Raw genomic sequence first — 144,179 nt, forward strand, 5'->3', positions numbered from 1 at the left:
TTGGGTTTATCCTTGTAGAACTCTGGACATTTCCCTAGTGCTCGGTTTCCCTAGTGCTGAAGGTTTGTACTTTTTAAATCAATTAAAGGCTATGTATTATAAAAACAGTTTAATTCCTTTGTACATTCATTTATTTATTGGCATTTAGTTACTATTCAACATGCAGATTGTTACAAAATGATGCAAGAGTTCTATGTATACTTTATCACTACTATTCTGAATAAAAATTAGATAACATTTCTCATTTAAGAAATTTTTGAATAAAATGTTAAAAAACACACTTGTTAAAATAAGCCATACTTAGCATTACATTAAAACTAGCATTAATTCATACAAGCAAAGCATAGCATAAAGATTTTCAGTAAATAAAAATCAAAATATCATTTATATCACTACTATGATTTAAAAAGTAGGTATAAGAATCAGTGCACCTGAATCTGAGGGGCTTTTTGCTAAACTAATCAAACAACCTTCTGAGAAAGGATTTCTTGGCAGGAGTCAAGACTTTCCCAGAACCCTTTTTGTGGAGTGATTTCATTGGAGGTTTTTGTAAGGGCAGACCTCTTTTGGGAGTTTGCAATGCTTTTGCAATCTGTATATGCTCATTGCAGTAATATTTGTTGCTTCCTTCTGACAAGTGGATGAGCGTGCGTTCTGCCAGATCCATGCACTGGGCATGTACCCAGTGCCCATCTCCATGAGAACAGTAGATCATAGCAGGTTTATTGAGCTCAGTTGAATAGAATGGAACCCAGGTATTGATGTCCACATCACAAGTAGGGCAGCATGTTATCCAGTAGCCGGTTACAGACTCATCATCCTCATCATCTTCATTGTAGGTGTCAAATTCATCATCACCATCAAAACTGGTTGCCTCTGCACTAAAACAAAATTCTTCTGAATCGTCAAAGGGAGTGGAGTCCCCAGGGTCTTCTGTTGATGTCTGACTGTTTGTGAAGATTGTCTGCTCTTCAGTCACATCATCTTCAGAGCATTTCAACATATAGAAATAGAATGCTTCTGACATAGCCTGCTTATTGTCTCCTGGTATGCCAAGGAAAACAGTCCCATTACCCATGCTGCTTCCAAACCATATTTTGCTATGCTTAATATCTGGGGTCCAATCTGGGGTCTCCATTTCACTAATTTCTATCCTGTTATCCCCTAGAGAGACAATGTTGCAGACCATCCTTTTTTGATTTTCTATCTGATAACCACCAACAATAACAAATTCATCATTATTTGTTTGAGTAAGGATTGCACTGGAGACAGAGATTCCTCCTGGCAAGACTGTGCAATTCACTGCTGGGCTACCCAGGGGAAGATCTACCCTTATTCTGTACAGGTTGGCAGGGCGGATGTTATTGGCAAGTGAGTGTCCTCCTAAAATGTAAATAGTATCATTTCTGGCAATGGAAACATGAAAAGACAGCCCATCCTGAAGTTCTGGAAGCATGTATGATGTAGCACACCCAAATTCAAAATCTACCAAGAAAACATGAGGCAGGCAGTCAACTACACTATTCCATTTTTCTGTGGTTCTCTGGGTAGAAGGCATGTACGATCGTCCTCCGAAAAGAACACCCATACTTTTCCCTCTACTATATACCACATCAATGGAATGCCCATATCTGGCTTCAGGGACATCTCCTACTAAATCTTTCTCTGTGCAACGGAAAGTAACTTTTTTGTTATTCTTGCAAGCAACAGACATGATATAAACCTTATCGGAAAGCTCATTGTTTGGTGTTTTCCCTCCGTGGATGATATATTGATGCTGTTCAGACTCTGAGCTGCCTTTGTATGAACAAATAGCTGGGTAGCGAAGTGGTGGGAGGTAGCAGGAATCTTTAGAGAAAATTGCAGGTTTCAGTTTGAGATGATTTTGCTTTATATCAAAATGGAAGACTCCAGTAGGGCAGGATCTCTTGGGCCAGCCTTTTTGGCCAAAGAAGAAGACTTGGCCATCAAAATTCATCAGTGAGAAGCCTGGTTGAATTAAGGCTATGTTATGACCCACTGTTACCATCTGCAGTGACATTTTTGATTGTGAGGTCTTTTATCTGAAAGAAGTATAAAACACAATAACTTAGAATAACTTTTCATATACATCATTGTGTTTATATTTTCTCACATGCAAAAGGCTTGTTTAAAAGAAAAGTCATTTAACATGCTTGTCCTAGAACTGTAAAGACCCCAAGTCAGGAAGTGAAGAGCCACACAGACCTTTCCTACTTAATTCAATCCTAGCTGCTGGGACATAGTTTAGTGGCGGACTCGCTTCGCTTTGATTTCTGGGAATTGTAGTCCTTCTTTCCTAGAGAGCCCGTGCATGCGAGCCAACAGAACTACATTTCCCAGGAATCCGTTTTCCATGGTCTGTCTCCTTGTTGCTTCAGGACTGGAGCCTTCAAGGCTGGCTGGATAAAGACTCCAAAAGTGCGAAGTGACTAGATGGGCGCCAAGGTGACGGACAGCTAGGGAACCGAGGTGAGAGCGCGCCCCTCTGCCGACATCAAGGCTCTGGAAGGCAAAAGTACCAGGAGGGGCTCCTGCAAACCGTGCTCAGGAATCCCCGCAGCTTCTTCTGGTACTCTTAGTGGGGTGTGCTGGTAGGAAGCACAGATACTTTCCCCAAAGTGTGGTTGCCTGGAAACCACAGACTGAAGGGAAGCCATGGTTGAGTTGTCTTTACTGACTCCACTCTGGATCTATTGAAGCAAGACTCAGAATGCACTCTGCGGACTCGTCGCTTGTTGGGACAGGGAGTTAGGAAAGTTGACTGTCTTTCAGAACCAAAAGACGAGTCTCAGAATACCTAGCACGCAGAGGGAGAACCAGTTTGAAATGATATTTTATCCCCACTCCTGTACTTACTAACGGTTGCAAGCGACACTTTAGAAGACCCCGCCCCATTTCTGCTCATCAGCTTTCTTCCTTGTTTTGAGGATTCTTTTAGCAAAGCAGAGACAGTTTCTAAACTATCCACTTCCCCCGCTGCTCCAACCAACACCTAGGAATTGTCCTGTTTCAGACCACTTTCCAGCCCACAAACTGTGAGATGGTTCTTGAATAATTTTATATTGAGTGCAAAGAGGGCTCCTTTTTGTATTGTACTGCTATTAAGAAATATTTATTAGATAAAGGTAACTTAGGAAGTTTGTACTGCTACCTACCTTAGAGAGAGATGAAGTACTCTTCCTGCTTGTAGGTGTGAAACACTCCCGTTCTGACACTAAATGTTGAAACAAAATAAGATAGACTTTTTATTTTTAATAAAATAAGTTGTTTAAAAAGCAGAATAAAACAAAGGTCAATACTAGGACTCAGTGCCATCAGACTATGTTCAAATCCTGGCTGTCACTTCGTAGTTCACAACTTTGAGCAAGCTGTTTAACTCTCTGTGGCTCTAATTCCTCATCTGTAAAACGAGGTAATTTTACCCACAATAGGTTAATGTCAGTTATGATTAGCAATTTAAGACTTGTAAAGGACTCAGAATAGGGCTAGAGCACAGTAAATAGTAAATACCATTGTCTTTGAACTAATAGCTAACACGGCTATTAGGGCACAGTTATCTGCTGATAACAACAGCACACATGAATGATGTTGGAGATGTTTAGAAAGGGCTATAGGATGTTGGGATTTGGTGGGTGGCTGTAGACAGTTAACCTTTTTTATTAAGTGGATTTGTTCTTTGACAGCTTCATACATGCATATAGTTCATTTTGATTGCTCTCACTACTGCCCTCTTTTATTTCTCTCCCGCCTTTGTCACCCCCCCCCCCAATCTTTTCTTCACATTTCCCACATTCATGCCTATTTTGTTTTATGACCCACTGAGTTTAACCAGAGACATCTGTGTGACCATGGGTTTGGAACTGTCTATAGAAGCTTGGAGTGCTCATGAGTGGGTGCATATTTGAAGGCAGTGACTCCTTCTCTTTCCAAATCTATCATTAGTCAGTAGTGCTGCAGAGTGGAGCAGGACCTCTCGAGCCCCTTCCAATCCATGATTGGCTGTTGATAGGATCTTGTTCAGGCCTAGTCTTAGAAAACCACAGCTACTATGAGTTTACGATCACAGTGTCTGTGTCATATCTTAAAGATAGCATTTCACAGCACCTCTTTCTTCTGGCTCTTAACACTCTTCTGAGCAGTAGAGGGGGTGCTGTAAATGATAAACTCTTGAAATAATGATAGTAGGATAAATTTATAAGTCAAAGGTATTGGTGATGACAAGGGTTATTTTGTTCTTTTCACTACTTCTCTAACCCATCACTGTGTGCAGGATCCAAAGTTGGATTTTATGAGTCTAAATCTGAAAACTCTACCACTTAGTTTCTTTGTAACTGTGCTTGGCAACTTACTTTCTCTCTTTTGTCTGAAAATTGGGATAATATTAGTACCTATTCATTGGATTGCTTTGTGAAGTAAGTTAGCATGAGCTGAGTATAAGGCATGGTGCCTGGTGCACAGAAATTGTCAGCAAATGTTACTGGACACTATAATTTTGTTCCCCTTGCCAATATTCTTTGGACCATGTAGTATCTGTGGTTACTCTATGACATACATGTTTTATGCCCTGAAACACTTCCTTAGTTTACATATTATTAATTGCTAAGCATTCTCTTATAGCTAATACTTATAGTTTACTTGAGAGAGTCCTCAAGACCTGATCTTTTAATATTCTTCATGGGCTAAGTCAAGGGAGGAAATGGTTCCTGAGAAAGATTATTTCTGGAGCTAAGAAAGCAAGCCCCCCCCCCCCCCACTTCCTCAGGCTGTGGTGATTTACAGATCCAGTAGCTTTCTCTGATTGTGAAATAATATGGGAAAATGCTTAATTTATTCCTTGGCTTTTCAAGTATGCATACGAGAGGCTCTTCTGTCAATTGAGAACTTTCTGTCCATAGGAATTAAAAGAGAGTTGATCCCCAATTCAGGAAGTGAAAACCACAGGTGGTCTAGGCAATTATACTCTACATGCAGAGTGATTATTTTCAGAGATTTGCCCCATTTTGGATGGAGGCAGCACTGAGTTCAAAGCTTACTTATTTCAAACACCCAGGAAAACTGATATAGAACAAGCTGTACAGAACCAATTGATTCCAGATCCTAAGGAAAGAGGGACAGGGAAGGGGAGGGGGAGAGGCAGGTAGGGAGAGGGAGAAAGGGAAGGAGGGAGAGAGATAGAGATAGAGACTGAGAGAGAAGTTTCATTGTAGCTCGATGTGCCATGTGAAGGTCAGAAGGTCACCATATGATTTGGAACCTTATTGATTAAATAGAAGCAGTTTCTTGAGCAATACACAGGGAAGATTGTCCATTTTTTTTTTTTTTTTTTTTTTTTTTTTTTTTTTTAGCAAACTTGGAGTCCTAAAAACAGTAAAGGGAGCTACAGTGTCTCTTCTTGTAACACAGACAAGTGTTTTCTCATTGAAGTCTTACATGATCTGTCTTAGTCAGAAGATTCATTTATTGGAGGTGTTTTAGAATTTTTGACACACCAAGTTGTTGAAATTTTGGTTTGTGGGCAGGGATATATTTTTACTGGAGTTGACAATTGTACTTTTTCCATGGCTTTAATATAACTATATTAGTTACATCTAGGTTTTTAAAATTGTTTAAAAATTATGCTAGATCTAAAATAACCCATTAAAGTTTTCTCTTTAAATAGACAAAATACCAAGCAGGGGGAAAAAAGACTGCTTTTCAACTAAGGGGAATTTCAAAGTCAACACATTAAAGATTCTTTTTAAAAGGAAGAAATATGGGGCCAATACCCTTAACACAGCTTCCTCAGCTCTGTGCTAGCATTCCCCAGCAGGGCAATTTTCACTTATTCGCTTTGAAGCCAGGGCATAGTTGAGTATCAGAAGAGAAGTAATGGCATGAGGTCTGGGTTTGTAGTTTCCTGTGTTGGAACTGACTTTCTCTCCAAAGATAGATAGTGTACTCTGAAGCACTAAGTCTTACAGATCAGCATTGCCTGTGTTTCCTGACACCAAACTAGCAAGTACAGCATGCACTGCAGCTACTTAGTGTGTGAATTAACACTGCTTGCATGGCTAATCAGGTTTGAGGCATACAGTATTTGATTTCTGCCAGCATTAAAACCAGGCTTAGGCCTGTCTGCCCATGCTGATGTTGGAGGATCATTTACATCTCAAGATTAATAATAACACCCTGAAGGAAACGCAATTAATCCTTGCAGTAGCTTAAGACCAGAAGACCCCATACTTCCCAAATCTACAGCACATCTTCCCTACCCAGATGCCCTGTTCATCCGTTACCAGCATATTGCTTTAGTGTGGCATCAACAGTCTCTTCAAGTTTATAAACATAGGTTCCCATCTTTTAGCTTTGCTAGAAAGGAAGGTATTAGACCTACCTGAAGGCCAGAGGGGCTGCTTATCCCTCTCTGAATCCTTGCAGCTAAATCAGGAATTAAACTCGGCACTTGGGGAAGAATCACTGACTGTTTGGTATGACTGTGGCAAGCTGAAGGCTGAAGGTTAGAATGTTTGCCTGCTTACAGATGTTCCAGTGAACACTGGTGTAACAGGAGTAACTGACTGTGACTCCCCCACCCCTTTGATGGTTGAGAGAGAGGATATCCACCAGGGTGTTACCCTCAAGTTTAACCATTTCATGACTGACAGATTGAAAATGTAAGTCCTGAGTTACTAGTCATCTGTAAAGACAAAGTCTAATTGAAACTTGGTTTATTAACATTAAAAACGTTCTAGATAAACACAAAAGTGAGTATCACTAGCTTGGTTTAAGTGAACACTATTGTGAATCAAATGGTAAATGATCTATTCTGAGGCAGAGTTCACAATGTCTCTTCTATGACCCATTTTTTTTTTTTTTGTGCAGACTAAGAGGGACGAGCTCTAATTATTGGAGGGGGGGTGGGGGCTCTGTCCATTTCAAGTTAGGCAGTTGTGGTGTAATGTCATGTAATGTCAAGTGTGATGATGCTTGTGGAAATAGGGGTTGTTGTTTTCCTGAGTAGAGTCATCTTGACTCTCAAGTCTCCTAGAGGAATGTTTACCTCATGTGATTGATGGAGAAGGTTGAAAGAAGGTAATTTATGAATGGTCCTTAGTTAGAGGCACAATTGAAGCTTCATATGGCCTTGTTAGCAGAACCATCTTTGCAGTTGTAATGGTTGCATAGGATTTCACTGAGTATAAATATTTCTCAAAGCATCTGATCTACTTTGTCATGTAATCAGCTCCTATGAAGCTTAGATGACTACAGGTAGTAACTAGGGGTGAACTGATCTGGTGAACTGATTTTGCTTTCATCACCCACAGTAGAGTGACCTTTATGTGCTTCAATTTTCTTACCTGTAAAACAAGGATCTGAGTGTTGCTGGACAGCACATGTGTGGAAAAGAGGGTTTGTACAGTAAATCTTGATTTTTGAGGGTAAGTAATGTAATGTGTTCATTTATATAAACAGCTGCTTAATTTTATTTGGAAAATGTTAAGATCTGTTTTAGGGTTGACATTTTTGTTTACAAAAATATTTTAATGAGCATATTAGAACAGCAGAAGAAATGGGAGGAGGGACATATTTTACATTGCAAAATTATTATACATAAATTTAAAAACATCTAATTCATAATTTTGAATGCCTACTTAAATATTACTTCAAATACATTTTAAAGATCAACAGATTTTGTTGAACTGAGATACAGCTTCTGAACCTTATTGAGAATACATCATAAAACATTATATATTCCAAATGAAAACAACAGTGCTTTGCTAGGATCTAAGTAACTACCAGCAGAGACTTTTCTTTTTGAGACAGTGTCTCAGCTATTCCAGGCTGGCCTCAACCTCACTACATAGTTGAGGATGGCATTGAACTTCTGATTCTCTTGCCTCCACCTCCCAAGTTGTGAGATTATGAGTGTACACCACCACACCCAGTTTTTATTGTACTGGGGATGGAGCCCAGGGCTTCATGCAAGTTGGTGCAAGTTGATGCAACCAAAGGAGCTACACTCTCTGCTCATCATGAAGGCTTCTTTTCTCTCGAGTTATAAAATGTACTAAATCTTAAGCAAATTAGATTCATAACATTGTCAACATGTTTAAATGTTTAAATAGTACAATGACTTCTCAAGTTATAGTGGTTACATTGAAGAACAAAGAAAAATCCTTGTAGAAACACAGAACACAAAGTTTTTGGGAAAAGCTGAGCATCACATATTAGTGGAATTGCGGTCTTCTGGGATCTAAAGGTATTACGTGGAAAGTCCCAGACAGATGCAAGTTATAAATTTTAAGCTGTATGGTGCCCTGAATAACACAGAGAAATCTTGTAGCTTTCTTCTGCATCCTGCCTGGGACAAAAGTCATTCCTTTGTACAGTGTATTCACACAGTTAAGCTACTTTCCTGTTACTCACTTAATAGCCTCTTTTGTTAACTGATCAATTGAAATGACCTTATAGTGTTTGTGTTCAAGCAATCCTTGCTTTGTTTAACTGTGGCCCCAAAGCACAAGGGTGATGAAACTGGAAATTTGAATATGACAAAGATAAACTATAAAGTGCTCTCTTTAGATATCGTCTCATATCACCACAAGAGAAAGGATAAGCATTGTATGAGGAGGTATTATGAGATACAGAATGATCATACTTATATAGATTTTATACAGTACAGAGATTGTGTGTTTTTTAGGCACTCTTACTTTGCCTAATTTATATGTTGACCTATATTATAAGTATAGATAGGAAAACATAGTCAGTGTTATCTGCAGTTTCAGGCATCCACTAGAGGTTTTTGAGCATATCCTTTGGATTAAGGGGCACTATTGACTTAAATCCATGTTTAGTCATGTAGGGGATTAGGAAAAAACAAACAAAAAACCAAAAAACCAAAGTCCTTGCAAACCCAGATCTCAGACCTGCACTTAAGCAGCATGTATAATAGAATGAAGTGGCAATGTGTGTGTGTGTGTGTGTGTGTGTGTGTGTGTGTGTGTGTGTATGTTTGTGTGTATGTATGTGTATGTGTGTGATGGCATGTCTGTGAGGTCAGGATAATCTGGGGAATTAGTTCTCTCCTTCTACCCTATAGGTTCCAAGGAATGAACCCAGGTTGTCAGGCTTGTCAACAAGTGCCCTTCCTTGCTACCCCATCTTGCCAGTCCAAGACAGCCATTTTTGATTGCCAATGAACACACCTTGTATTCTTTTCACCCAAACTTCTCTGCAAAGTTCTTAGATGCCCATCAGGAAACCACAATCATAGGATACTTAGCCCATTTTAAAACCTTGAGGCAGAATCAGATACCAGCTCTTACTGGAATATATTGATTTATCCTTTTCAAATAAAAAAGAGTGGAGAACTAAGAATACCAGTCAACTTAATTACAGAATAAAAATAGCTTTATTTCATGGAAGAGATAAAAGACTTAGTAATAGGATAGACTGACATTGTAATTGGACAATAAAGGAAGCATAATTAGAAAAAAAAATGATGAAAGAGCTTCAAGTCCAGGGCCTTTGTTTTTATTATTCAAACTCGTTAAGGACAGAAAGTTAACTAACTTTCCAAGGGTCTGTGTGCTGCAGGGTCTGTGTGCTGGTGAGTGGGGGATGACAGAGGAGGAACACCAGTTTGTGGACTCTCAACTTTGCTCCCTTTAAGGTGGTCTACCTCGGTTCTCTAAGTAGAAGAGCAGCTTCATGGTGTCATGGGAACGAGGCCAGTGGCATTTTCTCATAGCACTGAGATAAGCATGGATGTTAGGCCTCAAGTGGTGGGGCCTCAATGCTTAGGGAAGAAGCAATAGAAATAGAGTTTGACTTGTCCTGTGAATTGCAAACTGGAGCCATGGCTGAAACTGAGAAAAGAGGAAGGAAACGGAAGTAGAAAAGGATGTGATCTACAGTTAGGGTGATGGGCTGTCAAGAGCAGCGCATGTCAAATGATTTGTCACTTTTTATTTAAAGCACTTAAGTAAGTCCCCCACCCCCACTCCCAAGCACTGGTTTTTTCCTCCAAAAATTCCCTACTTTCTGATTCAATGTGAGGCTATTGCTTTAAAATAAAGTGGCAAAAATGTCAACGTTTTGTAATGTGCTAGAAAAAAAATAATAAAACATTTCCTTGTAGATGGAGAGGGGTTTGTGATTGTTGTCTAGGCAGAGACCATGTTGGCAGAGGCTGTTTGTGTGTTTGCACAAGTGTGATCAGTTGTGTGCATGGATGCGAACGAAGCTGCAAATGGAAGCATTGCATTCTTCCTTAAAGCCCACTTGTTATTCCAGTCATAGGAGTCTGAATTAAAAATCACTCAGGTGCACGTCTCAAATCTTATTTCTTTTAAGAGAATGCCAAGTGAAAAGGTCAATTTTATTTGCAAGATCTGGCATTTTGAAACACTTAGAAATGTATTCCTGCAGGCCATGTTGACTTAGTTCCCTGGTTTACACCTGCTCCTGACCAGCTATGTGAGTTTTGCTTACAGCGGATGTTCTTTCTGGTATCATAAAAGTGCTGTGCATTGTGTAGGTGGCTAGCAGGCTCAGGAAAACCTAGAGAGGGGACAGCTAAGCAGGGTGCCTCTCTGTCAAGAGTTGTCATACAATACAGAGACTGTAAGTGTCAACAGGACATTGCCTATCAGTGTAATGGGATTATATATGAGCTGATACATCTCTTCTTATTGAAACATTGTACAGGTTTTGAGCTATGAAGCTGACTCAGATACCAATGCTTCCTCTGGATTAGAAGCTTTACCAGGGGCAGTGAAAAAAAGGTTCACAGAGGCATACTTAACTATTGTCTGTTAAGTCACAATTGCAGTCAATGACATTTCTGAGGCTAGGGTACTGGCTCTGAACATGGCTGAGACGTGTGCAGACTTTCCTGGTAAATGGACTGTCTAGAGGTTACTAGTGTGCTTCCAGGAGTTTAGCCAAAGGTAAGTGTAGGGCGTTTATTTGTGATTCCACATAGCTATGTATGAAATATGAATTGAGAAAGGTATGGTACTGAAAAGGCAACCTTCCTGATTTCAAGAACAAGTCCCTTTTTTTGTCTCCTCTCTTAGAAGTAGAGAGTAAGTGGGGAAAGGGAATTTAAATGCTTAGCTGTATACATTTTCTTTGTTTTTGTAAATTAATAACTGTAATTAAAAATACTTTATAATTAGTTCGACAGCCTCAGTTCCTTAACACCAAGATTTCCAGACTGACTTCAGTTGCTGGGAGGAAGAACATATTTTGGAGAGATAAATTGATTTTATGCAATCTGCTGATGAGCAGAAAGGCTTAATGAATGGTCTCCTTAAGAAGCATTATGACAGTGGCTTGGGTGGATGAGCAGGAAAAGAAAGCAAGCTTTCCAAACAGTTTTTCTGCTTAAGCATGCACTTTTGCACATTAGTGTTCTTCCTATCCCCCAAGTGCTCCTGCAGGGAGAAAGCAGTCAGCACACCAGTCCCCAGGTCCTCGGTATAAGTCTTGCAGCTACTTTTCCATCCCTAAGTCTCCTTGGCTTTATTTGCCTTTTCTTTGCTCTTTTGTCTGCACTTCTAAATTTTTAATTTTGAGATAATAATAGGATAGATTCATAGGTGGCTGCAAAGAATTGAACAGAGAAGTCCCATGTATCCTTGGTCTAGCCTTCTGCAAAGTAGACCTCTTGCATAACTAATATAAAATTTGGGAGATGGATATTGGTGTGAGCCACAAAAAATATATTTGGATTTCCTCAGTTATGTGTGCACCCATTTGTGTGTATCTCAACTATATCATGTGTAATTTTGCATAATCACTGCCACATGGTGATATTCAGCTATATGCCACAAGACTTAATATCCATCCTTGTTCCTTCCACTTCCTTAACCCCAGGTTAACAGGTGCATATATATATATATATATATATATATATCCTATGGTTTAATTTATATGACATTCATAAAATGTAATTATGGAAGTGGAAAACACATTAATATATATAATTACATATTTTATGAATGTCTTATAAATGGAACCATAGGATGCATATATACCTTTTAACCTTAACTTCACCCAGCTTATTTCTTTTGAAATCTAAGTTGCATGAATCAGTAATTTGTTTCCATCTTATTGCTTAGAGTTATTCATTGATATGCCTGCACCACAGTTTGTTTAACCATCACCAGTGTAAGGATAGTTTCCAGTGTTTGGTTGTGATGAACAAAACCGCAGTGAACATTAGTGTGCAAGTTTGTGTATGAAAATACTTTTGTATTTTTCCAATAGCTATGATACCAGTCATCTTTTCATGGTTTTAATTTTCAGCCTCTTTAGGAAGGAGCCAGGTGTGTGTTTGTCGAAGCAGTCATTGTGATATCTACAGTCGTGGTTAAGCACTTACTAAGCCTGCACTATTTTTCCCACTTCCTCCCCTCTCCCCCACCCCCCTCCTGCCTCCAACCTTCCCACCCCCATCCACTCCTCAGAGGGGGCAATAAAGTCTCCTCCTTGGGGAGTCAACAAAGTCTTTTTTTTTTTTTTTTTTTTTTTTTTTTAAGATTTATTTATTTATTATATATACAGTGTTCTGCCTGCATGCATATCTGCATGCCAGAAGAGGGCACCAGATCTTATTATAGATTGTTGCAAGATTTGGTTGCTGGGAATTGAACTCAGGTCCTCTGGAAGAACAGCCAGGGCTCTTAACCTCTGAGTTATCTCTCCAGCCCTGTCCTAAGCCCTCACTTTTTAACTGTGTGCAGTCTTTAGTATGGGTGGTGTGCTCTCTTACTCTTTTCTGTAAGATGACATATTTGTCAGGGAGAGTGGTTAGTGATTAAGATATACCTGCTTCTAAGACCTGGACCTCGAAGACTGTACATCTCTTTTTAAAACTGTGAGGTCAAAAGTAATACCAAAGCCTTTTCTGCCTTTCCCCAGATGCGTCCTTTAACATTCACTGCAGAGGGTTATGCATGGGAGATCTAGGCCCAGATACCTGTTTATACTCTCAGCCTTTGGGTGTTAATGAAGCATTCTCTCACTTTCATGTGTTGCAAAGGCATGTCACTAGAACTTTACAACTTGAAGTGTGGTGTAGCCTTTGATGCTGGAGTTGTCTACTTTTAGCTCATCCTGCTTTCTATCCTATAAGCTATGTTTTGCTTTGTATTTCTGCTGTCTTCTGACTGCTTCCTTTATTTTCCTGGGTGTATTTATAAGTCTGCAAATATATAGATCTATAGATTTATTGGTCGCTAGAGTGTATGTACATACTCGTCTTCTATTTGTATTGAATTTAAATCAACTGGGTTGTAGTTGGAGGCATGAGTCCACTCATCCAATGTTAGTTCTGTTCTTATTTTGTTTTTATTCCTCCTGGAAACAATCATGTATCAGACTCAAGAAGAATTCCAAGTGGAAGGAGAGTTTTCATGGTACTCTACAGTTAGAAGGTAACTACTTTCTGCTGTATTCTACAGTTAGAAGGTGACCGCTTTCAGCTGTACTCTATCTACAGTTAGAAGGTGACCACTTTCCACTGTACTCTATCTACAGTTAGAAGGTGACCACTTTCCACTGTACTCTATCTACAGTTAGAAGGTGACCACTTTCCACTGTACTCTACAGTTAGAAGGCAACCAATCACTTCCACTCCTGTTTAGTTTTCTGACCTGAACACATTATCATCTTCTGTTTGCCTTCTCATATGGAAGTTGACAACCACTCTCTTTCTCCTTTAGATTATAATTTAATGATATCATTTCTCCTTTTCATTTCCTCCCTCTAAACCTGCTGCTATGCTCCGGTCCTATCTCCCTCAAATTCCAAATCTCTTTTTTTCCACTAGTCCTATTCTTTTTCATTGTGTCCCTGTTAGTTTCTTTGTGCTTATGATCATAAGCATCTCTTCATGGTTTATAACATGAGAACTGTTCATGACAGCTCATCAGTGGCATTAGTTGACAAAACTCCAGATGAAATTGCTTTTCCTTGTTTGTCCACATTCATTCATTTGTACTACATAAGCTCCAGGTAGCAGTTATTTCTGAGAATCTAAAATTCTTTAAAAAACATAAAAAATGTATATGTATGATTGTCTTTGTGTGGGTATGGTTATGTGATTCCAGTGTCCAGAGAGGCCAGAGAAAGATTTTGGATCCCCTGGGCTTGGAGTTACAGGTGGTTGTAAGTTGCCTAACAAATGGGAAATGAACTCAGGTCCTCTGGAAGAGCAGTGAGTGCTATTAACTGTTGAGCCACATCTTCAGCCCAGAAAATCTTCCTCTCTTCTAGATATGGTGTAAAAAGACACTGGAGACTTAAGGGGCAAGTGCAGGGTGGTTGCAGTTCTGTCAAGGAGGCCACCTCCTCATACCTGTTCTTTTCTACCTTACGGACCAGTCACAATATTGTGGTTACAGTACAGTTCAATCTTTTGGAGACTACACTGTTTATACTAATATAAAGAAAGGATAGCCACCTTTGTGACTTACCAAGGTTGATGGCTCTGTTTCCTTAGGTAAAAATTACATTGTGGTGTGTGCTCTCCTTCATCTCCTTCAGAACTGTATCATGCAGAAGGAGGTTCTGAGAAACCCAGAACAGCTCCTTAGAAGTTTATTGTTTTCAAGTTGCAATGGGGCACATCACATTTTTTTTTTTTTTTTTTTTTAGCATTTTTGAAGACATACAACCCTGTATTGTTAAGAGACCAGGCAGTACACAGTGAGAGAAGACTAGTTCATAGGGGCCTGTATTTTAAATATGAGCACTTTGGTCTCAGACAGTTGCATTTTGTTGGGTGAGGTCATTACACAAAGATCAGAAATAGACACTGAAGGTGTGCTGGTGATGACCTTACACTCCACATTTCATTGTAGTATACATTTTGGCGCACTCAACAGTCTGCTCACATGATTCTTGGCTTCATTATTTGATGATATACCATAGGACCTCTGGGAGGTAATGGGGGTTTCCTCTCCCGTCTCTCAGTCAGAGTGAAGGAGAGAAGCCAGCTCCTAACCACCTGGTGTTCAAGTGACATTAGTAGTCAGAGCAGAGCAGTGAATGTTCTCTATTTCCTTTCCAAGGCTCTGATGACGAGAGTGTTCTTATAATTTACAGGTAGCTATTTATATGCCTTTACTTACCATTATGCTCTACACCTTTCATGTGGTGTTCACAGCATAAAACAAAACCAAGCCGCCCCCCCCCATGAATCTTGTTATCTAGACAAGCCTCTCTCTTTTTTCTTTTAGAAAAGTATTTCATGATAAAAATACAATATCATGTGGGTGGTAAATGAAAGACATGCTTCCGTCTAGAAAACCACTGGCATTTACATAAACCACCAGACTGTCTGGTAGGGCGATCTGCTTTGTCAGTCTCTGGGGACCCTTAACGTTAAGTTCCTAATGCTCTTCTAGTAATAAAAGATCTAAATTGGATGATAGGTACTTGTAAACTTCTTCAACTGTTGATAGTTGTGAGAGTCTTAAAAAAGCCAACAAATGCCTGGATTGTTCCAACACAGAAGTGAAATGAGAACCCTTGAAGGAGTTTTCCCTCTGTGCTGTGCTCTGTGTAGCCTGTTCATCAGTTGCCTTTGGTAGTACTGAGATATTCTGAGGGAAAATATTCAAAATATACCCATGGAGCTTTGGAAAGGAGCCTTAAAGGAATTTTTGTGACTTTTTTCTTTTTTTTTCTAAACCTGACTGTGAGAAGACATTTGCAGCATTAGAAACCATCTTCTTCCTCATTTGTCATCAGGAAGACTGTGTTTCTGAGGTGGACACATATTTTGTCCTCAGAGCAGTCTTATAAGCCTCATAGAGCTTCATGATTCTGTAAAACCCACAGGTTCACATGTGTTTCAGAATATTTTGGAATTTAGTAAGGTAGGCAATACATATGACATGTATTGTACAAATCTCCAGGTGGGCTGGGAAAAGGCACCCTATATGCAAGCCAATTAGGGGTTATTTTTTTTTTAAACATGATTAGTCACACTAGGTAGAAGAAATTGGAGCCACAAATAACTGTCATGTTAATTCAGATCAGGTCTTGTCAGTAAATGAGTTTGAACATCATCTTCAGAAAACAACTTATTATTTAATATTTAGAACTGAGGCTTAGGAAACAAGGCTGAGCCATTACAGTGCCCCTTCCTAGATAAGAGGAAACAGGTCCAGAGATATCAAGTAACTTTCCCAAATGTTACTTGATCTGGGTTGTGGCTGTGTGGCTGTTTGAAAGAACAGACTAGATTTCTACTTCCTAATGTGGTGGGATGCCATGGATCTTACTGAGTTAAAAAGCTACTCTTTAGCATCCGTACACAAAACAATCTGTTTGTAGAGAATAGCATATATTTCCCTGTTTTTGTAAAAGTGTATATAATCATAAACATTTATAGGGAAAGATTTAGAAATATATTTACTAGACTTCTTACCAAGTTTATAGGTGGGATTGGTGAGATCAGGGGACAGTTAAGAACACCTTTAATGCTTTTTATGTTATACATTCCTGTGTTGTTTGTATACTAAAGGATGATGACATCTATACTAGAACTATATCTAAAAAGGAAAGTGGGTGAAAAAAGTTTTATTCCTTTTTAAATGAAAGATGATCTCTTTTTAAAGATTGATTTTTATTATTATGTGTGTGTGTGTGTGTGTGTGTGTGTGTGTGTGTGTGTGTGTGTGTGTGTGCCAGAGACGTCAGATCCTTCTGGTGCTGGAGTTACAGGCAGTTGTAGTGTTGGGAACTGAACTCTGGTACTCTGTGAGAGCAGCACTGTGGAGCTTTCTCCCCAGCTCCCGATTTTATTCTTGTTTCAGAAAAATATAAAGAAGCTTGGTGCTGTCTTTTCTTACCATATGGTGTGGTGATCTCTTGTCCCCTTTTTATTATTCTGTATGTATTACTTTGGTAGTGTTTATTCTTCTTAATGTAGGTAGTTATTTTCCCCAAAGTTTTATCAAATAACATTTTATACAGAATGAATGGAATTAAATCAGATATGATATCATTGTTATGTTGGAAGCTTCACCCCAGCCCCTGGCATTCATATAACCAAAGAGTCTGGGATGTTGGGGTGGAAGTTCTACCCAAGCCCCCTCCCGTACCTCTCTTCAAACCCTGCACCTCAGAAAGCCTGCCAAATGATGACCCCTCCCTAAGAGAGATGCTCAAGACCACTCCCACAGGGTATTTAAACTGCCTCCCAGAAAGTAGACTGTTTGTTTTTCTGGTCCCCCTTTCTTGTCTCCTCTCTGGGGGACTGGGAGGCCATCCAGGAGTGTTGTATCCATCAAATGTGGGCTTTTTCTAATTTGGTTTGACTTGGTCTGATTTGAATTGCTGTATCAGTGAATAGGCTTATTGGGTACAGAAACTTTTCAATCATGAGTGAAGACTATGTTCAAACTGCAAAGAATGAGACAGCAACATGAAAGATGAATTATGTGTGAAGGGGCCAATGGTGTTATGAATGTAATGTTCAGCTGAGTAGAATGAGTGCAATCTTTAGAATGTGAGAATTATTCCATATTCAGGCCATGTTGGAGTCTCAGTTCCAGTCTCCATACTGTAAACACATACAGGTGATGTGGTTTCAGATCTTTTCCAGTCCATTGACTGAGGGCTTGATAGGGTTCTTGGAACTCCCTATCCAAGGACAGGTGAAGTTATTGGCCAACTTCAGTTGATTTTTGTCAAGTCTGGTGACATTTTGGCCACTGTACCTGTTCAAATGAGCATCTTTAGCTCTATACTAGGCTGCTAGCTCTATGCCACACTCCAGGGTCTAAGTATTGGGATACAAGAGTGAGAAGGTGTACTATCTTTCATTATTGTGAGTGTAGAAGCAGATGAAGAAGTATGTGTACAGTGCTAAGTGTACAGTGCATTGTGGCATAAGAAGTCACAGCCAACTCTTCCCATGTGTGGGAAGATCAGAGAACCTCAACTCTGATCTGAGTTTTGGAAGAGAAATGTGTCCCAACAAAAAGAATGAGAAGATTGAAATGGTTCAGTTTGACTTTGTTCAAGGATGTCAGGTACTAGAGGGATTAAAATTATTCAATACACCCTCACTGGCTCAAGTAACATTTGGGGTAGGTTAGACTCATTTTTAGGCATTTTCAGTAGGGCTGCCAATGGTTTTACCAGAATGTCAGAATTCTCAGACCTGCATGTGCTAAGATAGGGGCAGGGCCACTTCTTGCTAGACATAGTACTGCAGTGCTCACAGTAGATGGAATGAAACATGATTGGTGGTTTAAAGGACTTGAGTTCAGGGATTGGGCAGGCATGCTTGGCTCTGTGAACTTACTTGGGGTTATGGAAGCTAATACTGAAGCATTCAGAACAACACCCCAGACACAGTAAGAGCTAAATAAGTTACTTCTCCATACCAGCTCCTATTGTTATTGTCAGGGCATGGGGTGGTAGTGGTGATGGTAGTGGTGGTCAGTAGATGTCCTCTTGAGATTTTCCTCATGTTGAAAGATTTTTACTTTCTAGTTGAATTATGGGACACTATTCTTGTGACTTAAGCATATAACAAAAAAGCTCAAATCCAAACCAAAATAAGTACAGTTAGCAGCTCATCAGCACAGACTGCTTAAGCTTCCAGCTCTTATGCTGTAATCCACTGCTCTAGCAGCAACTCACCTGCCTTCTGGGGCCCTGAGTTCATCCATCACTTCTCCATAGTGTTGCTGAAGCTGCCTTACTCTCTAGCTTCTGTTTTTCTTTGTTTTGTAGAGTGGTCCTGTGAATAGGAATGCCTGCCCAAATCCGGAGACCAGAGATAATGGATGAAGATCAGTTAATGAAAGAAGTCTTGGATAAGTTTGTTAATTGTCCTGAGCAAACATACGAAGAATTTCTGAGCACTTTTACTTACCTTTCAAAAGGTAAAATATTGAAGTAAACTTTTTTCTATAATATTTTTAATTAATTATTTGGGAATTGCACATTATGAGCCCTGAGCAAACTCACTTCCGATTTCTCCCAGGTCTGCCCACCCCCTCTCCCTTGTGATGTTCCCCCTTACCCTAAAAAAAAAGAAAAAGAAAGAAAGAAAAGGAAAAAAATGGTAAAAGAAAAGACAAAAAAATCAGTTTGTGTTGCTTATACAGTCACTGGAGCATGGTCAAGTTCCCAGTGGCCAGCCCCTTTAAGAAAGTTGCATGTTAAAGCAACTGCATCACCCCTAGAAACCATCAGTTGTGGAGAGCTACATGAAATAAGCTTGTTAAAGCAGCAGATAAATGACTTTAAGTCTGTGGCTTTGGTATCTTTTCAGAAAATCCATGAACATTCTCATTCAACTCCTTAGAGCACATGATTTTTACCAGAGACTTTGTGACTCATGGGTAAAAACACTGTCTTTTTTTTAATATTTATTATTTTTTATTATTTTGCATATTGATTCCAGTTCCCTCTCCCATCCCATCCCTCTCTCCCCACCTCCCCCCTTTACAGGGAAATCAATGCCTTCCAGGAGGTATCATCAAAATCTGTCAAGTCATTTGGAGTAGAGACTAGGTCCTCCCTCCTGCCTCTAGGCTAAGGGAGTATCCCTCCATGGGGAATGTGCTCTCAAATTCCTTTCCTGCACCAGGGATACATCCTGGTTCCACTGCCCACAGGGGAGACCCATGTTCAGGGGTTCTGAGTTGGTCCAATGCTGGTTTCACAGCTATAAATCTGGGGGTCCTTGAGCTCCCCCTTGTTCAGGTCAGCTGTCTCTGCGGGCTTCTGAAGCTTGGTGTTGACCCCTTTGCTTATCACCCCTCCCTCTCTGCAACTGGATTCCAGGAATTCAGCTGAGTGTTTAGCTGTGGGTGTCTACTTCTGTTTCCATCAGCCACTAGATGAGGGCTCTATGATGGCAGATAAGTTATTTATCAATCTTATTACCAGGGCAGATAAGTTAGTTATCAATCTTATTACCAGGGCAGATAAGTTAGTTATCAATCTTATTACCAGGGAATGGCATTTAAGGTAGCCTTTCCACTTTTGCTCAGATTGTTAGTTGGGGTCATCCTTGTAGGTCTCTGGACATTTCTCTAGATTCAGTTTTCTCTTCAAACCTATCATGGCTCCCTCTATTATGGTATTTTGTTTTGTTTTTTGCTCTCGTCTATTCATTTCTCGACTCAATCTTCCTAGACCCACATGTTCTCCTCTCCTTCCCTTCTCTGTCTCCTAACTCCCTCTCCACTCACTGCCCTCTCCTCCCACTCCCAAAAGGAGATCTTGTTCCTTTCCTCTTCCGTGAGGGACTTTGTATGAATCTCTTAGGATACAAGATTAACTTAAAAAAAAAAAAATCAGTAGCCCTACTATATACAGTCGATAAAGGGGCTGAGAAAGAAACCTATGTCTTTCCTAATTCAAGAGTTGTGTTGAAATATGTTGAAACAACAGATGGGTCAAGAAAGTATTAGCTATTCATGTGATTTTATTTTTTTTTAGTTGTTAAAAGTAAATTTAAAACTAAGATATTCTCCACATCTGGATTTTGGTGTGATCATTTACCAGCTATTTGACTTTGATAGGGTTAGTTACAAGAAAGTGGACTAATCATGGCACCTCCCTCAAAGGATGCTAAAGACTAAGGTTACACTGTGCAGAACTGATCATATTGGTTAACACATTGGGTGTGGTTATCATTGCTGTGATGATGGTGATACTGATGATGAGGATGGTGCTGAGGTTTCTGTAGACAGGAAACATTCCTTTGACCGAGGGTGGTATAGCCTGAAGTCTAAAATAAAAGTATGCCTGCTCATTCTATATAGTGTTGTTTTTGAATTGAGCCAACACTTAAATGCTTAATAATTTTGTGAAAAATAAATTCTAGTTTTTTTTTAGGTCACATGAAAGTATCTGGTGTCTGTGATTTCTCTTATAATAGTGTTAGTTGGAGCTCAGAAGCCCCTTCCTTGGAGTGCTTTAGTTCTATCTGAAAGTGTGTGCACATGCACACCATCTTTACTCACATGCCTGCCTTGGAGTGCCTTAGTTCCTTCTGAAAGTGTGTGCATGTGTTCTTCACTCATGTGCATTAGAGTTGTGTCCATTTTAGGTTCTGCTTCCAGTTGTCACTTTCAACGCTGGCCCTTTCTGGGCCATCAGTACACGTTTGAGATCTATGTAAGGTCATCAGCCCTCCATGGAATTACACATTAGACTCATCTGAGGGGCTTTTGGACTTTGTTATTATAGAGTCCACTCTGTAGCTCAGCTGGGCCAAGGAACCAGCATTTTGTAAAAGCTCCTCTGGTGACTTTAATGTGTATCCATGGTTGAGAATAGGGAGTTTCCTATCTGGAAGACCATGACCTTCATAGTAAACCTGATCTCCTGATTTGAAATCATGACTCGTGAACTAAACAGATGCAAAAGCAAGAAAATTCTAATGCAGAGAAGCAAAAGGGACTCTGACATTTTTGTTTGATTGTTCAAGGTACAGGTTGAATACTTCTAATTTGAAAATCTAAAACCTGAAATTTTTCAAAATTCATGATTCCACAAGTACAAAAGTCCACATCTGAGTTAAGTGTGTTAACTTAAGCCAAGTTATGGTAAAAATACCCATACATTAAAAATACGGTATGAAATTACCTTCAAACTAAAATATATAAATCAGAAATGAATATCAAGTTTCAACTTGGGTCCTTTCCCTCTCCCAATCTCATTTTATAGATATATTAAAAAATTCTCAAATATAAAAAAGCCCAAATTTTGAAATTTGAAGCCCTTTCAGGTTTGGGTTTCCCATACTCTTCCTTCCTTCCTTCCTTCCTTCCTTCCTTCCTTCCTTCCTTCCTTCCTCCCTCCCTCCCTTCCTTCCTTCCTTCTTTCCTTCCTTTCTTCCTTCCTCCCTCCCTCTGCCCTTCCCTCCCTTCCTCCCTCCCTCCCTCTCTTTCTTTCATTCTTTCTGTCTAAATATTGTCAATTCTGACTGTATTGGGCTCTTAGTGTAGTATTGAATCATATTTATCTGATAGTCAAAGAATAACATCGTTATCTATTTTGTTTACACATAAACAAAACACGTAGGCTGTGAGTTTTATTTACACTTGAGGGGAGTCAAGAATTTAGGACTGTTGATTAATTTGGGAACTGTGTTAATGAAATGTTTTGACATGATATGCAGATCATGTCAGAATGACAATTAGTCTGTGATCTTGGGCTTTTAGCATTTTTTTGTTAATGAACTTGGGTTTAGGAAGTTATTTGCTTCCTCTGAGTCCAGTGATTTAGTTTTTGCTTTCTGGACCCAACTCAGGCAATAGGAATGACTGGCATGAGATGGTCCAAATAAAAATAAAACTGGAAGAACTAATGAAGTTTGAATCTATATTACTTTAGATATTATTTGTATAGCTTATTTTATTTCTGCCCCATGGAATTGTAAAACCTTAGCATTAGCAGGCCCTTTATGTAGTCTGTCTTCAGATTCTGATTTGGTCATTGCATGCCGAGAAAGAAACTGCTTCAAATGTGGTGACTTCCTTTTGAGTTCAGCATGGGGCTCCAAATTGAGCTGAAATAAATGATGATGCGAGCCACATAAACTGCAGCTCCCAGCATACTAGCTGCTTTTTCCTTTCAAAATATCCCTAGGCGCCCATTCACATTATAAACTAATGACCTGAAAAAATTCCTCTAAAGCACAAAGAGTTGTATGTACAAAAATATGTCTTAAATCAGTAATTGTCCTTTTCCTCCCTTGAAACACTTAAATACCTCCTGAAAGACCAAACAGTACTTGGGGACATGGCTCAGAATTGAGTGATAGCCTGATCCAGGCCAATATGCTAAGAAATTGTGTTGTTTTCTTAAAGTTCCCATCTCCCTACCTTGTTTCTAGGCCCTTCATTTGTCTCAGTATGTTTGGATCTTTTGCATTAATCTTTCTGCTCACATACATGGTCATCAGGCAGACTTAGGCACATTTCCTCAGTAGGTTCAAGTTCTTAAGTCCATTACTATGTCCATTGATTGACTGTTCTATTTATGTTTATAATAGTTATATGCCAAAATGCTTATGGGATTAATTTCCTTTAGAGAAGTGTTAAGAGGGTCAGTAATCCCATTAAACTTACTTCTCTGGAAAAATTAAACTATAGGCTTTTTGAGAGAAATTCACATTGTTGCTGCAGACCCCTGAAACACAGCTGGAGACTCTTACTATCACACATAATTCTCACTACATTACACTGAAGTTGATTATATTTTGGAGACTTTTATTTTTTTTTACAACTCTAGATTTTTAAACCATGGTACAGATTTGATTATAAATACAATGTTTTATCAAAATGTCTAGAGATATTAATTACTAGTTTTAAACAGACGAGTTATAATTAAATTCTCAATAGTGTCTTCAGTTCAAGAGGATAAATTAAGTTGGAAGATATGTGTTAGAAAATCATTGTGTGGAGTTTTGCTTTTCTCATCGTGGAGACAGTATATGTTGTTGACATTGTGGATAAAGAGAAGTACCAAGTTTCCAGTCCTCTGTATCTCTTAAGAACATTCTAGAATATCTAAGTGGAAAAGTTTTTTTCCCCTCTATTTGTTAATTTGTATCATTGTAAGGCTTTTGAAAATGTGATTTTTTTTAAATAAATACTCATTCACTGATTTATTAAGTTGTTCTTTGTTTCCTTAGAGTCCAGGTATTGTTTTAGGTACTAATGACTCAAAAATAGATAGAATATAGTTTGTGTTCTCAAGTACTCATAGTCTGGTGAGAGATGAATAAACAAGCAAGAAGTAATGCTGTTATGTGAACACCATCTGTGAAGAGACATTCCTACAGTACTGTGAGAGTGTGCAGGGAACATCTAGGCTGTCCATTAGAGAGGGTGAGTTGAGTCAGCTACTGATGGAATTAGCACTTGCCTTGTGTCCTAACACATAATAGAAAGCACAGGAAGTTTTGATACATAAAAGGAGAAGCTGAGAGAGGTTGAAATGCATGGGTTGGCATTGATACATTGGGGTCATGGTTTCATTGGTTTTAGTGTTAATATTTGTATATGTATGTATACATAATATGTATATGTATCTGTCTATGTTTGTGTACTTTTGTACAGTCAATGCTTTTAGGCAACAGTCATTCTAGATGATGTTGTAGCCTTGCTTCAGTATGGTTTAGGATTCTAGACTGCTGAAAGTTGTTTCTATTAATTTCCTTCCACAGCACTGTTAGCACGTGGTCTGATTTTATAGAGCTGCTACATTGATGCTCTCACACAGAGTGTGTAGTTAAGAAGGCACTGGCTTAGAAATTGTCATGGAGTCTTCCCAGATTCATCTTGTTAGGCACAGTAACCCTGAAGCAGTATGGTTAGGATGTGGTTTATTCTCTACATATGATACAGGTTTGGCCCTGGTTTGGTGGGATTGAGTTGGTGCAACTTTTAAGGGATGGGGCCTAGTGTGAGGTAATTAGGCTGATGGGTATGCCGACTTCAGAAAGGGATTGAAGATTTTCTTTGGAGTAAGTGATTTCTAATTAACATAGGTGATTATAAGAAGAGCAACACTGGTCTCTCACTGGTTCTTGGCTTCCTATCTTGACTTGGGTTTTCTCCCCCATCATGTTCTTACACCATGTTGTACATGGCGACATCTATCATGAAGCCCTTATCAAGTCACTAGCATTACCCTCAACAGATATTGGTACGTGTGCTTGAATTTTCAAAATGATGAGCTAAATAAATTGATTTTTATAAAACATCCAATCTCAGGCATTTTAAAATAGCAACAGAAATTGTACTAACACAGAGTATTGCATAATAATCACTAATCCTGTTTCTAGTTTAAACTCATCTATGAGTGCACTCATGTACAACTTACAGCCATTGTTCTGATTTTGTGCCTTAGGTAAAAGTATTAATTTCCATGAAAGTTTCCTATATTTCTCACCATTCATCTTAAAGGTGTTTGGAAACTAAAATGGAGGGTTTTTGAGACAGGATCTCATGTAGCCTGGGCTGGTCTCAAACTTGCTGTGCAGCCAACTGTGACTTTGAACTTACTATCTTCCTGCCTCCTCCCCTGAGTGCTGGGATTTGTGGTTAGAGACTGAAGAATATCTGCTGTCATTTTATGATTAACAACTCTTTAGATTATTCTGTTCTAACTTTATTATTTCTGAAAATACCCAGGGATAAGCTCCCCAAGGGAGTCTTTTTTGCTCTACCTCCCTTAACCTGTTTTATTAAGTAGAAACAAATGATTTTTTTTCAGATCTTGATGGAAACTTTCCTTTCTCATTTCTTTGTGTTTTTCTCATTTCATTTGCTATGCTTTCTTCTTAGCATTGTATTTTTCTTGTAGCATATCTTCAGGAAAATCCATTGCACACTAGGTAGAACATTCTGTGTTTGAGTGTCCAAGACAAATGGTGGTGTTTTGGCCTTCAAGTTTCAAAACCTCAGTAGGTTTCCACTTTGTTCATAGTTTAATATCTCATACCACCACAGAGACTAAATCTGTATCTTTTACTCAAACATGCTTACATGACGAGGTATATGCTAGTTTTCTACCTGATCACACATTTGTGGGATGTGTGGGGGTCATGTGGTTTACGCTCACACAGGCTTGTCCTGTCCAGCACAGTGGCTACTGGCCAGAGGTGACTGTTGAGTACTTGAACTGTAGCTTGTGCCACTGAGAGTATGGGTCTTGATATTTATTTACTTTTAATTATCTTAAATATTTTAAATATAAATACGATAACATACTTGGTTAATTTATTAGGATAAAAGTTTAACTGTGTTTGGGACAATTGGTTATATGAGTCTTTTTTTTTTTTAGTTTTTATTTTTTTGAGTCAGAGTTTCTCTGTAGCTTTGGAATCACAGAGATCCACTTATCTCTGCCTCCTGAGTGCTGGGATTAAAAGCATGTGCCCCCACTACCTGGTGTGTGTCAATTTTTAAAGGCAATTTTTGGAAATCAAAGTAAAATAAGTATTTCTAATGAAAGTTTGGCTTCTTCTGTGCAGTATGCTATAACTATAAAATAGATATTGGATTGTGAAGACTCATATACAAATAGAATATATTGCTGGATGTGGTGGCACACACCTTTAAGCCCATCACTCCAAAGGCAGGGGCAGGGGCAGGGGCAGGGAGATATCTGTGAATTTGAGGGCAGAGGCAGAGGCAGGTAGATCTCTGTGAATTTGAGGACAGCCTGGTCTGCAAGGTGAGTTTCAGGACAGCTAGGGCTATTACACCCAGAAACCTTAGCTCAAAGCAAAAAACAAAAAACAAAAAACACTCCCAAACCCAAAAAGAATATTTTTGTTGCCTATATTTGATATGATTAATAATATTAAGTTACTATATTGAAATGGATTTAAGTAAAAATATGAATGTCAATTTCACTTTTTATTTTTTTGTCTTTTAAAGAACATGACTATTTGAAAATTTAAAGTCACATGCCACATTGCACTTTTGCTGAGCAGAGGTTTTTAGACTTGACTGGCTCTCAGAACTAGCCTTTGTAAAAGGGTTATGACAAGCATTTATGGAAATATAGACTTTGAAGTTTATTCTGGGCTTATGAAGTGAGGAGTTGTAATACAGGAGTCCCTATCATGAGGAGCTGAGGAGGCTTTTCTCTGACAGCATTCTGTAGGTGATTCTGAGGTAGCACTGTGTCTTTGAGGACTGCTGTTCTAGATTATATTCCAGAGGCTCTTATTGCAGTCACAGGGCTGTGCACACTCTTTAAGCACCCAGATAATTGTTCAAGTTTGCTTCTGTTTAAATTGTAGAGTTGGAAGAGACAGGCCAGTGTTCTCTGTTTTAGATTCATTTGCTGACATGGTCACCCATCATTTATCTTGAGAATCTTATTGTCACAGTAATATGAAGGCATAGCCAGCCTTTACCATTCCTTTTTATGCCACAGGGACTGGAAAGTCATTGTACATTGGAAATCTGCTTGGTGTCAGGTCAAAGATTTGAATTCCAGACAGCTGCCCATCACACTTCCTCCATAGAGATACCCAACGTTGTGAGTCTGAGAAAACAAGGCTCATTTACTGACTGAAACTGACATTTAGTGGTTACTGGGTGTTGTATTCTGCATGTTACAGGGATCATCTTAATTTGTCTTGTATAGCCTAGTGAAGTTTTTTAAAAATAACTTTAATTTTTATTATTACCAGTTACAGATGAACAAGTTGTAAGGTCTAAGGTGGTAAGTAACTGGCCATTATGAACTGAACTACGTAACCCTAAAAATTGTTATGTTGCCCTAACCATATGTGGAGTAGATGGTGAGATGGGGCCTTTAAAAAGTAATTGGGTTTAATGAGTTCAGAGTAGTTCTTCAGTCTGCGTGACTTTGGGGAGAGAAGAGCTATGTACACTGAAATGAATCAGTGCAGGGATGGCCTTGTGATGATTGAGATACTTTCACAAGAAACCAAACCTTGACCTAGGAAATCCAGCCTCCAAGATGGTGAGCAATTTCTGCTGTTTAAACCATCCAGCCTTGGGTTATTTTGTTGTAGCTGCCAAGGCCAGCTTGCTACAGGTCATGTGTCAAGTTGGCTGTGACTTCAAAACCCACACTGTAAAGGAGATGTTCCTCCCTTCGTGACAGCACTGGACAGTTTTGGTTGAGGTTCAGGAGGCACTAATGTGGATATGAGCCATTGGAAAAGATATCAGAACATACATGTTTTGCCTTTTCTTCAGACAAGTCCCATGGGAGCTGGCTTCTGGTGGATTTTTCTCACTATTGCTTCTCCTCACTCTAGCAGCAGAAAAGATATCTCATAATATGGAATGAGTGTATGCTTAGTGAATATTTATTGAATGTATGGGATACAGAGAAAGCAAGAGACAACTCAATGGCAGATCGGTGTGGTCAGACCTGACCCTGAAGAATAGCCACATTTGGGACATGATGCTCCGGGGTTAGATTGATAGACACAGTGACTGAAAACCATAGTACTGCTTACAAGGAAGCAAGCAGACACAGAGATGTATAAAAAAGCACTAAGAGACACTGTTGGTGACTCTGAAGGGAAGGCAAAGAAGGAGGGATCTCTTAGAGTCACAAGAATGGCCTGGAGGCTGAGCAGAGGCTCCGAGGTGGAGATGTGAGCTTGGGTGTGGAAAAAGAAATAGAGAGCAAAAGGACACTTGAGATGTTTCAAGGCTTGACAGATAGCACAGAGGAGCTGGTGACTGACAGGGCCGGGAGATGAAGGAGTTAAGGGCGAGTCTGGGGTACTCTGTCTAGTATAGGAGGTGCTAGGCCTGCAGAGGCCAAGTTACTTGTTCAAAGCCACATGCTTCTCATCTGAGGAGTCTTTCATTATTTGCTTCTGTATTGAGCATCTGTTTTGTCAGGAGCTTAGCATCTTGTACTGGGATTTGGTTTACACTTCTGGACTGATAAATTTTGACTTGTCAGTTCAGCCAAAGGAATATCACTACTCATACTTGACAACTTCTAAAAAATGTAATTAAAAATGAAACTGGAGACAGCACATAAAACAACCCGTTTCTAAAGCTGACATATTTTGGTCCCCAAAGCTATTTTGAATTTGAACGTTAGAAATGAATCTTTAAACTTTCACGGGTGGGGTTGGGTATAAAGAGAGGCTTTTCCCAGTCTGAAGGATGAATTTTAAAATCTGCCATAGAAAAATACCATGGAGAAAAATATAGCAAGCAGCTGGCCCTCTTACCATTTCTAAGCAGGAGAGGAATTTCAGTAGAGCAGAAAAACAGCTTTCTTTCATAAAAGAAAACACAACAAGAAAAATAATCCTTGTTGTGTAGGCTTTCGCAGTTATTTTCTGTCGAGTATTAGACAGAAACCAGAGGGCTTAACATTGTTTTGATACTCTTGCAACTGGCAGATTGCCTGTGGAGGAAGTTGGAAACGGACTGACCAGCGTCAAGCTTCCAGGTGGCTGTGACCAGCTTCAAGCTTCCAGGTGGCTGTGGAACCACATTATTCGGTGCAGTTGTTATCAGTCATTTAATTCCCTACTGAATACTGAGTGGTGTTTTTACTTCAAACTCCATTTGGAGTGTCTTTCTATTTCCTTTTTCTTTTTCTTTTCTTTTTTCTGTAAGCCACATTAAGAAGTAAAAAAAAAAAAAAAAAAAAAAAAAAAAAAAAGGTCAGGCCGCCTGGGAAGCTCTTTTGCAAATTTGAGTTTAACAGCAAATAGAAGGAAACTGACTTAACCTTATGGAAACGTTGACAAAGCATCACATGAGGACTTCCCAATCACACTAACCAGACAATTAAGGAGAATACCTTACTAATTCTAAGGGAGGGAATAAGGAAGCAGTGTTATTTTAAGGCTTTTCTTTAATTTTCTTTTTTTATGATTTATTTTATGTGTATGATTGTTTAGTTTGCATGTGTGTTCGTGCACCATGCACATATATGGTGATCTTGGACAGCATCATGTCCCCTGGAGCTGGAGTAGCCATGTGTGTGCTGGGAATTGAACCCAGGTCTTCTGCAAGAACAAGTGTTTTTAACCACTGAGTCATTTCTCCAGCACCTTAAGGCATTGTTTGATGTGCTTTTTAGAATCCTGGAGGAAAAGGACAAAATAAGCTGTAAATTTTCTATGATTATAAGTGAGTCGCCCTCTGTATGTGACTTTTTCATCATAGCATCGCATATCTCATAGAACACCAAGGAGGAAAAAAGTCCAGAGGAGACAGGGAAGCCCCTTATGTTAAGCTCTGTGGAAGAATCCTACAGCTTTCACGGCATTAGCCTGGTTTTCTCTTTGGGGGGAACATCTGCAAACTGTAATTAAGCAGTTTTCATTTGTTTCTTAGTTTCTTTCATCGTCACTAAATCACTACACTTAGGGAACAAATTGACAAATTATGAAACACAGAAAATTGCTGGTTCAGTTGTAGAAGGAAATTTCCCTCCTCAAATTATGACAGATTTCAAGCTGATGGAGCCATTTTGTTTTTGGTATATAAGCATAAATCTTCAGCAGAAGTCTTTACAATTCATACTCATTTCAAATGGGAATATTTGGTCCATAGATAATCATTAGTTGTGTGTGTGTGTGTGTGTGTGTGTGTGTGTGTGTGTGTGTGTTCAGCAATTTAGATGTAATTGGGTATGGAAAGAATTTAAGTGTGTATAGTGCTTTGAATTATGATGATTAAATTTATTTTTGGCAGTGTTCTTAATGCACAATGTTTTGTTACAGTGCTATCTTTTCTTGGTATGCTTCTTAGAGAAGAGGAATTTTTAAATAAGAACTTTGGTATGATCATAATTAAAAGAATTTTTTCAATTCTATGTATTTGCAATTTATATATCCTATGTAGCATATTTCATGTGCATGAATAAATTAAAGAACTGAACAAACAGATGGGATTTTAAACTTTTACAGAATATACAGAATTATTAATAGTGAGGTAATTTAATTCAAGTGACACCTTCAACCTTTAGCTAATTTAAACAATATTAAATAGGTGAACAGTTGTTTGGTATTTATTTTTCTTGAAGGTGAGGTAGTATTTTTATTCATTGTTGGCAAGTATATTGTTACCTGAAGGGAAAAGGTAATAAATTGCTCATGTGAAGTGAGGCATCATAACACTGTATGTGTTGATTCAGTTGAATAAGCATCATTCAGACCAGAATTGTTTTGGCAAAGTGTTCATTCAGCCATGAAACAATAATATTTTCTTTGAAATGCTTGGCTAAGCCCAAAGGGATGCAAACAGGAAACTGTGCTTTAACCATCCTTGTGCCTTCCTTATATGAAAACCACAGCTCTCTAGTATGGGACTTATGGGACTTTTCCTTCCAAGTTTGATTTGTTCCAGCGAGACAGATTTAAGTGATGTCAGCCAGCTTTCTCTGCTTGCAGCCCATTGCTCCCTTGGTGTAGGGGAATAGGGAGAATCACCATGTTGCTTTCATATTCTCTTCTGGACTTTCATATTAGGTTTTGTGGTCTTACAAGCCACTGATGAGACAAGAAGGATTGCAAGCAGTCATCTAATCCTAGTCATGGGGTTTAGTCTCTAAATAGAGTGTCAGTCCCGTTCTTGGCATCATTTCAGAATCATGGGCTGTTCCACTTGGTAGTATGGCATGTGAAAGCATTCTTCTGGTAGCTATGCTGTAAGGTCTGAACTGTCATCTGGGAATGCAGAGATGTAAGAAAGACTCTGTGCATTGGAAGAATTCATCAGTTGCTGCGTTCCTATTTATTGCTGCCTGCTTATGAAAGATGGTCGGAGTCTAAATGGTTTAGACGTATGAAGACTGATGGCAATTCATGTTTGTTGCTTATAGACTGTACAGTTAGTGCTCACTAGTGAGGCCATATTAACTTCTATTTACATTGTACTGGCAAATCATATTCAGAATATTGTTTTTGATTCTGGCGTCTCAGATTTTGACTGAGTGAATTCTTTGTGAGTTATGGGGGGGAGGGAAGCAAGCCAGGGACAGTAGCATACACCTTTAATCCCAGCTCTCAGGAGGCAGATGGATTTCTGTGAGTTCAAGGCTGACTTGGTCTACACGAGTGAGTTTCAGGACAGCTAGAGCTGTATAGTGAGACACTGTCTTGAACTTCCCTCCCCGCAAAAGAAATGCAAAACCAGTAAGTATAATCAGAACAGTGCAGACATTTCTTTCTTTACTTCAAGTGTTTTCTTTTAAATGAAGGATATTCTAGCACACCCTGTAAAAATGAAAGAATTCTCAACACACATAATTTAAAAGCTGGGGATCCCTAATGCCAGGTGTGAGTGTTAGATTATTATAAATGTATGCAGAGAGTTATTTGTGAAGAGGAGGAGAAAGTTAATGCAATGTCCTGTAACTTGGATGGGTTGAACAAAATGTACTTTCATGCATGTCGGTAGACAGGCATGATCAGGGTGTGAGGATGTTTTTGTGAAGAACTCACAGTGCCGCCCTTCTGGTTCTTTTTGTTATATGCAAAGCCAGTGTAATGGGAAGAGAGCTAGTCTATCTTCTCATCAGAGGACCCAGGAACTAGTTCAGGCATTTCATTTCCCAAGACCACAATCCTGGCATTTACTCTTTAAACTCACAGAACAAGAGTAATTTTGCTATTTAGTATGGCTCCTACACTTGGGGTGAGAATTGGATGAAATATTCATGAAATATTCTCCATAAGTCTTAGAGGCTGTATGGTTAGGGGAACTGATTTTGATGTTAAAAGAGCAATATCAAAGTTAAATGTTAAAACCTTGGATGTACGATATCAGTCTGTTTCTATATTTCTTGAGGTAGTTAAAGCCAACTATTTGCAGTAAATATTGTATATGGTGTATGGCATAGTGTACAGCTATAAAAGTTAGGGAATAGTCCTGTGCTGGCCTCTGGTGGATGGACTAAATACTATGTGTTCACATACCCATAAAATCCTACCTCAGAAAACCTTGGTATAGGAGTTCAATCTTATGTTTCAATAAAAATCACATGGGAGGCACTTATTAAAATGCACATTTCGGGACTCTTTCCTTAAATTCTGATTGACTGGTTTCATTGTACTTGACTTTCCAAATAGCTTTAAGAATATGCCTTAAATTAGATGGAGTGCCTATGTGTATGTATGTTTATGTATGTATGTGTGTGTGTAAGGGGGATGGCTAAAGGGAAATGCATGGCTTTTTCAAAAATTTTTGCTCATTTTGGTACACATTGCGTTTCTCTAAGAGTAAATTATATAGCTTTCTTATAATTTTGACATACTGAAAAAAGAGCAAGAGTCATTTATTTTGTTTTATATGTCTTTTTGTTTAATGTTACTATTTTATATAAAGACATTCTGAAAAAAAAAAAGAAAAAAAAAGACATTCTGACAGGAAGGATGTAGCGAATAATGGCAATAATTTTACTGTGATCTTGCTGATCTCTGTTATACAGTCTGCAGAGTTTTAGAGTGCTCTCTGTTTAGATACAATTCTGTCTCAAATTTCAGGGCTATCACTGCCAGTGTCCATGGCCCAAATCACTCCACCATAGGAAAATCTCCTTGCTGTACAATCTGGTATAGCCAGGAGAACTGAGTTCTTTTTGGGCATTTTGCTGTTAGGAAGATAAAGAAAAACTTGGACTGTGGCGCATCTTGTTGCGTGAACTTCCAGGAAATCACTCCCCAGGAATCCCACTGTTTCTGGTGGGCTTTCTGGTGTTCTGCAGTGTGTTTGTTTCATACTTGGAGGTGTTTAGTACATTTTAAAGAATTACCTAAGAGTACTTTTATGACTATATTAAGCTGTTATTTAAAAGAGGAGCATCAAAGTTAAAAATGAATATTTGTTTTAAGCCTTCTGTGTCATGGTAGGAAAATTAGAAAATAATGTAAAGTATATTCTCCCGAACCCATGCAGTGGGACCATACTCTCTGCAGCAGAACTTAGCTACTCTATCATCATCCATGATAAAGATTATACTTCTCATGCTCCCCTACAACCAAATACTTCCGAGTTATATCCTTAAGACAGGCTCTTTTTTAAAATTAATTAATTAAAAATATTACATTCCACCAAAGTTTTTCCTCCTTTCTCTCCTCTCAATCCTTCCCTCCTCCCCTCTACCTCTCTCTCATTCACTCCTCCTCTACTGTTTCTCTTCAGATATAGATGGGCCTCCTATGGATATCAGCCAGGCAAGGTATATCTTGTTGCAGAAAGAGTAGGCACCTCCTCTTCTATTAAGACTGGGTGAGGCAATCCAGTAGGAGGAATGGGTCCCAAAAGCAAGCATCAGAGTAAGAGACACCCCTGCTCCCAATGTTAGGAGTCCCACAATAAGACCAAGCGACACACACAACTGTAACATATATGCAGAGGACCTAGGTCAGTCCCATGCAGGCTCTCTGCTTGTCACTTCAGTCTCTGTGAGCCCCTATGAGCCCAGATTAACGAGTTCTGTGGGGTTTCCTGTGGTGTCCTTGACCCCTCTGGCACCTATATTCCTTCCTCCCTCCCTTTCCACAGGATTCTCCAAGCTCTGCCTAATGTTTGGCTGTGGGTCTCTTCATCTGTTTCCTTCAGTTGCTGAGTGAGGTCTTTCTGATGACAACTGGGCTAGGCACCAATCTATGTCATTAGGAATCATTTCATTGACTTTTTTTTTATTGTACCATTTGTGTTTGGTTCTGTTCTAGGCCTCTGTGTCCTGGCCCTCAGGTTGAGCTCCCTCTCGTTGTGTGTCTCCAGTTGGTCCATCATTAGTTGGTCACTCCCACAATTCTGTGCCATCTTTACGTCAGCACATCTTGAAGGCAGGACAGATTGTAGGTCAAAGAGTTTGTGGCTGGGTTGGTGTCCCAGTCCCTCCACTTGCCTGGTTACAGGAGATGGTCAGTTCAGGCTCTGTATGCTCTAAGGATTCTTAGTTAGGGTCACCATTGTAGATTCTTGGGAGTTTCCATTAAAGACAGATTCCTTTTATTCCTTTCCTTCTAACTGAGAATTGAATTACTAGAATAATTCTCTTAGACCTGGATTTGAGAGCCATGTCCTCAGGATGCCACAGCAGTCTTCCAAACCTGATTCATGGATTACCACCCTGGACTGGGTGGATTGCTTAATTTTGGTCTTCCTTGACATACCACCTTCAAAATTTATATATATATATATATATAATTAATTAATTTTTTGGAGACAGGTTCTTACTACATAGTCCTGGCTGACCTGAAATTCACTATGTAGACTACACTGGCCTCGAGTTCACAGAGATCTTCTTGTCTCTGCCTTCAGAGTGCTAGGATTAAAGATGTATGCCCACGTGCCTTAACCAGTAAAGGGAAGTGTTAAGTATGACTTCACCATCTCCTTCATGCTTCCCTTGTCCTTTGCACACAGATGTGGTGGTGTGTCATGGTGGACCATGTGGGGAGGATGCTGCTCTAGTGGTAACAGAGTAGGAAGATGGAAGGAGCTCTTAGGAAGAACTACCTAAATTAGATGAAAGTTTATTTCCTGCTCCCATAATACATACATGTATACAACCGGAGGCTAATATGGATGTTGTCTACACAAAGTTATCCTACAACCCATCTTTCCTGGATTTTCTAAATTTATTAATATTTACTTACCATATCCAATCATTATTTAAGAACAGGTGAGTTGCAGATAACCAAGATGTTTGAATACAAGCTTTATTATCTAATTGAGTATCCCTGGGAAAGTGGCTTAATATCTCTGACCACTTTCCCCCCCTTTTATTGAAATAGATTTTTTTCCTTACATTATATGTCCTAATTAATTCCCCCCTTCTACTCTTCTCAGTTCCTCCCCACATCCCTTCTATCCAGTTCCATTTCTTTTCTGTATCTCATTAGAAAATAAGCAGGCTTGTGGACATTAGCTGTTAAGAAAAGGATAGTCGGCAACAATCCACAGACCCAGAAAGGCAAAGTAACAATGAGGGCTCAAGGAGTGATGGTGGTGGTGCATAGGTTTCCCTGGGAAGGGGAAATATAATAGATTTTGTGAGTGGACTATGGTGGGTGGGGATGGAAAGAGGCAGGGTGTGGGAGGATTGAAGGGAGAGAGAATTGGGAAAGATGACCACAATTGGGAGGGGGTGATATAGAAACCCAGTGCAGTAGAAACTCTGTAATCTGAGAGTGATCCTAACAAATCTCCTGGTAATGGGGGATATGGAGCCTGAACTGGCCATCTTTTATAATGAATCAAGGCTCCTAGCAGTAAGACTGGGACAGCAATCTAGATATAAAATCTTTGACCAATAATCTATCCTGCCTTCAAGGTGTGCTGAGGAAATGGTGGTATGGAACTTGTGGGAGTGGCCAACCAATGACTGGTCCAACTTGAGGCCCATGCCACAAGAGGGAGCCTACTCCTGACACTGCCTGGATGGCCAGGAACCAGAGGCTGACAACCCAGTGACCCCGGATAGAATCAAACAAGACTGGGGGCGGGGGGGAGAAGTCAATGAAATTATTCTTAATAATATCCTGCTATACTCATGATTGATGTCTAGCCCAGTTTTCATTAGAGGGGCATCATCCAGCAACAGACAGAAGCAGATGTAGAGACTGACAGCCAGACACTAGGGGAAGCCAGAGGAGTCCAGCAGAAGAGGGGAGGGGGAAGGATGGTAAGCGCCAGAGTGGTCCAGGACACCATGGGAACATGGCCCGCAGACTAAACTAAGTAGTGCTTATAGGAGCTTAACCAAACAGGGCTTATAGGTGCTCAGAGAGACTGACATGACAAACACAGTCCCTGTATGGGCCTGAACGAGGTCCTCTACATACACATTATGGTTGTGTAGCTTGGTGTTCTTGTGAGACTTCAAAAATGGGGGTGGATGTATCTCTGATTTTTTTTGCCTGCTTTTGGGACCCTTTTCCTCCTACTGGGTTGCTTCATTCAGACTTGATATGAAGGTTTGTGCCTAGTCTTATTGTATCATGTTAGGCCATATTTGGTGGATATACCTGGGGTTCCTGATTTTTTTTGGGGGGGAAGGGAAATGGAGAAGGGGTGGATATCTGGGCAGAGGAGGAAGTTGAGGAAGGGACTAGGAGGAGTGGAAGGAGGGGAAATGTGGTAGATGTAATGCATGAGAGAAGAATAAAATTAAAAAACAAACAAAAAAAAAGAAAACTGAGGCCTTTAAGGGATAACAATTAAATAATATATAATAAAGTAAAATATAGTAAGATAAAACAAAAATTAACACATTAGAGATGAAAAGAAGGCACAAAATCAGAGGCCCTCCCTATTGTTTGCAAATTTATATAGTAATTTCTACTGAATAGATATATTACTATTATGTACATATACTATACATATATGCATAATTAGGTATACTTATGATCCCTAAATTATGGTTAAAGGCTCAACCTACTGCAACAAATTTATTGCAATAATTTTATAGAAATGATGTCATATTGTACATAATCCCATTGAAACTTTATCTTTAAAAATAATATTATGTTATGAATATCTTCTTATGCTAACAAATATTAACAGTGTTAGATGGCTGCACAGAATTCACTTGTATGTTGTAATTGTTTTACCCTCATGATTTTGCTAAGTGTTGCTCATGTACAAAAGTGATAAAATTATTGCCTTCAGAGAATCTGCATTCTAGAAAGGAGAAATAGATACTAAACAACTAATATAGCACCATCTATTATAAGATGTTAACTTTCGGGGATGAGGGTAGAGAGGGAGTAGTGGCTCATGAAGGTGCAGGTTGAAGTTCTTTATTGATAAGGGTTGACAGCCATGGAAGATAAAATTTGAAAGAGATCAGAAAGAGAGGAAGTTAAGCCTGAAGATGTTTAGCGTCCAGAGGAGCCAGAATAGGCCTGATAAAGCAGTGCCATTTGCCTGCCTTAAGCATCTTGAAAATGCCAGAGTATCTTGTGTGTTATGAACAGAAGTCAAAGGAGTGGAGGTTAAGGTCAGAAGGCATGTAAATAGGGGAACATTGTCATAGATAGATGGGCCTGTAGGACCTCATCAAGATTTAGCATCCCCTGACCTCCTCTTCTCTCCCCTCCTTCACCTTCTCCCGTCTTCTTTCTTTCTGCCTAGACTTTCCTCCCCTCACCTTTCTCTTTCTGTCTACTTCATTGTATTTGTGGTCTTTGGAAATATTTTAAACATGGAAATGCTAGTTCAAAAATAAGCAAAATTTATAGCATTAATCAAGTAAAAAATTTCAAAGAAATAGAAGAGATGTTACTGGCTTTTTAGCCAAATCTTTGCTCACATATTTTGTCATTATTTTTGGAAAAAACTTAGATGATATACTAGCTGAGAGATGAAATGTTATGCCTTTGCTGTGCCTTATAACTTTCCTAACCTTCATTTATTCCTGCAGCCCAGAATCTGCTGGTTGAAGAGTTGACTATCAATTCATTTCCCAGTCTTGTTTCACATTCTTTGGAGAGAGGATTTTACTTTTTAGGAATCATGCATGAGTTCCTGAAAGTGAGCTCCTTGCTCTGCTGAGGCTTATATATGAGTAGAGAGACATAAACAATTAACAAATTATAAAGGGAATTTCTGGGAATTCTGTATAAACTCAAAGAAAGCAGGGCCATGTGATGGAGTCCCACTTTTACATCTGTGGTGATAGAATGAAGTGACTGGAGAGTCTTGGCCTCAGGAAACACACACATCCCTTACCTGATGTGGTTTCATTATGTTTCACATTGCATGGATCTGGATTAGTGATGCTGGTCCATGGAGCAAATGCAGTATCATAATCAAGGGAGTGCAAGATGTAGAGATAACCCCAAAGTCCATTATTAGGTGAAGGGAGAAACAAGACTTGTTTTTGCTGCAGCTGCAGGTGATAAAACATGAACCACAAAACTCAACAAAACCCACATGGAGTTTATTGGAAAAGGGAACAAAGGGAGGGGTAGGTGTTGGCCAACCTGGAACAGAAATGGAAGGGGCGAACAGGTGGGAGGCACTTGTTTAAAAGAGAAAGCTTGCACGTGTGTACAGAGTCCTTATGCAGCCACATAATGCATGATGTAGCCACGCAACACAGGGCCATTTGAGCTGTCTAAGTATCTGCTGAATGCCAGTATGTATACCTGGCCAGTTGTCAGGGGGCGGGGCCGGCATAATGCCAGGATAGCAACAAAAACAGTGGAAGATATACTAGTGTATACCATGACATGGCTGCATCTCATTGTTATACTAAATAAAAGAAACGTGTATGTGACTTTAATGAAATGCCTGGTAAACATGAACTAGTATCAACAAAAATTACATGAACTGTTGTTGGGGTTGGTAATGGGGGAGGAGTTTGCAGATTGACACTAGGCACCTTTTTGAGGTGATAGAAACTAAAAATTAAATGACAGTGATTGTTATACGTCTATATAAGAAATCATTGGATACTGTGCTAAAGTGAGTGGATTTGATGGTATTCAAGTTACACCTGGATAAGGCTGCGGAAAGGTGCAGATACATGTTTCTCATGAACACTTAGAGTCCCTCTCTGAGTTTTTCACCATATGACATCACAGGTTTAGCTCAAGAGCAAGAAGAGTCTAGTAGTATGTGTGTGAACATTCCGTACCAAGGGGATGAACTGCACATTAGCTAGTAGTTTCATAAAGATAAGGACAGCGCCTGAATGGAAGTTAATACTTTGTGTGCTAATCTGAAGAATCAGTTCAAGTGGATTGTGTGTACAGCAAATGAACTTCTCAGATACCATGGAGTCTACCTTCTGTAGACCCCGTGACCAGAAGCTTTCACCCTGAGGTGAGGAGGCCAAAGCTTCGGGAAGCAACATTCAAATAATGCTGTATTTGCTTGCATGGTGGCTCAAGTTATTCTGTGGCCCCGACTAAATCAGTTGGGAAAAATAGCTCAGCTCAGCTTGTCAGGTGGGTATATGTGGCCTCCGTATAAAATTCTGGTTCACCTGACAGGTTACAAGCACACTGTATTATCTACATCTTCCATCACAGAGACGAAGAGACAGTTACCAAGGACGTGCCAATTTGAATGTAGAAGACTGGTGGGATGATGAGGAACATAGTCTGTGATATCTAGAGGGGGAAACAACCATGGGAGATAGTGTCTTCTTTCTGTTTTAGAAACATAAAAAGAACTCACTCTGCAGGCTTGTTTTTCCTCTTAAATCGCTGCCTCTCTGTAGCTGCAGCTTCTTTTACTTCTCACCTGTGTTATAGAGCAGACAATACAGTGTGTGCTTCACCTGTCACGTGACTCTCCTGCCTCTATGACCTAGCCTGTCTGCTCTACTGTGTCTCTCTGTGGAGCACAGCTTGACACTGACCAACCCCCTTGGTCAAGTGCAGAGTTTTATATGAGCTCTCCAAATATACCGTTCACATGTCACAGAACGTTTATGCCAGTCTTCCTGGAAGATTCACGGCTCCACCTAAGGCCCTGGCCTTCTGGCCCTGGAAGCTTCATTTAGGAGTTTACCACCTCCCAACCTCCCCATGGAATAAACAAACCTACTGAACTTGTCAACTTCTTCCAAAGCCCACCTCACCAGACTGATTTCTAGGGAAGCTTTTTTTTTTCCTTTCTTATTTTACATACCAATCTCAGTTCCCTCTTTCTCCCTCCTGCCTTCCCTCCCTCTCTCCCACCCTCCCACCTCCCCCCCCCCACTCCACAGGTAGGATGATGCCTTCCAGGAGGGGTCAACAAAATCTGTCAAGTCATTTGGAGTAGGGGCTAGGCCCTCTCTAGGGAAGCTTTTTATGATTTCAAAAGCCAGTTACCATTTTGCCGTGTTCTGACTTTGTACCTTTCCTGTGTGGTTTGTCACAGATGCCTTCTCTCTAGGTGTCTGCATATGTGACTTAACCTCCCAGCTTGACTACTCTGTAAGAGCAGGGACTGAGCTTTAGTTGTCTTTCTTATCTTATACATACTTGATGCCCAGACTATCACTTTTGGACTTAAGCTTCAGGACCCTACTAATCAGATTTCCTTCTTGAACACAAATAATAAAATTTTAGCAACCTTACACTCTCTCCACAGTTTCCTTTCTCTAAGTGAATAACACTAGACCTTTCAAAAATTCCATCTTAGTATTGTGGTGTCCCTCATCTAGGGCTTTCGACATATATATGTATTTTTTTCCCAAGCCAGCTTGTGCATTTGTGCATTGGCAGGTTGATAGCTATGACGGTGACTAATGAGTCAATTATCACCCAGCCTCAGGGAAAGCACAATTATTCCTGACAGGCCAGGCTGTGCTAATCCTCCCCTCCTTGTGCCCTTTCAGATGGAGAATATAAAACAGTTGGAATTCAGAGCACTGCAAAGGGAATTTAGACAAAACACTCATGTGCTAAAGTGCGCTTCCTTGGATTTATTCTGATTTAATGATTGATTGGTTTTTAAATTGCTTATTTAATCCTACGACTATGGCTCCAGGGGAGGCCAGATATGAAGAAGAGCCTGAAAGCAAGAAACAGTGGTGTGGAGGAGTTTGCACAGACAAATCAAGAGACGATGTTATTGTCCAGAGGAACAATGCCTTGGACTCAAATGTAATGTGAAAATCACCCCAGATTTTCAGATACCTAACCTTGGTACAAGCTTGATTGCCTAGCCCCTATTCTCTTTGCAGAAGGTTATTTGGAGCTGCCTAGTGTTGCACAGAGCATTTCCCACTTGGGTATTTCTTTCCTTCCAGCAATGCATTCAGTATCTTGTTGTGACTGAGAACATGCACTTGATTTATATTGCTGGTGCCCACATTACAGAAGAATGGATACTTCGAGGTGGCTGGCAGGACTTGATCTTCGATTCTGACACTGGTCAGAATGCTGATTTGTGGAAATGCTTTTCTGTACACAGACACTGCTTTGGCTTTTGTATAGAAGAATTTAATTTTTTTATAGGAGTTCCCCTCAAAAATGAGCTCTCCCAAAATAATAACTTTTACGTGGAAGGTGTAATCAACATGCACTTTACCTTGTAAAGAATAATTTACCTTGGCATCCAAACTTTCCACTTTTTTCAAGGAGTGCAGCGTTTCTCTCTGGTCCGAAATTAGACGTTGGAGGTGTAGATGGGCTTGTAAGTCTGACCTGTTGGAGGCTTGTCTGTTTGGTATCAAAGGGAAATTGAAATTCCATCACTTCAGAATAATGAAACCTCTGAAAACCTTTAGAAAAAAAACTTTTTCTAATCTTTATTGAAGTTTGATTCAGAAATGCCCAAAGAAATGCTCTTTCAGGCCTCTGTGACCTGTGTGTTCGCTGAGACACTGCCGTTAGACTTCCTCATTGTATTATGCCTCACATGCATTTCAAAGCAAGGAGCATTAGGGATAAGATGAAAGGGTAGAAAAGGACTCTGATGAAAACAGAAGCAGAAGCAATGAACAGTTGGGTGGCACGTGTGCATTGCCACCAGGCTCACTCTGGGAAGCAGCATCTGTTCTAATCAGGCTGCTGGCCACTTCCGAGTCTGGACTGTGCCAACATCTGCCATCTTGACATTATCATATTGAAAAGGAACTTTGTTCTCATCTCATTCTGCCAAGAGATTTATTATTTACTAGGTTTAAAAACCAATAAAAAGCCTGTATGCAAAAGCACTTTTTGGGTCTTTGTGAAGGTTTAGGATGGCACTTTTAACTCTATGTTTAATCATGGAGAGGAAAAGTGCTTTTCTGAGTCCTTGGTATTTTAAAGATAACAACTTCACATTTACAAGAGGGTGGACTTTTAAAGAGTAGCGTTTTTGTTGGATCTGGGACTGACTATTATTAGTAATTTAATTAACAGCACCAGGAGCTTGGGCTTCACTTTATTTCAAAGGAGTTTCATCTGGTGACCTATCAGGTACCCTGGGCATTTTATTGGGAATTGAGAGAGGAGTACACTGAGTGACCTGTGAACATATATAACCTGTCATTGCAGAATGTCTATTTCAGATACCACGGTGCTTTTCAAGTATTTTAGTCAATTAACTAGTTCAGGAGTGTTGAGTTGGGTATGCAAGATTTTCTTGGTAAATACCATATTTAGGTTTGTTTGACTTAAAAGAGACCTAGCAGGACTAAAACAGTTCCTTTCATTGCCAGCAGTGTGCTAAGGAATGGTGGGAGCCACAGGAAACCTTCCATTCTTTCTCTGGTGAAGCTTGAGGCATCTGTTCATCCCTCAGTAGCTTATCCTGTTTCTAAGCATCACCATGTATGTCACTCTACTGCTACTCAGTTACCTTGAGAACCAAGGGAAACTTGACTCTATTTTTTATTTCTTTTTTTACATTTACTATTATTATTATTATTATTATTATTATTATTTTACATGTCGATCACAGTTCCCTCTCCCTCCTTCCCTCTTACCCTCTCTCCCCCCTCACATGCACCCTGACCACCCTCTCCTCCTATTCCCCCACCCTCATTCCACATGTAGGGCTATGCTATCCAGTGGGGTCATGTAAATCTGTCAAGTCATTTGAAGTAGGGACCAGGACTTCTCTCCTGTCTCTAGGTAAAGGTAGTATCCCTCCATGGGGGATGTGCCCACAAGGTCCTTTTGTGCACCAGGAATACATCCTGGCTCCACTGTCTGAGGTCCCTTAGACTGCTCAGGCCTTCTAGCTGAGACCCATATTCAGGGGGTCTGAGTCAGTCCCATGCTGGATTCCCAGCTATCAGTCTGGGGGGGGGCATTAGCTCCTCCTTGTTCAGGTCAGCTGTCTTTATGTGTTTCTGCAACCTGGTCTTGTCCTCTCTCTCTGTATCTGGATTCTAATTCGACTCAGTGTTTAGTTATGGGTATTTGCTTCTGTTTCCAACAGGTACTAGATGAGGGCTCTATGATGGTGGATAAGTTAGTTGTTGATCTCACTATCCGGGAAGGGCATTTATGATAGCCTTTCCATGGTTGCTCAAATTGTTAGTTGGAGTCGCTCTTGTAGGTCTCTAGACCTTTCTTTAGGTTCAGTTTTCTCTTCAAGCCGATAATGGCTCCCTCTTTTATGTTGTCTGTCTGTCTCTCTCTCTTTTCTGTCTTCTATTCCTACCCTGACTCAATCTTCCTAGTCGTGCATGCTTTCCTCTCCTCCCCTTCTCTTTCTCCTACTTCTCTCTCCATTCACTGCCCCCCTACATCTCATGTGCTCTGGGGGACTTATCCCTTCCCCCTTTTGTGAGGGACCATATATGAATCTCTTAGAATTCACCTTGTATCCTAGTTCCTCTGGTAGTGGACAGTATTCATCAGTCTTTGAAGGAGTGTTATCTATATTTAAGAGTAGCTAGGGTTTGAAGAAACTCCTACTTATATAGTTCTTTGGGAAGTATTCTTTTTTGGGGGTGGAGAGAGAAGAAACCTTTTCAGTAAAACACACAAAAGAAACAACCTGACCACAGTGGGTGTTTTTAATAATTCATGACTTACCATTTCAGAGGATATTGTGGTGAAAGGGAGATCACATGGAATCGATTCATCAGAAAATATATTCACTGCTGAAAAATTGACCCATAAAAATGAATCCAATGGTCATCACTTTAGAAATATGCCCATCCTTCCGCATACTTCATCCGAATGCTCAGAAGAGGACCAGGTAATCCTGTCTTGTGTTTACAGAAATCACTTGAAGAAGAAAGCATTGTTCCCAGGAAAAGAGACCAGGGGAGTAGCATTCTGCTGATAACTGAGTCATTACATGTTTGGTAATCCTCAGCTTTTGATAAAAACTTCTTAGGAATCTGCCATGTGTAGATACTTCATGAAATTATTTATTTTGTTTTTAACAAGAGAGTTTCCTTTTCTATTTCTTTGTATAAACTGGTCCTACATTTTTTTTGTCCCAAACTTATCACATTTAGACTTAAAGTGGAAGCCATTATCTTGCTTTTTCTAAGATTTGGTTTGTAGATATTAGATGCTATTCTGCAGTCATTAAGACCTCATAACAATATTCATTACCTCTTTGGCTATCGTGTTTAATTATTAAGGAATGAGAATTCATAGTGTTCTCTATTCAAGCCATTTAAGTCTTGATTAATTTTTTAAAAAATATTTGAGTTTCTCTTTCTTGTTTGCAATGTTTTCCATGTGATATTATGGACAGAATTAAATGAGTTTTTGATTTTATAAGGGTCAGAAGGATCTGTGATAAAAAATGTGTTTGTGTAGAAGAGGTTTATAATCCCTTTTCTTAGAGCTTGCGTCTATTGATGGCTGGGAGATATGAGCTGTTTTCCCATAAAGGATTCACACTCTACTGGTGAAGATTGAGATCATATTAAATATAGGGAGTCCTAGAATTGTTACATTGTAACAGCAATCTCTGATTTTTGTATGGAGGTTCATTGAGGAGTGGACTTGGAGGTGGAGCAGCTGTCTGTTTTATACACAAGCATGCTGGAGTTAAGTTACCTGCTATATGCTGGATGAGACTAGGGTACCAGAATTTCAGTTAGACTTGCTGAAACCATTGCTATAGCTTAGAGACTCTGGTCTTTCATATATTGCTAGGAACAGAAACTATTTCCTGACCGTGTGTCCTTACTGTGTTTTCAGATATTGATTGATGAAGGCCAGCAAGTTGGCAGCTCCCTTCAAGGTGATATGACCCGGGCTGGAAAGGTGAAGGTAAGGCTGCATTCAATACTCTGCCTTGGGAAGAACACACAGCAAACAAATGAACTATATTAGCAACTTTTCTGTTACTGTGATGATTCACCATGACCGAGGCAACTTTGAAAGAGTACACAGATAAAAGTCTGTCTTGGTGGGGAGGCATAATAACAAGCAGCAGGCAGCAGGAAGCACAGAGAACGAGCTAGAAGTAGGCAAGGATTTCTACTCACAAAGCCCACCTCCAGTGACAGACTTCTCCCAGCAAGGCTTTGCCTCCCAAACCTCTCCAGGCAGCATCAACAATTGGCACCAAGTATTCAATTACTAGAGCCTTTGGGAGACAGTGCTCATTCAAACTACCACACAAACCAACAGACAAACATTAGACTCTCGCTTTTCTTTGTACCAAACTGGAGTTTCACCAGATTTTATCCTTGAAAGGGTTTCTTCTTTTAAACCAGGGTTGGAACATCTTAAACTGTTTGTGCTTGATTGGGTGCTAGATCTTTTGTCTTTAAGGTTTAACAAATGGGAAGGGAAGTTTAGTCTTAATTGTTAAAGATGCTGCAGTATAACTGATTCTCAAATGTTAATATTGAAACTATCATATGAATTTTGATTTTGAGTTTGCATACTAAGTAATCCTTGCTGTTACTAGGTTAGAAGCATGGAAGGCACCATTTTCACTCTCTGGGAGGTCAGTATAATCTGCCTACTACACATTCCATATTCAGCTTAGGAGAGCTTATCTTGAATTACAGTTAATGAATCTCAATTTGTAAGTTTAAGGTCTTTTTTCAGGTCTATGTTTAGGTTGTGAGCATCAAATGGATGACGACCTTGAGTCTTTACTCCATGCCGTGTGCCAGAATTTTCTTATTTGATATTTCCCTGAGATGCCTCATTGTCAGTGTGCAGTGGGAAGTGGTGGTCCAGGCAGAATAGTTCTTCATTGAAATGCTGCTATTGGGTCTGTGATGGTCTTTTGCTGTGCTTTTTACCTTTGAAGCAATTCTTTGTTTTATTTGCTTGAAAGAGATAACACTTGATATTTTGTCCTGCTTGCCTCTCCTGTGATTTACCTGGGCAGGATCCTGCTCTCCTTAATTTCCTCTCTCTGGCTCTCCAGAGTGCTGTAAGAAAGTATGCTGCAAGGAAGGGTGGTGGTCCACCACCTCCGCCATCACTGGTTGCTTGAGAAGTAAGGAACACCCAAACCCAGAACCTGCTCTCTCCTCTGATAGCGGTGTTAAAAGTTTTGGGAAGAAAATTTGGAATAAGAATTCCAAGCCTGTTTTCTCTTTCACTGTGGAGAACAGGCTGTGTGTCATGTTTAAAGTCCTGCACTTGCCAATGTCATGTTCCTACAGATGGGAAAGCATCTGCATATAGTGGCTTTTAACTGGACCTTGAGAGGTCAGAGGGAAGCAGGTCCAGCCTTCAGCTGTGTGCATGGATCCCTGACTACATTGCTTTTCTTCATGTCTAATATACCCAAAATAATGTCAATCTTTTTGTAGGTAGACAACTTCTTAGACTTAGAAGATGTGGACATGGAGGAAGAGAGTAAGCCCCAGATGAACAAGGGTATGTGTAATCTGCCTTTTTCATACTGTGTGACCTCTTTCTAAAAACTACAAGTGATTTATGTTGCTTTGTTATTTTTGGCACTTCTTACCTTACCTCCCTTGATGTAAGAAAAACTGAAGTTTTGAAATTCCTATTTGAAAAGCAAAAACTTTTACTCAATCATTTAGAGCCTTTTGAAATTTATAAAACCTTTGGTCTAAGTGAACTAGATTTGTCCCTCTCCTTCCCTCCAAATTCAGGATAAATTAAACTAATTTTTTGAATTATATTTTTTATTTAAATTAGAAACAATTTTATTTTATATATCAATCCCAGTTCCCTCTCCCTCCCATTCTCCCATGCCCCCCCACTGACCTCCATCTCATCCCTCTTCTGCTCCATAGAAAGGGTGAGGTTTTCTATGGGGGATCATCAAAGTCTGTCACATCATTTGGGGCAGGCCCTCCACAATGTGTCTGGGCAGGGATTGTATCCCTCTATGGAGAGTGGGCTACAATGTCCATTCGTACACTAAGTAAAAATGCTGTTCTATTACCAGGGGCCCCATGGACTGCCTAGGCTTCCTAACTGTTACCCACGTGCAGGGTTCCTGGTTTTATCCTATGATGTTTTCCAAGTTGTCAGTTTGGGGTCCATGAGCTCCCCCTTTCCCCTTCTCCTGGGGATCATGTATATCTCTCTTATGGTCCTCTGTTTCCCAGCTTCTCTGGAGGTGTGGATTGTAGGCTGGCAATCCTTTGCGCTACATCTAATATCCATATATGAGTGAGTACATACCATGTTCCTATTTTTGTGACTGGGTTACCTCACTCAGGATGGTTTTCTTCTAGTTGCATCCATTTACCTGTGAATTTCAAGATTCCATTGTTTTTTTTTTTTTTTTCTTTTTCTTTCCTGCTGAATAGTACTTCCTTGTGTAAAGTACCACTTTTTATTTATCCATTCTTCAATTGAGGGGCATCTAGGTTGCTTCCAGGTTCTGGCTATTACAAATAATGCTGCTATGAGCATACTTGAACTGACATCCTTGTTATATGAATGTGCATTCTTTCGGTATATGCCTAAGAGCGGGATTGCTGGGTCCTGTGGTAGACTGATTCCCATTTTCCTGAGGAACCACCATACTGATCTCCAAAGTGGCTGTATGAGTTTGTACTCCCACCAGCAGTGGAAGAGCATTCCCCTTTCTCCACATCTCTCCAGCGTAAGCTATCATTGGTGTTTTGATTTTAGCCATTATGTCAGGTGCAAGATGATGTCTCAGAGTTGTTTTGATTTGCGTTTTCCTGATGGCTAAGAATGTTGAGCACTTTCTTTAGTGTCTTTCAGCCATTTTAGATTCCTCCATTGATAATTCTGTACCCCACTTTTTAATTTGCATTGTTCAGTGTTTTGATGACTAGCTTCATGAGTCCTTTGTATATTTTGGTAATCAGTCCTCTGTTAGATAATGATATTTTTCTATTCTGTGGGCTGCTGTTTTGTCTTGTTGATTGTGTCCTTTGCCTTACAGAAGCTTCTCAGTTTCAGGAGGGCCTACTTATTAATTGTCAATCTCAATGCCTATGCTACTGTTGTTATGTTCAGGAAGCCATCTCCTGTACCAGTTCGTTCAATGGTACCTCCCACTTTCTCTTCTAAGAGGTTCAGTGTGGCTGGATTTATGCTGAGGTCTTTGATCCATTTGAACTTAAGTTTTGTGTATGGTGATAAATATGGACCTATTTGTAGTCTTCTACAGGCCAGCATCCAGTTATGCCAGCACCATTTGTTGAAGATGCTTTCTTTGTTCCATTGTATAATTTTAGTTTCTTTGTCAAAAATCAGATGTGTGGGTTAATGTCAGGGTTTTCAACTAGATTCCATTGGTCTATCTGTCTTTTTTGTGCCAATACCAAGTTGTTTTCAGTACTATAGTTCTATACTAGAACTTAAAATCAGGCATGGTGAAGCCTCTGGAAATTCCTTTATTGTACAGGGTTGTTTTTGCTATCCTGGGTCTTTTGTTTTTCTGTAAAAAGTTGAGGATTGTTTCTTTAAGGACTATGAAGAATTGTGCTGGGATTTGATAGGAATTGCATTGAATCTGTAGATTGCTTTTAGCAAGATTGTCATTTTTACTATGTTGAGTCTACCTATTTAAGAGCATGGGGAATCTTTTCCACTTTTTGGTATCTTCTTTAATTTCCTTTAAAGACTCCAGGGTTCTTGTTGTACACGTCTTTCACTTGTTTGGTTAGCATTACCACGAGATATTTTATGTTGTTTGTAGCTATTGTAAAGGGTGTTGTTTCTCTGATTTATTTCTCAGCCCATTTATTGTATGTATATTGTAGGGCTACTGATTTTTTTAGTTAATCTTGTATCTTGCCACTTTGCTGAAGGTGTTTATCAGCTGTAGGAGTTCTCTGGTAGAGCTTTTTTTGGCCACTTATGTAAACTATCATATTATCTGCAAATAGTAAAAGTTTGACTTCTTCCTTTTCACTTTGTATCCTCTTGACCTCTTTTTTTTTTTTTCCCTTATTGCTCTAGCTAGAATTTCAAATACAATATTGAAGAGACATGGAGAAAGTGGATAGTCTTGTTCCTGATTTTAGAGGAATCCTGTTGAGTTTCTCTCTAGTTTGATGTTGGCTGTTGGTTTGCTGTATATTGTTTTTATTATGTTTGGGTATGTTCCTGTTAAACCTGATCTCTCCAAGACCTTTATCATGAAGGGGTGATGGAGTTTGTCAAAGGCTTTTTCAGCATCTAGTGAGATGATCATGTGGTTTTTCTTTTTCAGTTTGTTTATATGGTGGATTGTGTTGATGGATTTTTGTATGTTGAACCATCCCTGCATCCCTGTATGAAGCCTACTTGATCATGGTGGATGATTTCTCTGATGTGTTTTTAGATTCAATTTGCCAGTATTTTATTGAGTATTTTTGTATCAATATTCATGGTCTGTAGTTCTCTTTCTTAGTTGTGTCTTTGTGTGGTTTGGGTACCACGGTAATTGTAGCCTTGTAAAAAGAGTTTGCAAATGACCCTTCTGCTTGTATTGTGTGGAACACTTTGAGGAGTTTTATTATTAGCTGTTATTTGAATTTCTGGTAGAATTCTTCACTGAAACCATCTGGTCATGAGTTTTTTTTGGTTGGGAGACTTTTGATGACTGTTTTAATTAGGGGTTATAGGTCTATTTTAATTGCGTATCTGTTCTTGATTTAATTTGATAAGTGATATCTATCCATAAAATTTTTCATTTCCATTAAATTTTCAAGTTTTGTGGAGTATAGGTTTTCAAACTATGACCTGATGAATCTCTGGATTTCCTTAGTATCTGTTGCTATGTCCCCTTTTCATTTCTGATTTTGTTAATTTGTGTGTTCTTTCTCTGTCTTTTGATTAATTTGGATAAACGTTTGTCAATCCTGTTGATTTTCTCAAAGAACCAACTCTTTGTTGCATTGATTCTTTGTATTGTTTTCTTTCTTTCTATTTTATTTATTTCAGCCCTCAATTTGATTATTTCCTGGTGTCTACTTCCCTGGGGTGAGTTGTGCTGTTAATTCTCTAGTATGACTATTCTCCAGTTTCTTCGTGTGGGCACTTAGTGCAATGAACTTTCCTCTTCCCACTGCTTTCAAAGTGTCCCATAAATTTAGGTATGTTGTGTTTTTATTTTCTTTGAATTCTGGGAATTAAATTTTTTTTATTTCTTCCTTGACCCAGGAGTGGTGCAATTGTGCATTTTTCAATTTCCATGAGTTTGCAGGGTTTCTGAAATTTGTGTTGTTGTTGAATTCTAATTTTAAAGCATAGTGGTCCGATAATGTACAGGGGGTTATTCCATTTTTTTTTATTTTTTATTTTTTTATTTTTTATTTTGGTATCTGTTGGGCTTTCCTATGTTCTTGAGTATGTGGTTGATTTTAAAGAAAGTTCCATGTGGCTCTGAGAAGAAGGTGTATTCTTTTGTGTTTGGATGGAATGTTGTATAGATATCTATTAAACCTAATCGGGTCACAACTTCTGTTAGTTCCTTTGTTTCTTTGTTAAGTTTTTGTCTGATGGTCCTGTCTAGTGGTGAGAGTAGGGTGTTGAAGTCCCCCCCTTCTAATTGTGTGAGGTTTTATTCTTTTGGCTGTTGGTAAAGTGGGATTATCTATTGCCTATGTTTTTTTGTGTGTGTGTAGTTGACTTCCTTGGGTTGGAGTTTTCCTTCCAGAATGTTTTGTAGGGCTGGAATAGTGGATATGTATTGTTTAAATCTGGTTTTGTCATGGGAATATCTTGTTTTTTCCATCTATAGTGATTGAAAGCTTTTTTGGATATAATAGTCTGGGCTGGCCTCTGTGGTCTCTTGGTGTTGGTAGAAAATTTATCCAGGACTTTCTGGCCTTCAGAGTTTTCATGGAGAAGTCAGGTGTAATTCTGAAAAGTCTGCCTTTATATGTTACTTGGCTTTTTCCCTTTGCTGCTCTTAATATTTTTTCTTTATTCTGTGTGTTGGGTGTGTTGATTATTATGTGGCAAGGGAACATATTTTTGTGGTACACTCTATTTTGTTTTCTATGAGCTTCTTGTACTTTTATTTCTTTAGGTTGGGAAAGTTTTCTTCTATGATTTAGTTGAATATGATTTCTATACCTTTGAGATGGGGTTTCTTCACCTTCTTCTATTCTTATTATTCTTAGGTTTGGTCTATTCATGATATTCCATATTTCCTGGATATTTTGTGTTAGGGATTTGTTGGACTTAAAGATTTTCTTTGGTCAGTGAATCTATTTCTCCTTGTGTACTTTCAATACCTGAGAGTCTTTGGTCTATCTCTTGTACTGTGTTGGTTATGCTTGCATCTGTAGTTTCTGGTCATTTACCCATCTTTTTAAATTACAGCATTCCCTTATATTGTGAGGTTTTTTTTTTTTTTTGTCTCTATTTCCAGCTTTTAAGCCTTGAACAGTTTGAATTGTTTCCCTTACTGTTTTTCTTGGCTTTCCTTGTTTTCTTTAAGAGTTTGTTTCTTTCTTTCATTTTTTGGTTCATCTTTTCTCCATTCTTGAATTTTTTCTTCCATTTCTTTAAAGGATTTTCTCATTTTCTTTCTGAGAGTCTCTATCTATCATCTTCAGAAAGTTGTTTTTTTGGGTTGTTCTGCTTCACCTGTTGGGATGTTCAGGTCTTGCTGGTGTGGAGTTCCTAGACTCTGGTGGCATCATGTTGATCTTTCTGTTGCTGAGTGTGTTCTTACATTGTGTTCATCACATCTTTTCTCCCAGTGGGGTCTCTGCCTCTTTTGGTGGGTACAGGTCCAAGGTTCTCTTCAGGTGGGTGCAAGCAGGTCCAATACTCTGATGGCTCTCTTCTTCCCATGGGTGGAGGAGCAGTTTGACACTGGCAAACTCTGAATGTCCTGGTCCTCTGGGACAGTCCCTCCAGCCCTGTGATCAGTCCCCAGACCTCAGGAGGCTCCGAGCAGGGCATGAAAGTCAGGCCAGAAACCTAAATTAAACTATTAAATAGTTGTGTCACACACAACTCTTATAAAGTCATTGTTTTATTTCCCAGAAGAACAGTCTTATACATTGATATTATTTTAAAGAATATGTAAAACAACAATTGATCATAAAATAAAACCATTGATATAAAATAAACAATAATAATATGAATTTTGTCTTTAAAATTTATGAAACATGTAACACATATAGTAAATGCTTTTTCTGAGTCCTTTGCCCACACTCTACTGAAAGAGCTTTATTTATGCTAATCCACTGATTTTCCTGTGTAGGGTTACTTTCTCTTCTTCTGAATAGCATTTTTGTATAAGCACAGGTATATTTCTTTGGAGTTTGGGTTGGGAATATATAGCTCAACTGAAGTGTGTTTGCCCAGAACACATGAAGTCCTGGTGTCTATCCTCAGCCCACCATTAAAACTGGACTAATGATTGCACGTGAGGATCAGGAATTCGGGTCATCCTCAGCTACATAGCCAGTTTGAGGCTAGGCTGTGCCTCATGAGAACCTATATTAAAAAAAAAAAAAGCAAGCAAACATTAACAATAGGGAACAGCAGAAAACCCTGGCCCTTTATTGAATGTGAGAGGACATCTTGAAGTTAAAGTTTAGGCACAGAAATTTTCCTGCTGTTACACTGTTTAGTCATAACCACAAATTATTGCTATTGTTGGGAGAAGAGTTTTCTTTGCAACTAGATAGGCATTAAAGTGGCTGAGGATAGTTGTCTGCTTGTCACTTGACCCCTGCCCTAGCTTCTTCAGGTACTTGAATTGATAAGGCTTTGGGAATTTGAAGCAATGAAAACTTTTATTCTGCTTCCAAATGTCATCCTGTTCCATTGGAGGAGTTGTTTCTCGAGTACCTCATCAGCCAGAAGACTGGAAGACTCTGAAGTTGCTCATTTCAGTGAGACCAGAGATTTTGAGAGAAATCCCATCCTCCAGGGAGGGGTGACTGACTAAACCCCAGTGACTTTGAGTTTTTGTAAGACCTGCTTAAGGGAGAGCCGAGAAGGGCAAAGTGCCTCTTCTGGTTGATTTTGGGAGTAAAGCTTATTATTAGAAAACCTAATTCACTGGTTCTTTGTTGACATCCCATGGACTGCACTTTTAGCCATTCGGGTCTGGTTTGAGGCTGACACTTTGAAACTACTGGTTCTTGTCTATATATAAAACATTTGCCAAGATAAAATCAGTTTTATAGGTGTGCAGGAGAGTGCCCGAATTGGGGATTACTGTGGTGAAGTTTCTCACTTCCTTCCTGTTAGTATAGTGGGAAGGTCTGTACTTGGGTCATATGGCTTGGTGTTCTTTTGCTCTTCCCATTAGAAACTGTGGATAGCTGAGGAGAATCTCTGTGAGTGGTGGTATTTGGCAGGTTTTTATATCCCTTAGCATTTGATAGCAGTGAGTTGCAGCCACAGATGGGAGGGAGCAGCAGCATGTAGCACCCTCTAGGGTTGCAACTCTCTGGCTGGCTCTAATGAGTAGGGACATTTTCTCCACTTGTTGGTTCAGCTATTCTTGTATAGGCCTATGGTACCAGGATCCTTAGCTTTATAATTGTAGGCCCAGGGAGTTGGCATGCTCCAGCCATTGGCAGGGCCAGTTTTGTATCTCCAGGGCCAAGGGTATCTGAGAGCCTTGACCTTCCAGGCTCGAAAGCTCTCTAGAGCTCCTGCAGTGAGACTGAAAGTGTGTTTCTGGAGAGTGAATGTACTTCAGGCACTGCAGTCACCTGGGCTCATCATGTAGCTGCTGTGAATTTTCTCAAGGTGTCTGTAGAGGGTTGAGAACAGCCAGTAGAAGCATCAGTGCAATCTGCCTGGCTGTTTACCAGTCTGATGCTGAAGGCTGCCAGTGCAACATGGGACAACAGCTGTTAATTAGGGAGTCACATTGTCCCATCCCCAACATCTTGCTTGTTTACAGGGACATGATCAGGATTGCTTAGAACAAGAACCTAGAGAGTGTTGTAGTTCACTAATGCAAATAGTGATTTGTGACATTCTAGCATTGTTCAACAATGCTGAACACCAAGCAAGTGTATCAGGGAGGAATGGATCCCCTTCATCGACCCACAGTAAATCAACGTGGCTAGCAAACTTAATTTTTTTTTTTTACATAAACCTTTCCTATTATTTGTGAAATTGCTTTTAAAAAACATTTTTTCAAGTATGTTATTCAGTTACCAGGCTTATTTTTTTTTCTTTTAAAAAGTTGAATAAAAAGATCTCACTAGATAGCAAGAGGTCTTGTATTTGTGTATAAACAGTTACTGAGGCTGAACCAAGTCTCAGTGGACTTGAATGAGGTGGTTAAGACTGTCTCTTGTGTGAAATGGTGTGTGAATTGATAGCCAACAGTGGATCCAGTCTGAAGTGATCTATTCCAATTACCAGAATGCCACCAGTGTTTCCCAACTTTCATAATGTACAATCTGGGTCACTTGAAAGGAAGAAAGAAATTAAATACCGTGTGCCAAGGTGAATTTCAGTGTGTGGCCTAATTTGTGTTGCACTTCAGGAATGTAAGCAGAAGGAAAATATTTATATCAGATGGGAAATGTGACATTTTTAAATAGGCAAGTTGCTCGTATAATTTTGGCAGCTGGGAAGCTTACTGATTAGATTCTGTTGTTATTGTTTAAGCAACAGATTTGCCTGGGGCAACAAGGAAGCATGTTTTGTATTGCTTTTTTTCTACCATTGATTTTATTTGTTCACTGGTATTCACCTTCATAAATATTCTCCAAGATTCAAGAGCACAGTTCCTTTCTAGTGTTTGCCTTATTATTTTGACAGTCAAGGAGTGGAATTTAGAGTCAAGTTTTTGTTAGATTCAACACAATGCACAGATATGAGTAGTCTGAGTGTAACATTTACCACAAGGTTTGGTACCTTTTGTTCATTTGACATCAAGTTAGTGTTGTGGTATGCATTCAAATCCACTGGGAGAAATCAGAGACTTAGACTCAATTCAAATTTAGATTAAATGAATTTATTCTTTCTTTTAAAAGCCCTTTTTATTGATTCTTTGTGGATTTCACATCGTGCATCCAGATCCCATTCATCTCTCGGTCTCTTTGTATCTGCCCTCTGCCCTTGCAGTCCCCTCTCCCCCGAATAAAATAAAATAAAATAAAATTTAAAAGAAAAAAAAATCTCATCATGGAAGCTACAGTATGACACAGTGAGTCACACAGTAAACCCCTTATTCCATGCATCTTTACTTGTAAGTGTTCATTGCAATGAGTTATCGGTCTGGTTTGAGGCCTTTGGGTTTTGCTACACTATCAATGCTGGGCCCTCTTTGACATCCTGTTGTTGCCCCTTGCAGCTTTGAATCTGCAGAACCAGTCCTTTCATGTGCTCCAGCAATTCATAGATGAGGTGGATGTTGTGGGCCAACTGATGGCCCTGGTTCTGGGCCTGGCTGGTCAGCCCTCCAGTTCTCCCTCATACTCACCCCTAGGGCAAGCTCTCCAGCACCGGCCATAACCCCAGCTCACCCAATGGAGCAGGTAGCAAGGGGCAGGGCCAGTTCTGCTTTCACACCCTTGGGGTGGCTCTCTTACACCCACACCACCAAGGCAAGCACTACTGTGTTGCCCAGATGAGGTGCAGACCCACTCTACCTGGTGCTGCAGCTGGGGAGGGGCAGAACCAGCTCTCCTGCTCTTATGTCCTCAAGGCCAGCTCTCCTGCATGCCACAGGAGAGGGAGGCATCTTTCCCTTGTCTGAGCCACCACATGGCAGATGTGGGTTGCAAGGCCAGCTCATCTGTACCCCTGCTAACAGGGTCAGCTCTACTGTGCTGCCCAGGTGAGATGCAGTCCTGCTCTTCTGAGTGCTGCAGCTGCTGAGGGGCAGGGCCAGCTTTCCTGCTCTCACAGCCCTGAGGCCAGCTCTCCCGCCTAGCAGAAGGACTATAGCCTTATACAGTGGAGGTTAAGGGGGTATGGCTAAGGGAAGACATCAGAAAGGTATGTACTACAAATATCCATGGAATTCACAGATGGGCAAGAAAATAGTTTTACTTCCCCCAGTTGTCTTTTTCTTGCCTCTGTACAGTAATGAAAGACCATTTCATCGCTTTCCCATAGTGATAGCAGGTTTTACTGAAGCAAAGGCAGCTGTTAATGCCTCAAGCCCATTATCCTATTCTTTTCTCACCTGCAGGCCACTAGGATCTCCCAGGCATTCCAGAACGAAAGGTCAATGGCCCTTAAGGGGTGCCTGGTTCCATATTAAGTTTCTTTAGTGATCACAGGGGACCTATGTAAATTATTACTTAGGTCTGATCACTCTAATGACTGGAATAGAGTAGTTCATTTCTGGGCAGGAAAAAACACAGTGCTATTGGGTTAGAGCTGGCTGTCACATCCTTACAGTTAGCACCTTTACCTCTTTTGAATTTAACCTGGTGACTGCCCTGCCTTAGACAAGATGGCTCAAATTGCTCTACAACAAAATTACAATTTGGGATAGCTGCAGTCATTACATTGAGGTCATTAGAGTAGAAATACTGTTCATTTTTCTTTTGGTCTCTCTGTTTCTGTGCAACTGAATTAAGAGACTTTGTTTTGGAGGTCCAGTTCTCAAAATCACACTTGTGTAGACATGCATTTATTTATTTATTTATTTATTTATTTATTTATTTATTTATTTATTTTATTTAATATAACCAAGTCCATTTAAATGAAAACAAACATTTATAGACAATATTTGGGAATTTGGGTGTTCTTTCCAAACTACTTCCTGCTGGTAAGGGGCGCTGTCATGGGAGATTCTAAGAAGATGCAGAAATCCTGGCTATAGTCTGTAAGGCTGCTTTGTCCAGCTGTTTTGAATGTAGGATCACCTGGTACTCTGTTTCAGGCGGTCTGGCTTGATCAAACCACATTAGTCTGGAAGGAATCACATCTTTTCATTTTCTGTGGAAACAAAAATAGAAATCCTTTGCCCTAGTAACTTGTCCTTGAACATAAATTTTGGAGTCAAAGCATTTTTTTAATTTAATTTATTATTTTACATGTTGATTCCAGTTCCCTCTCCCTTCTCCCTCCCTCTCTCCTTCCCTCCCTCCCTCCCTCCCTCTCTCCCTCCCTCTCTTCCTTCCTTCCTCCCTCCTTCTCTCCCTTTTACCCTCTCTGCCCTCTCACATGCACCCTAACCACCCTCCCCTCCCATCCCCCCACTCCAATTCCATATGTAGGGGAATGCCATCCAGTTGGGGTCATGTAGATCTGACAGGTCATGTGAAGTAGGGACTAGGGCTTCTCTCCTGTCTCTAGATTAAGGCAGTTATCCCTCCATGGGGGATGTGTTCGCAAAGGTAGACATGCCTTTTACAGTGGGTGTATTTACACTGTAGTGCATTGTGTTGGGTGAGAATGGGCACTGACTCCTGCCAGACACCAATCCATGAATATAGCAGAATATCATTAGGCATCATTACAATGATTTTATTTTTCCTCCAGTCATGTTCGGTTCTACTCCAGGTCTCTGGACTATTCAGCCTCTGGGTTCTGGGGCTCCAGGTAGTGTCACGTGTGCTTCCTCTCATGGCATGGGTCTCAGGCTGGACCAGTCATTGCTTGGCCACTCCCACAATTTCTGTGCCACCTTTACCCAAGCACATCTTGTAGGCAGGACAGATTGTAGGTTGAGGGTTATGTGGCTGGTTGGTGTCCCAGTCCCCCCCACCAGAAGTATTTCCTGGTACAGGAGATGGTCAGTTCAGGCTATGAATCCCCTATTTCTAGGAGTCTTATCGAGGGTCATCTGTGTAGATTCCTGTGAGTTTCTGTTGCACTAAATTTCTACCTCACCCTGAAATGCTCCACCCCTCCATTTCCAGTCATCTCTTCCAGTACTCTCCTCTTCCCATCCCCATCCACCTCCAGTCCACCCAAAAAACCTATTCTATTTGCCTTTCCCAGGAAAATCCAAGTGTGCCTCCCCATCCCCCCCTTGTTGCATAGCTTCTCTGGGCCTGTGGGTTGTTGCATGATTCTCCTTTACTTTATGGCTGATATCTACTTTGAGTGAATACATACCATGTTTGTCTTTCTGGGTCTGGTTACCTCACACAGGATGATTTTTTAAATGGTTCCATCTGGCTTGCAAATTTCCTCTCTGGTTTTCTGGCTGGAGTGTCCAGTGGCTGAGTAAGAGGGTCTCCATCCAAGTTGGAGGCTGGATTTCTGATGGTCTGGATGGTCTGTGGTCCAATAGGGAGTTGCCACCCAACTCGGAGGCTGTAGGTCTGGCTATGTGTGGCTCCTGATCTGGCCAGGGGTCTTTCTGAGGTTCCTGATGCTAACCGGGCTTCTGGTGGGATAGGGGGTTTCAGCCAGAACTGTGAGTAGGGATATGATTATAAGGAGAGGAGGGGTGGTTGGGATGCAGTCTTACCTTGGATTCAGGGAGCTCGATTGCCCTGTGGTGGGTTAGGAGGCTTCTGCTGTAGGTGTGACCAGTGATTCTTACTCAACAAATATATAACAACTGCGGTTTTTTCCTGGAACGTATTAGAAGAGTAACACATCAGACTTTTGCTCTTTCGTGATTAATAGTTTATTGGAGGAACTTGGTATTAACCATAGAATCACACATATATCATTATAAATTGTTCTAGACCTCATAAGAACCCATGGCATGAGAACTAAAATCTGTCTGTGGAATCAGAGAGAGCTCTCTAACAGCATGTGACCTACTGGTAAGAAACCATTAACTAAATGAGGAGCCTGAAGTGAGGAGGAAAGGGAGACAGAGAGCATAGGAATGGTGTAAAGCTAGACTTTTTACAACCTTTTCCTCCAATGATTTCTTTTCATACAAGGAAATTTTATGCAGCCCTAGGTATATGAGCATAAAGAAGTTATGCAAGTCATAAAGAAGTTTATCTTAAAGCATATTTTTGGTATACATATAAGTTTACTATATATTAAAGATAAAAACAAATTTTCATATTAATGAGATGAATATGCTTGGATGGATTAAACATTTAAATCTTGGCTGAATATTTGATGCTGCAGTATATAGAACATCTTCATCGGTTTTCAGGGTAGATGAATATTTTGATTGTATAGTTGCCATAGCTATTTAGTACAAAGTGGCAGTATTATATTTAAGGCCATTTCAGAATTTGTTGGAAATTCTCTTCTAATCCTAAGCCAACGTTTTATTGGATTAAAAAAAAAAATGAAATGCAAACCTGCAATTCAAACAGTTGTTTTTAAAACCAACCATTGTAGCTTAATGTACTCTATGCAAAGAAAAACTTATTTCATGTTTACATGTTGAGGAATAATGCTAGAAAAAATGTAAATGTCTTTGTTTTCTGTAGTTAAGCCATTATGGTTCTATACGAACTGAAAACTGTGTACATGGAAGGAAAACTGCAGTTCATAACATGTAGTGGTATGTAGTCTGAGCTGAGGCGTTTTGGGAAGTGTTCATGAGGACTGTGGGGTTGACAGCGTGCATGGTATTGAGTGTACACACTGTGTGTTCAGACCAGTACTGCATGCTATAACCACAGGTGAGTGCTGGAAATACCTTGGGATTTGGCTTAACTTCTGGTCACTGCATCTTAAGAAACCTTTTCTCTTGCCAAACTTTTCACAACTACTACATTTGGTTATATGACTCCATATAGGATTGCAACCCACAGTTTAATGTGCTATGGCATAATTTACAGGAGCGTTAGGGGCTTGGAGAAGATGGCATCTTCCAATCAGCTTAAAGTATCATTCTTTGATGGCTTTGCTGCTTATTAAAAACTTAAAAACAAGAAAGGAGATTTTTTTTTTCTTTTTTGGCCTCACAATGCAATGGTACTCTATTCACACTACTCTAGTTTTTATATTTGCTAACTTATCCATCTATGAAGGTGTATTTAGGAAGCTATGTTAACCAGAGGAAAAACTTACTCCCCCATACTTATTAACTTATTATTGCATACAGAAATTTTCATCTTCTTCCTGAGAAGAGAATATAACAACAGGGAAGATAATTCTAGGTTTTTTTTTTTTTTTTTTTTTTTTTTTTTTTTCCCCTCAGAATCCATCCAAGGAAAGGAATAGTTTTCCTAATCAGATAGATTGGGGAAAGAATCTAGGTGTATGTGATTCATCCCCTCTCTTTCTGCTGTGGGGTTCATGCTGTTGGGAACCGTGTGTCTTGTTTTCTCTCAGTGTGCAGCTTTCTCATACATACTTTGTGTGAGCCCTGAGATTCCCTATTTTTAGCATTCTTCACTGTAAGGACACATCACAGCACTGAGGACATTTCAGCTTTATCTTCATAGCCCTGTTGCAGCTCTGTTTATGCTTTTTACTTTAAGAAATTTAAAAGATGTATTTAAAAATTATGTGCATGTGTATGGGTATTTATTTGTGTACCACATGTGTGTGTGTTGCCCATGAGGCTGGCAGAGAACATTGGATCCCCTGGAACTGGAGTTGCAGCTGATTGTGAGTCTCCGTGTGGGTGCTGGGGAATGAATTTCAGCCTCCTGGGAGAGCAACCAGTGCTCTTAACTGCTCTACTACCTCTTTAGTCTTCATGTTATATTTTTAAGCCCTTTAGTTTCCTGACTTCATAGCCTCTGCTTGCAAACCAATAAAAATGCTTTGAATTGAAAATAACTCCACTGTAATCCTTAGACTTATTTCTCAACTCTTTCCATTTTTTTTTGGGGGGGGTGGGAGGAGGATCTTAACTTCTTAAGATACAAACTGCCCTAGTAGTCCTCCAATGATTTCAAATAGTTGAGCTTTAGAATTTATCTGGCCTTTCTAGTTTTTCTCAGCGAGAGGTTGGAATGATACTAGCTAGAATAGTGGATGTAGTCTAAGAATCCTTGGGGAACCCTGAGGACCCCACATCACGTTTATTGATATTATCACTGAAGTTATAAAAGCAGTGATTGGAAGGGTACTGTAGTGTGAACCAAAGGTGTGGCACCAAACTATACCACAGCTATAATCTTCACTGTCACACATTGTAAAAACAAATTTCAATTGTAATTGAAAATGCCCCTAATATAGAATTGAAAACCATTACTTTTATTAAGCCTCTAAAATGATTTATTTTTGTATGTATGGTGATTTACCTGCATGTGTGTTTGGGTGTCACATGCATGCAGTGCCCATGGAGGCCTGAAGGGGGCATCAGATCCCCCAAGACTGGGGCCAGGGATGGTTGCAAGTGGCTTTGTGGGTGCTGGGAATCAAACACAGGTCCTTTGGAAAAACAGTCAATGTTCTTAACTGCTCAGTGATCTCTGAGGTCCCAGACCTGGATCATTCACTTTTAAGTGTTATTTATTAGTTTCTATGGTTGTAGCCTTTGAGTTGTTCATAGGTGACTAGACACTGATAGACAATGGCATTCATTGTTTCTAAATATTAGAAATCCTTAACATGTTCTCGAGAAAGGAGAATTAAACAGTGTCAACTTTTGTTTGTCAGTCAGCCATAAGATTTACTTTGGGAAACTGCCCCAACTCTACAATGTATCCAGCTACCAAGGGCATTCAAAATGTAAATGTAAGAGGCCTTTCAGTTGTTTTTGAGACAATAAGATCTGATAGACTGTTAAAAGGCCACTTCAGATAATCCATTCCTCATCATCAGTGAATATTATGCCCCCAACCTCTGGGGGGAGATACACACACACACACACACACACACACACACACACACACACACACACACATTTTTCCGCCTGCCACCGCTGGTCTTGTCCCGCAGCCACACCAGCCCCAAATAACATGCTGAGACTCTGTGGGATGGCTGAAAGATGGGAGTAATTCTCTTTCCTAGTAGATACCCTACTGGGCTCTTTCTGTGAGTATTGCTTTGCCTTTTATAGCTCTGTAATGCTTAGATCAGAACAATTCAATTTTGTTTTTGGTTTTCTCATTTTGATTTTGTATGTGGAAAATGTATCCCTACAACATTCTTCAGTGTTTGAGGGGATGGCCTGTGCTTGTCTTACATCACACATAGTGTCTAACTGGCTGTTGGTATACAGCTCTTGATAGTTACTGCTCAGTTTAACTTTGTAATACAGAAAATTAATGCCCTGCTTCCAAGTCCTGGGTTGAACATTCACCATGTGTAAGGTACTGTGTTAGCTTCTGACAGTATGCATTCCTGAATTTTATCTTTACCTCAGAGACGCTAAAGATGTGGAATCTTTTGGCTTTGAAATAATTGTTCCCACAGCAGTAGAATGGTTATAAAAGAAACCATTATTATTTTTTTTTTGTAGTTGAAAATCTTGCTTTTGATGAGAACTGATTAAGGCTGTAAGTTTCAGTAAAGGTCCTGGACACTTGTCCTGCTTGCCATACCTTTTGTCAAACAGAACCATGGTCTTAAACACAGGTCTGGAGAGTAGAATTGATTCTGACTTCACATTGGACCTAGTGTTTGTACCAACACCCAACTGATTGGATAGATGTTAGTCATCACATTAAGAGGCCTAAGCCTTTTCTTTAGTGCTTGTTGGCAGGTCCTCACCAGCCTTGGACATACCCAAGGCTCTTACGTGAGGGAGCTCAGTGCAGGAGTTTGGCTTTGAGCTCATATCTGATACATTAGGAGACCAGTTTCTCTTCCAGTGTGAATGAGTTTAAGCACATTTCTTTCTGGGTATCAGATATTTACAAAATGTACTTAGTGCTGCCTGTTATGCTTCGGAGCTACAGGTGACACTCCTTGTCTTGAAGCAAAATTAAATATGTAAAAAAAATGCTTGTTGAAAAAAAATGCATAATGTGACATTGGTTGAGGATCCTGACTCTGGAAGCAGACTGCCCAACTCTGCCTTTCTAGCTGTGGAATCCTGGTCTCTCTCAGTGTGGAGAGCTCATTGCTTACAACACAGGACAGTAAGAGCTGCTGGGAGGATTAGCTGTATTGGTCCTTATAAAATACTGGATATAAGTGTCAGTTGTTATTATTGCTTTTATTATGCCAGTTATGAGATGATGTTCTAAAATTCTAGTTATCGAGCTCCATAAACTACCTTCTTCATGATCTCCCCACCAGTCCTCAGTTTCCAGATGACCTGATTATGTTCTGTTTCTTCGCAATGAAAAACCACAGTGATTCATTTTTGTGAGTGAGGTGTCTATGGGGATGAAGGGTGTCTGTCAGAATAGTCTCAGCTTTTGAATATCAGCACAGTTATCTTCTTGTGTATGCTGCCATTGCCATTAGCCCAGCTATGCTTGTTGCTAATTAATCACTTCCATTGAGAACTTAATGAGTGGCTTAATTAGGATCATCTTTAAGGAGCAGGCAGTAGCTTCTCATGCCAGTCCCAGGTTTTTGACTAGCTCTCACTAGTTCCTCTGGTATTCTGGAAGTTAGCCCAAGGAGGGAAGGTCTTATGCTGCTGTGTGTCTGTTTTGTCACCTAAGGAAGGTTGCAGAAGTTCAGTGGCATCTGTGATACCACTGTGATACATGGCGTGTCACATGTCACATGTGGAAACAAGCCACCATAACCACTTAAAATAAATCCACAGGGAAACTAAACTAAGATTGGTTATTGAATTCTTGTGATTGTGCTAAACAAGCAGGAAACATGTTGTTTGCAAGTGTTGAAAACGAGCTCGTGCATTCTTCATATGACAGAGTATTTCATTTTTCTGCTGAAAGTTGAAGTACTTTCCTTCTGGCATCCTCATTTTGTATATATTTCATATATATATATATATATGAAATATATCTATGAAATATTGCTGTTTTGTTACAGAGTGAAATCTGCACTCCATTTTCTTTCTCTTCACCCCCTCAGGAAAATGAGGCTGAAAGAGCCTTCCTGCCTTCTTTTCCTGTAGTAGTAAAAAGGGAGTTAGGATGGGAGGATTGTCACGTCACTCTCTACACCTTCCTCCCACCTTCCAGATGGGCTGGAACCCCACACATAGTAAAAATTGACACCCAGGCAGCTTCTCTTTTATAGAGTGGAGAATCCTTTGACTCAGCTTCACAGATGAGGACCAGGACCATGTCAAGGGTCAGCTTTCCCAGAGCATATCTGCCTGTTTTGATCATCACAGGCTCTTAGGTGACTTGGGGATATGGTGAACTTCCCAAGAGGATCAGCTGAGATATTTTGTACCCAACAGATTGGCTGCTACTTCCAGGTGAAGTGGAACAGGGTGTAATGGCCAGTGTTCCTGCTTATGTTCCTTCTGCGGACCTGCCTCCCTCTTCTGAAGTGAAGTCAAAGCCCACCGTGGGAAGAGCTTTGAAGCCAACGGAAGAGGTAGTCCCAGGGGAATTCTGTTGTGACAATACTTGGGTTTTGTCCTTTCAGGGAGCCCCTGTACCTGCATGCTTTTGTGTTTTTCCTCCATTTGGGATATATTGAAGTTCAAATTATTTAGTTGGTCTCCCTCACTTCTGTCTGTTCCTGATGTACACAGAACAATGGTGTTTGCATATAGTGACATGTTTACCTCTGTAGCTCTGTGTAGGGTCTGCTTAGGACATCAAAGAGCAGTTTCCTTCTGTCCTTCCATCTGACCTGGCCATGGGTTATCATTTCTGAGGTCCTGTGAACTTTTTTTATTAAGTAAAGGAAGGACAGGATGTAAACAGAATCTCAGTCTCAAATCCATTCCTGAAAGGAGGTTAAAGTTCATTTCTTGAATTTAAAAATTTGTTGAGGGTTCCTGCAGTGAAGGGGCCAGTTCCTTCAAGTCACCAGAGATCAAAGGCTCTGACTTGACTCACTCTACTGACAACTACTGAGCAATTGCTCATACCTTGGTATATGGAAGGCTGGAAAATGCTGTCTAAGCATAGTTTTCACAAGAGGGGAGAACAGAATCTCTGTTGTAGCTTATTCTCCCTAAAGTCTTACTTGAGAGCTGTTTTTGCTATCATCTTATAGCTCTTTTACCAACATTAACAAACTCACTGCACTATGGTGCTGGGAAGTAACCGCTTACTTGGCAAGGGAGTCGCCAAGGGCTCTTTATTAGTTCTTTCTGGCAAAGTCCCTAGGGTCCCTCTTAGGTTTCCTTAACCATTCAGGCACTCTTTTAAATGTACATTCTGTTATGGAATCAGTCATTCAATCAGAGACGAGAGATGTATTTCTGTCTTAAATGGTCTTTTTCTTATGGTACTTTTGTCTACCACACTGAAAAATACACCCAGGATGCTTGCAGGCTTGTATTGAACTCCCAAATTGGTTACCAGACAAATAAGTTAGGACAGCTACTTTCCAATATGCTTTTGAATTATAGATTATATTCTCTGAGCTGTAAGAAGCTAAAATCACATGGCTTCTCTTCGCAGGAATCCATTCCATTTTAAGGCTTGTTTATATTCTTGGCTACTTGTGACCATACAGGTTACTGGGCACGGCACCTAGTACCCTAAGAAATGCAATTACTTTTAAGTCAGTAATAGAATATATGTTTTTTGGGACAGTAATCGAAATTATTATAAATTAGTTTCAGTTAGCGATTAAAGAGCCTATTCTGGGATCTATCCCATAGCCACTGAAACTCAAATTACAACTGTAAGTATTAGACCTAGGGCCTTGCACATAATAGACAAGAATTAATTTCCCACATTTAAAAAATTAATTTTGAAACTCTCAGGAAATGTATTTTCATTATATTCACCCCCAATTCCTTCTTCTCCTAGATACGCCCTTACCTCCCTAACTGCCCCCCCTCCCAGTGTCACATACATTCTTTTATTGAACAGTATCTCTACTATGTAACTTGTGCTGCGCTTGAACTTGTTATGTCACCCAGGCTGGTAGTTTTCTTGCCTCAACCTCCTGAATACCAGGATAATAGGCGAGTACCACCAAGGCCAATTGATGGCTGATTTTTTTTCTATGTAAATGTCCTAATAGAAAATGTGATCGTTTGAAAATGTTGGCATCAGATTACTTTTATGTTGTCAAACCCAAGAGCTATCTGTGACTAATTTTTGCTGCCTTTGGGCTCCCCAGGCTGATGTTTTGTGTGTAAACTTCGTTACTTTTTTTGCTTTGTTTGTAATCAAGTCTCACTAGGCAGCACAGGTCAGCCTCGTTGTTTACTTTCCTGCTAGTAAGAGTGAATATTACAGGTGTGGGCCACCACACCCAGTTGGGAGTTTTAGGTGCAATCAGTGTTTGTTGGAGAATCATTTTAGAAATGTCTGAAATCACAATACTGAACAAATTCTGCCTTATTTTAATAGCTCAAATCTTATTTTGTACCACCTAAATCATTAGAAGTATGTACTTATCCGTTTCCCACAAGTGTCCTGCGAGAGGCCACCCAGGAACCTTTGGGGCTAGAGCAGTGGCTGCTTTCAGTGACTCCAGTCTGAAGGTGGAAATGTGTTCTGTGAGTCCTGCTCCCTCATAATTGCCCTTTCAGAACCTACAACCTCTCTGATGTGGATCGGGCCTGTTTGATTTTTTACTTCTCATTTTATTACTAGCTTATATATGTGCACTTTCCCTTTAGAGTGAGAGACATTGTTTTGACACCTCCAGCTTGTTATTTGCCAATAAATTCTTGCCTCGATGCCTGTATTTTCATGAGTTTTGGAGGTTTTGAACTGCTTCTTAGAGCAAGATGAGTTCATAATAGTGAGAGGGAAATTGTGGTTGCCTGAAGAGACAACCATGGAAGAGATCAGTAGAGAAACCTGAGGTCCCGTCTTCCTCCAAACATTTCCCTACCAAGCTAGTTTATTTACCACATCACTCTGTGTTCTAGCCTGTAGCTAAATGCTACCATCATTGATTTGAGCATTAGTTTTGTGTTCCTTAATTTGCCCGTGTGGTATTATGAATGAAAATGCCTTCTCCTTTAGCAGTGTCTCTGTAAGAATCAGTCACATGAGCAATTTTAAGGAACTCAAAGTTTCTAATAGTACACAAATTCTACTCCCATGTTGGTCACAAAATTTTTTCAATTAGACTGAAATTAGATACCTGAAATCCATACATTTCTCTCAGCTCCTTAGGCAAAAATATCAAGTTAATAACTTAATTCACACTTGTTTTTTATTTAGCAGCAGGGGATTTGGTGCTGTATAGCAACGATTCTTCTCTAAAATAAACCAGAATTTCAATTTGTACATGAAATCTTGGAGCTGTAGAGCTTAAGATGCTGAAATAAACCTACCTTGAAAGAAGAGAGCTTCCAGGCTTCTATAGCAGTCAACAGCCGGGTCGTGGAGCAGACATGCAGTCTCACTGTGTTTGAAGGGGCATGGTGATGCTTTCTGAATGGTGTGGCACATCCCATTTCACAAGGAATTGCATATCTGTGTCTTGTCACCTCTGATGTCTCTATGAGCTTATGTTATTGCAACATAAAATATCAGATTGAGCTCAGAACCAAACATAACTGTGCAACAGATATTTACTTAGTAAGCAAATAAACACATTCTTCCCACTAACTGGGAGTGACATGGTTGAGGTCTGTCATGGTCCGGATATGATCTGTCCCCTACAGGCTCATTCATGCCTTTGTCTACATTGTCCCCAGCTGCTATTTTGGGGGAATTATGAAACAATCATGAGCCTATGGGGCCAGGAAGGAAATGTCCTGGTGTGAATGTGAAATGCACTATGTGGATTAATGTCTGAACATTTACTCTCCAGCTAGTGACACTGTTTTGGGAGGTTGTGGAGCCTTTAGAAGGTGAGAGGATGTGGTCACTGGAGATGGGCCTCAAGGTTTTTTAGCCTGGCCTGTATCCTGGTCTTTCTATGCATCCTGGTCCACATAGATGTGAAGAATCAGCTGTCACAGTCACCTACCACTCTGGAACTACCTGCTGCCAATGCCTTCTCTACCATGAAAGGCTGTACACACCAAAGTTTGAGTCAAATAAAATTCTCCCCCCTTTTGTTGTTGTTGTTGTTGTTTGTTTGTTTTGTTTTGGTGAGGTATTCCCTCACAATGACCTGAAATGTAAATATGAAATTATCACTATCCTTAGTTTCCTTTGTTATTCAGTTTCAGTATTTAAGTCCTGTTTTAAGAAAATTATATGCCAATAGCTGCTATTAGTAACTCTTAGTTTCTAAAGGACAATGTTATATCTTTTAGTATATATTTATTTTTAAGAGTTCATTATAAGTGATTAGTTCTTGTATTAGCAAGTTTATTAGCTTTCAGAAAACTATTCTTTGCTGTTGTTTTTGTTAATTCAAAATATCTCTAGAAAATTATGCAGCACAATGAAAATTCAACTATATGGGGGAAAATACCTTAAGGAAAAATACCTTTTTTTTCCTTTTTTTAATTTTTTTGGCTACCATAAATGCCCTTCTCAGATAATGAGATCAACAATTAACTTATCCACCAACATGGAGCCCTCATCTAGTACCTGTTGGAAACAGAAGCAAATACCCATAACTAAACACTGAGTCGAACTAGGATCCAGATGCAGAGGGAGAGGACAAGATCAGGTTGCAGAAACACATAGAGACAGCTGACCTGAACAAGGAGGAGCTAACGGCCCCCAGACTGATAGCTGGGAATCCAGCATGGGACTGACTCAGACCCCCCTGAATATGGGTCTCAGCTAGAAGGCCTGAGCAGTCTAAGGGTCCTCAGACAGTTGAACCAGGATCCCCCATGGAGGGATACTGCCTTAACCTAGAGACAGGAGAGAAGTCCTAGTCCCTACTTCAAATGACTTGACATATTTACATGACCCCACCTGGATGGCATTGCCCTACATGTGGAATTGGGGTGGGGGATGGGAGGGGAGGGTGGTCAGGGTGCATGTGAGGGGGGAGAGAAGGTAAGAGGGAGGCAGGGAGGGAGAAGGAACTGGGATCGACATGTAAAATAAAAAATAAATTAAAAAAAAGGAAAAACACCTTTTTTTCCATTTAAGAGAGAATTTCTTCATCTGTAGTACCATAATATTACATGTTCCAGCCACAACATGGATTGGAATCCCAGGGAAATGGGGATGAAAGGAGGTATTGGATGGGGCTGTCTCTAAAGAACAAACTTGGCCATAGGAGTTAGAGCAGATGCCCCGAGATATCCATACTGTGAGCCACTAAGACAAGATGGTGGATAATGAGGAGAGGTGACATGGAGCTGGGGATATGTTCCTTGGGGTGACAATCCTTGACTGGGGACAGTGAAATTTGTGAGCATCACACTCTGCCTTCTGCAGTTACCCTAGTGAAGATCATGCCACATGTCAGTGATATCACTTGTTTACTGTCTTCTGGGTCAGGAAATCCTGTGGACCGAGGTTTTGCTGTACTTGTGTTCTGCACCTAATGCTTGATAAATGTTTAATGAGTAAATAAGTAAAGGGTGGGGGAGATGGAAAGACATGTACCAGGAAGTAGGAAGGGCCTGGTATGTATCAAAGGGATTTTCATAGCTGAGAGACTTGTTTAATTTAAGGCAATAAATAGCCCAGCCTCCCTGGGAGGTGGATGAAGTCCAAGTGTTTGCATGTGGCGAGAATGGGTGGGGTCAGAAGATCTGAGTGGGATTCTGAATCCTAGTGTGGGACATGAGATACCTGCAGCTCAAAAGACATGTGCTCTCTTGTTTTTAGATGAGGGCATAAAGAGCTTCAGAAATCCTCCCAGACCTAAAACATTCATAGAGACAACGTTTCCTCCACATCTTGGCCAGGTTCAGTAAGAAAACAGCTGTCTACATAGTTAGGCAGGATGGACTTGGCCTGGTCTGCAGGTTTCAGTACTTGTACACAGAGTTGGAGGTAGCTTGGATATTTGGATTCTGGACATGACCATCAAGTGTCATTGAGTGAGTGTTTTTCTTTTTCATTGGAGCTAGTCTTACCAATGAGTGCTCTTCTGTTACTTTGTGGCGAAGATAAATTTAATTGAGAAAGTGATCATGGCACATCAGTCACTTTCTTCTGCAGGTTAATTTGCTCTGTGTATGCAGCTGCTCTTTGGAAAACAGTCATGACCTTGAACATGGCCTTGAGTCATTTTCAATGGTGGTCCTGGGAACTGAGCAGATTATTCAGAAAAGGACTCTTTGGGCGTGTCTCCCAAAGAACCAGTGTTTTTGAACAAATGCGGCTTTATTTGAAGCATATTGTCCTGGGTTCAAATGTGGCTTCTCTTCTTTACTAGCATTGGGCAAGTTATGAAGCCTTTCAAAGCTTTATGACTGGGAGGCAATAGGAAGGGACTTATAGCCAGCCCATGCTTGGTGAGTATGGCTCTAACATGCTTTCCCCTTCTCCCCCATCCCCCTTGCCTTGCTAAAAACCATTAGATTGTATTCCTAAAGCTAGCCACCAAGGTCTGTTCTTGTTTTTGGCTACTTCCTCTTCCTGAGGCTGACAACCAAGGTCTAGCTGTCAAAGTATTCAAGTGCAGCAATCAAAAGGCCTCTTCACTTAGCTCACCTAATTAACATGCCCAATTAAAATTAAGCACCTTATCCTAATGTGGGGTTTCCCCCTTTACCCCTTTAAACCACCATTAACTGTGCCATGTCTGTCTCCTCTCTATTCAGAGGTAGTCCCTGTCCTCCTTCAGGACAAATACCCCTTCCCCCCTCTTCCTTGTTCTCTTCCCCTTCTTCCTCATCCTCTGCTTCCCCTCTTTGTCTCTTATTTCCTGCACTTTGTCCCTCTGGGGCAGATAAATCTCCTTTATGTTGAGAACTTGGTCCTGGGGTATCCTGAGCTGATACTGATCTCTTTCAGTGGGCACTGGCAGGGCTGATGATACCCATGTGACTCCTAATACTAGGGCAGGCCCATGATGGGAGATTGTTCAGTGGCAGCTCTTGACTTTTCTCCCCAGGAAAACACATAGGAGAGGACCAGGCCTCTGGAAATTGCAGCAGCTGATTTTATTACCACAGGGCAATGAGTGGCTGGGAGTCTGCTATTAGCACTGCACACCTGACTCCCTAATAGGACTCTCTGAACAGATAGGCATTTCTGGATAGTCTTTGTCTCCGTGGTAGCAGTGCAGAGCCTCCAAGCAGTGTGTTCCATTTTCTCACACTCTGCAGAAGTTACTGGGGGAGATCATCTTCCATGCAAGAACATTTAAAGTTGACATTAGCTAGCTTCAGGGCATTTCTTCATTTTTGCATAAGCCATAGTTTTCAATTATTTCTGCACCACTATACATACAGGATCTATGAGGTGCTGCGTGAGTTCATTGTATCTCATACCATTGGCTTAGGGTGGCATTTTTCAGGGGGTGAATTAATAAGATTTAAGGCATTCTTTTCTGTTTACTGGAACATGTACTCTTTTAAAAAACAAACAAACAAACAAACTCTTTTCCCAGCATGGGGACCAAGCCTAGGCCCTCCTGCCTGCCAGGCAAGCACTCAGCCCCGGGGGAAATGTGCTTTGAATGGTGCGTCCTTTAGAAAGGCTTTAAAACTCACACATTTGTATTAACATGTACAAAACCATTACCTTTCTTTGCAGATAGTCTGCAATATGTAAAAAGGGAGAAAGGGGATGCTGGACTTTTAAATCTGATCATATGTGATTTTGGATAGGGCGTTTCAAATTTCATTTTTATATATCACTCCATTAACAGATACTTTTTAGCAAATGATGAAAGGGTTTGTCAAGGCCTTGGGTGTATTTCCTGTTGTTTAATGGAGCTTCTGGCTTTTCCATATGCCTCCATCTCTGACATAGCAGAGTGGAAAAGAATGAATGTGTGCAAAGCAGACCTGGTTCTTTCCTCGGGGGCAGAATTAGTTAATGATACTTATTCAGATACAGCATGATACAAATAGGGCATATTAAGAGGCTTAAATTAGGTCAAATTGAATAATTGAATTTATTTCATTACTTAAAAACAGCTTAATCAGCCAAGAGTGCCAAAAGTCTAAAAAAAGTTTCATTAAATATTAATAGGCTGCTTATGTTTTCAACTTCATCTTCACTTCAGTGACTGTGTTTCTTTCTTCCTTTGGTACCTTTTATAGATATTTGGAGATGAAGTGCAACCCTTCTTTCTCGACGAAGAATTTGATTATGACAATGTGACTCTCACTCCCAAGTTCACTGCTGTAGAGATAGCGACCATCCGAGAGCTGGCCAAGCAAAAGAGAATGGATACCAATAGAGACTTTTGTGAAGCTCATGATTGAGTTATAGATGTCTTTGTGTTTAGTTTTATTTTTTCCATACTCAACCGACATTAGAATAAAGCATACACCAGCTGATTCCCTCTGTGGAAATTTATACATCTACATTCATTTGTCACTGTTGTTTATTACCAGGACACAGAGTGTCTAAGACTGAAGATATCAGAATTCTCTTCTGTCCCATTGCTGTGTCCTGTGGCTGGGGGAAGAGGAGAGAGGAAAATGGGGGCAGGAAATAAGGGCTGCTGAATCTGCATTTGATGAGGGCATGTACAAGGGCATGTGTGTGTTTTACTGAAGACTGGGAATATGAGCCCATCTTAGAGGTGAAGGGCAATCACATGTTCCAAATGTAGTATAATTAATAAAATCACTTATATATGCAGATCTTTGGTCCCATGTTTCCAGAGATGGTGATATCTGTCTGTGTGGTTGTTGAGAGATAGAGCCTCACCAAAAAGGAAGGCACTGAAGAACTGATTTTAATTGCCATTCATGAAATTCTAGGATTAAAAATTGTACCACTAATCCAAGTATGATGGCCACGAAGTGCAGTGAGCGATCTCTGTCTTCAGAAGTTTAGGAAAAGTAGAATAACTAGAGTGGGAAATGATGTCATGGGGGCTGGTGAAAGGGCTCTATAAAGGTACTTGCTGGGCAAGCTTGATGACCTTAGTTCAGTCCCTGGAACCATGGGAAGGTGGAAGGAGAGGAATTACCCCATAAAGCTGTCCCCTGACTTCCACATGGGTGTCAGGGAATGCACACCCATACATACCCTTCCCCCACTAATGAGAAATTGAAATTTAAAAAGGTATTATGGAGTAGTAGTTATGCAGACTACTCATAAGATCCCAAGGGCAATGAGTAGAGAGGGATGAAGAAGAGGGAATGAGGTGGGTAATATGTATGGAATATTGTTGTTTATGGCAGAAATCAGTAACAAATGGACTTGGCATTCTTTTCTCTTTTAAGTAGACTTTACATTTTAGCATAGTCTTAGGAAGTATAGAGTTGCCATACATTCCCTTTCTCTGCTCCCCATGGTTAACACCACACAGCATGGAGTAGGGAGTACGTTTGTTGCTGCTTCATTTGGTTCTTTGCTGTTGTGCTTTTTCTTCTCCTGTGGTAAGAATACTTCACATGAAAGCCAGCATCTTAAATGCTTGGCCACACAGTTCAGTGTTACAGACCATACACAATATGGTTTGTGGCACAGCTCTAGGACTTACCCACATGCTACTAAAACCACACTCACTTCTCTCCATGGCGTCTGAAATTGGCCAGTTTCTGCTTCTGAATTTGACTATTAGAAACACCCTGTGGAAGTGGAGATGCAAGTCTTCCCTTTAGTGACTCACTTATGTAACGTTAATTATAATATTCTCCAGGTTCATTCACATGGTCATATATGGCAGGATTTGTTCTTTTTAAAGGCTGAATACTATCACATTATGTACATATACCACTCTACTAGTCAGTCTGAACATTTAGGTTGTTACTATACTTGGTTCTTGGGAGTCATGCTGCAGTTGTGCTTGTATATGTATGAGGAGTTGTGTATGTATATATTCATAAAAATTCCGTTTATAGTCTGTACAAAAGATTTCTCTCAATTTCATCTTGCAGAAGATTCAAATGATTTGCATATTTATTTTTATTGACTCAACAAACTTTCACCATTTATGACTCAAGCCTTATTTACACGAGGCAGTGAGAAAGATCTAAGCAACTTAGACAGAGCCCTTTTAGTGAGGAAGAGAGATAAATGCACAGATAAGTTTGGCAGAGCTGCAGTGCGCAGTGTAACAGTCACTAGCTGCATCCTAGTGTGTGGAAAAGAGATGCAGCTGCTGTGACCAAGGAGTCGACTTTTATCACTTGATTTTTATTTTGGTATAAAACCAAGAACATATTTAAGTCACTTATCAGAAAGCTTTCAAGTAAATTTAGAACAGCTTTGGAACATGAATCTACTTTTCCAACTGTACATTTTGTAAATTGAAATGTTGGACCAATGATTATGTAGCTGCATGTATGTACTAGTAATTATTTTTGATGACAATATAGTATCTTAATTTAAAATATGCTCTGCATGGAAGATACACATTGGAGTTTGATGAGTTATTGGCTAAATATTACATCATTTTTACATTATGTGAGTGACTTGGATCGCTTGGCTAAATGAAATATATTATTCAAATTCATCATATTCTTTTTTACTTTTTAAATGAGTCTATCAGGAAGCATAAAATTCTATGCATCACACATGTTTTTATTCTATGATACAACCTCATATGGTGATCTGTGTATCATGTTGTACCAAGGGCTACTGGAGCAAAGCAAGTTGAAGGTATTTATTAAGGTATAATTGAAGGTATTAATTAACTAATTAATTTTGCTGAGATCCATACTTAACAATAATTTAAGGTTTATTTTGGTTCACAGTTTAGAGAAATGCATCCTGTTATGGTGTGGAAGGCATGATAGCAGGGGTGGCCTATTCTATGATGCCAACCAGGAAGCAGAGAAGGGGACGTCAGTGGTCAGCTGGCTTCCCCTTCTTACTCAGTCTGGGAGTCCAGCCACTGGGGGGCTGCTGCTCACAATGACGGTTTGTACTCCATGTTTCTAAATCCAATCAAGCTGGCAATTGAAGCTAGGGAATTGTCTCAGAGGAGACAACAGTTGAGTTTGGTCATGAATCAGTAGGAGGGTTAGAGTCAGTCAAGCAGGAGGACATTAGAGGTGGAAATAGCATGCCTTATTTTTATGGTTCAGAGACAACAAAAGGTAACATCATCAAGTTGGGCACTCACAGTCTCCGGCAGAGACTGGGGAAGGTGAGGCAGTTAGAGTTTCCAACTAATCTTTCTATGGCTCAGCATCTCATGGCTGCACCCCACTCGCTTTTTCCCACAGCAGGCATTGTATATTACAAGATGAGCAATAATAACCTCTGTTGGAAAGGATGTCAGCTGTTTTCAATGACATGATACTTTTACTCTTAGATTCTTTTGCCCTCTTCCAGTCTCTGCTGAGGGTTGTGAGCGCCCAGTTTGATGATGTTACCTTTTGTTGTCTTACTTGGAAGCCTCACAAGAGGCGACACTCTGCTCCACCCAGGACTGTCTCTGTCTGGAACTCCAGGTGACTGCCTTTTTGGAGTTCCCATGGTCAATTTCTGCTGAAAATTTTGAGCATCTGGTCTGATGTGTTTCGTTATCTCTACACTATTAGCTATTTGTTCTTTTAGTTTGGATTGCTATATGCCTAATAAACTCATTCATTCAAACCTGAAGATATGACTATCATAGATTATTCTCTGAACCATAAAGAGAAGGCATGCTATTTCCACCTCTAATGTCCTCCTGCTTGACTGACTCTAACCTTCCTACTGATTCATGACCAAACTCAACTGTTGTCTATTCTGAGACAATTCCCTAACTTCCTATGGTGGGTAATTTCAATTGCCAGCTTGATTGGATTTAGAAACGTGGAGTGCAAACCCTCAATGTGAGCAGCAGCCCCCTAGTGACTCGACTCCCTGACTGAGTAAGAAGGGGAAGCCTGCTGAACAGCGAAGTCCCCCTATGCTTCCTGGTTGGCAGATTGGAGTAGGCCACCCCTGCTGTCATGAGTTTTGTCATAGAGCTGGAGGACAGTCCATCTGTAGGCAAGGAACCTTGGGCAAATATGCTTGGGTTTGAAATGAGATGGGAGAGCAATGCCTCACTCTGGGCCAGCTTCTCAGTGAGTTCAAATAGCAAATGGCTATGAACATGCTTTATTTACATCACACATGACAAAGACAGTGATGTGGGGCAAACTCACTTGTTCCAAGAACACCCTGTTTTCGGGGATTAAATTTTGCTGTTTTTGTATGTATATATGTATGTATTCTAGGATATTGACCTCTCGTCTGAAGTACAGCTGGGGAAGATTTCCTCCTGCTTTATAGGCTCTCTGTTAATCCTTCATGCTTGGAAGCCTTCCAACTTTATACAATCCCATTTGTCAAGTTTTGGGGGCTTCTCGTTGTGGTATTGAGGTTCTATTCAGAATGCTCTTGCTTAAGTGCTTATCCTGAAGTGTTTACACAGTTTCTTCCTCCAGCACTTTCAGGTTTTAAAGTGAGCTCTTTGGTCCATTTAGCATTGATTTCTGTACAGGAACTGAGGCACGAACTTGATTTTGTTCTTCTACAGTGGGAATCTTAGTTTTGCTGTCATCATCTACTGAATAGTGTGTCTCTTTTTCTAGAGTCTTTGACACGTTTGTTACAAATTAGGTTTGTATGTTGTGTGGGTTTATTTCAGGGTCTTCCATTGTATCCCAATGGTTTACTTCTTTCTGTGACAATATCATGCTGTCTGTCACTATGGCCCTGCTTATAGTTTGAGGTCAGATATTGTGTTACCTCTGGCCATGTTCTTTTTCCTTAGGATTTCTTGGCTTTCTGTGTTCTCATACAGAATTTAATGGGTTTGGGGTTTCTGTTGCTGTTCTATGAAGAATGCTACTGGAGTTTTGGCACCAAATCCAGAACTTTTAATCTGTAAAATGGGCTAATGAACTAAACAGTTTTTTAAAAGAAGAAATATGAATGACCATCACATACTTTTAGTATTTTTCCATATTCTTAGCCATCACAGGAATGCAAATTAAAATTACCTTGAGATTCTATCTCATTTTAGGCAAAATGGCTGCTTTTGAGAAACTGAACACAACAAAGACTAGTGTGTATGTGGGGAAAGAAATCCTTATTCACTGTTGATGGGTCTAAACTAGTGTCATCACTATAAAAATCAGTGTGGAGGCTTCTCAAAAAACAAAACAAAACAAAACAAAAAACTGAAAGTAGAACTGTTTATGATTTGGCTACACTATTCTTGAGGAAAATATCCAAAGAACATTTTGGAGATATTTGTACAACTATGCTTACTGGTCATGAGTCAGGAGGTTTTAAATCAGTGGAGTGGGAGGATGTAAAGTTTGACAGTGTGCAAAAGACAATGATGAGTGACAAACAATTGCTGAGAGCTGAGAAGGAAAGCTGCTGCTCGGCTGGCTTTCTCTTGCTGTCGTTTTCATCCAGTCTGGGACTCTAGCCTATGAGGTGTTTACTATAGAAAAGAGATGCAATCAGCCTAGCTGTCCATCAACAGATAATGAAAATATGGCACATAGACCCAACGGAATTATATTCAGCAATAAAGGAAAATGAAATTAAAGAATTTTCAGGAAAATGGACCCAGCTGGAAAATATTTGTATTGCGTGTGATAACCTAGATTCAGACAAAGATCATGTTTCCTCTCATGTGTGAATCCTGGCTTTTAATTTTACACATTTACATATTTTTACATAATTTTTTCATATATTCACATGGGAATGAGTGTGAGCTTAGACCAGGAAACTAGAAAAGGGTCCACTAAAGTAGGAAAAGACATTGTAAGGGAAAAGTGTGTGGGGATAATAGACATATGTGACATGAAAGTGGAAGGGGGTTAGTTGGGATCGAAGGGTACAGGGATGGGCAACAGGGATATAGGAGAGAAGGGTATGGGGGACAGGATCAATCACAACTATGTGTGAAGATAGCAAAAGGAAACCTGTTACTTTGTATGTTAACTTTAAAGAGACTGAATGGGATGACTCACCGGAAGAAGTTAGAAATATAGGTTGGGTCTATATTGAAGGCTGTGTGCTGTAGGCTCTGTTCTCTAGTTTATGGAGAGCTAGTTGAGATATTTAATCAGAGGGGTGATAAGATTCGAAGCATATTTCAGAAAGACCTAGATATGTGGAAGGTAAAATAAACAGTATGATATCAAATGTGGGAGACAAGTTTGGCAGCTGTGAGTAGCTGTGTGGGGTAGAGCTTGGAGTGAGGTGCTGGGGAGGTTATGGGAGGCATAGAATGGGTTAGAGATGTTGCAGAAGAACTGTGAGGGTGTGGGCTGCAGCACTATTGGAACAAAGGAAATTCCTGGAGGCCCTGGGAGGTATGCAGTTGATGTACATGCTGATGAGACAGCCTCACAATGTAATTATTTACAGAGTTAGAGACTCTGGACTCCCTATACTATCTTGGTGTTTAAAATAAAGAGAAAATGGCACCATCTTAAAGGCATTCCCCTTTTATGGACTTAGTCTTGTAATGGAAGAAATAGTCTTTAGACACAGTATTTAAAATACATTTCAGTGGAGTATTTCTTTGTTTACCCAGGCTGGGAAGGTGGCAGGTGGATGTTATCTGTGGAGTAACCTGCAGTAGGCCAGGCTATGTCACATTTTGGCAGTTTTGATCCCTGAACTGTTTGGGGGCAGTTGTGCAACACCACTAAGGGAACATCAGAAAATGAGCTCCTTCAGTCCTTTGGATTGAATTGCTTTGTCTGTTCTGTACCATTTCTCTCTCCCTAACCAGCAGCTGTTTCTCCATGACTGCCTTATAGTAATTCCTTGATTTGAAAGAAAGGTTGTTTTACATGGGCTTGTGAGCCTTAACCAACGAAGCTATGTTTCTATTACCTGTATGAGGTAGTAGTAACACAATTGTGATGAATAAAGGATAGAACCAAGGAGAAGCATGAAGAGGGGGAGGCATCAAAATGAAAAGGAAGAAGGGGAAATATTTCTAAGTATCCTGAGAGAACTGGATCGTTGCAACACAAACAAAGTAGAAATGAACGAAGAGGCAGCATGCCAGTCCTGGCTTTTAAGCGTGATGACTCACAATGATGTTACTCTGTACTTTCAGTGTCCAGCTTGGGTGGCAAAACACAGGATGGAAAATGACTCATCCCTGACACAGAAGTTCTTGGATTCCCTTGTCAAGGTTGCTGTTTTCCCCCACAAACAAGATATAGCAGAGTCTTCACATTGGAAAGGGACATTTTCTGTGTACAAACTATATGATTGAATGAAAATGTGAAAAATACAGCTAAAGAAAAAATAATTTCATGTCATTATTTCTTAGAAGTTGATGGTGAGTACAGCGGCATGGGAAATGATATGGAAGAGTCTTTATTTTTTTATTTAAATTTGAAAAAAGCTTGTTTTACATGTGAGTCCCAGTTCCTGCACCCTCTCCTGGAGTGGGGCAGGTGAGTGCATGCCACAGCATGCATGTGGAAATCAGAGGACAACTTACAGCAGTCAGTTGTCTCTACTACATGGGGCCTGGAGATCAAACTCAGGTTGTCAACCTTGATGTCAAGTGTCTTACCATTGAGCAGTCTTGGTGGTCCTATAAAATAGTCTAAGAATATTCTAGAAAAGGATTTCTGCATTGTAGATGGAGAGATCCTACCCTCTGCTGTGGCTAAACCAGCCTTTACAATGAGAAGCATCACATTTGCCTCTCCTATCTTGTACTACCTCCTTCATTTTTACTGTGTTCTAGATGGTTTGTACCTTTTCTTTTTCAAACACTTAGCACTTTGCTCCATTCTCCTTTCTGCCTGGTCTCCTCTGGTCATCAAGTGGCCTCAGGTGGCAGGTGCCTTTGTAGACTCCCTGCCAACACTATTTAAAGTATATCCCCTTCTTTTCAACTTCTGTCTTTGTCACTATGCATTCTATTACCTGTCGTGTCTCTTTTGTTCTCGGACTCTGATTAGAAAGTAAAGCTACACATTGGATGTGGACTCAGACTACACTATTAGAAGTGTGAATTCAGTCTGTGTTTTCATGGTGTATCCATCTTTGTATGAAAAAAGACTGAGTGAAGTAGGTATGCAATAGACATCTATTGTATAACCTACAAGTGTAAGCTTATTAGCACTAACTTTGGCGTCTATGTCACAAATTTTGGCTAAGTATTTATTGAGCACCTTTTACATTGAGGCACAGATAGTGTGCTTCTCCCCAGAATGGTAACAGTCTGAAAGCCAATGCAAATCATAAACCACCTGGTTGGATACAGTTGTCTCATGTCCAGCATGCCCCTTCTTTTCTTCACCATGATGTCTTGGAGGACTTTACTTACTTCTCAATTTCTCTTTTGAATCTTTCTTATGACTTCTTGTATTACAATTCCCACCTTGAAGCTGGAGAGATGGCTTGAGGTTCAAGAGCACTGGCTGCTCCTGCAGAGGACCTGCTTTTGATTCCTAACACCTACACAGCTGCTTACAACTGCCTGTAACTACAGTTCCAGGGGGCCCAATCAACCAATGCCTTCATCTGGCTTCCGTGGGCACTATATATAGACAAGCATGCACATGCATATAGCATAAATAAAAGTAAAAGTAATTCTACTTAGGGACAATTCATAATACACAAAATATATCACCAGTATTCTGCACCTCAAGGGTGCCTGAGGAAAACTAGAGAAAGGCTTAAGATGGGGGTAGGAAGAAGACAATTGCATGTTAGATGTCCAAAGCAGGACACTGTGCATTAGCTCATAAATACTAATGCACATAGGAGTTGTCACACGTGAGAGGCAGACTTGGAGCCTAATTTTATCATTAATTATTACTACTAGTATAATAAAACGTGTGTGTGTGTATGTATGTATGTATGTATGTATGTATGTATGTATGTATGTATATGAAGGTCAGAGGATAACTTGTGGAAATTGGTTGTCTCCTTCCCCTGGGTTCCAAGGATAGGGTATCAATTTATGTATTACAGCTTCTAAGGCAAATGCCTTTACTCACTGAGACATCTTGGTATTTTATTTTCTTCATACTTTGAGTGTGTGTAAATCATGAGTGTTTTTTATTTAAAAAATATATTTTTGTTCTTTGAGACTGTAATATCACATCATTTAGCCCTTCGCGTTTCTCTCTCCAAACCTCTCAGGTACCCCAGGTTGCTCTTTATCAAATCTATGATCTCCTTTTGCTTTATTGTTATTATGTGCGTATATGTGTATATATAATGAGAGATGCTCTGGCTTCTAGTTGAGGGACTGTACTATATTAGGGCAAGGTAAGATGGAGGTGTATGAAGTACTGGATGGTGAAAGCCCAGATTCTGAAAACATGATGAGATGTTTCATCACTGGCCTCTTTCCAGGCTCTGTATTGGACACTCAGTAGATTTGTTGGGCTGGGAATCTGTATCTTTCAGTTTGGGGAATTTCTCCCTTCACATACCATGTACCCGCTTTGGAGGTTGACTTCTTAGACTGATGCTCTTCTATTCTTTGTATTTCTGCTTGCTCTGTGTTTTGGGAAATTCTCTCAGCTTTCTATTCTACATTTTTTTTTTTAGTTTTTGGTTTTTCAAGATAGGTTTCCTTTGTGTGTCCCTGGCTGTCCTGGAACTCACTCTGCTGGCCAGGCTGCCCTTGAACACATAGATATCGGGAGCCTCTGCCTCCTGAGTGCTGGGATTAAAGGTGTGCACCACCACCAACCTGCCTTCTATTCTACAATTTTAAATTGCAATTTGTCTGCTATTTTAGGATTTTGAGTTTTCACTTTTTTTCTAATAATAAAGGAAAGTACAAAGAAAACACCCTTTTCTGCCAATGCTGCACTGGGACTAGACTGGTAGAAATATGATGGTCAATTCACAGTCTACCTTTCATAATGCTGAATTATATCTCTTGAAGGTTGGGGCTTGTGCTTACCATGCTAAAAATGTGCCGTAGGAAATGGAGTGAGATTAGGAGAAGGCCTTGGAGAACCCTGCCCTGCTATAGGATAGGTGAGTTTTACATATGTAACAATGAGAGAAGAGAGAGAGGTTCTAGGCTGGTGATTGTCTGAACAGGCCTGATTTTGCTGTTGCAAGTCTCACCCCATATGTTTACTACCCTAGCCTAATACAATTCCTTTTTGTTTTTCTTACATTTCTCCTGTTTATCTGCCGTATTGGCAAATCTGTTCATTTTGCCTCTCTGGTGTGTGTGTGTGTGTGTGTGTGTGTATGTGTGTGTGTGTGTGTGTGTGTGTGTGTGTGTTATACAGGTATACAAGCCCATGAGTATATGATTGGAGGCCACGGTATATTTCTTTATAACTCTCTACCATCTAGAGGACAGGGTATGTCATTGAATGGGAGGATAGCTGTTTACTAGGCAGACGTGCTATGGAGTTATCAGAACCCACTTGCCTCCTTCCTCTCCAATTCTCAGCTTCTGGAAGTATTCAGCCATGCTTGGCATTTTTCACGTGGGTGCTGGGGAGCTGAACTTAGGTCTTACGCTTACAGAGCATTGTTCTGACCTTCATTATTGTTTTTTTATAAGTTCTCTTCTGCATTCCTTCTTCTATTATTCACCTCTTCACCCTCACTTATTTCCCATTGCATGCTTATTTTCTAATTCTTCACTTTTATTTTCACAATTCCAACGTGTTGTATGCATTAATTTTCTATTAATCTTCGTGTTATAATGTTAATTCAAAATTGCCATCTGCTGCTCATTGACTCTTGACTTACTAAGGTTGTCTCAATGCAGCTTTCCAGGACGTCTTCTCGTGTATTCAGGATACAAGCAAACTGACCACACTTGGCTCTGGTTCCTTCTGCCTGCATGTATTTGTTCTTATAGTTGTTTCTGTCTGGATGTTCTCCTAAATCCTTTAAGACAGAGTTTGGGAAATGACCAGTATTTGGTTCCTGAAGAAGCTTTAGTTCTTTAAGAATCTCCTGTGCGTTTCTTTAAAACTCATTTCTGCCTGGTGAATTTCTATTCATCTTTTAAGATGAATTCCATGGGTCACATTGTTCATGCATTCTTTCTGATTCTCTCAGTCATATGTAACATTATCATCCATGGACTGTTTATATGGTTTTGTAACACTTGCTATTTTCATTTTATTTAATATTACAGTTATTTTAATATACACTTTGTCTCACACCCCAGAGTCAGGATTGTCTCTTGTGCATTATGTATTTGATCATTGTCTTCATTAGTCTATAGCAGCTAGGTAGAATGCCACAAAAACGAAGCAATGAATGATGCAGCCAACCAATATGTACCTAGTGTCTGGTTTCTTTGTCATATTTTATGTTAGAAAAAAATAATGCCATGATTTATTAATCCATTGGATTTATGACAAACTTTCTAATGAAAAATGTGTTCACAAGCTTCACCAACATGTTGATTTACTGAGATAACAATCAGAAAATGTTATTCTCTCCAACACAAAAGAGGGGAGAATAAAAGGCCCAGCACTATAATTCTAATGTAAGTAAATTTTGCATGAAGGAATATGGAATGGTATTTTAGTACCAAAATAATTTCAAGCCAGTAATAAAAGTTATGGTACATGATATATAATTGCAGTACTTTTTATGTCTAGAAAAGTGTGTAGTCATTCTAAAGAGTTTCTGGTTGGTTCCACTTTGGATGTGGCAGATTATCTACATTGTGCTCTGTTATAATATTGACAGCCCTGTTAAGATTTAAAAAGTAAACCCAATGGCTCTCCAAATTGTGTTAATATTGGCTATATTCTTGGAAAGAAATTAGCATCAATTTTTGTTGAGATTGAAAAGTGTTTTCAAAGGATGGCGTATATGAAAGTGGTGGTAATGGTGCTTGAAGTAATTAGGGTGTTTAACAACCAGACAGGAAAAAAAATCCACTAATTATCCTCATCTTCCCCATCTTCTCTCTGCGGATGGGAAGCCTGCAAAGGATTTGAAGCACACACAGATTAGGACTTTGTAAAAATCACAGCATCAGATGTCTTTGCAAACATGTTTTTGTAAGTCTTTTAATAGTGTTTGGGAAATGACCAGCAACTGGTTCATGAAGAAGCTTTAGTTCTTTTCTTAAAGATCTTCTTGAGTGCCTTTCTTTAAATATTTTGATTTTTTTTTTTTGTGATCATCTGTTTTGATGCACTGGTTGCTAGTGTTTTCTGATCATTCATTATTTCCATACATACATGTATACAAACTATACATATATGCAGTGTGTGAATACTTAGATTTTTGTAGCGAATCCTACTTGTTTTCAAATGTCAGTAAGATGTGTTGCCTTTTTGTTTTTCTGAAATTGGATTTGTTGACCTTTCTCAGGGAAAAACATGCAGCATTTGTTTTCATTCAACATTATTTACTTTCTCTCATTCTGGCTGGGGGCTTTGCCTGTAGAGTCAGTCAGCTTCTGCTTCCCTCAATCTACCAAGTGTGTCCCACATAGAAATGTGTGTTGGTTGTTGTTTTGCATTCAAGCAGCTGAACACCTGGTGGCTCTTATGCAGGTGCACAGAACTCAGGAGAAGGGCTCAAAATGAGGGCAAGACAAAGAACACAAGTAAGTTGAGGATGAGGGCTTGAGTGTTGGACTTAAGATGCCCTGGGTTCCTGAACAAGTAGGGCATGTGGGGTCCTTATATGTCAGGGACAGCATGGAGTGCTGTTCATGGCATTTACTTTTCAAAATGTTTTCACTGACTAATGACTTCTTTGTCAGTCTAAATGAGTCTACTACATCTTATTTAGTTGTCCTCAATTTGCAAGAATCACAAGGAGTTTTACACAGATGGCACCCAAAGTGATCACTTTGCATTCTTCTGTAATTAAGCTCTAATATGCTGTATATCAAATAAACTGTTCAGTGGCATCACAAGGGAAGAAGAGATGCAGTAAGATTTTCAAAAATTCTGCTCACCTGCTCATCTTCGCCACAAAGGCAACAAAGCCACTACGATTAAAACCAGTAATTGTTGAAAGCAGAAAGTATTAAGAAAACAGTATGACTGAGTATTTAGCACATCTCTAAAATTGCCTTAAAATGAGATCTGGGAACCAAAATTAAATGGACAAATGATTACATCACAGATAGGCATAATTTGGCCCAGATCCAAGTGGTCAGTACAATACCTTGGATACTCAATGGTGACTTGGTACTATATTAGTTTGGTTCATTGGCTCAAAATATGTACTGAGAGAACAGGTAAATAAACCAACATTCTTTGTATTTCTAGAACTTGAACTCAATATTCTTTTGGAGTGAGCCAAATGGTTTATAGTACTTGCCTCATTGATGATGCCTGTACATACACTCTGCCTTGTCCTGCTCTCCGCTCAGGTGCTTTTCTGTTCCACAGATGGCTCATTGTGTGGTGGTGAAGTGTTGTTATCTGAAGCAAAGCCACTCTAGAAACCCATCTTTGCAGCCCACTAAAGCAGCACCTCTCTACCACAGAGATGAAAGCCACAGATAACAGGGGCATTCCCACCACTGTACTCCCTTGTGGGTAGCTGACGGTTAACACAGGTGGGCGTAAGGCACTACCCACCCTTTGAAGGCTGTCTGTTGAAGGGGGATGCCACCTCTCTGGGATTAGTCCTGTGCCCTGGGCCACAGAGCTGCTTCTGAGAAGTAGCCAGGTGGTGAATACCTGCCTGGCTTTTCAGAAATTCACAGGTGGCAGTCAAATTCCTACTAGTGTTCAAAGGCTGCCAGGCAAGGTGGCTGGCCTTTGTGATATATGGCCATTTGAGGGGGTTGCCTTGATTCCTGTTTTGCTCAGAGGCCAAATTAGCTTGCTGAGCAGCTTGTTTACCTCCTTCTAGGATCCAGAAAGGAGGGAGGCTGGAGAGTACATAGCTAAAGTGCACACGAGAGAAGCAAGTGTTAAATGAGTCTGCCATTCACCAAGCAAACATCATTTTGTTTAAATTACACTGTGCTATTTTATCTTGACCTGCAACCAAATGGAACTCATTGTAATACATTATCGTACAAGAGATGGTTGCCTCATTAATAAAACCCTAGGAAGGAGACCGGGTAAACAATAAAAACTCACACATTAACACCATTATGCACTATAATATTTTTCCTTCTTTTTATCAAGATTCTTCACATAATTAAATCTCAAGTAAGTCAGCAAAGAAATCTCAGCATTTTCTATTTGGACTCCTTTCTTTTGAGAAAATTAGTTATTTTTTTTTCCATTGTATCATTAAGAAGCAACCAAATACAGACTCCTGGATTGCAGGAAGTTTTCCTTACAGAGAGTAAATATTTGTCAAATGCTAATGGCATGTCAGTGTTTGGCTCTCAGGTAGCAAGCCTGAAATCTCAGTGAAGTGAAATAAAGTTTTGGGGTGGAAAGGGAAAGCCCCATTAAGGATGCAACAGTTACTTTGAGGCCTACACTGCTTCTGGCTAAGCCAATAGTTATTAGATACCCTAAAATGGGAACAGGCTTGATGACTTAAAGGGACATGAGAAAGACTTGTATGATTCTAGGAAGGATAGTTTGAAATGAGATTGGTCATGGTCAGCACTGGTCAGCAGTGTGGGTAGCCATTCAGTTAAACACTTGAAGAACTTTCTATTTTAAGAGGTTAACTCTGCTTGATAGTGTTGAGATGGAATCTGGGAAACATTCAGAGGCTGGCATTGCAGCAATCCTGGTGTGAGGTCATGGAGGAGTAACTGCAGTGATATAGTGGAGATAGGGAGAAATGGACGATCCAGGACTTGTTCTGGGGAAACAGCTGATGAAGAAAAAGCGATTGGATATGATGAGGGAAGGTAGATGTAGGGAGTTGAGGATGAGTTTGATTTAGGTTTTGTATGTAGTAGGCTTCTCTCTTAATCTCCAAGGTTTAGCTCCAGGTACAGAAAAATTTTAAACCAGTTATCTCTGAGTAGTATCAGGGCCTCAGTACCTGGTGTAGACATAGAGGTTGCCTAGTAGGTGTTTGGAGTCAGATGAACTATTGATTTGCACAATAGCTTTCATTGGAGTGTGCAGTCCTCTGTGGTTGGATCTGTGATCTGTTTATAATGAACTATTCAATACTGAAAATCACAAGGGAAGTTCCAAAGTGCTGAGTAACTTTTTGGGAATCCCTGTAACAACCTGAAATGGCTATGATGTGCATATAGTATTTTATTTTCCTGATCACATTCTTTTTACTCAGTGTCAATCTGAGGTGGACTGTGTGCTGGCTAATTTTAATGTCAACTGATGAGAGCGAGGGGGTGGTTTGGAAAGAAGGGATCTTAATTGAGAAAAATACTTCCATAGGATTAGCATGTAGGCAAGTCTGTGGGGGCATTTTCTTTTTTGATGACTGATGTGGGAAGGCCAGGCTCCCTGTGGGTGGTACTACCATCGACAGGTTGTCCTGGATGTTATAACAAAGCAATCAGAGCAAATGGTAACTAGCAAGACAGTGAGCAGCACTCCTCCATGGCCTCTGCTTCAGTTCCTGCCTCCAGGTTCTTGTCCTGACTACTCTCAAGGATAGCATGTGACCTGTGAGTTGTAAACTGATACAAACCTTTCCTCCCCAAGTTGCTTTTGATCATGTGAATTAAAAAAGAAGACAGATAAACACCTAAGTTTTTGCCCTAGGTAGTTTGAGGAGCACAGCTGAGAAAAATATACTTTGTCACTGCCTTTCTGTGTGGAAAAGATACCCATGGTGACATCCTATTTACAGATTGAGGGCATTTGGAGAAGTAGCATTTGTTTTCTGCTCTTTTTCTTCTTTGGCTTGTTCCAACACAAGAGGGTGACAGGGAGTCTAGGCTCTGATGTTTGTAACAATTGTAGGGTTCAGAAGCCTGGAAAGAAGAGCCTGAAGAGATGGCTTAGCCAGGAGAGTGCCTGCTAACCAAGCAGGAGGATTGAGTTTGTCTGAAATACCCATACTAAAGTGTGTGGTTGCTGAGTGTGGTGGCAGGTCTCTAACCCCACCTCTGGGGAAGCAGAGACAGGAATATTCCTGGTCCTCACTGACCAGCCAGCCAGGCCTAATCAGTATGCTCTATGCTCAGTGACAGAACCTATGTCAAAAAGCAAGGTAGAGAACTGAGGAATGATGTCCAAGGTTCATTTCTGGTCTCTATACACAGCAGCGTGCACAAGTTAAATGCATACTTGTTCATAACAATGGTATACACACACACACATACACACACACACACACACACACACACACACGAGAGAGAGAGAGAGAGAGAGAGAGAGAGAGAGAGAGAGAGAGAGAGAGAGCCAGAAAATTCTCTGGCTACACAAATATAGCAAAGATCACAAGGGGGGAGGGAGAAAGGGAGGAAGAAGAGGAGGAAGAGGAAGAGGGAGGGGGACGGGAAGAGGTAGAGGGAGAGGGAGATGGAGAGGGAGAAGAATTTCAGGTGTACATTGTGCAAAAGGATACCAGTGATCTTTGATAGACCATAGAAACCTTGCATGTAAACATGTTTCTTTCCAAGGACATTTTATGAGATGAGCTGCTTCTAATGAGTGATTTGAGATTTTATTACTTCAAAGGGCTATGTTATTTGGCTTTTGAACCTATTTGGATCCATGATTTCATTTTACAAAGTAAGTGATATACTAACAGAATATTTAGAGACACAAAGCCCTGTAGTTCAGAAGCCCAGGCTAACACACTTGCTGATAATTTCTCCAGTGCAAAGCATTTGGGCAGCGGGTGGTCTTTTGCTAATGTTCATTTGCCAGTGCTGTAATGTGATAACTGTCTTCACAAACCTACATCTCTTTGAAACTGGAGCATTGTGATTTGACATAAAACAAAATCTTGTTTGGCTGAAAATTTGGGCTGGAAACATAATTGCATGCTTCAGCAGCTTGCCTCATCTGCCATATTGGTGTGAAATATTCACCAAGAAAGCTTCATGTGGTGCTTTTCATGAGGAAACCAAGAAACATGCAATGCCAATCTCCATCTCCTCCTTGATCCATCTTCAATAAGACTGTGGGAATTTTTGTTGTTGTTGAGGGTTCCTGAGGCTATATGAAAGAATGAGTTTGTAGCTCAAGGAAGGTTAGTTGGATTTTGTTGCATATCAATGTGATTGGATGTACAACAAAATCTCCACAAACTTCATTACTTATAGTAGAGTGGAGGATTACTTCTTAGTGTTGTGAGAGTTACAGAATGAGAGATGAAAATACTTAGCATGATGTATGACATAAAACAAGTATGTAATAGTAGACTGCTGTAGGCAGAAGACCTCTAGAACAGTGGGTATCAGGTAACAAATGCAAGGATCCAGTGGGAAGGGAAACTATCTATTTAAGTCTACTGTAAGAATCATCTCTTATTCCGGCACACAGAGGAATAGAGTTAGAGAGGCACTGAATAGAGGGTCGCTCTCCCCTCTGGTAAGAGCTGCTGGCTCACCAATGTTCTAAGCTTGATGGGTGTCTTAGTTAGGGTTCCTACAGTTGTGAAAAAGCATTATAACCATGGCAACTCTTATAAAGAAAGACATTTAACTAGGGCTGGCTTACAATTCAGAGGTTCAGTTCATTGTCATTATGTCAGGAAGCATGGTGGCTTGTAGGCAGACATGGTGCTGAAGAAGGAGCCAAGAATTTTACATCTGGAACATCAGGTAGTAGCAAGAGAGACTGACAGTGGGTTTAGTTTGAGCTTCTAAAACCTCAAAGCCAGGCCCTTAGTGACACACTTCCTCCTGTTAGACCATATCCACTCCCGGGCCACACTTCCTAATAATGCCATTCTCTATGGGAGTATGGGTGCCATTTGCATTCAAATACCATAATGGGTTTCATTCTACATAGGTAATTGGAAATGGTGAGATATCCATTCAAACAATGATTGTGAAGCCTAAGCCACAAGAATCGAGGGTCTCTTTGGCCTAAATAAGCTGAAGAGAGATGAGCTATGGGAAGGAAGAAGGCAGTCAGCTCAACATCAGTAGCTGGTGCTGATTCAATCTTTGGGAGTCTGACTCTGTTTTAGGCATATTTAAGCATAGAACAATTTGAAGAAAGCTATTCTGGTGATAACTAACTTAATCCTGCATACACAGCAAAATGTACATAAATCTCCTTGAGGAATAAAGTAAGCTAAATACAGATGAGATATGTCTGCATATCTCAAGTCCATAAAAATAAGTTCTATAGATTGAGAAAAACAAGATTATGGTATAGATCTTGAGGACGGTCTAATGCCAGAAAATTCTCTGGCTACACAAATCTAGCAAAGATCACAAGGCTAGAAAACACATCTGCTCCAGCCTTCTTGGTGGATAACAGGTATTACATTCTTTTTCTGGAAGAAACAACTCTGTGTGCTTAACATTTCAGGTTACCCTAATGCTTATCTGTGGGCACAAAGACCTCTGTGCCTCCTATAACAAGGCAGTAAGTATCTGTCCTGAAAGTTCATTCATGGAAAAGGAGATTTATGCTCAAGAAAGTGAGCTGTAGCAAAGGACATGGAAAACAGAAGACAGAGATATAAGCTAGCTATTGAGATAGATAGAGGCCAGGCCACTTACTGTAAAGAAGCCCCATTTCTGGGAGAGCAGACACAGATGGTCAGGATTTGGATCTGGTCTCTGGTTCTCAGTTTCTCATTTGCAAGCCTCAGAGGGCTCTATTAAAGGACTCCATTCAAGGCTCCATTCGAGGCTTGCAGCCAGACTCTCTTGTTGTATTCGTTTTCTAAGATGTGAATTGAGCTGACTCCTACCTTGCTGGACTCTTGTGGACAATAAATGACTGATATGTGCTAAATGATAGCAAGGTTACTTGCTAGTTTGTTTATTAATTCCTATTCTTGTTCCTAGAGGACACAGAATCAGTTGAGGATAGGTTGTTCTGGGAGATGTCATGGGACAGTGTCCTCATAGCTTCCAGTAAATAGAATGGTGAGGTACAGTTGCATTGCCAAATGGAAAATCCCCTAGACTAAGTAGTCATCAACATTTCTAGTGCTGTGACTCTTTAGTATAGTTCCTTGTGTTGTTGACCCAAAACCATACAATTATGGTCCTTGCTACTTCATAACTGCAATTTTGCTACTGTTATGAATCATAATGTAAATATCTGATATGCAGGGTATCTGTTATGTGACCCCTGTGAGGTCAATGAAACATCTGTCTTAGATTGTTAAAGCCCTGAGTTATACTACAAGCTTCTGTAGTCAAGTATTGAAAATATCTCTTTTTTGAAATTTCAAAATACACATTAAAACATTAAAGTTTCTGTGAAGTCCTGTGGTGATGATCCTTATTATTAAACCACCTTAAAACATTTTCCAAATTCACTTCCTTCCTTTCTCTTTTTCTCTCTTCCTCCTTTTCCCCTCTCAAGTCCTCTCCTCTCCACATCTTGTATTTATATCCTTTACTCTATTTCTCAGAATATACTGTGATTTTACCAGGGTTGACTAAAGATATACTTTGGATGTATAAATAATACAACCCAGAGATGCAGCTGGTGAACACCTCTAGGTCACCAGCATGAGAAGAACACAGTTTGGAGAATAAAGAGTAGTCTTAACCTTCGTCTAATTCTGTTGGGGAACATAGCTTTCTCTTGTATGGATTAGCTAAAGCCTAGCTGCTTTTTGAGAGCACCAACAGTGGGGTTTTGATATAATAGAGTTTCTGAACTGGTAGTTCTCAGGTAGGGCATGAGATTGTTCTAACCAGCTTTTCAATGATGTAGGTTACAAAATACATCTTGTAGGTCTTACCCTTGGTCAGCAGAGACACATTATATACTTTGACAGGTGCTCCCAAGCAAGTCCTAAGCACACACATGTGAGAAACGGTTTGTTTATCAGGGTTTCTCAACATCAGCTCTAAGAATCTTTGGAGCCTGGTGATTCTTTATTGGGGGCTTTCCTGTGTAATGTAGGACATCTATAGTCATCTTTGATTTAGACCACCAGGTGCTTGTAGCACCCCTTTCCTTCTGTAACAATCAGAATTCTCCAGAAGTTGACATGCATTCTTGGGGGACAGAACTGACTTGGATTGAGACTCACTGATCTCTACTCCTCAAGCTCCTCTTTCTGCTCCTGAGGTCATCTGGATATGTTTTAACTGAAATGGTCAAATGAATTCTACATGCAGAATCATCTACAGATACATGTGGGTTCTGATACACTACATTTCAGGAGACGCTAAGGTACTTATTTATTTTGGTCAATGACTTTTCCTTTTTTTTTTTTTTTTAACTGTGATCCTGAGCAAATGACCTTACAATCCTAGTCTAAACCTATATTTTAATTTTCTTGAGATTGGAAATAAAGGTAATAGTAAGTTTTACTCTTGTCAGGCCCTGTTCTAGGGGAACCACACACTTAATTCTCATAATACCACATAAGGTTATTATTATCTGTTTTAAAGATCGAGAAATACATTCTGATTATTATAGAGCCAGTATTAGAACCTGGCAGGGAAGGTGATGTGTCTGTCCTCAGAGTCATCCTGAGAAGCACTGCCCCTGTACCTGCGAGCTGGTAAAGAAGCCCAAATAGCCCAATGCTGTCATCTTTTCCAGGGTTATGAGGATATTTGTGAATAGGAAAGATGAGGGTCCTGCCATCTTCAGACTTTTGTCTTTACGGTTAGATTATGGACGTTTTGGTAACTTTTCTCTTCACTGTCACTAAAATATCTGACAGAAAGAATAAATGAGGAGTTTTAGAGTACAGTTTAGAGTACAGTTTTAGAGTTCAGTTTCACAGGTTTCAGTCTATCACAGTAGGGAAGGCATGGCCACTGGCATGGGTCCGTTGGTAACACCAAGAGTGTGAGATGGCAGCTTCTTACACAGTGCAGCAGGAAGCAAAGGGCTAGAAGAATTGGAGGTGGATAGAAATTTCTTCCTTCCTGTAGGTAGGTCCATGCCCCAAGGCTTCCATTATTCTCAAACAGTGCCACCATCTGGGGAGTACATCCTCAAACTCTCAGAAACTTAATGGAAGCAATTGACTTCTCCTGCCACTCTATTACCTCCCTTCTCCAAAGTGTTTGCCTTCTAGCAAATCAAATATCTTGAGTTTCCAAATAAAACGAAGTACACAGAAATAATATATATTGACTTGTGATACTTGATGACTGAAAATCCACTTAAAGTTTGAGAGTTTAAATAACCAGCATCATTGATACTGACCTATTTGGTTCAACATGAATAATGATCATTTACTTTCAACTTAACTGTGTACAGAAAGGTAGTACCTAAAAACAGTGGTAAAGAATGAATTGTGGGGAACATAACAAGTAAGACAAACCAGGAAACTTCTCTTTGCACCAGGACTTTATAGAAAATGACATTCAATCAAAATGCAGAGTTGTGAAACCCAGTCCCAATGTACATAGCCAAAACATTTCTGATCCCAACGCTCAGGGAGCCTTGCTGAAGAAGGAATGAAAGGATACTAAGAGTCAGAGGACAAAGGTATTTGCTGTGAGACTGTATCTCTTAGTAAGATCAGGAACTTGACCCATAACGTCTCACCAACTTAACTGGCTAAACATAAACTGAACAATGATGACAACAATTGTCAGGCCAAAGAAGATGAGAAAAAGCCCACAAGACCTCAGTCCTACACAAAGAATTATAGACAACCAGAGAAAGTTAAGAGCAGGAGAGATGTTCCTTCCCAGGAAAGAATACACTGATTGGTTATCCAGAGCCAAACACACACACCCACACACACCCACACCCCCCCACGTAACATTTTATGAACTGAGAAAGTTATGTTTAAGAATATGTATGTATATACATATATATGCAATAACAATTAGTAAAAAAAGAGGTTATTAATCTGAAGGAGAGTGAGGGGAGTATATGTGAGGTTTTGGAGGAAGGAAAGGGAAGGGAGAAATGTGTAATTAAATTATAATCTTGAAATAAAAATGCTTCAAAATAAGGTGAAAAAAAAGGCAACAAAGCCAAGTCCTTCCCTTAGAGTCAAACATCCAGGAACACTGTTTCCTTGAAATATTTCCTGAAATTATTTCCAGAATTACAGCTATTAAAAATAAGAATTACTGTAAGTTACCATTTACTATGGCTGTTATAAATTTTTCCAAATAGGTCTATTCATTTAGCTCATCCAACCCCACAGGGAAAGTTCTTTTATCACTCCGATTGGACAGGAGAGAGGTAAGAGTGTATAACAAGCTTGAATTCACATAACTGGAAAGTGGCAGAGTTGGGATGCCAACCCAAGTACTCTTGTTCTCAAGTCTCCTTTTACTGGTGTTCAGTTGAGATTATACAAAAGCAATGTAGTTTTGTTAGTGGTCTTGTGCTGACCGTGGTTTAATTAAATATTTTACATTGATTTTTATAGAGAAAAGAATATTAATAAGATCAGTTGTTTATTGAGGTCCTGATATTTCAATTTCTTATATCATCTTATTAAAAAAATAAGACTTGAGGGTATGTTAGGGAATAAACACAAGAAACCCAGGGAAAAATACAGAGATAATCACCTCCTCTTTCCATTCTTCTGGATTGAAAGGGCTGTACTTACTCCTCAGCTCCCTCTCTTCCTCCTCTGTGTGCCTTTCTCTCTCCCTCTGAGTCAGCCAGGGAGCACTACGGTCCACTCTGTCCAGCTGAATATGGACTTTGCCCTCTGAACCCAGGCTGGATTCTACTGGTGAGTTGCAATCAACATAAGCAAGTTGTTTGAATGGTAATATATTTTATAGTATGGAAATTGCAGTGGTACTAGAGAATTTTCAACCATGGAATTATTGGGTAAAGGTCGGGGCACTGTTCTTGGAACCCCAAGTTGCTTTCAATGTTCCCATGTAAGAATGGGTGTTCTTGTACTGATTTGCAAGGAAACTTAAGAGGTCATGGAGGTATTAGAGTAGAGATTTGGGGCCACAAAATCTTTCGAGCATCTCTATACACAGCACAGTTTGTTGTCTACATGAGGCTCTTTGCTTCTCAGCAAAGGGCACCAATCTTCTCATCCTCTTTCTTCTTCTTCTTCTTCTTCTTCTTCTTCTTCTTCTTCTTCTTCTTCTGCTTCTGCTTCTGCTTCTGCTTCTGCTTCTTCTTCTTCTTCTTCTACTCCTCCTACTCCTCCTCCTTCTCCTTGTCCTCCTCCTCCTCTTCCTCCTCCTTCTTCTTTTAATTGAGGCAGGGTTTCTCTGTATTGCTTTGGAGCTGTCCTGGAACAGCTCTGTAGATCAGGCTTGCCTTGAACTCACAGAGATCTGCCTGCTTCTGCTTCCCAAGTGCTGGGATTAAAGGCATGCACCACCAACTCCTGGCGGCGCCAATCTTCTTTAGGAAGGTGACTATTGCAAACAAGCATTTTTCTTTTATATAAGGCAGAACTGGAGGTGAACAAACTTATCACTACTCTCCCATGTTCAGAACTTAGTCTTGGCTTCCCCTGGACTGTTAAAGCACATAGCTTTAAGCCTTATAGAAAGAAAGACTGTGTCATCGTACCACCCCATAACCCCTATCTTCCACCCTGACATGATTTCCAATCTTAAGGAGTTCTGGCCAAGGGTTCTGGGAAATATGAACCCAGCTACTGGCATCCTCACAGCTAATTCCCTCCCTAAACCCCAGATCCTGGGAGCTCCCACAGAGGAAAGCATGATCTCCTTTAAGGACAGATTCTGAAATGCTGCTGAGTTGAGATATTTTGGAAAACTCAGCCTTTTAGAATCCTCATTTAAACCTGAAAAAAAAGAAGAGATAGGAAAATCAATTAACTTCACTCATGAAAAATTCTTCATATGGTTAATCTTCCTTTACATAATTTCTTGATTATGTTTGTAAGTAAATTGCTTTGATTATACCTTGGATGGAAAGGAATGTCTTTTAATTAATTTGAAACATGCTGTAGTGATGTTGATTTGAACCATGGAATGATAAATTGAGTTGAAAGCAGTAAGTTTCCTTGATGTGAATGAGCTGCATTTGGGATTTTTATTTTAGTTTTGGCTGAGTGGTGGATTCAGTGCTTGGCATTTAAAAAAAGACAAATGGATGAGTCTAGGTGTCAGGCTAGGCTTTGGTGGCTTTTGGTTGCCTGGTAATTTGTGAAATTATTTCTCTTTAATTTTCTTCTCTCTCTTCATTTCTTCCAACTGAAAGCCTGGCATTTGCAGCACTAATGTGTCTGCTGTATGGGAAGCAGAAAACTAGGCAGACCCATCCTACAAGAACACCAAGTAGCTGCTTTTTATTGAGGAATTAGCTTATTTATTTTTAGCTCAGTTTTCAGCTTTTTAGGAAAATTTTCTTCAAGAAACTTTAGGTAAACAAAGTATCCAGACCAGGTTCATATTTTTCACTCAGTGGTTGAATCTGGTGATTCAAAGATCAATGTTCCTAGCTGTTTGTGTCTGGTGCTTTCTCCTTCTACAGCACCAAGGAATTTGGAGGGTTCTGTATTGTCAGTGGCAAACTCTTTTTAGTGAGGTTTCGTCCAGAAGTGTCTTAACCTTGGGGGTATAACTCAGTGGTAGCATTTGAATGCAGAACTGTCCTACCTGTGAGATCTATCCCCCATTTTCATATGTATGTATGTTTGTTGTATGTGCATGTATGTGTGTTCCCACATGTGAGCAAGGGCTCATGGTGGATGTGGGGCATCATCCTCAATGGCTGAAAGCATGTCTCAGTCAAACTTAGAGTTGTGGATATGGCTTTTCTCCTGAGCCAGTTTGTTCTGAGAATCCCTTTCTCTGCTCAATGAGGCTGAAATTACAGGTACCTTGTCTACTCAGCACTTACATGGGATTTTGGGAATTTAACTCCGGTCTTCACACTTATTTGGCAAGTGCTTTAACTACCAATTTTCTCAGTCCACCTGTGAATTTTACTGTAAGGGATTAGGTTCCCACAGCCTCTTTTTTTTTTTTTTTTTTTTTTTTTTTTTTTTATTCCTGGGTGTTCTCAGCATGACCTCATTTAAATTCGGGACTGATAGAAGAATTTATGCAAAAAAAAAAAAAAAGTATTATTGCTCTTTGCCATTGATACTGTGCAAGAGGTTCACATTGCTTGGTGCATATGGGAGAGAAACAGTTGAAAGTCAAGATGGTGGGTCAGAAAGATCTCGGTTATGATAAGCTGGAAGATCAGAAGGGGTGGAGACATGCAAGAGTGGTTCTTACAAGATAAGGGTGATCTCAGACTTCTGTGCACCTTTCTACAGGTGGAGACGTGTGGCTAACTGATAGCACATCTGATCTTCACCCCCTGGGATGATAGTTCCCAGTTCTGCAGATCCCAAGAGAAAGGCCATTCTCTCCTAAGCCTATTGTTGCTGATTCATCTGCTCATGTAATGCAGTTCCTGACATATCATATAGGGGGCAAGCAAGAGCAAGCACGTATCCCAGGGCTGATTAGCAAACTCATCCTGATGAGGATAAGCATTTCACCTGCTCATTGTGAATGACAAGGTGACTTGAAGTTATACAGAGATTTGGTCATGCAGTCTGGGCTCACTGCTCAGCTTTCTAATGCTCTGGCATTCTCCAAATCTGTGTAGAAGTGTAAGAGGTGCTTCCTGGGGGATCAGAACAGTGTATTTCTAGCACTTAAAACTGACTGCATAATTAGGAAAATCAAGTTTTTGCTTGGTGTACACATCTCTAATCCCAGCACTTAAGACAGGAGGATCATGAGACCTATGCTAACAGGGTTATACTGTGAGGCCCTGTCAGAAACAAAAAGTAGCTTACCACCCATTAGTGGCAACTCTGCATATTTTATGGATATGCAGGAAATAAAGTCTAATGGCTCATTTTGAAAGGACCCTCAACACAGCTCAGGTCCAAATAGAGACAATCAGAAGACTCCTCTGGAGTCCACTAGTCTATCTGGTCTACCCCATGGAGATTGCTAAGCTATGTTAAAGTATAGAGTAGAAAATCACTAACAGCCTAGCTTGCCTGGAGACCTGCAGACACAGACAAAACAGGGCCATATATATGCCTCATCAACTTTAAAATAAATAGATACAATACATAGAGGTGAACCCACACACAGCTTTTGTTGATAAAAAGACAGAAGAAGCTACAAAAGGGAAGATTTAGGAGGCATGTAAGATTGTGCCCTCCTGTTACTCTGCAAATGGAGAAAAGGCTGGCACTGTAGATTAAAAGCCGTTCTTTGTACTTCTCAGGGAGCCTGCCATTGTAGGATGATGCCCAGATTTGTAAGGTCATAAAATAAACTGTTTCCTCAGAAAACTCAGTGCTCAGTGTTTTTCACAGTTGGAAAGTCAGCCCATGATGTGTTTTTAAACTAATGTCATCAAAGAAAATTATCTTATTTTGTATTCTGACTACATAAAACTCACTGGTGAAGTCCCAAGTTTGGGTGGTTTTCTTCCAATTCCCCCTTTTAACATAAAAGCCATAGTTTAAAATGAGATATCTCTCTCAGGAAAGCCTTATGAAAACCAGAGGGCCTGGAAACAGAGGTGATCATGATTAATTGTGTTAAAGATTATCCAGACTTCTTCAGAATTATCTCCTCCACTCAGGTACTTGATTTCTATTGGATTTTATTTTAATCTGAGACAACTAAATAACATTCAGGTGGATTCAATTCTCATTTTAATTCCATAGCATATTAAAATCCTTTAAAATCACTCTTTGAGATGGACATGGTGGTGCACGCCTTTAATCTCAGCACTCAGAAAGCAGAAGCAGGCAGACCTATCTGAGTTCAAGGCCAGCTTGGTCTACAAAGTGAGTTCTAGGATAGCCAGAGCTACACAGAGAAACCCAAAACAAACAAATAAGAAGCAAACAAGAAATCACACGAAGTATCCAAACAAAGAATATTTTGAAACACACACAAACACACACACACACACATATAGAGACATACAGATACACACATGTATATACACACATATGGAGACACACAGACACAGGTGTACACACATGTTAGTGTGCTCGTGCGCGCGCACGTGCACCCCCCAAAGGAACAGGAACCCTGCCAAGCAAGAATGCTTATTTAACATAAATAGAAGAAAATAATATAGTTTTACTATTGAACAAATATTAACCAGAATGTAAGATGGCAAAAACAGAAACAAAACAAAACAAACAAAAAACTCTTAGCCTTTCTAAAGCCAAGCAAATGCAACACACAATATATGTGTGTTTAGGAGAAATGGTAACTAATGCTCATGTAAGAGAACTTAACATCACTTTGTGTTCTGTACAGTTCATTCCAAGTTTGCTTAGAAATTGGGGTGACCATCTGTGCCTGATAATTACCTTTCTCTGAAGGAAAGACAGGGTTCTCACATCTTTATGGCAGATGGTAGGTTTGCAGTTTGACTCCAGGTGTGTACTGAAGTTAGGATCCCATCCTCCCAGCAAAGTGGGTCATGGTACCCTGCCTGCTCCTTGATGACTACATTACAAAGAGATAGGTCCCTGGTCCTGAGGAAACATCTTGCTTGTAAAATTGGTAAAAGGGTTTACAGACATTTCAAAGAGGCAAAGAAAGTGTGCACAGTTATTAGTTATCTAAGGAATATTTTCAAAGAGAAGGGAGGATGGCCCCTCTCCTTGCTATCTTGTCCCTGGATGTCTCAGAACCTCTACACCAGTGGTTCTCAACCTGTTGGTCATGACACCTTTGGGTTTCATATCAGATATTCTACACATAAGATGTTTACAATAAGAGTCAAGACGGTAACAAAATTACAGTTATGAAGTAGTAATGAAATAATTTTATAGTTGGGGTCATCACAACAGGAGGAACTGTATTAAAAGGTTGTAGTATTAGGGAGGTTGGGAACCACTGCTCTACACCAACAGTATCAGTGATGGGAGATGTCATCCTGTAAATATGTTTCTCTTATTGGTTAATGAATAAAGCACGGTTGGCAAATAGGAAGGCAAGATAGGTGGAACTAGGAGACAAGGAGGATTATGGTAGATGTAGTAGAACATTCAAGATGTAGAGACTTGAGAGAACAGAGGTCTGGACCCTCTTTCTGGTAAGATAAGACCACATGGAAATACTTAGATTAATAGAAATGGTTAATATATAAGACAGAGCTAGCCAATAAGAAACACTAGTAACAGGCCAATAGCTTTATATCTAATACAGCATCTCTGTGTGTTATTTGGGGCTGGAGCAGCTGTGGGACCAGGCTGGCAGGAAAACTGCTTGTAATATATCAGCATCACCTGGGAAGGTGAGATAGCGAGGCAAGTTCTCAGGTGCTAGCCTAGACCCACTAAACCAGACATTCTGAATAAGGTCTGGACAAGGCAGAAAATATTTGTTTTGCTTGAATTAATATATCCCTACAGTTTTGTATTAGGTAGATAGTCACAGACTGCTAGCATGTGTTACTCTCAACTAGTTCAAAAGAAATAGAGGTATGTAAGCATAAAGCTATTAGGTAAGTTCAGTTTAGCCAATTAGTATACCATAATGACATATAATAGAGAGCAAAAGTAAAAGCATTATGCACACACATGTATGCATATATAATACACATACAATATACACATACACATATATAGATACTGCATTCATGCATATTTTATGTATACACATATGCATGCATATATGCACATATGTATATATTTATGCATGTATATGTACATAAATATAAACATACACACACACATAGGCAGCATTTATTTTCATTTGTCTGTAGAGTATATTTTATAATTTAATATATGAGGAAGAGCTGGCTAATGTTTTTGCTAAATCCTAAGACACCCAAATTAAGTAAAGCTTTAAAAGACCAACTCAAGAAAAATGAGATGATTTCTTTGGTTTCTCATATGGACTATTAATTGATCTGCCATCCATTGGGGACTGCCTCTGTCTTTTATCAGTACTTCCCACTTTAGGGTGCAATTGGAAATTCCTGAGTGAATATATTAAGGTCAAATCATAGCAGAGACAAAAGCAGCAAGTGCGGGGAAGCAGTGAGCTCATTAGGTGAGTCCACAGTTCTAAGGCATTGGTCTCCTCTCTCTTGTGGAAAACACCTTCTAAGGATATCAAAGAGGAGTCCCTAGGCCAGATCTTGGACATCAGGGATGGGGCAAGTTATTTGGATCCTTCTGATTATCTCACTGAAGTCTTCTCTTGGGGAACAGTGTTTGGAGCGCTGATTTGATCTGCTTCTGACATATCCCCAAGAAGTTGGCTCTCCAGGGCTACTGATATGAATGCCATTTGTAACGCAATTGAATCTGCCCAGAAAGTCTGCCTGAAGTGTAGTCAGTGAAGCTTGATTTCTCTGGGGTTCTAATTGTTGCCAGGGTTGACAATTTCTAACGTGCTCCGGGACTGTGAGTCCTCCACTCCCTTACCATCACAAGGTCTCAGAGTTGTGATTAGAGGCTTGCCAAGAAGAACCAGACTAGGGCAGGAAGCATGAGTCACAGCAAGTGTCATTCTTGGCAATAGGGAGAAGAATCATGGATGTATGGGTGAGCCTGAGAGTCCAGGGGATGGAAGGAGGCTCAGAAATAAAAACCTCGACAAAGACAACATTAACACCGGCTGGGGCACCTTCTAAAATAGAAGGCTGAATCCTACAGTCCTGTATTCCTTGAGAAAATCCACCCTTCCCTCGTAAGCAATTTGAGAAACAGAGGTAACTGAAACCTGTGGACAGTATGAAGAATTGCTAAGGCAGTGTGTCAAGGGACTCCTTCTTAGATTTGAAAAATCTAAGGTCCTGCTCTCCTTGTTCCTATCTTCAAGCCTGTACTTACCTAATCCAGTATATCCAGTAGAAATTTAAGCGATCATTTAGAAGAGAAAGACATTTTGATTTCTAAGTGTTGTTTCATTCTCTATTAGAATTACTAAATGTTGATGCTAATTTTTTAAAGGAAGGGGAAAGTACACTCAATCAAGAAAAACACTGGCAACATTTAGTTCTATGCCCATCAAATCTCTGGATGTCAGTTAATTTTTTAAAATTACCACCTGCAACTCTTAAGGGGTCTTACCGAAATGAAAGCAAACCTGTGAAAACCATTGGAAGACTTTTCCCCCCTAGCAAAATCTTTTTCACATATAGAAGACTGCACTGGAACAAGACATTTTGCATAATATTTAATTAGTGGATGTTTGCTTGGTAAAGCCTGATGTGACCCGTGAAGTAATCAAAAATAATTATGAGCACAAATTGTATATGCAAAATCGGGACTCAGTAGGCATCCTCATCCACTCTGCTTATACCCCAGGGGATTGCTACTTCCTGACAATGGGGCTGTCTGCAGCAGCCTCCACTGTGGCAGTTGCTGGCTTTCTCTTTGCTTCAGTGCCTTCCTTCTAAACAGCAGAGATATATGTTTTTAAAAATAACTTCACGATAGCAGAGTAGGAAGGGAAATCAGAGCTGGTGAGGTGTCTTTTGAGCTATTCAAGCTAGAGCATTTCCTTGTCTTTACTCATTTGTGCAAATCAGATCTTGCTCCTTGTCTGGGAGACAGCAGGGTCTTTCTTCACATTTGACTGAAGGTTCCTCAAGGCTACTAGCCTTGTCTTGTCTGAAAGTGCTTCCAAAGTTGAGGGTGTAGTGGGCTCTAAGGATCTGGGGAATGTAGCTGAAGAGCTCTGATTTTGTCGTTAATGACACTCTTGAAACGTGATTTTGCTTTGCATTTACCTACACATAGTCCAGTCTTACCGTTTACTTCTAGTGTCTTCCTATGAAGTAGGAGGATGATAAGAGGGACACAAAGATAAAGTTACTTTCTAGTTTGCATATTTAAAGTGAGACATTTTTTCCTTTTGGATCTGTGTTAAGACAAAAGGATATTTATCAAGAAAGGGAAAAGTCCCTTCAAACTCTTTAGCCTCCCAGTTTCTCTAACAGTGTCAGGAGGCTGACAAAGCATCTGGGCTTTCCCTCATACTTGATGGGTGGGTCATAAGACTGTGACTAGGATAGCACTATTTACAGAGGAAGCAGACAGTCTAACTGCTCCTCTTGGTGTTGGGGGTCAGGAAGGGGTTATCCCCAGAAGCCAAGGGACAAGGAGGTAAAGAGGACTGGTTTTGGTCTCCTTTATTTTCCCACCATGCACTCTGTAGATGGGAAATGTGTATGCACATGTGTGTGAAACATGGGGTACATGTTTAGGATTCTGCCGTGGATTTGGTTCACAGGTTGGCCTTGTATCATGGTCAGTCCTAAGAATGCCTTGGGTTAGCCTTCCCAAATACCCCTCAACTCTCAAGTGGTTGAAAAAGTTCAAACAGAGATCTTAAAGTCTCTAGGCCAACCTACTATTAATCTTTGCAAAGGCTGGCTAGGGAGATTGGCAGACAAGGCTTGCTTCAGTGGATAAAGAACTCCATGTTACAGAGGACAGCAGGGCAGGGATTCCTGCTTGGGGCTCAGTTCTGCTGGCAGGAATTCATGATGGCTTAGGTTGACAGACCCCAGTCATGCAAGCTGCAGACTTGACCAGCAGCAGAATGCCTGTGGAACGTGGTCATAACCCTCAGGTCTTTAGGAGACAGCCCAGTCACAGCAGCAGATCCCAGGCTACATTTTAAGGACTCCAGTGGCTTTCTCCCACCTGCCTCCTTGAAGTCACATGATCCACTGCTACACCTTTCCTCTCTTCCTTATCCTGTGGTGTAATTTTTAGGAGAAGGAGGGGAAACATCCGACTTTAAAGAGTCTGACACACAGACAGTTTATGACATAGTCCAAAGCAGAGATGTGGTACCAAAAAAGACTGAGTAACTGGGTTAAACAAACATTTTTTTGTTTTAAATTTCTTTGTTTCAATTAGGTAAAAGCCTGTTTAAAAAACCAGATCAATTACAGAAGAATAAAAAGGCTATTTGTTTTTGTACATCTGAGGACAATGTAAGTGAATATTGATTCTGTTTCAGTGTGTGATATTTGTTTCCTAAACTTCTTTAGGAATGAATATTTCCTAGGCTTCTCAGGAAACTTCCATATTAGGTCTATTAGATCTGCCTGTACAAAGGTTAGCAGAGGCTTGTCTAACCACAGTAGAGGGGAAATGGGAAAGGAATTCCTTTCTGGATGACCACAAAGAGCAGAGAGAGAGAGAGAGAGAGAGAGAGAGAGAGAGAGAGAGAGAGAGAGAGAGAGAGAGAGAGAGAGACTTTGCACAAATATTATCGTATCTCTTAGAAAATCTCCCCTGCTTCCCAAAGGTCAACCTAAATGTTCCAAGATGTGTCTGGAGCTGAGGGGAAAAGCCATCCTGAACTTTGCAATTGAGTAACACCAAAGCTGTCCTCAACAACTATGGAAATGAAAGAAAAGCTGCTACCCCTAGCAAATAGTGAGCGTTCCAGTGTGTTTATTCAGCTTTAAATAATACTTAAAAATGTTAATAACTTTTGTTGCACTTGTTCTTTTACAGTTTCATACATGTATAAAGGCCATCCTGATTACTGTAAATCCCACCCACTCTATTCTCCTTTCTAATGCTATTAACCCCCCCTCTTTAATTCCCTTTCTATATTCCTGTTTCCTGTGTTTCTTTGTTTTGTTGTTTTGAGACCCACTGAGTTTAACCAGGGTCACCTGTCTGACCACAGGCTTGGAAATGTCCACTGGAGCCTAATGAGCACCTAAATGGGCACTCAACTAAAGACAATGACTTCAGCTCCCCCAGAGCTCATTCAATATTGCATCAGGGTGGAGTATAAAATGTGGGCCACTCCACAACCCATGATTGAAAGTGTGTGTTTTGAGAATTTGTTATAGTGTAGACACAGCAGACCTAGCTAAACCCTTCCATGTAAAAACACCACTAACAATGAAGATGACTAGAAAGATAGGACAACCGGGTTTTTCTTGGGTGGACCTTAAGTCCAGACCTCAGTGTTTAGGTACACACTGGCTACAAGGAGAAGTGAGAGGAGCCATCAAGTGACTCTTGTCTTTAGAATCATGTAGCTGAGAGGACATGTGTAGGGGCAATCTGTTACTCTGTGTCAGGGACTTATATATCTTATTAATTTCCCTTAATATCTTTGTGAAACAGATGATTTCAGATTGATTTTATTTGTAAGAGAGAGCAGAATATCTAAAAATTAAGGGAATTTACCTAGCCTGCAGTGGATCAGGAGAGTGGGATGAGATTCAAAACTAGACCTGATACATGATACATGCTTTCCATGCTACACTGGTGGCACTTAGGAAGGGAGAGGAAAAACCTGAAACATTTCCCATAAGGATCCTCCTGTGCAGCATAGATCTCTCTTGTATTTCCCTCCCCCCCACCACAAGAAATGAAGTATTTGTTTTCTCCTCTTGACTTTGAACAAAATGACCTCTAGGGACATGGGTACCTTATTATATATTTTTCCATACTAGGACTTGAACCTATAGTCTTGTGCATACTGTAAGACCCTCAGAATGAGAAGTCTCCCAGTTTCAGTCGCTATCCCCAAGAACTCAATGTCCAGTTGTTGCAACACACAATAGGCTTTAATGAACAGGAAACATTTGCTCAAACGGGCTCCTCCAGCACACAGGCTAGAGAGAAGCCCCCTCCCCCCGGGCACAGGTGTTTTTAAAGGCAAACCCACAAGCTTAGGGAGGGGGTAGGACCCTCTGTCCATTGAGTATGTGACCCTTTGAGGCTGGATGGTCTCGCTATTAGGGTCAACAGACCTTAGGGCCTCAGGGGGTGCTAATTAATCTTGTCTGGGCAAACCGGAAGTACAATTATCTCTTTGTTTCTTAAGGACCCTAGTCACCACCTGCTGACTCACAAGAAAGGAGGGGTAGTGTGAATTCTTGGTATCTTGTTATCTCAGGGCCTTGTGAGGGGGAAGTTAGCAAATTCTAAGGAACAGATATTGGTCTGGGTTAGCTTTCCAGATTAGTCTGTCCTTAACTTTACTTTTTTGTCTTTCAATACTTGACGAACATTCTATCACTGAGATATGCCATCAAACCTCTTTTTTTATAAGGCAGGGAGAGAGACACTAAGCTGACTAGGCAAGCCTTGAACTTATGATCTTCCTGATGTAGCTACCTGAGTAGCTTAACAATTTATTGCCCATATCCAAAAGTGTACAACAGAATGTTTGATGAATATGCTTAAGCCTTTCACTGGTTGACTGAGTTACGATAGGCAACTGGAACCCAGAAAGCACACTGATATAGGCATGCAGATATATATATATATATATATATATATATATATATATACCCATATATATATTTACTGATATAAAACTGACTCACTTAGAAAACTCACTGTTTTGTTTTTACAACCTCATAAATATTCACACTAATTATACTATACAGTGCTGTATAGGCAATAAAAAAGTAGGAGATGCATAAGAACAACATTTCTCCTGCAAGAGTGATCATTAGTTGAATTTTCTGAATTGCACTCCTTCCCACCCCCTGGCCTTGTTTTTTTTTTTTTTTTTTTTTTTTTTTCTTTCTTTAAAGACAAGGATGGGGATTAGTACCTGATTTTATTTTTTATTGGAGTAAGACATTCAGAGTCAGAATGAGAGCAGGAAACCACAAGTGAGTGGTGTTTGGGACTCAAGAGTAACAGAGAAAGTGATTAACATGGAGTTCTATAGTAGCTACCATCCAGAAAGGAAATGTGTGTGTGCATGTGTGCCTGTGTGCCTGTGTCTGTGGTGTGTGTGTGTGTTAGTATGTATGTAAACAAAATGAACGGAAGGAGAGATGAAAATGGGAACATGTGGGTAACCTGGTTTCCTTGGTACTACTGTGCTACCTAAATTATGCATATCTGTAAGCAAGCCTTTCCTCTTCTGCTGGTGGACTTATAAACTGAAGATGGGAAGTCTGTATATACAAGAGGCTTGCAGACAGGAGCATCTATTTGATGGTATTTTCTGCCTGAACCATTTTTAGGAGAGAACCACATGGTGGCAATGTTGGATCATTCCACACAAGCCCTTTGCTCACTGCCTGATTCCAGGTAAATTCAATTACTAGCCAATAAATTGGGAGATGTTGTTGGTTTAACCAGTGAACATTATGCTCATTTTTGGTACCTCTGATTGTGTTTTTTTTCCATGATAGAATACATTTCTAACCCTTGTTAGAACACTTGTGTAATTCCAGTAACAAACATGGACACAGTCTGAAGTCATGTCATACAGATCTGGTTTTTCTCAACACTAGACTAATTGGTTTTATTTCATCCAGCCAACACCTGGTTGAGAAGAATACCTACTGTCAAACCCACCCACCCACCACAAATAAGGAAACTGTCAAAATCCCATTCAACCTCCCTTTGCCAAGCTGGGCTCCCAAATGAGGCCTTATGAGTTATAATAGTGGATTCTCTTGAAGAAAACTGTTTGCCAGTATAAGATTCTGTATACAAATATTTCATTCAGGGTTGTGAAGTGTTCTTATGGAAATGATACTGTTTGGGATCTTTTCTCTATTAGGAGTCTGTCTCCGACAGCATGCTCCCACTTCAGTCTATTGGTTTCCAATCATGTAAGAAAAAGGATGTTAACTCAAATGCAGCAGGGATTGGTGTCTTCCTGGGGGTGACAGGATTAGCTCGAATGCTGAATGGATGTTAGAGTTACTCTTAAGTATGAAGGTGATGGGTTCATGTAAGAAGTCCAGGGGAAGTGTGTTATTCTCAGAACTTCTCTGAGTATACCGAGTTTTGGAATCATTCTGAGGACTTGATAAAACAAATCCCTGGGCCCCAGGCCCAGCTTGTAATTCTGTGCTGCAGAGTCATGGCTTGAGAGAGAGAGAGAGAGAGAGAGAGAGAGAGAGAGAGAGAGAGAGAGAGAGAGAGAGCCTTGCTAACCAGTTCCCAGGTTATAGGGACACCGTTCCTCAAAGTGGGGGCAGCTGCTGATCCTCATTGAAGTGCTCTGAGTATAGAGGAATGCTGATTCAGTGAGTGAGGACTTGCCCCAGGGTCTAAAGATGAGGGTCCAAATACAGGCCATACATGAGAAGCTGGTTACATAAGAGGCCAAGCATCTAAAGTAGGATTGTGTGCAGTGTCGGATTCAATCCTGGATCTGGTGATTAACATGGGGGCCTTTTACAAATGACTTAACTCCTCAATCTTACTCCTCACAGATGAAAAAAAAGTTATTGGGGCTGGAGAGATGGCTCAGTAGTTAAAGAGCACTGATTGCTTTTCTGGAGGCCCTAGGTTGGAGTCCCAGAATTTACATGGCGAGTCACAAACATCTGTGACTCTTTTTCCCAGGGATCTGACATGCTCTTTTGGCATCCACGTGTACCAGGCACTCAGATGGTGCACAGACCTACATGCAGGCAACACACACACACACACACACACACACACACACACACATTCTCTTTTTAAAGGCAAGGTTTCTCTGTATAGTTTTGGAGCCTGTCTTGGAACTAGCTCTGTGGACCAGGCTGGCCTAGAACTCATAGAGATCTGCCAGCCTCTGCCTCTTGAGTGCTGGGATGAAAGGCGTGCACCACCAGTACCTGGAATAAAATATATTTTTAAAGTACATTATGTCAGCATTTTTGGAAGTGAAATATTTGATACAAGGTTGTTTGATTCAGACTTTCTCTTCCCTTTCTTTTTCTGAGATCATCTTGTACAATATAAAGCACTACTGCTACACAAGTTAACATTACAGAGGACTCATCAGGACAAGCCTTCCTGGGTCTGCTAGATGTTTGTATCTTTCCACTATTATTTGACTGAAATCACTGTGGGGAAAAAACCCGTGCTTGCATAATACATCTAGAATATGGAAGGAAGCCCTGCACAACTCAACAGAATCATCTGTACTTTTTCCAGATAGGCAAAGTGAACCCTGCTCTTCTCTGTAGCTCCCTCTCCCTGGCTCTGTGAGGATGGGGGATAGAATAGAGCCCTCCACTTGCTAGGCAATTACTCTGTGTCTGAGCTTCACCACCAGTCCCCCATAGCACTATTTTTTGAGACAGGGTTTCTCTGTGCATCTTTGGAGCATGTCCTGGAACTTACTCTGTAGACCAGGCTGACTTTGAACTCACAGAAATCGGCCTGCCTCTGCCTCCCAAAGGCTGGGACTAAAGGTGTGCACCACCACCGCCTGGATCCATAGCACTTTTTAAAGGGACAAGGTGGTGAGAGTTGAATAAATACTGCTTGGCTTAGAGAATGCCTGTGGTTCAAGTCATGAGGTCATCTGATTAACTTCCAGGTCATATTACCCTTGACTTGAAGATGTTAAAGACCCAATTACGTTTCTTCCCATAAGTGTTTGTACAACCTGGGTTGCTCATTGTAGTGATATATTGTTTGTAATCTAACAAATAAAGCTTGTCTGAAGATCAGAATGCAGAGCCAAGCAACTAGTTAACAGCACACCTAGTTAAGAGCTAAGCCACTAGTTAGCCACACACTAGTTGGCCATAGAGGAGCACTCGAGAAACAGAGGAAGTTGGATCTCTGTGAGTTCAAGGCCACCCTGGGCTGCATGAGAGTGAATCAGTCTCACTGATTCACTGAGAAACAGAGCTCACATCTTTGATCCCAGTACTGGGTTGATACGCTTTAATCCCAGCACTAGGGAGGACTATAAGGCCAAAGCTCAGTGAAGAGCAGTCTGAGGCTTTTGGTGGAGAGCATTGCAGTCTAAACAGTCTGAGGAGCAGTGCAGTTGGAGAAGCAACCAGGACATGATTGCTGCTTCTGTCTGAGCATTGGCAGAGGCAAGAACTCTCTAGCAGTTGACTGCTTTGCTTCTCTGGTCTTCAGCTTTGACCCCAACATCTATCTCTGGGTCTTTCTTATTTGTGCTACAGCTCATTTCACAGAGAACTCAGCTTTCTTTTCTGTGAAATGGGCTTTGAAGGAGGTCATGCTTCTTAAATTCCATTCTTTTGTAGGATAATGGTTCACCTTCTCCTCCTCCTTTTCCTCCTCTTCCTCCTCTTCCTTCTCCTTCTTTTTGGGCAAGAACCCACAGCTCTTACCAGATTCTGACTGTCTTGATAAAATTTTAACCTTAGATTTTTCTGAAGAGCATCCTCAAGTCTGACCTTGCATTTGTACAGTGAGGCTAACCTTCCAAGCATTCTCAAGTGGGTTTTCCCTGTACTTGTGCGATAGATCACTTAGTTCTTTTAGTGGCATGCAGACAGCGCTTATGAATCATACCACAAAAGGAAATGAACTTCATAAACAATTGTGAAAAGTGTGGAAAAAAATCAATGGCTCAGGGAAGGATAAAGTCACAAAAGGACTGATTGTATCCCTGTCAGAAGGTGGGTTTCTGTGGTACACTGAAAACCCACCTGATTTAAAGTGATGGGTACTCACTAACTAAAGTCACAAGAAACTGATGCAAAAACTGGAATGCCAATGTGAGTTTGTAACCTGAGAGGGAACTTGTGCCCCTCCTAGCTGGTACTGCATCATCAGTTGGTGGCTTGCTGAGTGAGATTCAGAGCTAAAGAAATCAGTTTTCAGGGGTTTTCCTTTGAGTCAAGGTGAAGTTCCACATAGCAAGCATCATTGATTACATTTCCATAGAGAACCAGGGTGTGCATACTGTGTTCTGTTTCCCACCTGGTCAGTGTTTGTTTGTCTGTCAGTAGGCATTATTTCTCTGTTTTTTTTTTTTTCTTTCCTTTTCAGGAGCATGGTTCACTCTGCCCCCAGATATGCTTTAAAAAGCCAATTATTTTTGTTGTTGAAAATATTCTCAGCTACCATTGTATGCTTTTTCTATTCACAATGCCCTTTGATTGTTAATTCATGTTGCAAGCAACTTCTGTGTCTAACCTCATATAACCTGATGCTATACATCATTATTCTTGAGTTTCTTTAAGCTATTTCAATGAAATGGAGACTTTTTGTTTAAGTAAACTTTTTGTCAGTTGTTCTCTCCATAAGAACTGTGCATAAGAGAAGTTTCTTAATTTATAAATTGAAGATATTCCCAAAGATTTTCTAGTCCCAAGAACTTGATCACTTCTTCCTGTACCCACTGGTAGGACTATTTACTTTGTTGGAGAGATCCTTATTATCCTGAAAATGTCATACACATATATTATCAGGGGAGTTCAGCAGAACTTGACACCTAAGGAGATTTTTTTTTTATTTTATATAACCAAGTCCATTTAAATGAAAACAAACATTTATAGACAATATTTGGGAATTTGGGCGTTGTTCTTTCCAAACTACTTCCTGCTGATAAGGGGCGCTGTCATGGGGGATTCTAAGAAGATGCAGAAATCCTGGCTGTAGTCTGTAAGGCTGCTTATTCCAGCTGTTTTGAATGTAGGATCACCTTGTACTCTTGTTTCAGGTGGTCTGGCTTGATCAAACCACATCAGTTTGGAAGGAATCCACATCTTTTCATTTTCTGTGGAAACAAAAATAGAAATCCTTTGCCCTAGTAACTTGTCCTTCAACTTAAATTTTGGAGTCAAAGCATTTTTTTTTAATTTAATTTATTATTTTACATGTCGATCCCAGTTCCCTCTCCCTCCCAACCTCCCTCCTCCCTTCTTCCCTCCTTCCTTCCCTCTCTTTTACCCTCTCTGCCCTCTCACATGCACTCTAACCACCCTCCCATCCCCCCCACCACAATTCCATATGTAGGGGAATGTCATCCAGTAGGGGTCATGTGAAGTAGGGACTAGGGCTTCTCTCCTGTCTCTAGATTAAGGCAGTTATCCCTCCATGGGGGATGTGTTCGCAAGGTCCTTTTGTGCACCAGGGATACATCCTGGCTCCACTGTCTGAGGTCCCTTAGACTGCTCAGTCCTTCTGGCTGGAGAGATGGCTCAGCAGTTAAGATCACTGATTGCTCTTCCAGAGTAACCAGGTTCAATTCCTAGCACCCACATGGCAGCTCACAACTGTCTAATTCCAGTCCAGGGGATTGGACACCCATGGCAAAACACCAATGCACATAAAATAAATAAAAATAAAAATGTGACAAGCTAAGGAGAAATTTTTAAAATTTTGTGTCAGTAGTCATAAAATCCAAAATATTGGAAGACATAGATAGAGAACACATGCCAAGAATGTACATCTTAGCAAGCTTGTGTATTGCACATTTACACACTTATTCAAAGAATTTTCACCATTCAAGGTGATCTGTTCAACTACTCCCTCCTGACATACCTATACTATGATTTGATTTTGTCGGAAACCCACAGAGTGAAGAAAAAAAAGTGAATTAGAATTCATAAGTCTCACCCTCAGGGGGCTAGTAATGCAAACAAAATCTGAAGCAGAGGATTTTGGGAGCTCAAAACAGGATGTTAGATATATTTGGCTTTCCAGCCTTTTCTTTTCATGCACTCATCCATGATTTTTATCAAAGCTGTGAAGGAAGTTCATGTGTATAACTCAGGATTCTTAACTTTTTCAGCCTTTTCCTCCTCTTCTGCCTGCTTTACACCCTTGACGATGGACCTGTTCCAGCTACTCCCGTCATTGCCTCCAGGTAACCCCCTTGATCTGCTGTAAACAGTGTCCTGGAAAAATGGAAAAATTTATTCTGTCTAAGGCATACAGAATTGACTGTGGTGTCATATATGATGTACCCTGTCTGACATTTGCATTTTAACAGAAAAAAAAATCAAAAGAATACTTTTCTGCGTTTAGAATTTTAGATCATAGAAAACTGGTAGATGAAATTTTGAGGGAGAGATGGTAGTGGCCTGGGGAACTGTCCTCTGTCTCCTTAGAGCAGATGTTGTCTCACATTTCTAGGTCTGCATTCTCTGCATTTGTTTCTAACTGAGAAGTTGATATAAATAACACAAGGATTCCTGCCACCCCTTTGAGATCAAGCATGCATTAACCCCTGGAGTTTTATAGTAATTAAATGATAAACCTCTCTAAGGGTTGTTTAATGTATCTACAGCTTTTGTCCTTGATTAGCAAGGGAATGAGCTGAGGACATAATTAGCCACTGAAGTTCCTAGGTTCAAGTTTACACCAGTAACTATTCTGTATTGAAGGAAGGAAGGGAAACTTCTACCCTGGTGTGTGGCACATGTAAGGTTTTAATTTAATTGCAAGTTGGGGATTAATCCTTTCATTTCTAAATCTTATGTTGCAAGCTGACCTTACTGAAGGGCCTAGGCTTGGCGAGGAGTGAGTTATGAGTGACACTTATCCCAGCAAGGCCTTCATGGATGAGCCAGTTGTTTTTGCCCCTAGACAGGCATAATTGAATGCCTTTACTTGGCTCTATGGATGGGATTGTATGGTTGTGTCCCATCATTGGGAAATATATTAAATGGTATTAAATTACAATTTCCTTCTATCTTGTAAAGTCAAAATACAAAATAATGCCCAAGATATAATGTATTAGTGCTCCTATTGATAATAATGAGAATATTTATTAAAAACACCAGCCTACTGTGAGAAGACAGGGCTCTTGAGCCTACACATTTCACAGTCCATTCAGGGAGACAGACAGGTCATTAAAGTAAAATGGACTGTGGTATGCTACCACTCTTACACGACAGCCTAACACAGCACAGTAGGGTGTGTTTTGGATGTTGCATCAAGTCTTATGTGTAGTGACATTGTTAGATTTGGGTAGAAGAAAGAGCTTAGCAGACTATAGGATAGTTTGGAGTGAGCAGTAAGACCCAGGAATACCATGTTTGGGTTGCAAATATGGCTATGTGGGATTGTGCCTTCTGAGTTATGGAAGTCTTCCTTAATTGCAGCATTGCCTTGGGAACCAATATCGTGACAGACTTTGGCTTTGCAAGTGGTCATTTACTAATGTTATGATTATTTTTTATACCTCTATGGTAATGAGAACATGTGATGAAGACTGGATACTAGTTCCACTGTGAGAAGACAGAACAGAGATGGCAGTAAGAGAAGGAGGGAACACAAAACATGGAGATTGCTGCTATCTTGGGAGCATGTTGTCTTGGATGCTGGTGGGAAGAGTTTACATAAGGCTTCCAAATGCTTTTGGTGGTAGCATGATTCAATAGGAGAAAGCCAGATGGCCCTAAATGGTGAGTGGAAAGAAACAACCCTAGATTTTTCATGCAGTCTATATTTTATGACAGTGGTAATAGTAATAACAACAAATGGTATCCCTATAAGCATTGGGAGACAGAATTTCATTTAATTATCATAAGAACTCGATGAGGAAAATGAAGCTCAGGAAATTAATAACAAAATGAAGTCAGATGGTAAGTGGCAGAACTTGATTTCTAGCCTAAGCAGCCAGTGCTTAATCACTGACCTGTACCCCAAACTTCATCAATAAGGGAAGAAATGTGCCTACAGATACCTGGATTATGTTTATTTCCTTATCTTCTAATTGTGTGTATTTCCTTATCTTTTAAATTCTAAAGAAAATCACTCCAGGACAATGTGTTGCTTAATGGAAAGGGAAGGATATTTCATTGCTTATAAACTGCAGGTGAGAACAATGAACAGGGAGAGAAAGAATCAGGGACAGAAGGATTCTGGGATGCTTAATGTGATGGTTGAGCCTTTGGGATGAACTGATTGCATTTGCCAAAGTGTATCTTATTGTATCTAAAGGTGATGTCAGTGAACCTGTGCCTGCTCTCATCAGCCTGCTCCTGGCAGTGGTGGTAGCAGAAGCCAAGATGAAAGAAGAGAGAATTAGAGGCAACTGAGACCTCACCAAGTCATGCACCTGGGAGATGAAAAGGTGAACCTTGTTTGAAATTGCATCTCCAGGGCCCACTTCAGTGCAAGTGTTTTCAGAGAGCCTTGTGCTGCACACACTTTCCTTTATTTTAAAAGCTAAAACATTGATTTTTCTAGAGACAAGAAACTCACCTTAGTTGTGAACTAATGCCTCAGTTGAATGTAGGGATCAGTGTCTCCATGGTGTTCTAACCCCTGGGCAGTGTTTCCTAGCAATTACTTGTACAACCAGTTGCTATAGTTACCTATTGTCTATGCTTCAAGGGAAAAGATCTAGTCTTACTAGTTAGCAGGAGAAATAGGTACTGAGGACTGATAAGGAAAAGTGAGCCATGTAGAAAAAAATAAACATATATATTCATGAATTGGAAACTGTTTATCCTAGTCAGTAGCCATTGATCAAAAACTTTTCCTGCCCCCACCCCATTTTCTATGTGAAATACCCTAGATCTTGGAGGGGAACATGAAACATTGCTGTTTATAGTAAGTTACCACATTTTCATAGTAGAAAGTGATTAGACCAGGGTGAGCACCTGGGATATTTGAATTCTGTCCCTTTGAACTTGACACTAGAGTTTTTCCAGCTGGTCTATGGCAACATGGCAGGTACTGTCCAATGGGGACCATTTCCTCCTATATAGAATGAGTAGACACGACATATCTGTGGAGGGAGGATGAGCCTATTTGCATATGGAGAAGAAAAGAAAACATCAATATTTCCTTTAGTTCCTGGTGGTGTCTGTGCCTTCCAAAGGCAAAACTGTAATCCTGCTTTAGAGGCTTTCTTTCTCTTTATTATTATTTTTATTATTCTCATATATATATTACTTCTTTGTAAAACTGATAGTTTGCTCTCATAAAGATATCATATAATTGCTGTTATTTGCTAAAGTGCTTCCTTCAAATGCATGTGTTGAAGTCTTGACTCCTAGGGCCTCGGAATGTTAATGCGTTTGTAGTCTAGGTTTTTGGAGACCTAATTAAGTTAAAGTGCAATCACAGTAGGTGGATAATCTAGTGTGCATTGCATTTTTAGAAGAGATTAGGGACGTGGATGTGAGACTTTGTGAACACATGGGGAGGATGTCCACATTCAAGCCAAGGTGAGTGCCCTTAGAAGAATACAACTCCATGGCATCCTGGTCTCAAGTGACCATTCTTCAGAATCATGAAGTCATAAACTTCATTTAAGCCACCTGGTCTTTCATGAAAGCTTTAGTATTCTGATAAACCCACCATAGAAGTTGCCCCCATGGAAAGAAATTCAGTAATGGAGTAACTGCTGGGTCTTTTCTTAATGGTGATCCATAAAGACAACAGTGAAAACATCTTTTATTTTGGCTAAAAAGCAAGCCAATAATTGGCATTCAAGGGCCCTAAGTGAGTATACTATTAGAAGAATACATCTTCCTAATGCCTCTGCTTGGCATAAATTAAGGGTATTCAGCTTCATGTCCTCTTAAGGCCTGATAAGCTTTAATTTTTGGTAGGAAAATGATTCCTCTTGTTTTTTGTTTTTCAGTTTTTTTTCCCTTCCTAATTGGAATGAATGAGTGCTCTTTCTCCACTTCACTCAGGTGAAAATGAAGTGAGTCACTTCCCAGGAAGGCCAGGGACTTGCAAGTTCTCCCACTTGCCCTTGAGGTCTCAGGGCAGAGTTTGTAAAGGCATTTTCATCTGTTATCAACACATTAGAGAATTATGTAAAGTAAGCTGTCTAGATACTTTTAATCAGGATAAAGTATTTTGGAAAATACTGTTGAGACCCAGGAGAAGTTGAGAGGAGAGGTAAAGGCCAACAGAAGAAGATGTGGATTTAATTGAATAGCAGTGGCATTTAAAAGGTCACAGCCAAAGGCAAGGTGCAAGGGAAATACAGATAGTTTGTAGACTCACATAGTACCTGTGCCAATAGACACAGCCACTGTAAAGTTCTCAGCATCTCCACACAGGCTGCAAAGCATTATAGTTCCTTTCAAGGAGAAACACTTCACTTTATGAGGGGCAGTTTTTGATGTGCTCATGAAGGAGTGAGTGCCAATGACTATCACACAGTGTGGTCAAGTAAGTCTCAACTTATACAATTAAGAATATGGTGGTACTTGGGAGGCAGAGGTAGGCAGATATCTGTGAATGTGAGGACAGCCTGGTCTAATGATTAAGTTACAGGGCAGGCTCCAAAGGAGAAATCCTGGAGAGAGAGAGAGAGAGAGAGAGAGAGAGAATATTTGAATATCATCCTTTGAAAGAATCTTGTAGAGAAATGCTTACATAAGAACATCTGAGGGTGTTTCTAGATTTTCAGTGAAGAAATATTGAATAAGGATGATTAATGAACGAATTTATGGATGTTTGTATATGTACTAGCATGTGTTTGTTGAACATGAGACCAGAAAAAGAAATTGGTGGCCTCTGGCACAAATGAGGCCTGTGGGGGAGTTTTTGTTTGGTTTTGGGTAATCAAAAAATATCGGAGCTAAATAATTAAGAATAGAGAATTCCATCCTCATATGGAAAAACAAAAGACCTGAAATAGTCAAAGCAGCCCTGTATAATAAAGGAACTTCCAGAGGCATCACCATCCCTGACTTCAAGCTCTATTATAGAACTATAGTCCTGAAAACAGCTTGGTATTGGCACAAAAATAGATAGGTAAACCAATGGAATTGAATTGAAAACCTTGATATTAATCCACACACCTACAAACACCTGATTTTTGACAAAGCCGCTAAAATTATACAATGGAACAAAGAAAGCATCTTCAACAAATGGTGCTGGCATAACGATGCTGGCATATAGAAGATATCATATAGATCAATATCTATCACCATGCACAAAACTTAAGTCTAAATGGATCAAAGACCTCAACATAAATCTAGCTACACTTAGCCTCTTAGAAGAGAAAGTGAGAGGTACTCTTGAACAAACTGGTACAGGAGACCACTTCCTGAAGATAACACTGGTAGCATAGACACTGAGATCAACAATTAATACTTGGGACTTCCTGAAACTGAGAAGCTTCTGTAAGACAAAGGACACAGTCAACAAGACAAAACAGTAGCCCACAGAATGGGAAAAGATCTTCACCTACTCCACATCTGACAGAGGGCTGATCTCCAAAATATAAAAAGAACTCAAGAAACTCAAGAACTCTAGTCATAAAACACCAAATAATCCAATTAAAAAGTGGGGTACAGAACTGAATAGAAAATTGTCAATAGAGGAATTCAAAATGGCTGAAAGACACTTAAGAAAGTGCTCAACATCCTTAGCCATCAGGGAAATGCAAATCAAGGTAACTCTGAGACACCATCTTATTTTTGTCTGAATGGCTAAAATCAGTAACACCATTGACAGTTAATGCTAGAGAGGATGTGGGGAGAGAGGAATACTCCCCAACTGCTGGTGGGAGTGCAAACTTGTACAGCCACTTTGGAAATCAGTATGGTGGCTTCTCAGGAAAATGGGAACCAGTACACCTTAAGAACCAGAAATTCCACTCTTAGGAATATACCCAAATGATGCACATTCATACAAGGACATTTGTTCAACAATGTTTATAGCAGCACTATTTGTGATAGCCAGAACCTGAAAGTAACCTAGATATCTCTCAACTGAAGAATGGATAAAGAAAACGTGGTACATTTATACAATGGAATATTACTCAGTGGAAAAAGAAATAATGGAATCTTGAAATTTGCAGGCAAATGGATGGGATTTGAAGAAACCACCCTGAGTGAGATAACCCAGTCACAAAAGGACAAACAAGATATGTACTCACTTATAGATGGATATTAGACGTAGCACAAAGGATTATCAGCCTACAATCCATAGAAGTTAGGAAACAAGGAGGATCCTAACAGAGGCATACATGGTTCCTGGGAGAAGGGGAAAGGGACAAGATCTCTTGAGCAAATTGGGATCATTGAGGGTGGAGTTAGGAGAAAGAGGAGGGGAGAATAGGAGGGGGTAGAAAGGCATGAGGGACCAGGAAGATTGAGTTGGGGGAAGAATAGAGGAGAGCAAGAAAAGAGATACCTTAGTAGAAGGAGCCCTTATAGGTTTAGAGAGAAATCTGGCACTAGGGAAATATCTAGAGATATACTATCATGACCCCAACTAAGAAGCTAAGCAACAGGGGAAGAGGCTATCTTAAATGCCCTTCCCTTATAATGAGATTGATGGCTACCTTATATGCCATCCTAGAGCCTTCATCCAGTAGCTGACGGAAGCAGAAGCAGAGACCTATAGCTAAGCACTGAGCAGAATTCCTGGAATCCAGTTGCAGAGAGGGAGGAGTGATGGGCAAAGGCATCAATATCATGTTGGGCAACCCACAGAGACAGCTGAACTGAACAAGGGGGAGCTCAGGGACTCCAGACCGACAGCTTGGAAACTAGCATAGGATGGAACCAGTCCCCTTGAATGTGGGTGAGAGTTAGAAGGCCTGGGCAGACTATGGGGTCCCTGGTAGTGGAACAGCATTTATACCTAGTGTACGAATGGACATTGGGAGCCTATTACCACAGAGGGATACTCTCTCAGCCTAGACACATTGTGGAGGGCCTAGGCTCTGCTCCAAATGATGTGACAGCCTTTCCCCCATAGAAGGCATCACCCTTTCTATGGAGCAGAAAAGGGATGGGTTAGGGGTTAGTGGCCAGCATGGGAGAATGGAGGGAGAGGGAACTGGGATTGATTCATAAAATAAGATTGTTCCTAATTTAAATTTGAAAAGGAAAAAAAGAATAGGGAATTTATACATTATTTTGAAATGTCTTGTGTTTGGCTTCTTTTGTAAGCTTTATGGGCATTTCTGTCTGACTAAAACAGCATGGAGACTGGTGATGGCTCATTCTCAGCCTGGCCCCAATGGCTCCTGGGATTTGTGACCCAGGCTATAGAGAGGTAAATTAAAGAGGAGGTCAAGAGATGGTCTCAATAGTCAGCAAGTGCCAGAACTTTAAAAGGCTTTCTTAGTCTTACTAGTGGTGGTAGGGCACAGGTGTGGCAAAAGCTGGTGTCACTGAGCAGGGGTATAGGAGACCACCAAGTACCACAATGGGCCTAGAGCAAATTGTTACCATGGACATGTTATCTAGAGGGATGGAACAACTGAGACCCCTGCATGGGGTGAAGTCACTGTCTCTTTAAGCTAACATTTTAGGGAGTACTGCTTGCTTGACTTAACACACTTTTGAGAACCAACTTTTAATGAGTTGGAGGGTGAGGCATTTCATCAATTTCATCAATCTGGTAGCTTGCTTTTTTTTTTTTTTTTTAAATAAAAGATTAGCAGAGTAGACCAATCCACCCCTTTGAAATCCTTATTTATCAATCTCACTGTTTTTGTCAGTCACTTAAAACAGAAGTGTCCGAAATGATGCTCATCCCAGCAGATCTGGTTCTTCTTGGTGTCATCATGGGAAAAGGCACCCCTCCCTGTTGAGCTTCTAAAGCTGGCGACCTCTGTCTCAATACTTTCCACTCTCCTCAAGAAAATTCTAACCAGGAAACACTGTCTGTTTTTCACTACAGTATCTTCTAAGCCTTCACAATCCTCCCTGACTTTCCCGATCTTGCGATACTATCATTGCTCTGACCAGAGTAATGGTGAAGACACCCTGTTTTTCATGCTCTTCTTGCCCTGCCACAGACTGTTTTTCAAAAGACAACAACAGCATGATTGTAAAGCCCCCAATTGGTTCCCTCTCCTCTTTGTTTCCAAATAGTTCAACAGCTTCCAATGCATCTCAAAATCCAAACTCATATGCTTTTGCTCAAGCTTATATCCTGGTAAAATTATAGTATTATCTCTTTAAAGTCTTTTCTTTTTAAATTATAATATAATTATATCATTTCCCCTTTCCTTTCTTCCCTCCAGCCCCTCCTCATATACTCCTCCTTGTTCTCTTTAAAATTCGTGGCCTCTTTTTTCATCAATTGTTGTTACCTACATATTTGTATGTACAATACACAAATACCACCTGCTCAGTTTCTGTAATGTTATTGTATGTATGCATTCTGGCCTGACTCATTGGTATTGATGTGTCCTTCCCTGGGACAACTGTTTCTTCTGAGCTCAGCATTTCTCAGTTGCCTGGAGTTCCATTAGCTCTTTCCTTGCTTTGCAAGCTTGCTATTTTCCTCGGCAAATCCATCTCACAGGAAAGTCAGTCACACTGTTTCCTAGCCCAAAGCATAAGTTGGAATATGTTTCTGTAAGGAATATAGAGACAAATGATTTTGCTTTCCTTTAAGTGATACTTGATTTTTAATTTGTCCTTTCAGTACTTTACTTGCTGCAATCTCAGTAGGCAGTTCCAATTTTTCCTGCTGTTTAAATATCAGCAACCCATCTTTACTTAAAACTGTTAGAAGTAATTGTTTCATGGCTTGAATGGAATAGTGATTAAGTGGCCTGGTGCCAATTTAAGTATGAGTCTTCCAGTTCTTCCAGAAGCAGCAAATTTTTGGACTACCTTGTTTGGTGCTTTAGTTATTATGGGCTGCTTTATTTTTTCACAGGACTGGCCTCCTTGAATTCAAGGTTTTTTTTTTTTTGTTGTTGTTTTTTTTGGCATTGGGCAAGGTCAGATCTGATTAGCCATTATGATATTATTAGTCTAAGTGGTTAGTAGAGGCATGGAGTATCATATGACAGGCACTAGCGATGTATGGTTGTTTGAATGTATTAAAATGAAGTGAGATTAAAAGTTCAGTTTCTCAGCTGTACTGGGAATATATAAAGGCTCAGAAGGTTCCTGTGTTAGTTTTGGAGTTTCTGTAGGCTAGAAGCTCTATCCAGCCAGGATTTTTTTTTATTTATTTTATATAACAAAGTCCATTTAAAGGAAAACAAACATTTATACACAATATTTGGGAATTTGGGCGTTGTTCTTTCCAAACTACTTCCTGTGCTGGTAAGGGGCGCTGTCATGGGGGATTCGAAGAAGATTCAGAAATCCTGGCTGTAGTCTGTAAGGCTGCTTGGTCCAGCTGTTTTGAATGTAGGATCACCCTATACTCTGTTTCAGGCTGTCTGGCTTGATCAAACCACATTAGTCTGGAAGGAATCCACATCTTTTCATTTTCTGTGGAAACAAAAATAGAAATCCTTTTCCCCAGTAACTTGTCCTTCAACTTAAATTTTGGAGTCAAAGCATTTTTTTTTATTTAATTTATTATTTTACATGTCGATCCCAGTTCCCTCTCCCTCCCTCCCTCCCTCCTTCCCTCCCTTTTACCCTCTCTGAGCTCTCACATACACTCTAAACACCCTCCCCTCCCATCCCCCCACCCCAATTCCATATGTAGGGGAATGACATCCAGTTGGGGTCATGTAGGTCTGACAGGTCATGTGAAGTAGGGACTAGGGCTTCTCTCCTGTCTCTAGATTCTAAGGCAGTTATCCCTCCATGGGGGATGTGTTCGCAAAGTCCTTTTGTGCACCAGGGATACATCCTGGCTCCACTGTCTGAGGTCCCTTAGACTGCTCAGTCCTTCTGGCTGAGACCCATATTCAGGGGGACCTGAGTCAGTCCCATGCTGGCTTCCCAGCTATCAGTCTAGTTCCAGCCAGGATTTTTGACATATGTGATGACATGGTGAGATACAAAAGTCAGTTGAATTTAAAAAGGGTACCCATCTGGGACAGTCAGAACTAGGATTGAGGGAGGATGAGGGGTTGGGTGATGCTTCTCTAACATGGTGTTGGCACCTATTGGGTAGGAGAAGAAGATGCAGTGATGTGGCACCCTTCCAAAAACTCTTCTTGCGTCACAACACTGCTTCTTATTTTCCAAAGCACCTTTTCCTTTTAAGGTAATCTCATGCTACATTCTTATTCTGCCCCCATTTGTTCCCTTTGTTCTACCTCTGAGGCTCTCGATCAATGGACAATTCCGATTTGATGCTTGGCATAAGTGGATGAGCAGATTATTTTATAGTTTATTTGAATGCTTGCTACTGTTCCAGGTAATAATGCTATTATCCTATTAGCTAGAAATACATGTTAAGGACTCACTCTGTTCTAGCCTTTGTGCTAGCTTCAGACATCTGGTCTTATTTTATAGTTATGAAATTCTTTGACTTGGCTACAGAATGATTAGGTTATGTTTCCATGCCAATGCTATCATTTGCTAACTGAACCTATGTCTCTTAATTAAAGGAAGGTCATGATACTTATTTCTGTGTTTTTTTTGGAAGGGCGTTAGGATTAAATAAATGACACAGGAGCCATTTAGAATAATGTTTGCATATTAATTTTATTTATACCAATACTTATTATTGTCACCCCTAATTTTACTTGTGTGGAAATGTGGGTTTAATAATGTTAAGGAGAAAATAAAAAGCAATATGATGGATTAGATGCTGCCTCCCTGTAAGGAAGTGAATGAAAAATCAGGGTAACAAAGAACGAAAGACTGGAAGAACATTGGCAGTCACAGGAGGGTAAGAGAGCTGGACAAGGCAGAGCAATGTGACAGTAAGGTAGTGCAGAGGAACATGCAAGATGTGTTTCCGGTGCATGGCTCCCTGGTGTGTGGACCCAACTGCAGCCTCACTAAAGTGGAATCCAAGCATTCCTGTGAAAGGCACTCACAGTCACAGCTCTAATAAGTCTTGAATCCAGGGGGTCCAGTAAGATGGGTGTGTGGTGGTGGCGTTAGGATTCCTACAATATTTTTACTGTGTGATAGATAGATTATCAGTGGTAAGGAAATCTGTTGTCATTCCCCACATTTCCAGGCCTGTGTCTGAGTAAAATCTTGAGAAGAAATCTGTTGTTTAAGCCTGAATTACTCTGGGGATTGATAACAAGGAATAATCACAATTTAGGGAGCCAGGATGCCAGGAATGACCTATGAGAGCCTCAGTATGAGAGAGAGAGAGATTCACAGAGACACAAAGACACAGAGACACAGAGAAAGGCAGAGAGACAGAGGTTACAGAAAAATGCTGACGTGCTGAAAAATTCAGATTGCAGGAAACTTTGCTTGAGTAACAAAGGTGTGTAGTACTTCAGTGCTTAGTGACTTGGAGGGACAGCTGTGGAGTCTGTTGACAGTTGTGGGGAATCACTGGGTACCCCCACGTCTGGAGCCATGTGACTGTCACAAAGCTCGTGGTTGATAGGACAGGAAACTGAAGGCTTAGCAACATACTTGGCTCCCACAGTCTTTTCTACATAGAATTGTGCTTAACATGGAGCAGGGGCACCTCTATAGACCTCAGTGCTCTGTTTGCCTCATGTATCTTGATGTATTCAGGGGACACTGCCTGTATAGAACATTAGCCAACCTAAGGGTACTGACTAGGGAGTCTGAGGCATATCAGTGAGCTTGCCTGCTTCATAGATGGCAAGGCTAAATATGGCATGCAGGGACATTTGGTATGCAGAGAAGGAAACTTCTTTTTTTTTTTTTTTTTTTTTTTTTTTTTTGTGGAGGGATGGTTATTAGGGGCACAGGTCCAGGGTACAGTTCATCACAACGGAAAGTCACTTTGAAACAGAAGCTCAAAGCAGCTGATCATAGTGCATCCACAATAAGGAAGCAGAGAATGACAAATACTTGTTCTCAGTTTACTTCCTCCTTTATATGCAGTCCAGGAGCAAGTTAGTGAACAGTGCTACCTGCAGTGGGCAACTCTTCCTACCTCAGTTAATGCAGTCAGGATAGTTTTCTCACAGGTGTGTCTAACGGCCATCTCCCAGATGCTTCTAGATTCTGTCAAGGTAGCACCACTAATCATCACAATGACAATTATAAGTTATATCTATTAATGGAACTATCACTGTCAACTCCCATGTTATTGTCTATATATTATTCTAACATGTGATCTTACTTGTACTTGAGCAAGATCGTTGTCTATAGACCCTCATTTAAACTACTTTAGAACTGTTCACTCTGATGTGTGAGCTGCCATCACTCATTAGAATTAATTGTTAATATGCTCTTTAGATAGAGTTCATGACTTTCTTCAATTTTGACTCTCACAAAAATATGCGTGCATATGTTTATATAACATCACAAAAATCTAATTGCCTCTATCTTGAAGATAAATTTTTAATATGATCGTGCATATTTATACATTCATTGATTATTTGTATATGGACCCTCTAAGATGGACTTTAGCCCTACCTTCTAGACTCCTCTGGTTAGTTTAGGTGGTCACTCTTGCTCCATACTATCATCATTCATTCTCCAGGGAGGAGCGATAATATGAGCAAAGAGGTCAAGACCATGATGAGGAAACCCATAGAGACAGCTGATGGAACTAGTGAGAGGTCATAGACTCCAGATTGACAGCTGGGGAACCTGCATAGGACTTAACTAGGCCCTCTGAACGTGGGTGATAGTTGTATGGCTTGGGCAGTCTATGGGGCCACTGGAAGTGGAACTAGGATTTATCCCTAGGGCATGACTTTTTGGAGCCCGTTCCCTTTGGAGGGATACTTTACTTAGCCTAGCTGGGAGGTGTGTGTGTATGGGTGGGGTGGGGTGGGGTGGGGTGGGGTGGGAGGGTGGGGCTTGGTCCTGCCTCAATTTAATATGACAGACTTTTTAATCTTTGTTGACTTCCATGGGAGGCCTCATCCCCTCTGAGGAGTGGATGGGGGTGGGGTGGAGGGAAAGTGGGGGAGTGAGAGGAGGTGAGGGTGGGGGAACTGGGATTAGTATGTAAAATAAAAAGATTGTTTTTTTTTTAAAAAAATCACTCTCCACAATTCAGCTAGTGTTCAGTGAGGAAGTAAAGGTGTAAGTAAGCAAAGAGGTTTTAAAACTCAGAAGAGCCCAGATCAAGTACAGACTCTTGTGCATGGCAAGAAGTACAGGTTTTATTCTGTATGTAATCAGAAATATGTTAAGCAAGAGAGTGTCATAGTTTCTTTTCACTCAGGTGGCTATTGAAGAAGGAAACTTCTTTTTTTATATGTATATATATATAATTTTTTATTTAATTTTATATAATAAAGTCCAATTAAATGAAAACAAACATTTATACACAATATTTGGGAATTTGGGCGTCGTTCTTTCCAAACTACTTCCTGCTGGTAAGGGGCGCTGTCTTGGGGGATTCGAAGAAGATTCAGATATCCTAGCTGTAGTCTGTAGGGCTGTTTTGTCCAGCTGTTTGGTATGTAGGATCAGCTTGTACTCTGTTTCAAGCGGTCTGGCGTGATCAAACCACATTAGTCTGGAAGGAATCCACATCTTTTCATTGAAGAAGGAAACTTCTAAAGGCAAGAGAACTCTAGAAGACATCAGATACTTGATGAGTCTGGGTTCAACAATTGCCTACATGATATAAAGACAAGAGTTCATTCTTAGAGTCCCCAGAACAAAGCCACTGCAACACTTCTGTTTTTTTTTTTTTTCTTTGAACTTTATTTTCATCACATGGCTATTGATTTTTTAAAATTTACTTGTTATTTTAAAATAAATTTTTATTTCTTATTCCTTTTATCATATTTATCTAACTTTTAAAATTAAGCTTTCTGTATTTGGAAAGAAGAACTAAAAACACAAAACAAAACAACAACAACAAAAGCAAACAAACAAAAAAACCACACTCCTGCTTGGCAAAAGAATGCAACTAGAAGAAACCATCCTGAGTGGGGTAACCCAGTCACAAAAAGACTATTATGGTATGTACTCATTCATATGTGGATTTTAGACATAGAGCAAAGGATCACCAGCCTACAATTCACACTACACTGCCAGAAATGCTAGGAAACAAGGAGGACCCTGAGAGAGACATACATGGTCCCTCCACAGGAGGGGAAAGGGACAAGATCTCCTGGGCATATTGGAAGTGGGGGGACAATGAGTGGAGAGGGAGTTGGGAGAAAGAGAAGAGGAGAAGAGGACGGAGAGAACATGAGGAAGCAAGAAGATTGAGTCAGTGGAGGAATAGAGAGCAAGAAAAGAGATACCATAATAGAGGGAGTCATTATAGGTTTAGAGAGAAATTTGGCACTAGGGAAATGTTCAGAGACCTACAAGGATGACCCCAGCTAACAATCCAAGCAATAGTGGAGAGCCTACCTTAAATGCCCTTCCTTGATAATGAGATTGATAACAACCTTTGATATCATCCTAAAGCCTTCATCCAGTAGATGAGGGAAACAGAAGCAGACACCCACAGCTAAACACTGAACCAAACTCCTGGAATCCAATTGCAGAGAGGGAGAAGTGATGAGCAAAGGGGTTAAGACCAGACTGCAGAAACCCACAGAGACAGCTGACCTGAACAAGGGGGAGCTCATGGACTCCAGAATGATAGCTGAGAAACAAGCATAGGACTGACCCAGACCCCATGAATGTGGGTCTCAGTTAGAAAGCCTGAGCAGTCTATGGGACCTCTGAAAGTGGAACCAGGATGTATCCCTCGTCCATGAAAGGACTTCCGGAGCACATTCCCCATGGAGGGATACTTTCTTAGCCTAGAGACATGAGGAAGGGCCTAGGCCCACCCCAAATGACTTGACAGATTTTGATGATCACTCCTGGAAGGCCTCACCCTCCATGGGGGAATAGATGGGGAATGGGATGGGGTGGGGGAGGTGAGGTGTGTGTATGGGGGCATGGAACAGTGGGAGGGAGAGAGAACTGGGATTGATATGTAAAATAAGAAAAAAAACCAATTTCCAACCCCCCCCCAAAACCTTCTGGTCTTTTCTCTCCCAGTTTTAAATATTCTTTCCCATTCTTTTTCTTTCCTTAATTTGAGCATGTATATTCTTTGTTTTTCTTCCCCAACTCTTCCTTAATTTTCTTCATTTATTATGTTTGCTTTTGCCCTAAAACTTTAGCATCACAGCCCCCCCCCCACATATTTGCCATTTTCTGTCCTATGGTCATTAGTGATGTGTGAGTTGACTCAATTTATTTGGCTTTTTTGTGTGTGACCTGTTCATTTTAGTCTTCTTGCTGCTGTCCCAGTGGCTCATTTTCTTCTCCTTTAGGGATTGGTGCCTGAAGGGAAGGATGCTTACTGTGAAGATAGTTAAATAAAATCTTAGGAGATATTCACTACAACAGATATACTAATCATACATAATATGGAAAAAACAAAAAGCAAGATAGCACAGTGCTTCTAAGAGATCATAACTCCTCAATTACAAAATCCAATGATACTGAAATGGTTGAAATGTCAGACAAAGAATCAAAAAGTTTACTTCTAAAAATATTTAGTGATTTCAAAGATGAAACATACCAGAAAGATCAATAAAGGAAGGGAATAATTTCAAGATTCCCATAACAAAGGCAGAAGTACCCAAGAGAAATACAATAACATGGATCAGAAAATTAACAGTAGAATTGGGAACTTGAAGGAAAAAAGTAACCAAATGTTGAAGTTAAAAAGTTCAATCATTCCTGTCTTCTATTCCTAATCGGGCTCAATCTTCCTGGTTGCACGTGTTTTCCTTTCCTCCTCATCATTTTCTCCTACTTCTCTCTTCATTCACTGCCCCCCCACTTCCTCTGTGCTCTGGGGGGGACTTGTCCCTTCCTGGTTCTGTGAGGGACTTTATATGAATCTGTTAGAACACATCTTGTATCCTAGTTCCTCTGGTGGTGTGAATTATAGGCTGGTGATCCTTTGCTCTATGTCTAAAATCCATATATGAGTGAGTACATACTGTGTTCCTCTTTTTGTGACTGGGTTACCTCATTCAGGATGGTTTGTTCAAGTGCCATCCACTTGCCTTCGAATTTCAAGATACCATTATTTTTTTCTGCAGAGTAGTATTCCATTGTGTAGATATGCCACATCTTCCTTAACCATCTTCAATTGAGGGGCATCTAGGTTGCTTCCAGGTTCTTGCTATTACAAATAATGCTGCTATGAACATAGTTGAACAGATGTCTTTGTTGCATGGATGTGGATCCTTTGGGTATATGCCTAAGAGGGGGCTTGCCGGGTCCTGTGGTAAATTAATTCCCATTTTCCTGAGGAACCGCCATACTGATTTCCAAAATGGCTGTCTGAATTTGCACTCCCACCAGCAGTGGAGGAGTGTTCCCATTTCTCCACATCCTCTCCAACATGGAGAGAGAGACAGACAGGGAAAGAGACAGAGAGAGAAAGAGAGAGAGAGGGACAGAGAGCATAAAAGAGGGAGCCAATATTGGTTTGAAGAGAAAATTGAACACAAAGAAAGGTCTAGAGAACTACAAGACTGCTGCCAACTAACAATTTGAGCTTCTGTGGAAAGGCTACCATAAATGCCTTTCCCTGAGAGTGAGATCAACAACTAACTTATCCATGGAGCCCTCAACTAATGTCTGTTGGAAACAGGAGCAAACACCCATACATAAACACTGAGTTGAAGTAGAATCCAGATGCAGATGGAGAGGACAAGGCCAGGTGGCAGAAACACATAGAGACAGCTTACCTGAACAAGGAGGAGCTAACGGGCCACTAGACTGATAGCTGGGAAGCCATCATGGGACTGACTCAGGCCCCCCTGAATAAGGGTCTCAGCCAGAAGGACTGAGCAGTCTAAGGGACCTCAGACAGTGGAGCCAGGATGTATCCCTGGTGCACAAAAGGTCCTTGTGAACACATCCCCCATGGAGGGATAACTGCCTTAATCTAGAGACAGGAGAGAAGCCCTAGTCCCTACTTCACATGACCTGTCAGACCTACATGACCCCAGTTGGATGGCATTTCACTACATATGGAATTGGGGTGGGGGGATGGGAGGGGAGGGTGATTAGAGTGCATGTGAGAGGGCAGAGAGGGTAAATGGGAGGGAAGGAGGAAGGGAGGGAGAGGGAACTGGGATCGACATGTAAAATAATAAATTAAATTAAAAAAAAATTCTTTGACTCCAAAATTTAAGTTGAAGGGAAAGTTACTGGGGAAAAGGATTTCTATTTTTGTTTCCACAGCAAATGAAAAGCTGTGGATTCCTTGCAGACTGATGTGGTTTGATCAAGCTAGACCGCCTGAAACAGAGTACCAGGTGATTCTACATTCAAAACAGCTGGACCAAGCAGCCTTACAGACTACAGCCAGGATTTCTGCATCTTCTTAGAATCCCCCATGACAGCGCCCCTTACTAGCAGGAAGTAGTTTGGAAAGAATGACGCCCAAATTTCCAAATATTGTCATTAAATGTTTGTTTTCATTTAAATGGACTTGGATATATATATATATATATATATATATATATATATATATATATATATATAATTGAAAGCACAAAAGAAACTAGATCTACTAAAAGAGAGAGTATCAGAGAGAGAGAAGACAAGGGTTGAGTAGATCTTACATTTGGACAGCAATAAAGGCTGAAAACAAAACCAAGCTCCAACACCAAAACCCAACAATGATGGCTACAACATCTGAGAATTCTAAAGTATGCAAAAGAGACTTAACACAATAGTCCATGGCATGAGATAAGGAGTTGAGACTAAAACTTAAAGATGTAGAAAATCTATTTAATGAAATTATAGCAGAAAATTTACCAAATATAGAACAAGATATGGACATCTAAACAGAAGAGGCATTTGAAACCCTTGTTAAGCACAACTACTTAAGAATTTCTCTGTGAAATATTGTAGTTAAAATGTTTCAATCATATAACAAAGGTCTAACATTAAAATATGCAAAAGAAGAACGCTAACTCATAAAACCAAAATATACTAGAGTAAAAATGGACCTTTCAATAGAAATCTTCAAATCTAGAGAAATATAGAATAATATGTTTTAAGCCCTGAACATAAATAACTTTCAGTCAAGATTACTCTATTCAAGGGAGCTACATTTAAAAACGTATGGGGAGATAAAAAAACAAAAACCTAAAGACAAGCATGATCTAAACTAATCTACGACCAAATATATATTGCAGAAGGCACAAAGGAATCTTACACACAAAGGAAGAAGAAAGCCGGAGACATGAGAGTGGATAGAAAGAATTTCCTGAAAGGAATAGATGAATGAAGGAGAATATTAGAAAAGGATCAGTCATGTCAATCTCAGGAAATCAGCAAGGCACTAGTGTGAGTATAAGATGAAGAAAAGAACAAAGAGTGATTGAACTAACCAGGAGACTACTAACAAAATTACAGGGACTAGAAAACAACTAACAGTAATAATTTTAAATGTAAATAGTGATAATTCTCCAATTAAAAGACACCGATCATTTGAGTGCATAAAAAACAGGATGTGATATTTGTTGTTTTGAATGGTATTTTTTACTAGCAAATACACCAAAATTGGAAGTAAAAAGACAGAAATGTCCATGACAAAATGACAGCTCAAATCTAGCTGGAGTAGATGTGCTTACTTCTGATAAAGTAGTTCTCATGCCCAAACTTAACTAGAGATGGTAACTCACGTTACAAAGGGAACCATTGCAAATATATCATCCTAGAGTTAGGACATAGAAAATTTCATTTTTCCAAGTGAGGATGACATAAGGATAATCTAGGGAGAGAAAATAGACTAACAAGACTGCTGGACTTGGAGCCCCAAAACAAAGAGGGTGAGGAAGGGCTCACATTCCTTGATTTGGTACATACTAAGCTACAGAATCACAAAATCAAAAAATGGCTCCTTTGTTTAAGAAGTTTGAGATGGATAAATGAATAATATTAATAAATGCCAAGAAATATCATATGCAGAATGTTAGATAGAAACACTACACAGGATATTACCAAGAATGGTTCTAGAATTTCTGGATCTAGATACTCGGTAGATGATGTAAAAATGTGGGTTAGCAATGTGGCTAAATGGGCAACAGCACTTGCTGTGCTCATGTGAATACTTGAGGTCACTGGCAAGCAGTAATATGGAAGCCCAAGTGTGAATTCTCACGCGTTCATAACCTTGGGTTTCATGACATGGGTAGAAACTAAAGTGTCAGCAGAGCTTGCTCACTGCCAGCTTATTTCCAGGTTCAATGAGACTAGGAATGAAGGCAATAAGGTGACAAGTGATGGAATGATGTACTCCTGCAGACTCCTGTGACCACACAGGCCCACATAGTTGCATACACACATGAGAATATACCACACAGACTGAGTCAGTCAGACAGACAGACAGACACACACACACACACACACACACACACACACACACACACACACACACAAATAGAGGAGCTTAAATTGCTGGAAGGTTTTTTTTTTCCATGTTGGTTCTGGTGTTTAAGAGACTGTTGGAATGAAAGACAGTCTAGCTATATAGCCAATCGCAATCCAGCACATGCTGGATTTCTGAGAGTTACAACAACATTAATTATTTTGAAAAATTCCTGCTGGAACAACTTTCAAGTGCTTTCATATATATATATATGTATATATATATATATATACATACATATATATATGTATATGCATATACATATACATACGTATATATGTATATATATGTGTGTGTGTGTGTGTAAAATGTTTACTTATACACATTTGCGCCTCTTTACCTTCCACAATCCTGACTTTAGTTTTAAAAGTTCTACTCACATTAATTACGAGTGTTCTGCCTATTCACCCTGGAAACTTCTGATTCAATTATCTTTATAGAAGTAGGCACTGAATGCTAACCGCATTTGTTTTCCTTTTGCAGCAAGGAGGAAGGTGCCCTCAGCAGTTCTTATGGCTACATTGCCTCTAAAGGTCACATGACCTGTGTCTTCTTAGTGACCTCTACCTAATATACCTAATATGGATTACACAGTAATTTATGATAAGTGAACCCTTTCACAAGGTATTTCATGGCTGCAGAGATTAATGAAAGCCAAGTACAAATATATGAGTGGAAACAACTGTCTTGGAAACAAGTTTCACAAGAGCTGAAAAAACACTGTACATCAAAATTGTCTTAGCAAATATTCTAAATTCTCTTTGTTTTTAAAAGAAAACATTTCTTTTTTGTGTGCATATGGCTTCAAGGTTGACAACTCTTCACTGTACAGCAAATAAGGGGACCCATTTCATATTTGTGCATACCCATATATACACACATACGTATATGTAACACTAATAAGAAAGAGACTCTCAACTTGAGAATTGGGAGGCATGAAACAGGGTTTCAAGGGGAGTATCTGGGAGGGGCCAGATGGAGAAAAGGGAGGAAGAAAAGTGATATAATTATTTTTTAATCAGGATGTAATAAAAATTTTCTCCTAGGAGCTCAAAGAAGCTAGACAATACTGTACAAATTTTAATGCTCATTGAAACCTCGAATTTACTAGTTTGTTAGAGAACATCTACAATCCTGGTGTCAGGAATGAAGCAGGACAATTATGTACGTCTGCCATTCTATAGTAGGAAAGACACTTCATGCATCACAGTCTTCATGAAAGGCATATAATATGGAAATGAGCATCAGCAGGTCCAGGACATCACTTACTATGAGGGCAAAGAATGCATTTGAGGTCAACTGTATTTGTGTAGGTCATTGGGTCTCCACTTTTTGAGTTTTACACACCTACTGAGCAGTGAGGTTGTGGGGAAAAATAAGATTTTTTCTAGCCAATAAAGCATGATTTATTTAGTCATGTATGTGGTATGTATGTATGTATATATGTATGTATGTATGTTTTGGACAGTATCCCACCATCTAGCAAAGGTTATCCTTGAATTGGTCATTCTACTGTCTTAGTCTCCTAAATTCTGGGATTACAGACATGGGCTACCATCTTTCTAATTTTTCAAAAGACATTTTCACACTCAAGTATGGAAGGGAATTGTATGGCAATGATTGCTTGTATCCAATAAAAATCCCAGACACACTGTAGTTGCCAGCATCCCTATAGTGAGATGTGGTATTGGGATGGGCAGAATTGAACTTAGTTCACTGTTGTTGTCCCGGCTCATAAAACCTCTCATGTTAAACTCCCTCCTACAATTTTCCATCTGTGAAACCGATGCTGTTCATCCAAATAAGAACTCCAGGGCCTAGTGATGGTTGAATCACAGGTTAAGGGGAGTCACTGTATCCATATGAACATGTGGATAGCCACCTGTTAGCCTGAAGCATTCCCAGTGTTTTCCAAGGAAGCAAGTGCAGCCATACTTCAGACCTCTGAAAATAGGGTATTGACCAGTAGTAGTGGTATCTCTGGGATCCTGATGAATCCCATTCTTGGAATGAAGGAGAGAAGGAAGGTGAACCAGCAGGCACCAATAGGTAAAGTGATAACCAGATGACCTTGACTGGTAGAGTATAACAGCATCTCAAAAGCATCCAAACAAGCAAAACAAGCCCATGAAAGAGCTTATCTTCTGTCTTTGGTCTCCCCTTGCAATCTCCTTCTAGCACCTGCTACTCATAGGACTTGCAGGAAGTGGTTGTCAAAGATGGATAGAATATGCAGAATTCTAGTCCTTGCCCCAAAAAAGCTGAGTGTAGAAAGGCAGGATTCTATATAACTGGTGATAGCTTAGTTTCCCACACAGTAAGCAATACAGTTTTGTTGTAATTATTCACTAAGAGATTTGATCCTTGTTATAAAATCCAATCAAAACAGTTGCCAAAATTAATCAAAAGTGGAAAAAGTAGATTTATGGAAACTGACCACAGATTCCCTTTCCTTTCTTTCTCTTCTAATGTTACTGAGGATTTGGTGAAAATTCAGTTCCTAGCACTGTTCCTAGGGAGGTGTGTGGGAATGGCTGGCTCAGATAGGTCCACGCCTCCTGCAATTTGTTGTTCTTATGCAGATGGTCATAGATTCTTATGTGTGTGCACGAAAGGGAGGGCAAACTGTGGTTGAAGCAAGAGACAGGGGAAGACTGAGGATGAGGTAGATGGCTTAGTGCAACTTCATTCAGGTTCCAAGCAATGGATTTAACTACTTTAGTTGGAAGAGTAGTGAACCCATGTTTTTGGTCTGTGTCTATCTTCCAAGTGAAAAGTTAGGAACTCATAGGAACTACCTTCCCAGGTTGCACTGGGTTTTCTAAGTCACAGTTGGTGTGCTTTTGACTGTGTTTCATATGGGTAAGATGAATCTTGTATAGTGAGTGGTACTGCAAGATACTATCAATAAATAAGAAACAGAAAGGTGTCTTTTGGTATTTCACTTAAGTAGGAGCAAGCCTGAGCTTTAAGGCTGATACAAGGTGTACTTAGAACCATGTGACAAACCTTACGTTGTGCTGGGGAGAGTAACAGGAAACGTAGACTTCCTATATTATCATGTCTCAAAGATACTTTTTATGGCAATGGAAGGCCAGCCAGGATGAGCATAGGCAGCCAGGATGGACATAGGTAGGGCTTGTATGTCTTGGTAATGATCGTGATCCTGGGGATATGGATATGTAGGACACTTATGATAGGCAGGTCACCTGGATCCCAGGTTTGTAAATCTCACTTACCCCCTCTAGATTATCTCATATTTGCTACTAGCCTTTTCTATCACAATTATGGTCTCTGGGAATTTCCAGAATGGCCTGAAAAATGCAGAGTTCATTTTCTAATAACTGTCCCCTTTATTGTTATCAGAATTCCAAGAAGAGTGGAGAGTATTGTGATGTTTCAATCTTTTGAGCCAGGATTATAGAGATTGTAGAAGTCTCATCTGCTCTGGAGGAGTCCTGTCCACTAATAGGAAGATTTTGGATGTCAATAGTATGACAAATCAAAGTAAAATATCTTGTAGACTCCTACCAGCTCAGACCTTTCATAGCTAAGAAGTGTTTTAGACTTCTGGGAGTTCAAACTGTCTATCATTTACATATAATAGGAATAACGGGGCATGGTCAGGGCTGCATATATAGAAAGAATAAAGCAGTTATTTGCAAGATTTTAGGGCAATGAAAAATTCTACTTGTAACTACCAAATGATGGCTAGAAGGGACATGGACCAGAATTCAATATGGTCCCAAATGATTTTATGGCTTAATTTACATCTATATTTTATGCTTCAATTATTCTGGTCTGTTGTTTGCCTGTCATACTCATAGCATCTGCAAAAATATGACCAAGTTACACTATTCTTCAGGGAACAGATCAGCTTAGGTGTATGGAGACTACAGTTGCTGTTGGGCTCAATGATCTTTAAATTTCTCATTTCCTACCTAGAAAATGAGTATGAGTTCCCCTCCCCTCCTTAATATATGTGTATCTATATAAGTGTGTGTGTGTATGTGTGTGTGTGTGTGTGTGTGTGTGTGTGTGTGTAGTACATGGAAAATGAGTATGAGTGCCTACTCCTTTGTAAATGTGTATCTACACAAGTTTTAATATGTATGCAGACTCTAGAAGGCAAGCTCAGATATTCTCTAGATGCCATCTATCATTTATTACTGACTTATGTAACTGTTTGAAACAAGCTCTCTCATTTGCCTGAAGCTCATCAAATGTGTTAATCCAAATGGCCAACAGTCCCAGGTATCTGCATAGCTTTGCCTCCCTGGCATTGGATTACAACTGTGCACCACTACACCCAGCTTTTTTTAGGTACAATATGGAGTTTGAACTCAAACCTCAGTTTTCCAAATTAGTGGTCTCTCCAGCTCAAGAATATTTCTCTTGAATTGTTGCTGATGAAATGATGTATATAAAAGTTGGAGTTGTTACAGTCATATCATACTTCCCACACTGGCCTGGGGGCAAGAAATGATCTTTATCACTAGGTTATTGTAGCACATACAGGTAACCAATGGTTAATCAAAAAATCAATAGATTGACAAATTTTCACTGTCATATGATATCAGGCCATGTCTATCTCTTAGCTCCCACTGAAGACTGAATATTTTGAACTTACTTTTCAAATATAATAAAATACATTATGAAATATTTTAAATCTTTAACATATTATTATATACATAAAATTCCTGTTTTCAATGATACAAAAGTATTTAAATCTTAGCAATTATGTATCTGTTTTAACTTGTAGGTATACAAGAGTCACATAACAGGCTTATTAAAATGCAGAATCCTAGGCCTCAATCACTAGAGATTGTAATTGAAGAGGTCTGAAGTAAAGCCTAGAACTGTTTTGTTTTAACTTTATTAACATCAAAACTTTCATCCATGTGGAATGAAGAAAGAAGGAATGAATCAGATGGTCCAGCTTCCAGGAAACATGCAAAATGGCAGAATGAGTCATGAATCACTTTTGAGGAAGTGATTATAATGGAGAGTTTGAGGTGATGTCTGCCAAATCTTGGAGCCTTACTTCTGCTCTGAACTTGTTTTTTCATTGACAATTGTGGGAGCTTTTTCTACTTTGGGAATTACTTGTAAGATCCCAGGCCTTAAATGGCCCATTCACCTTAAACTCTGCTCGAGCTTGGTAACTCCCAATTCTGTACAATGACAAAAACATAATGTGTAATGCCTTATTAACCCAGAGTGTGAAGGAGCCTGTGGCCACAGTGCTGTTCAATGGTACTTTTTGTGGACCTAACATGATGCTTCATGTAGCACAGGTGCACTGGAGACCTTGGTTTTATGGGCAAATACTGGGTTTTTAATTTGTGATTTAAAAGCTCAGAAAATTTTATTTAAAAGGCTCATTGGATGTTTCTTTCTGGTGAAAGGGAGTATAAAACCAAATTTTTGGAAATCTACCAGGTTCAATACTGTACAAGTTGTCTTGCACATAACAAAAGCTATTTCAACATATCAGTTTCGTTTTATGGAAGACAACTGAGCAACTAAGATATTATGGAAATAATGAGTTTAACTATAGAAACTAAAACTATATAGTGTGAGGTAGTAAGAACTGAGAAACTGGACATCTGAAAAGGACAGTAAGAACACTGAAGGGTCACCCAAAGCCCAGCACTGGCGGTAAGTTGCCATGAGCAGGATATCCCACAGCCCGTGCTGAATAGCTGCTGAGAGGACTGCAAAGCCAGCTGTTGTCAAGGTCTGGGAAAGCTGCCTACCCCATATTTACCTCACAGTTGCTCTTGTTTGATGGAGCCAGTGTCATAAAAAGCAGCTGGAAGCCACATCTGTACCTGTCACTGTATCTATCACTACTCTGACTTCATAATTACTGATGTAATTTTTGCATTTGGACAACTCTGATTCAGATCAATGTTGAGAAGCCTTCACATATCAGTAAACAGATAGCATGTGTTGATGCATCTTAATGCACTGTGAATCACACATTCAGCACACTTTTCATCCTGCTGCTTCAGGGCTGAATGCTGGCCATTGGCTCCACTTGAGTTTCTGTGTATTTCAAGTACACTTCTGAGAGAATTCCAATGGCTTTATTATTGAGAAGGTTACAACTCTGCAAAGCTAAGTATATTCTTCATGTTGGGAAAATGTGCACTCTGAGATATGTCCTTGAGACAGTCTGTCAGTAATAGACAATTAAAAGGCAATACATGTAGATGTGACATAAATGGAATACATTTATGGCCACATCATTAGGCAACATGGCATTTTCTAATTCAGCCAATGGAAAAAAAGAAAGAGTTATGTATATGCTAAAGTTGGATATTCCTAATGAGCCTCAGAAATGGCCTTTATGATGAAGGACCAGAATTGCTAACTGCATTTGCCAGGGAAAGGTAGAGGGTACTTGAGGCAGGCTCAACAATGGCCTCTGAAATATTAGCCTCAATTCCCAGAGTCTCCAGATGTTGTCTTATAAATACAAATGAAATATTTATTAACATTTTGTTATTTTTATATTTATAAAATATGTCATAACTGTAAAAGGAGATTGTAGATGTGGTAGTTAAGGACCTTGAAATGGGGTTTTGGTTTCTGGATACTTGGGCCTGCCCTGAAAACCCCATCAGTAAAACTCAGAAGATATTATATATAGGGATGGGGATAGGAATAGATACTATAACCACAGAGACAGAGATGGGAGTGACATGGTTCCAAGTCCTAGAATGCTAGTCACCACCCTAAATGGGAAAAGGTTCTCCCTGAGGGTCTCTGCTCACACTTGAAGTTCATTCTGGGGGCTTAATTTGAATTTTTTGTCTCCAAAACTGGGAACGAATTTCTGTCACTAGAACTCACCAAGTCTGTGTTATTATAGCAGCATGATATATCAATGTATCCCCTCCCCCATTTGCCTCTATAGTGAGGCTTTGGTAGCAAGTAGGATGGTACTGGAGATCTCTGAGTCACAGGTAGGAAAAGTTGACTTTCTAGTACTTTATGATTTAAGGGAGATCTTGGAATTTGTTTCCTTTGTAAAAACAAGTACTATTGGCAAAATTCCTTCCATTTGGGGAAAGAAAACCCCCTTATGTCTCATATTTAACCCTGGGACCTTCAAGTCCTCTAATCCTAGGCAAATAAAACAACTTCATATCTGATTATATTTATTTTCAGAACTTTGTATCTTTGTATCTTTCTTGATATTTCTTGGGGTCAGGGTTGGTCCTGTTCTTGATTTCTTCTTTCTTATGTTCTAGTAGATCTATTGAGATGGCTTTGTTGCTGCTGTGAACTGTTTCCAGTCCCTTGCTTCTAGAAAACAACCTCAACTCTCCCTCCATTTTAAAGACTTAGGAGCCAGAGTTAGGTAACTTCCAATGCTGTTGGAGGACATTATTGCCCATAGGGCACCATGTTAGTTGAAGTTTCATAACAAAGCACAATAGACTAGGTGCATTAAATAAGTATATTTTCTCATAATTCTTCAGGCTAGATATCATGAGGTCAAGGTGTTGCCTGGGCTGAGTCCATATGAAGTTTTTTTCTCTTTGATTTATAGATGGACATTCACTCCTTTTGTCTTTCCATAGACTCTCATTTTTGCCCATCTTTTCTCGATATCTTCATCATGTAAGGAAGTAAATAAATAGGGTTAGGTTTCACTATGATGTTTTTATTTGAAATTAACGACCTCCTTAATGGTCCTTTCTCCAAATGTAGTTACATGCTGGGGTACAGTATGTTGAGTTTTTACCCTATGATTTTGGAGAAGCACAATTTAACCCTTAACAGGCTTTATAGATCTCAACTTAGTGAAAAGGTAGTTCTTGTAAAGAGCTTGATAGAGTGGCAAACTCAGTAAGCACGTTGTGAAAATCCATGTAATACAATTATTGCTGACTTATCACAGGGCTATAAAATTACAACTGTTACATGTATATAGTATGACTATTATGAAGTTATAAATGCATTCACATATCCTGATACCTTAGTAAAATGTTTGTGACAATTCAGGTGATATATCTGGGCCACTTATTTATGTTTTCCTCAAACTCATGGAGATATATAAAAGGGAATGTACACCTTAATATTTTTCACTAATTCTTCTATTAAGTAATTATTGAAGATTTTCTAATAATGTCTCTATGTTATAATTCAGTTTAAGTGTCATGGTGAGGTGAGCACAGTGTCTCAACTGGATTGTAGGAAGGGCTCTGTTATGAAAGAACTTATCCACAAATTCTTTGAAGTCCTTTAACATTGGAAAAAAGTTATGAGTGTTTCTTCCACTTGAATCTTTGCTGGCTGTGACATTAGTTTGGTCAACAGGATATGGCAGAAGTAATGCTTCACTTAAAATTTAACTCCTCTCTTGGAACACTGATCTAGGCGAAGACAGAAGCCATGCTATGGGTCTGACTGTTCTAAATCCACCATGCTTTGAGGAAACCCAAGCTAGCTGTGTGAAGAGGGTGTAAGAATAAGGAGAAAGGAATCCAGAACGTTTTGGCTATCCCAACTCATCTAGCCAGGTGTAGATGGCTAAATAAAGAAGCTATCATAGAAATTTCATTCCTAACTGATGCAATGGAAGACAGCATGTAGGGATTTGATGGCATTCAGAATAAATACCCCTAAATACACTATCCCAGTCAGCTATCCTGGGTGACTTCAGCTATCAAACAATTCTTTACTCATTGTAGTGCTAACTTGAAAAGTTGTAGGCCCTTAGCTAATGATTATTTTGTGCTACTATAGTTTTTAGGGGTTTCCTAGATAGCAGTAGGTAATTTAAGCAGGATTCTAATCTAGATATGAAAACTTATCAAGGAATCCTACTTATCACTTCCACATTAATGAACATGATGCCAGTAGGTACAGAGTTCTTATACAACACTTGTCTGCAAAATCTATTATGTTTCCCAAAGACTGTGCCTCTTCAGGCTTTACATATCACTATAGAAAGCACTGATTTTCAATCTTGCATAAAACTGCTTCTTGTGTGGGTCTGTTGGTCTCCTGGGGGCTGGCGCTGTAATTTGCTACAGTGGCCACCCTCCAATGGCTCTATGGGTCATCATCACATTACTGCAGACTGCTTACTCAGCCTTCTCTCAATCCATGGTTCCATGCCAGAGTGCTACCTCATTCTCATACTTAGTCTTCTCTGCTAGAGGTCCTGTCCTTTTCCTTTCTTGCTAATTATTTTCTCCACCTTTTTTGTATCACCAGGGTAAAAGATTCCCTTAAAATATCTACCCCCCCATTCTCCTTCATAATCTGTTGTAGAAAAATAGTATCACAGAGACATTTAGGATGTGGATCCTAGAGTGGAGGTCTGCATATGCTATGTGTGGTATGACCTTGGAGCTGTTGGACTTCAGTTTTCCAAACTAGCCATTTTTTCCTGCCTTGGCTGTCTCTTGCTGTTCTTATACCTTTGGTCCCAGGAAAATTAACAAATGCATGTGCACCATTGTTTTCCACTGTACATCACACACACACACACACACACACACACACACTCACGCACATGCACATGCTCGTGCACACACACCCTGAGGTACTTGAAGCAGGACTAAGAGTAGAAGGCAGTGCCTGAAACTCACTAAGCTCAGGAAAAATAAATGTTGCCAAAGCTACATATAGCTTTCCTTTGCAGGGGGATATGAGAAATGGAGGAGGGTGTGGTAAAAAAAAAATTTAAAAATCTATGGAACTCTTCTTAGTGTCCAGAGGTGCTGTAAAAGGGAGCTATGTGAACATTGTCAAGACCTGCCACGAATCCTGGACTCACAGCCAGTATCTACAATGGCATCTTGCTTTTTCAGCTTTTTCAGATGTCTGAGATGATTTTTTTCTTGAGGTTTTTACTTTGGTCAGTGCTTTACTTGCAAGGGACCTGGACAATTGATTATAAGCGAAACGATTCTTCTGAATCTATATTTTTGCTTTAAGCTTCCCTCCTGAGTTTTAGACCATTATAGCAGCTGCGTATCACAGATCTCAACCGGCTATGGCACAGCTATTTCAAACTGCACTTTTCCCCAAATAGAATTTATTCTCTGATCTCAGAAATGAGTTCTACCTTCTAAAGTGCCTATTGGGATCAAAGACACCACTTTCCATGCTGTCTTTGGGCAGAAGTGTAGGCCCACTCCTTGAAGCTTCCCTTGCATTGATGGCTATAAGTGACATTGATTGATAGCATTCTAGTTTCCAGGTGCAATGCTAAGATCTTTACCCGTTTTATCACATCAACCAGCACTATTGCCTTCAATGAAGATAGTCATTTTTACTTACAGATGGGGAAAAGGAGGTGATGGCAAAAGTATCCTAATGAGTCTTTTTTTTTTGTCCTGGAGTCCCTGTGCAGTCATATAGCAACTTGATTCAACTTTTAATGTGCAGATTTACATGTGACATGTCCTTACATAGGAAACTTCACTGGTTTCCCAATGTCCTTGGAATATAACTGAGAGTCTATGCTAGGAGTACAGGACTCTTTGGGAATCAATCACCCAATGCCTGTCAATCCTCATTTCTAACTGCTTTTCCTTTGTCCATCTCTATGAAGTAGCCACATTATCATAAATACTTACAATCTCATGGTATGTGCATATTTCCCCAGCCTCGTTAAATTCTCTATCTATTCTACAAATGGTTTCAGGGAGCCCATCTTGTACAGGAACTACTCCAGGCACTGGTGATATTGTAGTGAATAAAATAGGTCAGAGCCCCCACTCTGATGTTATTCGCATTTTGGCAAGGAGGCCATGTTACTATAGGGAAATAACCATGTAATACATTCATGTCGTGGCCTTGAGTGTTCTGTGGAGAAATAAAGTAGGGTTAAGTTCTAGTTTAGCTTCTGTTGCTGTGATGAACACCATGACCAAATGAAACTTGGTCATTGTCCATCACTGAGGGAAGTTAGGGCAGGAACTCAGGCAGGAGCTGAAACAGAAGCTATATAGAGGAGCTTTGCTTATTGGATTGCTCCCTCTGCCGAACTCAGCTATCTTTCTCATATAGTCCAGGCCCATTAGCATATGGACATCATTGCCCACAGTGGCCTAGGTCTTATTACATCAACTAGCAATTAGGGAACTGCTTCACTGAAATGGCTTTAGGCCAATCTAATTTGGGTAAGTCTTTGCTTTATGTACCTTTTCTCCGGTTACTTGAGGTTTGTGTTAAGTTGACAGCCGAAGCTCACAGTGGCAGTAAGAGAGTAGAATGTGACAGGATTTTGTTATAAATGTAAGGCATTCATAAGCAATTTGCAAGGATCTTGAGATAGGAACTTGCCAAGAATGTTTGAAGAACATAAGAGACTTCTATGTGGCAGATGTAGAGATCTGGAGGTAGTCACATGAAATCTATAACATACTGAAGGAGGTCTTGAGACCATGGCAGAGACACTGGCAGGTGTGCTAAGAGACTATAGAAGTTAGCTATTGGAGGGTGATAGAATTTGATTGACAGTTTCAAAAGATACAAGACCATAATGTGACTGTTAAACAGAACACAGTGGCAGTGGAGGTTAGGTTGGGAAACTAGATAGGAGGCTTCTATGAAGCATTGGTTATCATTTTACAAGTTTCTATTCCCTAATACACCTCTTCACCTCCCCAGTGACCATGTTCTGGAAATATCTGGTGTGAAGTAACAGATTGCTACAGGTAGAGACTGCTGTGAGTTGAAGAGGTAGGCAGGCAGATCCAGGATCACACAGAGGACAATTTACTGTAGAATGTTGTTTGGCTTTTTGTCACTGTTACAAGATACTTGAGACAATCAATTTATGATGAGGAAAAGTTTATGTGGCTCATGGTTTCAGAACTTTCATTATATAGTCATATGGCATCATTGCTTTTGGATCTGTGGTATGGGAGAACATTGTGATGGAATCCTGGGACAGGAGGGAACTGTTGACTTTATGGTAGCTGGGGGGATCCAGGATCCCCATATCTTTTTCCACACTGTCCTATGAGGTCTACCTCCTAAAGGTTCTACCACATTCCAATACAGTCATGGGTTGGGATCAACCCTTCAACACATAGTTCTGGGGGCATTCAAGATCCATACTACTGTTGGGACTGGGTGACAAAAGTAAGGTTAAGGGAAGTAGCTAAGTCAGTGCATCTCTATGACTTCTGTCAGAAGTGAGGGGCTTATGGTTTTGCCAGAACATAAATGACTTTGAAATAAGTCAGAATGTACCTGATTTATCTCATACCAACATCAAGTATGCTAGGCATACTGCTGTCACTGAGGATATCAGACCTTACTTATAAAGCTCTATACACCACTTTTAATGCAGC

General features: G+C 40.0%; 2 protein-coding genes across 2 annotated transcripts; one reads left to right on the plus strand and one right to left on the minus strand.

Annotated features, from left to right (window-relative positions):
- Positions 1–434: 434 nt before the first annotated feature.
- Positions 435–2,048, minus strand: Rag2 (recombination activating 2). The gene has a single exon (XM_051184109.1). The coding sequence runs from the start codon at positions 2,039–2,041 to the stop codon at positions 458–460; it is 1,584 nt and encodes a 527-aa protein (XP_051040066.1). The 5' UTR covers positions 2,042–2,048; the 3' UTR covers positions 435–457.
- A 321-nt stretch (positions 2,049–2,369) lies between these two features.
- Iftap (intraflagellar transport associated protein) lies at positions 2,370–72,470 on the plus strand. Its single transcript, XM_051184110.1, has 7 exons — positions 2,370–2,490; positions 18,766–18,917; positions 43,969–44,126; positions 45,089–45,160; positions 46,669–46,735; positions 64,404–64,543; positions 72,231–72,470. Exons 2-7 carry the CDS (start codon positions 18,785–18,787, stop codon positions 72,393–72,395), a joined length of 735 nt encoding a protein of 244 aa, XP_051040067.1. The 5' UTR covers positions 2,370–2,490; positions 18,766–18,784; the 3' UTR covers positions 72,396–72,470.
- Positions 72,471–144,179: the final 71,709 nt, after the last annotated feature.

This window comes from Phodopus roborovskii, unplaced genomic scaffold (assembly GCF_943737965.1).
Source record: "Phodopus roborovskii unplaced genomic scaffold, PHOROB, whole genome shotgun sequence".
Lineage (NCBI taxonomy): Eukaryota > Metazoa > Chordata > Mammalia > Rodentia > Cricetidae > Phodopus > Phodopus roborovskii.

Excerpts from the sequence above, each read along its gene's own strand:
- Rag2 (XM_051184109.1), bottom strand. The coding sequence starts at position 2,041 with ATGTCACTGCAGATGGTAACAGTGGGTCATAACATAGCCTTAATTCAA.
- Iftap (XM_051184110.1), top strand. The coding sequence starts at position 18,785 with ATGCCTGCCCAAATCCGGAGACCAGAGATAATGGATGAAGATCAGTTA. Across the intron at positions 44,127-45,088 it reads AATGCTCAGAAGAGGACCAG|ATATTGATTGATGAAGGCCA; the intron begins GTAATCCTGTCT and ends CTGTGTTTTCAG. Across the intron at positions 46,736-64,403 it reads TAAGCCCCAGATGAACAAGG|ATTGGCTGCTACTTCCAGGT; the intron begins GTATGTGTAATC and ends TGTACCCAACAG.